Raw genomic sequence first — 122,438 nt, 5'->3', positions numbered from 1 at the left:
TATCTTGTTGGCATGGACGCTTTGGGCCGAGGGGTCTGATTCCGTGCTGTGCATCTCTATCACTCTGTGGCTGATCCAACATTCCTCGCGTCCATTTTCTTGTCCTTTCCCAATAACCCTCGATTCCCCGATTAATCAAGAATCTGTCTTATCCTGAAATATACACACAGGCTCTGCCCCCACAGCTCTCTGGGACAAGGAGTTCCAAAGACTCAAAACTCTGAGGGAAGATATCTCTTCCCATCTCAGTCTGAAATCAGAGCCCCTTTACTCTGAGACTGTGCCCTCTGGCCCACGACCCTCCCACGAGGGAGAAGCTCCCTACTCTCCTGTAAAAGATCCCACAGCCACTGTTTTACAGCAGAGTAGGGAGTATCTCACTCTTCTTCTGGTCTCAGTTTAATCACACACCTGATTACGTTGAGAAATTGCGATCACAAGCTGCGATCACATCACTGCTTGTGGGATCTTGTCGTGCACAATTTAGCTGCCGTATTTCCTGTATCACATCAGTGAATGCACTGGCCTGACTGCAAAACAGCTAGGGACATCCTCATGTTATAGAGTCATAGAGATGTACAGCATGGAAACAGACCCTTCGGCCCAACTCATCCATGCTGACCAGATATCCCACATTAACCTAGTCCCATTTCCCAGCACTTGGCCCATATCCCTCCAAACCCTTCCTATTCATATACCCATCCAAATGCCTCTTAAACGTTGTAATTGTACCAGCCTCCACCACTTCCTCTGGCAGCTCATTCCATACACGTACCACCCTCTGTGTGAAAAAGTTGCCTCTGAGGTCTCTTTTATATCTTTCCCCTCTCACCCTAAACCTATGCCCTCTAGTTCTGGACTCCCCGACCCCAGGGAAAAGACCTTGTCTATTTATCCTATCCATGCCCCTCATGATTTTATAAACCTCTATAAGGTCACCCCTCAGCCTCCAACGCTCCAGGGAAAACAGCCCCAGCCTGTTCAGCCTCTCCCTGTAGCTCAGATCCTCCAACCCTGGCAACATCCTTGTAAGTCCTTTCTGAACCCTTTCAAGTTTCACAACATCTTTCCGATAGGAAGGAGACCAGAATTGCACACAATATTCCAACAGTGGCCTAACCAATGTCCTGTACAGCCGCAACATGACCTCCCAACTCCTGTACTCAATACTCTGACCAATAAAGGAAAGCATACCAAACACCTTCACTATCCTATCTACCTGCGACTCCACTTTCAAGGAGCTATGAACCTGCACTCCAAGGTCTCTTTGTCAGCAACACTCCCTAGGACCTTACCATTAAGTGTATAAGTTCTGCCCAGATTTGCTTTCACAAAATGCAGCACCTCACATTTATCTGAATTAAACTCCATCTGCCACTTCTCAGCCCATTGGCCCATCTGGTCCAGATCCTGTTGTAATCTGAGGTAACCCTCTTCGCTGTCCACTACACCTCCAATTTTGGTGTCATCTGCAAACTTACTGATTGTACCTCTCATGCTCACATCCAAATCATTTATACAAATGAAGAAAAGTAAGGGTTAAAACATGTTGTGTATCTCAAGATGGAAGAGAAGTCTTTCTTTCCTTTAGCACTGTCTTTAGCACTCGGTGTGAATTGATTTTGTTTTGTTCTGGTTTCTTTTGGAGTCAAGTCATTGACCAATTTCCTCCAGCTCTGTTTCTCCAACGCGTGGATTGTGAGGTGTGACTGCCACCTGCTGGAAAGCTCTGTGTGCTTCGGGTGACACTGCAACTGTAGCTGATCCCCCAGCGTGACAACATGAAGCTGAGCTGCTTGGGATCAGAGCCTCTCCGTCCTCCTCCTGTTGTGACAAACCAACGTTAAAAAATGAAAATCCCTCTTCCCAAGTGGCTGCAGGCATGGCCCCTCACCACCAGGAGGCACTTGTGTTCCAGGGAGGGGTCACTCCCTGAGAGTCACCTGTCAAAGGGCTGAAGAAAATAGGAAGGTTTTGTAAAACGACGCCAGTCAGGAGCTGGAATATTGCAAACAACTCAGGAAAAATAGGGAAGGGAAGGGTCACTCAGCTGATCCCGGGGATACAGGGGTCTGCCTCACAAGGAGAGTTTGAGCACATTGAGCCTGGGGTTTAGAAGAATGAGAGACGACCTTATGGAAATGTGCAAGAATCTCAGGAGATATTCCCGGGATGTAGTCATCACTCACTTTCCTCAGTATTTATTACCCAGACGGCTGGGTAACTGGACAACTGGCCCAATGTGGCCAGTTTTCACAATTTAACCTAGTCCCATTTGCCTGAGTTTGATCCATATTCCTCCATACCTATCCCATCCATGTACCTGTCCAAATGTTTAGATAGAAGGAATCCCTACAGTGTGGAAACAGGCCCTTCAGCCCAACAAGTCCATACTGACTCTCCGAAGACTATCACACCCAGACCCATTCCCCTACATTCCCCCCTGACGAACGCACCTAATCTGCACATACCAGAACACTATGGGGCAGTTTAGCACGGCCAATCCACCCTGACCTGCACATCTTTGGACTGTGGGAGGAAACTGGAGCACCCGGAGGAAACCCACGCTGACACAGGGAGAATGCGCAAACTCCACACAGACAGCCACCCGAGACTGGAATTGAACCTGGATCAATGGCGCAGGGAGGCTGCAGCACTAACCACTGAGTCACCATGCTGACCTGTGATGAAACTGTACCAGCCTTTATCATTATCTCTGACAATCCATTCCAGACACTCAGCATCCTCTGTGTCCAAAATGTTGCCCCTATTGTATCTTGCCCCTCTCACCTCGAGTTTTAAGACTCCCCTACTCTGGGGAAAACCCCATTGCTGTGGGTCTGGAGTCACATGTAGGCCAGACCAGGTAAGGATGAAGGACATTAGTGACCCAGGTGAGATTTTCCCAAGAATCAACAATAGGTTCCTGGGCATCATTAGACTCTTACGTAAACTCGCAGAGATGGTGAAACTCTGTGGGAGATCTGAATCTGTTTTATGATGGTTTCAATTCTCCTCCCTCTAATCCCACCTCCTCCCCCATCCTGTGCCTTCATTCCAAGACATCCTGCATTTTCTAATACTCCCCCCACACCATTAACCCCCCTCCCACACCATTAACCCCCTCCCAAATCATTAACCCTCCCACACCATTAAACCCCCTCACCATTATCCCCCCCGACACCATTAACCCCCCCCACACCATTAACCCCCCTCCCACACCATTAACCCCCCCACACCATTAACCACCCTCCCACACCATTAACCCCCCCACACCATTAACCCCCCCACACCATTAACCCCCCTCCCACACCATTAACCCCCCCACACCATTAACCTCCCCCACCATTAATCTCCTCCCACACCATTAACCCCCCCCGACACCATTAACCCCCCCCACACCATTAACCCCCCTCCCACACCATTAACCCCCCCACACCATTAACCCCCCCCACCATTAATCCCCTCCCACACCATTAACCCCCCCCACACCATTAACCCCCCTCCCACACCATTAACCCCCCTCCCACACCATTAACCCCCGTCCCACACCATTAACCCCCCTCACCATTAACCCCCCCCACACCATTAACCCCCCCCACACCATTAACCTCCCCACACCATTAACCCCCCCACACCATTAACCCCCCCACACCATTACCCCCCTCCCACACCATTAACCTCCCTACACCATTAACCCCCCCACACCATTAACCCCCCACACCATTAACCCCCCCACACCATTAACCCCCCCACATCATTACCCCCCCTCCCACACCATTAACCCCCCCACACACCATTAACCCCCCTCCCACACCATTAACCTCATCAGAGCATTAACTCCCCCCACACCATTTACCCCCCTCCCACACCATTAACCCCCCTGCCACACCATTAACCTCCCTACACCATTAACCCCCCCACACCATTAAACCCCCCTCATCACACCATTAGCCCCCCTCCCCACACCATGAACCCTCCCCACACCATGAACCCTCCCCACACCATGAACCCTCCCCACACCATTAACCCTCTCCCACACCATTAAACCCCCCTCTCGCAGCATTAGCCCCCCTCCCCACATCATGAACCCCCCCTTCCCACACCATGAACCCCCCTCACACCATTAACACTCCCTACTTCCTTGCAGTCTGCATTTCCCCTCCCATACCCCCCCATTCTAGTATTGTCTCCCCGTGTTGTCTGTCATGTCCAATGCTCCCCCACCCCCTAACAGCCTGTCCCCACCTCTAGTCCCATGTCACCCCCACCCCCTCCCAATCCCTTGAGCTGGAGATAACTCTGTTGCTCTGCATTGACTCCCCCTCACCCTCCCTCTCCTGCCCAATGTAGCCAATCATTGCAGCGACACTCCAACCACCAACTAACACTGCTCTCCTCAGATACGGTTCGAACCAATAAACCTGCACACACTGGAATCCCAGGTAGGCAATCGGGAGGCTGGAAGAATACAACAAGCCAGGCGGCATCAGGAGGCGGAGACTGTAGACAAGTTCTGACAAAGGGTTATACACGAAACGTTGACTTCTCCATCTCCTGATGCTGATTGGCTTGCTGCGTACTTCCAGCCTCCTGCCTGTCTACCTTAGATATGGGGCTCAAAGCTGCTCACAATATTACGAATGTGGTCTGAATGCAGCCTGAGAGTTAAAAATCACACAAAACCTTGTTATAGACCAACAGGTTTATTTGGAAGCACTAACGTTCGGAGCACTGCGCCTTGATCAGGTGGTTGTGGAGTATAAGATCGTAAGGCACTGAACTAATAGCAAAAGCTCTCCGAAAGCTAGTGCTTCCAATTAAACCTGTTGGACTATAACCTGGTGTTGTGTGATTTTTAACTTTGTACAGCCCAGACCGACACCAGTATCTCCAAATCATTATACAGCCTCAGCAGTTCATCTCTGCTCTTGTACCTAGCCCTCTTGAAATGAATGCTAACGTTGCATTTTCCTTCCTAACTGCCAACTGAACCTGCGTATTAAACTTAAGAGAATCCCGAACTAGGACTCCCAAGTCCCTTGGTGCTTCAGATTTCCAAAACCTTTCCCTGTTGGGAAAACAGTCTACTTCTCTATTCTTCCTTCCAAGGTACATAAACTCACACTTTCTCACATAGTATTCCATCTGCAACATCTTTGCCCACTCTCTCAGCCAGTCCAAGTCCTCCTGCAGCCTCCCCACTCCCTGATCACCTACCTGTCCCTTCCCTGATCTTTGTGCCATTTGCAAACTGAGCAACAATGCACTCAGTTCCTTCACCCGGATTGTTCATGTATGGAGTAGGTTACACTGAGGTTGTCAGAGAGCACATGGACTCAAATATCTGCAAATCCTACTCGACACACACTCCGAATCCTTGCTCAACATTCCTGAGAAATATGTGAATATCCTCCTCGTTGTTTTCCTTCCAATGAGAGGTGGGTGTAGCTGGTGGTTAGGCTGCTCACCCCTAATTGCCCCTTCAGCTGAGCGGGCCTGCTCAGTTATTTCACAGTCAACCCCATCGCTGCGGGTCTGGAGTCACATGTGGGTCAGACCGGGTAAGGATGGCAGATTTCCCTCCCTAAAGGGCATCAGTGAACCAGATGGGTTTCTCCAGCAATCAACAATGGATTCATGGTCACTGTTACTGAGACTGCCTTTCAATTCCACATCAATTAGCCGTGTGTGTGTGTGTGTGTGTGTGTGTGGTGTGTGTGTGTGTGGGAGTTTGCGTGTGTCATGTGTGTGTGTGTGTGTGTGTCTGTGTATGTGTGTGTATCTGTGTGTGTGTGTCTGTATGTGTGTGTATATGTATGTGTTTGTGTCTGTGTGTGTGTGTCTGTATGTGTGTGTATATGTATGTGTTTGTGTCTGTGTGTGTGTGTCTGTGTATCTGTATGTGGGTGTGTCTGTGTGAGTCTGTTTGTCAGTGTTTGTGTGTGTGTGTGTTTATCTGTGACTGTACCTGTGTGTATGTGTGTGTGTCTATGTGTCTGTGTGTCATGTGTCGTGTGTGTGTGTCTGTGTGTGTATCTGTATGTATGTGTGTCTGTGTATCTGTATGTGTGTGTGTGTGTGTCTGTGTGAGTCTGTTTGTGAATGTTTGTGTGTGTGTGTCTATCTGTGATTGTACCTGTGTGTATGTATGTGTGTGTGTCTATGTGTCTGTGTGTCATGTGTCATGTGTGTGTGTCTGTGTGTGTCTGTATGTGTGTCTGTGTGTGTGCTTGTGTGTGTATCTGTATGTGTGTGTGGGTGTGTCCGTGTGAGTCTGTGAGTGTTTGTGTGTGTGTGTCTATCTGTGACTGTACCTGTGTGTATGTGTGTGTGTGTGTCTGTGTGTGTTTGTGTGTGTGAATGTGTATGTGCATGTGTGAGTCTGTGTGAGTGTGTATGTGTGAGTTTGTGTGAGTGAGTGAGTGTGTGTGTGTGTATGTGAGTAAGTCTGTGAGTGAGTGTGTGTGTGTCCACCTGTGACTGTGCCTGTGTGTGTATGTCTGTGTGTGTGTGAATGTCTGTGTGTGTGTGCATTTGTGTGTGTGAATGTGTGTGTGCATGTGTGAGTGTGTATGTGTGAGTGGGTGAGTGTGTGTGTGTGTGTATGTGAGTGAGTCTGTGAGTGAGTGTGTGTGTCTGTGAGTGAGAGTGTGTGTGTGTTTGTGTGTATGTGAGCGAGTCTGTGAGTGAGTGTGAGTGAGTGTGAGTGTGTGTGTGTGTATGTGAGTGAGTCTGTGAGTGAGTGTGTGTGAGTGAGTGTGAGTGTGTGTGTGTATGTGAGTGAGTCTGTGAGTGAATGTGTGTGTGTGAGTGAGAGTGTGTGTGTGTTTAAGTGTGTGTATGTGAGCGAGTCTGAGTGAGTGTGTGTGAGTGTGTGAGTGTGTGTGAGTGAGTGTGAGTGTGTGTGTGTGTATGTGAGTGAGTGTGTGTGTGTGAGTGAGTGTGTGTGTGAGTGAGTGTGTGTGTGTGAGTGAGTGTGAGTGTGTGTGTGTGTGAGTGTGTGTTTAAGTGTGTGTATGTGAGTGAGTCTGTGAGTGTGTGTGTGAGTGTGTGTGTGAGTGAGTGTGAATGTGTGTGTGAGTGAGTGTGTGTGTGTGAGTGAGTGTGAGTGAGTGTGTGTGTGTGTGAGTGTGTGTGTGTGTGTGAGAGTGTGTGTTTAAGTGTGTGTATGTGAGTGAGTCTGTGAGTGTGTGTGTGTGAGTGTGTGTGTGTGAGTGAGTGTGAGTGTGTGTGTGAGTGAGTGTGTGTGTGTGTGTGAGTGTGAGTGTGTGTGTGAGTGAGTGTGTGTGTGAGTGTGTGTGTGAGTGAGTGTGTGTGTGAGTGTGAGTGTGAGTGTGTGAGTGTGAGTGTGTGTTTAAGTGTGTGTATGTGAGTGAGTCTGTGAGTGTGTGTGTGAGTGAGTGTGAGTGTGTGTGTGAGTGAGTGTGTGTGTGTGTGAGTGAGTGTGAGTGAGTGTGAGTGTGTGTGTGTGTGAGAGTGTGTGTTTAAGTGTGTGTATGTGAGTGAGTCTGTGAGTGTGTGTGAGTGAGTGTGAGTGTGTGTGTGAGTGAGTGTGAGTGTGTGTGTGTGAGTGAGTGTGTGTGTGTGAGTGTGTGTGTGTGAGTGAGTGTGAGTGAGTGTGTGTGTGTGTGTGTGAGTGTGTGTGTGAGTGTGTGTGTGTGTGAGTGAGTGTGAGTGAGTGTGAGTGTGTGTGTGAGTGAGTGTGTGTGTGTGTGAGTGAGTGTGAGTGAGTGTGAGTGTGTGTGTGTGTGTGAGAGTGTGTGTTTAAGTGTGTGTATGTGAGTGAGTCTGTGAGTGTGTGTGAGTGAGTGTGAGTGTGTGTGTGAGTGAGTGTGAGTGTGTGTGTGTGAGTGTGAGTGTGTGTGTGAGTGAGTGTGAGTGTGTGTGTGTGAGTGAGTGTGAGTGTGTGTGTGTGTGTGAGTGTGTGTGTGAGTGTGTGTGTGTGTGAGTGAGTGTGAGTGAGTGTGAGTGTGTGTGAGTGAGTGTGTGTGTGAGTGTGAGTGTGTGTGAGTGTGTGTGAGTGAGTGTGAGTGACTGTGAGTGTGTGCGTGAGTGTGTGTTTGTCTCTGGGACAGAGCAGCGTGCTTTGAGCCTTGGTGTGGGGTCACTGAGTGTCCCTGGTCTCAGACAGACTGCAATAACCCAGAGAAAGGACAGGGACAGAGAGCAGCCCAGAGTGTGCTGGGATCTGGGACGAAGGGAGATCTCTCCAGCCCCTCGACAACAGGCCAGTCGTGATAGAGCGGTGAAGTTGTGAGCTGGAACACCTTACTCTGAATGGACCAGCCCTGACGCTGGTTAAAGCTCCTGGTGAATGGGCCACACATTGGGAGCCATGGGCAGCTGACAGACCTGGGACTTGCTGTTTCTTGGGAAAACAATGAATCCTTTGTCAGCACATCGGGTACTGAAAGGGAACCTTTGAAATCCTGAACAATTTTCTGTGCTCTCAGGCAGACGGTGAGAGGGAGCAGCCTGAACAGTTAACCAGGATTGGATTTCAGGCTGTTTTTATCCGGGACGGGGCGGGGAGGGGAGGGGAGGGGGGTGGAAGGAGTGGTATTTGGGACAAATGTTGTAAGGATTCCAGATGGGAGGGGGGTGCAGGGATGAATTTCAAAAAGGAAATATGATCTAAAAAGCTTCTGGCTTTTATCACTGGGTAACCAAAGACCAGCTCAGAGAGAGAGAGAGAGCAGATGCACAGAGTTCCAGTTACAGTGAGATGGTCTTAACCCTTAACAGTGACAGAGAGAGAGAAAGAGAGAGAGGGAGATCCTTTCAAACCCAAGTACAAATCCATTAGACACTTAAACTCCAGCCAAGCCAAGTCAAACCGTCACAGCACGGAATCACACCCTCATCCATGCTGACCAGATATCCTAAATTAATCTGGCCCACATCCCTCTAAACCCTTCCTATTCATATACCCATCCAGATGCTTATTAAATGCTGTAATTGTACCAGCCTCCAGCACAGGAGCCCCACAGTCAAAAAGTCAGGGTCCCAGATGTTTGGTTTGATAAAAGTCCCACTTTCTCAGAGAGAGAGAGAGAGGTGACTGGTGGAGGTTTAACCTGGGGGTCATCGTGCCTCGGGTGAGGGGAGAGGTTGGGAAGGAGAGTCCTTCAGGGTAAACTCAGCTGGTGATGGGATTCGAACCCACGCTGTTGGAGATGCTCCACATTGCAGACCAACCAACTGAGCGATTCAACTCCCAAAAGCCTCCTGGCCTCTGAGGCTGGGTGCCAGTGTGGTGTGGGTTAGAGGACCGTTATTCTGAACTTTTATTTCGGTGAAGCTGAACGTTGTAATTTCTCTATTTTTCTAAGATCTCATAACTGAAGAATCTGAGTATCTGGGTATGTTTGTACTGAGATGATGCAGTAAGTGGTGATGTGTAAACTTTTCACTGCACACATGAGTACATGTGACAATAAAGCTCACTCTAAATCAAAGTGTGGATTAATAATAAACATGGAATCACACAGGGAGGCCATTTAGCCCATCGTTCCTGACTGGTACAATCTCATTTTGCCCTGTCCCTCCCCTGCAGCTCTGACACTTGTTCATTCAAGTTTTCTTTACAAAATTCCGAGTAACTCCAACCACCCACCCACAGTGTGACCCAGAGCAGACCGACTCAGTGTGTACATAAAAACATCTCCTTCCTCACCGCCTCCCCACTCTGGTTCGGTCACACTTCGATCCACGTCCCTCTGGTCACTGACCCTCCTGCCACTCTCTGGACACTAGCCCCATCGGAATCCCTCTCAGTTTAAAACTCCTCCGTTAAATCTCCTTCTGAGTTTCTCAGCTCGAGGGAGAACCATCCTCGTTTCTCCAGTCTCTCCACGTTACTGAATAAACAACGGTTCAGCAAAAAGAGATTCAATGTCTTTACTTGCAGGAACTAATCGTACTGAACAACTAACCCACCCTGGGATGTACCTTGTGCAGAGACTGTGTGAGTGATCCCACTCACACCTACACCCTCAGTGTGACAGTCTCACTTTGCCCTCCCAGGGTTAACTCCCAGACAATGTGCTCAGTATTTGCCCCAGCTATGGTCATTGGAGAACAGGAACAGTCACTGCGTGATTGAGTTTTAATTTACCAGACTACCCATCAGCCATTTTAACCACCCCCGATGCTCAGTAGCAGCAGTGTTGACCATCTACAAGGTGCACTCAGAAATTCACCAAACATCCTCAGGCAGCACCTTCCAAACCCACGACCACTTCCATCTGGAAGGACAAGGGGCAGCAGATACATGGGAACACCACCCTCTGCAAGTTCCCCTCCACTCGCCATCCTGACTGGGAAATCTATCGGTGTTCCTTCCTGGGTCAGAATCCTGGAATTCCCTCCCTAAGGGCATTGTGGGTCAACCCACAGCACATGGACTGCAGCGGTTCAAGAAGGCAGCTCACCCCCACCTTCTCAAGGGGGGCAACTAGGGATGGGCAGTAAATGCTGAGCCCAGCCAGTGACCCCCACGTCCTGGGAACGAGCGAAGAGTGACTTGGAAACATAATTCCGAGGAGGACTGGAGATATTTTGGGAAAAGGAAGAACGGAAACGAGCTGGAGAGTGAGATTTAAACAGACACATCCAATTGAAAGACTACCTCAAATCTCAGCAGAACCCTGAGGCCATTCAGCCCCTCATGTCTAATTCAATGGAATAAGTTCATGACTGATTGGGTTTGTCCTCAACTCCACTTTCCTGGCTGCCTTGGGACCTGCAAACATCATGGATCCTCTGGGAGATGGAACTTCTTGCCCATTTAACACCCCCTTATCTTGACACTCTGCCCTTTGTTCTAGAATCCCCCTGCCCCCCCCTGGGATGGGGTGGGGTGGGATGAGGGGGGAATGTCGTCCCAGCATTTCCCCTGTCTTTGAGAATGTTATATTCCAATCAGACCCTCTCCCTTTCTTCAAGCCCCACGAGGACAGGCCCAAACCTGTTCTCATTGATGGGCTGATTGGCCTTCCTTTATCGATAAATTCTAGCTTCCAAAGCTGAGGCTGCCACAAACATGGTCATTGCTCTCCTTTTCATGTTTGCAGTGAACAATGTATATTAGCTGCAGTGCCTGATCTTCATCTCTCTCTCTCTCTCCGTCTCTGTCTCTCTCCCTCCAGTCTCCCTCTCTTTCCAGTCTCTCTCTCCGTAATCTCTCCACTGTCTCTCCAGTCTCTCTGTCTCGCTCCCCCCCGCCTCCCCCCCACCCCCCATGTGTCTCTCTCTGTGATGTACAACCTGATTGTAAGATGGGAATTAGATTGTGAGTGTGTGTGTGTGTGTGTTGGGGGAGTGTGTGTGTGTGCATTTGTGTGTATCTGTGTGTGTGTGCGCACGTATTTGCGTGTGCGTGTGTGTGTACGTGTGCACGTGCACGTTTGTGTGTGAGGTATCTGTGTGTGCGTGTGTGCACTCATGTTTGTGCGTGGGTATGATTGTGTGTGTGTGCGCGCACACATGTCTGTGTGTGTGTGTGCGCGCGCATGTCTGTGTGTGTGTGCGCATGTGTGTGTGTATGTATTCACGCATGCGCATGTCTGTGTGTGTGTCTGTGTGTGCATGTGTGTGTGTGTGGGTGTGCATGTCTGTGTGTGTGCGCACATGTCTGTATGTGTGTGTGTGTGGGTGTGCATGTCTGTGTGTGTGTATTCACACACGTGCATATCTGTGTGTGTGTGTGTGCGCACGCGCACATGTCTGTTTGTGTGTGGGGGGGATGGGTGCAGAGGAGGGGGGCAGCTCAGGATTCTGCTCCTTATTCCTGAGTCTCCCCACAGACCCAGGCACCTCACTGAAGGAAAGAATTCCCAACAATCCCTGTCACACCTTCATCATCGTAAACCCCTCGTATCTTCTCCACATCGGACTAAACAAGTTTAATTCCTTCAAACTTATCCTACATTTGAGGAAGGGTTGGTCCTAACTGCTCCAGTGTCGTGTGTAGGCCCAAGCTCCAGTTGCTATAGCGATGCCTTCCTAGTGAACTGGTTAATTGTCTTGTACAAAGGTAATTTCATCCGAATAACCCTAGAGTATTCTTTGGAAATTTGAGGAGGCTGTTTGCATTCTCTAACCTCAATGTGAAAGACCGTTGTAGCCGACCAGATACACCCCGATACCTCCAGGATATTAACCTGCCCTATTCATTCCGGAGCACTGGTGTAACAAGAACGTGCATTGATATGGCACCTTCAACAAAGTGAAGCACCCCACGGCCTCTCACCTCATGGCGCCTAATGAAATAAAATTGCAATTGAGTCACAGAGAGGGATATGAGGGGAAGCCGGACAAAGGGTTCATTCAGAGAGGTGGTCTTTTACCGAGGGCAGAGCGCGAGAGAGAGAGAGAGAGGGGGGGGACCTTGAGGGATGGGGTTGCAGAGTTCTGAGCACAGGGAGCTGACAGCAGGGCTGGCCAATGATCGAGCAACTCAAATTTGGGAGCTCAAGATGTCGGGAGCTCAAGTTGGTAGATGCAAAGGTCACAGGCGACACATAAATGTAAAGGTGATAGACTATACCTGAATATAAGAGGATGGATAATTACAAAGGTGATGGGTGATATATAAATGCAAAGACCACCGGTGATACAAGGTGCTGGGTGATAACTGAATGCAGGTTGTTGTTGAACCTGAGTCCAGCCTCCAGCCCTCAAGCTGTGGGGAACAGCAGCTTGTGCCCAGGCAGGTTCTGGCCTGAAGGATGAAGATCGAGTTTCTGTTGGTGATATCATCTCTCGCGGTGAATTATTGAGAGGAAGAGAGCGAGAGAGAGAGAGAGAAAAATACTTTATCCTCTGCCCCTCCCCGAGGGCTCCTTCAGAAAAGCAGCCAATCCGATGCAGTGAAGGCGTGATGTTGTAGTGGGACTCGGGGATCTTGAGGTCAGTGTCTCCTGTTTGCCAGCACTGGAGAGAGCTGTGCACTGCCAGCTATCCTCTTGCCCAGGAGCACAGATCAGAGCGAGGGAAGCAGGAGAGTGATTGGGGTGGGAGGGGTGCAGGGTAAAGGAGTTGCAGAGGGGACAGTGTTTGGGGAGGGACGGGGGGTGGTTGAGGAGGAGTGTAGGAAAGTCGGGGTGTAGGGGAGAGTTGGGGGAGCAGAATGAGGGAGGGAGGAGGAGAGTGAGGGAGGTGGTAGCAGAGTGAGGGAGGGGGAGAGTTGGGAAGGGGGAGAGTTGGGGAGAGTGAGAGTGAGGGAAGGGGAGAGTTGGGGAGGGGAGAGTGAGGGAGGGGGAGAGTTGGGGAGGGGAGAGTGAGGGAGGGGGAGAGTGAGGTGGGGGAGAGTAAGGGAGGGGAGAGTGAGGGAGGGGGAGAGTGAGGGAGGGGGAGAGTTGGGGAGGGGGAGAGTGAGAGGTGGAGAGTGAGGGAGGGTGTGAGTTGGGGAGGAGGAGAGTGAGGGAGGGGGAGAGGGAGAGGGGAGGGGAGTGAGGGAGGGGGAGGGTTGGGAAGGGGGAGAGTTGGGGAGAGTGAGAGTGGGGGAGGGGGAGAGTTGGGGAGGTGGGAGGGGAGTGAGGGAGGGGGAGGGTTGGGGAGGTGGGAGGGGAGTGAGGGAGGGGGAGAGTTGGGGAGATCTCTGTGCCCTGGGTCATGGCGACGCGGAGCACCCTAGGGTTCACTGAGGAGCAGGTTGTGTGTGTGTGTGAGGTGCTCCAACAGGGGGGCTGCATTGAGAGGCTGAGTCATTTCCTGTGGTCACTGCCCCCCACCTCTGGCCATCTCGAGCGGAATGAGAGTGTGCTCATCGCCAAGGCCATAGTGGCCTTCCATCAGGGGAACTACAGAGAGCTCTACCAGATCCTGGAGAGCTCCCAGTTCCCAGCACAGAGCCACATGAAACTGCAGCAACTCTGGCTCAGCGCACACTACAGTGAGGCCGAGAAACGGAGGGGCAGACCCCTGGGGGCTGTGGGCAAATACAGGGTCCGCAGGAAATTCCCCCTCCCCCGCACCATCTGGGACGGAGAAGAGACCAGCTACTGTTTCAAGGTGAGTTTCCCTGAGCTATGGGATCTTCCTGTGCAACTTTCTCTGTTTTTGTTGTTTCATTATGAAATGCTGCATTTTCATGGGGTGGGGGGGATTGGGGATAGAGGTGTGGGGGGATTGGGGGTAGAGGTGTGGGGGGATTGGGGATAGAGGTGTGGGGGAGATTGGGGGGTAAAGGGATGGTGGGGATAATGGGGTGGGGCTGGGATTAGGTGGTAATGGGGTGGGGGTTGATACACTGAGAATGCTGTAACCCCGTGAACTGACCACATTTTGGGGACACATTCCCCAATCCTCACCCCCCCCCCCCCCCCAGTCCCCAAATTTCCATCTGATTTGCACTTGGTGCAAAATCAGGATCTCGGGACCGGGAGAAACTCCAAAATGGGGAATTGCCCCCAACACCTCTCCCCCAAAACCAAACCCCCAAATACCACCCCTCCAACACCTCTCACCCAACAACACCCCCTCAACACCACCCCCACAACACCACCCCCCCAACAATACCACCATAACACCACCTCCCCAAATACCACCCCCAACACCACTCCCCCAACACCACCCCCCCAAACACCCCCCCAACACCACCCCAACACTCCCCAAACACCACCCCCCAAACCACCCCCCTCAACACCATCCCCCAAACAGCCCCCCAACACCCCCCAAAACCCCCCAACACTACTCCCCCCAATACCACCCTCCAACACCAACATCCCAACACCACCCCCCCAATACCATCCCCCCAACACCACTCCCCCAACACCACTCCCCCAACACCACCCCCCCAACACCACCCCCCAACACCACCCCCCAACACCACTCCCCCAACACCACCCCCCCAATACCATCCCCCCAACACCACTCCCCCAACACCACTCCCCCAACACCACCCCCCCAACACCACCCCCCAACACCACCCCCCAACACCACCCCCCAACACCACCCCCCCAACACCACCCCCCAACACCACCCCCCAACACCACTCCCCCAACACCACTCCCCCAACACCACTCCCACAACACCACTCCCCCAACACCACCCCCCCACACCACCCCCCAACACCACTCCCCCAACACCACTCCCCCAACACCACTCCCCCAACACCACCCCCCCAACACCACTCCCAACACCACCCCCCAACACCACCCCCCAACACCACTCCCCCAACACCACCCCCCAACACCACTCCCCCCAACACCACCCCCCAACACCACCCCCCCAACACCACCCCCCCAACACCACTCCCCCAACACCACCCCCCCAACACCACTCCCAACACCACTCCCCCAACACCACTCCCCCAATACCACTCCCCCAACACCACCCCCCCAACACCACTCCCCCAACACCACTCCCCCAACACCACCCCCCAACACCACTCCCCCAACACCACTCCCCCAACACCACTCCCCCAACACCACTCCCACAACACCACTCCCCCAACACCACCCCCCAACACCACCCCCCAACACCACTCCCCCAATACCACTCCCCCAACACCACCCCCCCAACACCACCCCCCCAACACCACCCCCCAACACCACTCCCAACACCACTCCCCCAACACCACTCCCCCAACACCACTCCCCCAATACCACTCCCCCAACACCACCCCCCCAACACCACTCCCCCAACACCACTCCCCCAACACCACCCCCCAACACCACTCCCCCAACACCACTCCCCCAACACCACTCCCCCAACACCACTCCCACAACACCACTCCCCCAACACCACCCCCCAACACCACCACCCCAACACCACCCCCCAACACCACCCCCCAACACCACTCCCCCAACACCACCCCCCCAACACCACCCCCCCAACACCACCCCCCCAACACCACCCCCCAACACCACTCCCCCAACACCACCCCCCCAACACCACTCCCACAACACCACCCCCCCAACACCACTCCCCCAACACCACCACCCCAACACCACCCCCCAACACCACCCCCCAACACCACTCCCCCAACACCACCCCCCCAACACCACCCCCCCAACACCACCCCCCCAACACCACCCCCCCAACACCACCCCCCAACACCACTCCCCCAACACCACCCCCCCAACACCACCCCCCAACACCACCCCCCCAACACCACCCCCCCAACACCACCCCCCCAACACCACCCCCCCAACACCACCCCCCAACACCACCCCCCCAACACCACCCCCCCAACACCACCCCCCCAACACCACCCCCCCAACACCACCCCCCCAACACCACCCCCCAACACCACTCCCCCAACACCACCCCCCAACACCACCCCCCCAACACCACCCCCCCAACACCACTCCCAACACCACCCCCCCAACACCACCCCCCCAACACCACCCCCCCAACACCACCCCCCCAACACCACCCCCCCAACACCACCCCCCCAACACCACCCCCCCAACACCACCCCCCAACACCACTCCCCCAACACCACCCCCCAACACCACCCCCCCAACACCACCCCCCCAACACCACTCCCCCAACACCACCCCCCCAACACCACCCCCCCAACACCACCCCCCCAACACCACCCCCCAACACCACTCCCCCAACACCACCCCCCCAACACCACTCCCACAACACCACCCCCCAACACCACTCCCCCAACACCACCCGCAACACTGCCTCCCCAACACTGCCTCCCCAACACTGCCTCCCCAACACCGCCCTCCAACACCGCCCCCCAACACCACCCCCCCAACACCACACGGTGGCTCAGTGGTTAGCACTGCTGCCTCACAGCGCCAGGGATCCGGGTTCAATTCCCGACTCAGGTGACTGACTGTGTGGAGTTTGCACGTTCTCCCCGTGTCTGCGTGGGTTTCCTCCGGGTGCTCCGGTTTCCTCCCACAGTCCAAAGATGTGCAGGCCAGGTGAATTGGCCATGGGAAATTGCCCGTAGTGTTAGGTTAGGGGTAGATGTAGGTGTAGGGGTATGGGTGGGTTGCACTTCGGCGGGTCGGTGTGGACTTGTTGGGCCGAAGGGCCTGTTTCCACACTGTAAGTAATCTAAACCGCCCCCAACACCACCCCACAAAACCACTGCCTCCCCAATACCATCCCCAAACACCACCACCCCCAACACCAACCCACAAGTACCACCGCTCCAACACCACTACCCCCCACCACCTCCCTAAATACCACTCCCCAACACCACCCTTCCAATACCACCCGCCAACACCACTCCCCCCAATACCACACCCAACTCCCCCTAACACCACTCCCCCCAACACCACCCCCCCAACATCACCCCCCAACACCACTCCCCCAATAACCCCCAACATCACCACCCCCCAACACCACTCACCCCAATACCACCCCCAACACCAAAATCCCAACACCACCCCCTAAATACCACTCCCAAAATACCTCTCCCACAACACCATCCCCCCAACACCACCACCTCCAACACCACTCCCCCCAACACCACTCCCCCCAACACCACCCCCCCAACATCACCCCCCAACACCACTCCCCCAATACCCCCCCAACATCACCCCCCAACACCACTACCCCCAACATCACCACCCCCCAACACCACTCCCCCCAATACCACCCCCAACACCAAAATCCCAACACCACCCCCTAAATACCACTCCCAAAATACCACTTCCCCAACACCTCTCCCACAACACCATCCCCCAACACCACCACAGAAATTGGGCAGATTCTGGTGGGAGGTTCAGCTCCTAGTGAGGGGTTAACCCCCAGAACACAAAGGGAGCTGTGACCTGGGAGGGGGTCAACCAAACTCAGACCTGCTACAGGGGGAGGGGGAGGGTCACTGTTTGGGGGCATTAGTGTTTGCTGATGGGGTTTGGGGGTTGGTTCCTGATTTTGGGAATTGTAGCCACAATTAACCAGGAGCTGAATCCCGCTTAAACCTGGAACATTATCCGAGGAGATTGTGGCATCTGCTGAATGTTAGTCTCGAGATCAAACCTCCATTTCCACTGCCGTTTCCTGACTTCGCTCTCCAACCTTCCTGTTCCCCCAGGAGAAATCCCGGGGTATTTTACGGGAATGGTACCTGCACAATCCGTACCCCTCCCCCCGGGACAAGAGGGAATTAGCCGGAGCCACTGGACTGACCGCGACCCAGGTCAGCAACTGGTTCAAGAACAGAAGGCAGAGGGACAGAGTGGCCGACTCCAAAGACAGGTAAATGCAGAGTGCGGAGGGAGGTGGGAGGTTGGGAACAGGAATGGCTGGGAACGATCTGGGGATTGGGGGGACCTGGAATAGGCGTGGTGGCAGCAGAAGGATTGGGTAGCACTAGGAACTATCTCAGTCTGCTTGACAATACATCACAGGACGTTAGTGAGAAACAGTAAAAGTGATACGGGTCTGATTGACATCACTCGTTGATGCTTTGATGAAGATTTTGAGTTAACAATTCTTTGTTCTTTGCCCTCAGGGGAAACGATGAGAACTCCAATCCCCTACGCAAACAGCCCCTCCCGGGAACCAAGCTCCTGCTCAGCAGCTCTGACTCCGAGGAATTCTCTCTTGGGCCTGAGACTCTGGGAGCTCTCCCCACTGGAGGCTTGCCCTTACACCCCATCGTCCCACCAGGCACCCCCCCAGACCTTCAGCACCCAGACCTGCTGCACCCCTCCTGCCTGATTGATGATCCCATCCTCAGACCTCTGACAGCCAGCCTGGTGGGTCTGGGGTCCTGAGTAATGGGGAATGATTCAGAGCCGGGTGTGGTTGGGTGATGGGGTGGGGGGGGGGGGGGGTAGAGTGGGATAGGATCCAAAAACTGGGAGTCAGGCATTCAGCACAAGAAACACCCAGTGAAGTCTCAGAATGCTAGCACTTCCTTGGTTTCATCCATTACAAAACAAACACATTGGCAGGAAATACGGGAACAAAGTGAGGTTAAACCTTGGAGAAAAACTACTGGAACGAGTTAGAGGTCTCTCTCGCTAAAGGGGAGGCGATGGTCTAGCGGTATTATCGCGGGACTGTTCATCCAGAGACCCGGATAATGCTCTGGGGACCCAGGTTCAAATCCTGCCCTGGCAGATGGTGGAATTTGAGCTCAATAACAATCTGGAATTGTGTCTAATCATGACCATGAATCCATTGTCAGAAAAACCCGTCTGGGTCACCGATGTCCTTTAGGGAGGGAAACTGCCATCCTTACCTGGTCTGGCCTACATGTGACTCCAGAACCGCAGCAATTTGGTCGACTCTTAACTGCCCTCTGGGTAATTCGGGATGGGGTAATAAATGCTGAGCCAACCAGTGATGCCCTCATCGCGTGAGTGAATAAAGAGGGTGAAGCCACACAATCAGTACTGACACGAGCTGGTGAAGGAACTCCACGACAATGAACATTCACAATAGTGCGGCTCAAGGTTGGATCTGGTACTGACCCTTCTCTCGATTCCTGCTGAGAATGTTGTGCAAGTTTCTAATACAAATGTATGTTTTCTAATAAAGTTACAGAAACAGTGAGGGAGTGGCCGAGTGTTTGACTAATGGGAAATGGGGCTGTGGGATGGTCAAGTGGGGAGGAGGGGACAATTTTGGAGTGGGGGGGGGGATTGGGGAGGTTGAAATTTGGAGGAAATTGGAGAAACAAAAGAGCATTTGGGGAAATATCATACACGTCAGATGGAAATTCAATATCCAACTCACTCTCAGAAATCTTTAATATCCTGCTCTCCCAGTTTCTCCCTGTAATCTTTAATATCCCGCTCTCCCAGTCACTCCCTGTAATCTTTAATATCCCGCTCTCCCAGTCACTCCCTGTAATCTTTAATATCCCGCTCTCCCAGTCACTCCCAGTAATCTTTAATATCCCGCTCTCCCACTCTCTCCCTGTAATCTTTAATATCCCGCTCTCCCAGTCACTCCCTGTAATCTTTAATATCCCGCTCTCCCAGTCACTCCCTGTAATCTTTAATATCCCGCTCTCCCACTCTCTCCCTGTAATCTTTAATATCCCGCTCTCCCAGTTTCTCCCTGTAATCTTTAATATCCCGCTCTCCCAGTCACTCCCAGTAAACATTCCTATCCTGCTCAGTCTAACCCCACTTTCTACATCAAACATTAGGTCCTTGCTGACAGTCCTGGGGGTGCTGAGGGGCTGCTGTATTGTTGGAGGTGTCACAGTCATAGCATCATCCAACACGGAAACAGACCCTTCAGTATAACCAGTCCACGCTGGACGTAATCCCAAATTAAACTCATCCCAGCTCCCTGCACTTGGCCCATATCCCTCCAACCAGATCCAGTTTCTCTTAAATATTGTAATTGTATCTGCATTCACCATTCCTCTGAAAGTTTATTTCACATATGACCTACCCTCATGTCCTTTTTAAATCTATCTGATTTCACCTTAAAAAGTGCCCCCTGGTCTTGAACTCCCCCACCCCGGGGAAAAGACCCTTGCCAATCACATTAACTGTGTCCCTTATGATTTATAAACCATTGTAACGTCACCCTTCAACCTCCTACGCTCCAGTGAAAAATAAAGTCCCACTCTTTCCAGTCTATGTATATATCTCAAGCCTTTCAATATCAGCAACATCCTGGTTAATCTCTCCTGAACCCTCTCCAGCTTCAGAATTTCCCTCCTGTAACAGGGTGACCAGAACTGGACACAATACTCTGTGTGAGGACTCACCAATGTCCTGTACAACCTCAACATAACATCCCTAAGTCCTAGTTGATTCTGAAATGAGATGTGAAGCTAAGATGCCAGTTGCCATCTGAACAGGAGCTAATCGATCGCTGGGTACTGGTTTGATTGGAGCAGGGAGCTCTCCCTCACTAAACATCAATGTTCTGTTCATTATCACCTTGCTGGTTATGGGGACTTGCTGTGTACGTTCCCAACATTACACCAGGGACTACATTTCATTGACTGCAAGGTTGTCTGGGAGCTGAGAGGTTGTGAATGAATGATGCAACAGGAATACAGCTTTGTACAATTCTACATTTTCAATATAATGCCCGTGGGTAATCAGAAGCTGCTGTGGTAGAGAGTCTGATTTGGGGAATTACAGTACATTCCCCAAGAGCAGCCTGGCAATCTGACACTGAGCTGACAGCGCTCCCTGCTGACTGGTTACAGCGGTCACCCTCTCAGTGTTGTTCCTCAGTGTCACTGGGATTACCTCCTCCTGCTAAAAAAAAATCCTGTTCAGCTGCTTCAATTGTCACCAGGTCAGTTTCAATCATCAGCCCTGACCCCTCACCCTGAAAAAACATCAGCTTCCTACATTCCTCTCCCTCCTTCCCCCCTCTCTCCATCTCCCTCTATCTCCCTGTCCCTTCATCCCCCCTCTCTCCCTCTCCCCCTCTCCCTCTCCCTCTCCCTCCATCCCCCTCCTCTGACATCCCTGCCCGTCCAAACCCTCTCCCTCCATCCCCTCGCTCTCCATTCCCCTCTCCCTCCATCCCCTCGCTCTCCAGTCCCCACTCCCTCCATCCCCTCACTCTCCATTCCCCTCCTCCTCCAGTCCCCACTCCCACCATCCCCCTCTCTCTCCATCCCCTCACTCTGCATTCCCCTCTCCCTCCAGTCTCCTCTCCCTCCAGTCCCCACTCCCACCATCCCCCTCTCCCTCCATCCTCTCACTCTCCATCCCCCTCTCCCTCCATCCCCTCACTCTCCATCCCAATGCACATTTGAGTTAAGTGCTCATCCTCCAATCAGGAACAGGATCTCTGGCTGATTTCCCCTATCTCTCTCTCTCTCTCTCTCTCTCTGTCACTCTCTCTCTCAGTCTCTCTCTCTCTCTCTCTCTCAGTCTCTCTCTCTCTCTCTCAGTCTCTCTCTCTCTGTCACTCTCTCTCTCTCACTCTCTCTCTCTGTCACTCTCTCTCTCTGTCTCTCTCTCTCTCTCTCTCTCAGTCTCTTTCTCTGTCACTCTCTCTGTCTCTCAAATCCAGGAATCACATCCCTACGGTTGGTTTTGACACAATTCAACTGCCGAGACTTGTTCACTTATAGAAGAAGCTAAAAAAAACTGATCATGTTTCACAGACACGGTCTGCAGTGTTTCTGACATTTTGACCTGGAATCTGTTAATGGAATGAGGGTTTACATTCCCAGCTCGCTAGACATTAATCCATGCAATGAATCCATAATGGTGATTACTTCAGAGAATTAATAACAGGAGGGTTTTGAAGATTAGTATGCTGCTGTGAGACAGATTTAATTAAGTGTTAAATATTCCTGAGCAAAATAGAGAGAGTTCAGGGAATTTCACATCCTCTCAGTTTCAGGACTCTGTCTCTCTTTGATCCAGGGGTCTAGCTACAACTATCCTGGCAAATTAAGTTGGACCAATCAGTGTGCCCTCTGGGTAAAAAGGGGGTACATTACAGACTGGAATCATATCGAGGGGTCCTTGGGTTATTTTGTGTAAAGAATAACAGATAATCAAGGAGGGAGTTACAGACTGGAATCTAATCGAGGGGCATGGGGCTGGTTTATATACAGAATAACAGATACCCCGGGAGGGAGTTACTGACTGGATTCTAATCGAGGGGTTCGGGGTGGTTTATATACAGAATAACAGATACCCTGGGAAGGAGTTACTGACTGGAATCTAATCGAGGGGTTCGGGGTGGTTTATATACAGAATAACAGATACCCTGGGAAGGAGTTACTGACTGGAATCTAATCGAAGGGTTCGAGGTGGTTTATATGCAGAATAACAGATACCCTAGGAGGGAGTTACTGACTGGAATCTAATCAGAGGGTTCGGGGTGGTTTATATACAGAATAACAGGTACCCCAAAAGGCGTTACAGATGGAATCTAATCAAGGCATTCAGGGTGGTTTATACACGGAATAAGATTCCCAGGAGTGAGGTACAGACTGGAAAATCTGATTGAGGGGTTTGGGATGGTTTTATATATAGAATAACAGATACCCAGGAGTGAGATACAGACTGGAATCTAATCAAGGGGGTTCAGGGTGGTTTTATATAAAGTTATGTGAAGTGGGAGGAGCATTAACTGGCACGAGCTGAATGCAGTTTGCTATATTTTGCAGAGAACCTTCTTAAAGTCAAAGTTCCTTTTTGACAAAACAGTTGGTCACGTGCTCCCGAATATCTCAGTATGAGTCTCAAAGTTTGTTTCCTAATCATTTCAGTGAGGGGCTGTGGGATTTTAAAAAGATTTATTAATGGGAGTTACAAAGTTAAAAATCACACAACACCAGGTTATAGTCCAACAGGTTTATTTGGAAGCACTAGCTTTCGGAGCACCGCTCCTTATTAATGGGATGTAGTTTCTCTGGCTGGATGCCATGGTGGGATTTGAACCCAGGCCCGCAGCCTATTGCTGAGGCCTCAGGATTAATAATTACAGACGCTGTGGGAATGCAGTTTGTTATTGTGAATTCTTCAACTTTCTGCAATGACCTTCCAACTTCACTCCAAGAGGTTTAAAAAGTGACCTCAATATATCAAGTCATTGAGTTGTACAGCACGGAAGCAGACCCTTCGGTCCAACTCATCCATGCCGACCAGATATCCCAACCCAATCTAGTCCCACCTGCCAGCACCCAGCCCATATCCCTCCAAACCCTTCCTATTCATATACCCATCCAGATGCCTTTTAAATGTTGTAATTGTACCAGCCTCCACCACATCCTCTGGCAGCTCATTCCATACACGTACCACCTTCTGTGTGAAAAAGTTGCCCTTTGGGTCTCTTTTGTATCTTTCCCCTCTCACCCTAAAACCTATGACCCCAGGGAAAAGACTTTGTCTATTTATCCTATCCATGCCCCTCATGATTTTGTAAACCTCTATATGGTCACCCCTCAGCCTCCGACGCTCCAGGGAAAACAGCCCTAGTCTATTTAACCTCTCCCTATAGCTCAAATCCTCCAACCCTGGCAACATCCTTGTAAATGGGGGTGGCACGATGGCTCAGTGGCTAGCACTGCTGCCTCACAGTTACAGGGACCCGAATGCGATTCCACCCTCGGGTGACTGTGTGGAGTTTGCACATTCTCCCTGTGTCTGTGTGGGTTTCCTCCCACAGTCCAAAGAGGTGCAGGTTAGGGTGGATCGCCCATGGAAAATTACCCATAGTGTTCAGGGATGTGTAGGTTAGGTGCGTTAGTCAGGGGTGAATGTAGAGTCTGGGTTACTCTTCGGTGTGGACCTGTTGGGCTGAACGCCCTGTTTCCACTCTATAGGGATTCTATTAAAAACAATCTTTTCTGAACCCTTTGAAGTTTCACAACACCCTTCCAATAGGAAGGAGGCCAGAATTGCCCGCAATGTTCCAAAAGTGGCCTAACCAATGTCCTGGGCAGAAGTGGGGAAGGCAGATGCTGGAGATTAGAGTCAAGATTAGTGTGGTGCTGGAAAAGTACAGCAGGTCAGGCAACATCAGAGAAACAGGAAAATTGACGCTTCGGGCAAAAGCCCTTCATCAGGAATCTATGCCCGAAAGGTTGATTTTCCTGCTCCTCGGATGCTGCCTGACCTTCTGAGCTTTTTCAGCGCCACTCTAATCTTGACTTTAATCCTTAACGCTCCAGTTTCTACCAACTCTGCACTGAAAATGACAAATACTGGAGAATACAAGGGGTCAGGCAGTATCTGTGGAGAGAGAGCAAGCTAACGTTCAGGGTCTTTATCAGAGCTGAAGTGAAGTGTGGAGGGGACAGTGTTTATGTTTATAGTGTGAGGGGGCAATGGGTGATGGAGAAGAGGGTGTTGATAGTTCAGATGAAGTGATGGAATGCAAGAATGGCAGAACAATGGTGTGTCTAACTGTCAGACTGGAAAGGACAGTAACTGGGCTGGGAGAGGGGAGGACATGGTAACAAGCTAAAGGAAAGGGAAAAGATTGTTCACAATTTGAAGGTCTTGAACTTGACATTGAGTCAAGAAGGCTGTAAAATGCCGAGTCTGAAAATGAGACACTGTTCCTCCATTTACCCTGTGATTCACTGGAACACTGCAGTGTGCGGAAGACAGAGGTGGAGAGTTTTTTAAAGAATCCTACAGTGTGGAAAGGGGCCGTTAGGCCCAACAGATCCACACTGACCCATTCCCCTACTGGGGGGGGGGGTGGGCAAGGAGGTTGTTAATGGGACTAGGTGTCCTGGAGGGAACAATCCCTGTGAAATGCAGACGGGGGGGGGGAAGTGAGGGGAAGATGTTTTTGATGGTGGTGTTCTGCTGGAGTTGTGTGAAATGGTGGAGAATAATCCTTTGAACATGGAGGCTGGTGGGGTGAAAAATGAGACCTGGTCCCACTGTTGTGAGTGATGGGAAGGGGTAAGGGTGGAAGCATGGATGAGAGGCCAGATTAGATTCGATTCCCTACAGTGCCGAAGCAGGCCCTTCGGCCCAACAAGTCCACACCAACCCCCCAAAGAGTAACCCACCCAGACCCATTTCCCTCTGACTAATGCACCTAAACACTATGGACAATTTAGCATGGCCAATCCACCCTGACCTGCACATCTTTGTGACTGTTGGAGGAAACCCACGCAGACATGGGGAGAACATGCAAACTCCACACAGACAGTTGCCCGAGGCTGGAATTGAACCTGGGACTCTGGTGCTATGAGGCAGCAATGCTAACCACTGGGCCACCGTTCCTAAGGGCCTGAACAACCACAAAGGGCTGGAAACCTGGGTTATGGAAGCAGAGAGTCACGTCAGCAGTGCTGTTTTGGAAGGTAGCATCATCCAAACAGATGCGATGTAGGTGAAGGAATGGGAGAATGGGATGGAGACATTGCAGGATGTGAGGGTGTGACAAGCTGTAGTGAAGGGAGCTCCGGGAGTCAGTGGCTGTGTCGTGGATGGCAGCAGACAATTTATTTCCCAAAATGGAGACAGAGGGGTCAAGGAAAGAAAGGGAAGGGTCAGAAATGGACATTGTGAAAGTCATAGAGGGGGGGAAACTGGAAGCAAAATGAATAGGTTTTTCAAGGTCCAGACAGAAACATGAAGCAGATTGAACAGTCGTTGGTGTACTGAAACAAAGAGATTGTGGGAGGGGGAGGGGGGGCAGTGTTGGACTGGAACAAGGATTATTCCACATACTCCATGAAGAGGCACAGCATAGCTGTGACCCACGTGGGTACCCACAGCCACTCCTTTGACTTGGCAGAAGTGAGATGAATTAAAGGAGAAATTGTTCGGTGAGAGAACAGGTTCAGCCAGGCGGAGGTGAACGGGGGGCGGGGGGGGGAATGGGAATTGTTCAGGCGTCGCTGATCAAGGTAGACGTGAGCGCTATCAGACTGTCCAGGTGGGTAATGAAGGTACAGAGGGATTGGACATCCATGGGGAACAGGAGGCAGTGCTGATGAAGGGCTTTTGCCCGAAACGTCGATTCTCCTGCTCCTCGGATGCTGCCTGACCTGCTGTGCTTTTCCAGCATCACTCTAATCTAGACTTTGATCTCCAGCATCTGCAGGCCTCACTTTCACCAAGAGGCAGTTAGGGCCGGGGAACTGAAACTGTCAGGATGGTGGAGGGCAGCAGAGGTATCGTGGATGTAGGTGGGCAGGGTCTGCACAAGTGGAGAGAGGATGGAGTCAAGGTTGGAGGAACTGAGCTCAGTGTGGGGCAGGGGCAGGCTGATATGATGACCCTACTGGGGCAGTTGGAAAGGATTTCGATGCGAGCTGTCCAGGTTTGGGAGACTAAGGCTGGATGATGTGGAGGTGCCGGTGTTGGATTGGGGTGGGAAAAGTCAAATATCACACGACGCTGGGTTATAGTCCAACAGGTTTCCCATAAACCGGTGTCACGTGATTTTTAATGGTAAGGTTGGAAGCAGTGGGAGGAAGATCTCCAGAGGTAATGCAGTCAGTGACAGTCCTAACAAACAGCCAGCAGATGGTGTGAGCGAGCTGCTCTCAATGCCATAAGAAACATTTGGAGTTAAAAATCACAAAACACCAGGTTATAGCCCAACAGGTTTAACTGAAAGCACACTAGCTTTCGGAGTGTCGCTCCATCATCAGGTAGTTGTAAAGGAGTGGTATTGTGTGATTTTTTAACTTTGTACAGTTTGTTTTGGTTTGGAGATGCCAGTGTTGGATTGGGGTGTACAAAGTTAAAAACAACCACCTGATGAAGGAGCAGCGCTCCGAAAGCTAGTGCTTCCAATTAAACCTGTTCGACTATAACCCGGTGTTGTGTGATTTTTAACTTTGTACAGTTGGTTTTGGTTTATTGTTGTCACATGTACCTGAGTACAGTGAAACATTTTGTTTTGTGAGCAGTGCAGGCAAACAAGGGCGTACAGATCACAGGGAGCTGAGACAGAGGGAGGAATACAGGGTTACAGCTACACCGCAAGATCAACATTATCTGAAGTTAGTGAGGTCCATCCATCAGTCTGACAACGGTGGGGAAGATGCTGTTCCTGAACCTGTCAGTTCATGTGTCCAAGCTTCTGTATCTCCTGCTTGGTGGAAGAGAGCATTACCGGGATGGGAGGGTCTTTGATGATGCTGGCTGCCTTCCTGAGGCAGTGCAAGGTGTAAATGGGGTCCATTTACAGGAAAGCCTGAAGTTACAGAGTTTCCTGAAATGCTACAGAAGCCCTTGAACTAAATCAGGAATAAGAGCAGAAAGTGCTGGAGAAACTCAGCAGGTTTGAGGAGAAGGAAGGAGGGTTAACCTTTTGAATCTGAAATGGCTTCAGTTCAAGTGTGGTCATGGTAAGGGATTAAATCTGGTTCTGAACAGGGTGTCAGAGGGAGTGAGAGAGAGAATGACTGGAGGCAAGGTACACAGGAAATGGTCAGACTGACAGAGAGGGAATCACACATGAACATGATTATTATAGGCTAAGAAAGACTGGAAAAGAGAGAGAGGGATGGGGAACAGAGAGAACACAGTCTGGGAAACGTGTTGAGATGGATTCATTCCTAATTGTTATGTCTTTGGAGAAGTGGGTTGTGGAGTCAATGAGTAACATCCTCCCGCAGCCTCTGGAAATAGAACGTGTCGTCAGTTTTCACTGAGGAAAGCAGAACAATTGTTGAAGTTTTGGTTTAATGGACGTAGAGGGAAGGAGTCAATAAAATGCTCAGCAAATGCACGTACCACAGGCAAGCCAAGGTAGCAAAACCCTACAGATAAATGCATCAAACGCTCAAGGAGACTTGACCAAAATGACAAGACATTACCCCATAGAGACATAGAAAAACAGGAGCACAGAGTTGGCCCTTCAGCCCTTCGAGCTTGCTCCATCACTCAGTTTGACCGTAGTCAGAAGTCACACGACACTAGGGTTACAGTCCACCAGGTTAATTTGAAACCACAAGCTTTCGGAGCACTGCTCCTTCATCAGGTCTATAACCTGGTGACTTCTGACCTTGTCCACCCCAGTCCAACACCAGCACTTCACCATCAATATGATCCCGGCTGATTATCTAACTCAGCAGCCCATTGCAGCTTCCCTCCCCAATATCCTTCCATCCCTTTCATCCTAAGAATTATATCCAAAATCTCGAAAACATTCAATGTTTTCACCTCAACTACTTTCTGAGGCAGTTAATTCCATTAACTCACCACCCTCTGGATGAAAGCGGTTTTCAGATCCCATTTCCTGAGACCGTGACTCCCCAGTCATCAGGACCATCCTTTCTGCATTGACTCTGTCGACTCCCGTTAGAATTTTGTCGTTTTCTAAAAGATCTCCCACCTTCATTCGTCAAAGCTTCAGCGAATATAATTTTCACAAATCCACTCTCTCCTCATATATCAGACCTACCATCCCAGGGATCAGTCTGGGAAACCATCACTGCAGACACTCCCTTCATCACTCCCTCCAACCTTCCACTGCCGCACTCCCTCCATCGCCGCACTCCCTCTATCGCCGCACTCCCTCCATCGCCGCACTCCCTCCATCGCCGCACTCCCTCCATCCCTCCATCGCCGCACTCCCTCTATCGCCGCACTCCCTCCAACCTTCCACTGCCACACTCCCTCCATCGCTGCACTCCCTCCATCCCTCCATCCCCACACTCCCTTCATCACTCCCACCAACCTTCCACTGCCACACTCCCTCCATCCCCACACTCCCTCCATCGCCGCACTCCCTCTATCGCCACACTCCCTCTATCGCCACACTCCCTCCATCCCCACACTCCCTCCATCGCCGCACTCCCTCCATCGCCACACTCCCTCCATCACCGCACTCCCTCCATCGCCACACTCCCTCCATCGCCGCACTCCCTCCATCGCCGCACTCCCTCCATCACCGCACTCCCTCCATCGCCACACTCCCTCCATCCACACACTCCCTCTATCGCCGCACTCCCTCCATCGCCGCACTCCCTCCATCGCCACACTCCCTCCATCACTGCACTCCCTCCATCACCGCACTCCCTCCATCGCTGCACTCCCTCCATCCCCACAATCCCTCCATCGCCGCACTCCCTCTATCGCCGCACTCCCTCCATCCCTCCATCGCCACACTCCCTCTATCGCCGCACTCCCTCCATCGCTGCACTCCCTCTATCGCCGCACTCCCTCTATCGCTGCACTCCCTCCATCCCCACAATCCCTCCATCTCTCTATCGCCACACTCCCTCCATCGCCACACTCCCTCCATCGCCGCACTCCCTCCATCGCCGCACTCCCTCCATCCCTCCATCGCCACACTCCCTCCATCACTGCACTCCCTCTATCGCCACACTCCCTCCATCCCTCCATCGCCACATTCCCTCTATCGCTGCACTCCCTCTATCGCCGCACTCCCTCTATCGCCGCACTCCCTCCATCGCCGCACTCCCTCCATCGCCGCACTCCCTCCATCTCTCTATCCCCACACTCCCTCCATCGCCACACTCCCTCTATCGCTGCACTCCCTCCATCGCCACACTCCCTCCATCCCCACACTCCCTCCATCGCCGCACTCCCTCCATCGCCACACTCCCTCCATCCCCACACTCCCTCCATCCCTCCATCGCTGCACTCCCTCTATCGCCACATTCCCTCTATCGCCGCACTCCCTCCATCGCCGCACTCCCTCCATCGCCACACTCCCTCTATCGCCGCACTCCCTCCATCGCTGCACTCCCTCTATCGCCGCACTCCCTCTATCGCTGCACTCCCTCCATCCCCACAATCCCTCCATCTCTCTATCGCCACACTCCCTCCATCGCCGCACTCCCTCCATCCCTCCATCGCCACACTCCCTCCATCACTGCACTCCCTCTATCGCCACACTCCCTCCATCCCTCCATCGCCACATTCCCTCTATCGCTGCACTCCCTCTATCGCCGCACTCCCTCTATCGCCGCACTCCCTCCATCGCCACACTCCCTCTATCGCCGCACTCCCTCCATCGCCACACTCCCTCCATCCCCACACTCCCTCCATCGCCGCACTCCCTCCATCGCCACACTCCCTCCATCCCCACACTCCCTCCATCTCTCTATCCCCACACTCCCTCTATTGCCGCACTCCCTCCATCGCCGCACTCCCTCCATCGCCACATTCCCTCTATCGCCGCACTCCCTCCATCGCCGCACTCCCTCCATCGCCGCACTCCCTCCATCCCCACACTCCCTCCATCCCTCCATCGCTGCACTCCCTCTATCGCCGCACTCCCTCCATCGCCACACTCCCTCCATCCCTCCATCGCTGCACTCCCTCTATCGCCGCACTCCCTCCATCGCTGCACTCCCTCCATCGCCACATTCCCTCCATCCCCACACTCCCTCCATCGCCGCACTCCCTCCATCGCCGCACTCCCTCCATCCCTCCATCGCTGCACTCCCTCTATCGTCGCACTCCCTCCATCGCCGCACTCCCTCTATCGCCGCACTCCCTCCATCGCCGCACTCCCTCCATCCCCACACTCCCTCCATTGCCGCACTCCCTCCATCGCCGCACTCCCTCCATCCCCACACTCCCTCCATTGCCACACTCCCTCTATCGCCACACTCCCTCCATCCCCACACTCCCTCCATCGCCGCACTCCCTCCATCGCCGCACTCCCTCCATCCCTCCATCGCCGCACTCCCTCCATCGCCACACTCCCTCCATCGCCACACTCCCTCCATCGCCGCACTCCCTCTATCGCCGCACTCCCTCCATCCCCGCACTCCCTCCATCGCCACACTCCCTCCATCGTCGCACTCCCTCCATCACCGCACTCCCTCCATCGCCGCACTCCCTCCATCGCCGCACTCCCTCTATCGCCGCACTCCCTCCATCGCCGCACTCCCTCCATCGCCGCACTCCCTCCATCGCCGCACTCCCTCTATCGCCGCACTCCCTCCATCACCGCACTCCCTCCATCGCCGCACTCCCTCCATCGCCGCACTCCCTCCATCCCCACACTCCCTCTATCGCCGCACTCCCTCTATCGCCGCACTCCCTCCATCACTGCACTCCCTTCATCCCCACACTCCCTCCATCACCACACTCCCTCCATCACACCACTATTTTAAAGAATAATTGATGCAGTAATTATTACTAATGAACTGTTCCAATACAGTAACACCCTATAACCATCTCCTTCACAAAAGGCAAATTATCTCAAAACACCTCCTATAGCAGGAAGAGCCCTCCCAGCTTTTGGCTGGATTCGGGAGAGGGCAAAAATCGCTTCCATTTCTTCAAGACTCCAACAGCCACTGCTACTGAAAACTAAAACTAACAATCCTGGCTCTGTGGGAGCTTGACCACACCCATTCAGGCTGCTTCTATTGTTCCAGCTTTTAAAAAAAAACCCAAGGCCTGACAAGCGACAAATGTGAGGTCATTCACTTTGGAAGCAAAAATGAGAAGGCAGATTCCTACCTGAATGGGTATAAATTGGGAGAGGGGAGTGTGTAGTGGGAGCTGAGTGCCCTTGTGCACCAGTCACTGAAGGTGAAGTATGCAGGTGGAGCAGGCAGTAAAGAAGGCAAATGGGATGTTGGCCTTCATTGTGAGAGATTTTGAGTATAGGCTCAGGGATGTGTTGCTGCAGTTAAACAGGGCCTTGGTGAGGCCACACCTAGAATATTGTGTGTGGTTCTGGTCTCCTTTATGAGGAAGGATACCCTTGCTCCCGAGGGAGCGCAGTGAGGGTTTCCCAGGCTAATTCCGGGGAGGTAGGACTGAAGGATGAGGAGAGACTGACGGGGTTAGGATTGTTTTCACTGAAGTTTGGATGAGTGAGGGGGGATCTCACCGAGACATATAAAATTCTAACAGGACTAGACAGGGTAGATGCAGGGAGGATGTTCCTGATGGTGGGTGCTGGTGTGGGAACTGAGTCTGTACTCTCGGTGTTACTCTGCATCGGAGAGCAGCCATCCAGACAACTGAACTAACCCAAAATATCACACACTGCAAACGTTTTGGACAACGAGAGTCAGGTATCATATGGGAACGTTTAACATTCTGCAGAGTGAAGCAGTTTGGATACAACCGAAGATGTAAATCAGTTCCAAATGGTCGCAATATTTTTATTGTTTCTTCAGAGATCATACAATCCCTTGTTTTATTCTCATTTCAGATTCTGTGAAATCAGAATTCGGAAAACCTTTACACAAAGCCATAACCATCCTTGAAGGGTGTTGCCAGGGTTGGAGGGTTTGAGCTGTAGGGAGAGGCTGAACAGGCTGGGGCTGTTTTCTCTGGAGCGTCAGAGGCTGAGGGGTGACCTTATAGAGGTTTATAAAATTATGAGGAACATGGATGGGATAAATAGACAAAGTCTTTTCCCTGGGATCAGGGAGTCTAGAACTAGAGGGCATTGGTTTAGGGTGAGAGGAGAAAGATATAAGAGACCTAAGGGACAACTTTTTCACTCAGAGGGTGGTGCGTGTGTGGAATGAGCTGCCAGAGGATGTGGTGGAGGCTGGTACAATTACAGCATTTAAAAGGCATTGGATTGGTATATGAATAGGAAGGGTTTGGAGGGATATGGGCCGGGTGCTGGCAGGTGGGACTAGATTGGGTTGGGATATCTGGTTGGCATGGACGGGTTGGACCGAAGGGTCTGTTTCCGAGCTGTACATCTCTATGACTCTATGACTGAGTCTCCTGTGGCCACAAACCAGGAACACCCGTCTCTGTTGGAGCCAATAAATTATTACCAGGGAGACATTGACATTGATGATTGAGTGATTGTGCTAAATTGTCCGAGACAGTAATGGATCGTACGAGGTCAAGGAGAATATCCCAGGAGGTTTCTGGGTAATTTTACTGAAATTGGTTTCATTTGTTTCAAACACAGGGAACTGGAAATCTGCTGAAGGCCCCAAAGCTGAGTGGGGGATAATCAAACGAAGTAGGTAGCCACCCACCTTCAGATGTATGTCTCTCTCTCCTCAGTAGCTGTCTGACCTGCTGAGTCTTTCCAGAACATTCTGTCTTTATTCCTGAGATGACTCACATGATTCCAATCTGGGGTGGGGTGGGGGAGGGGGGTGGCTTGCTTCTTCACTCCCCAGGCTGGGGCATTTGCAAAGAAAGAAATGCATTTATATAGCACCTTTCACTACCTCAATCCCAAAGTGCTTCACAGGTCACTGACGTGGCAGTGCCAGTGTTGGACTGGGATGGACAAAGTCAGAAGTCACATGACACCAGGTTATAGTCCAACAGGTTTATTTAAAATCACCAGCTTTCAGAGCGCTGCCCCTTCATCAGATGGAGTGACTTGACCCCATGAAGGGGCAGCGGTCTGAAAGCTGGTGATTTTAAATAGACCTGGTACTGGGTCACTGAAGACTATGGAAGCATAGGTAGGTTAGGGTGGATTAGCCGTGCTAAATTACCCATAAAGTTTGGGGATGGGTAGGTTAGGTGCCTGAGAGAGGGATAAATGTTGAGTAATAGGGTGGGGAATGGGTCTGGGTGGGTTACTCTTCAGAGGGTCAGTGTGGACTTGTTGGGCTGAAGGGCCTGTTTCCACACTGTAGGGATTCTATGAGTAACCACACCCTTGGATGCTTTTTATTCTCCACCTGAGATGACAGGAAGGATGTCGGTTTAATATCTGAATCCTGAGGGAGTGCCTCTGACAGTGCAGCACCTCCCTTGGTAGTGAATTCGAGTGTTGGCCTGGGTTACCGCTGATATAGGTCTGGAAATTGTAACCGTCTCGCTCAGGGGAAGCGAGAGTGAGCCACCCACTGGGCAATGCAGATGATCTTTACTTTTACTCCAGACTTGGGTTTCATCTGGCAAGGCCAGTATTTGGTGCCCATTCCTAATTGCCCTCTGAGTGGGTCACTCTACCTTTCAGGGGGCAGTTAAGAGTCAACCACGTTGCGGTGGGTCTGGGGTTACACGTAGGACAGACTAAGGACGGCAGATTTCCTTTCCTAAAGGGATTTTACTGACCCTTTTACAAGATGCACTGCAGAAACTCACCAAAGATCCTCAGACAGCACCTTCCAAACTCACGACCACTTCCATCTAGAAGGACAAGGGGCAGTAGATACATGGGAACACCATCCCCCTGCAATCTCCCCTCCACTCCCCATCCTGACTTGGAAATATATCGCCGTTCCTTCAGTGTCGCTGGATTAGAATTCTGGAATTCCCTCCCTAAGGGCACACTCTCCACCCAACCACCCACCACGATCTCCCTCCATCCCCTCACCGCGATCTCTCTCCCTCCATCCCCTCACCGCGACCTCTCTCCCTCTATCCCCTCACCATCTCCCTCCATCCCCTCACCGCGACCTCTCTCCCTCCATCCCCTCACCGCGACCCCTCTCCCTCTATCCCCTCACCGCGACCTCTCTCCCTCCATCCCCTCACCGCGATCTCTCTCCCTCCATCCCCTCACCGCGATCTCTCTCCCTCCATCCCCTCACCGCGATCTCTCTCCCTCCATCCCCTCACCGCGATCTCTCTCCCTCTATCCCTTCACCATCTCCCTCCATCCCCTCACCGCGATCTCTCTCCCTCTATCCCCTCACCGCGACCTCTCTCCCTCCATCCCCTCACCGCGACCTCTCTCCCTCCATCCCCTCACCATCTCCCTCCATCCCCTCACCGCGATCTCTCTCCCTCCATCCCCTCACCGCGATCTCTCTCCCTCTATCCCCTCACCGCGATCTCTCTCCCTCTATCCCCTCACCGCGATCTCTCTCCCTCCATCCCCTCACCGCGATCTCTCTCCCTCCATCCCCTCACCGCGACCTCTCTCCCTCCATCCCCTCACCGCGATCTCTCTCCCTCTATCCCCTCACCACGATCTCTCTCCCTCCATCCCCTCACCGCGATCTCTCTCCCTCCATCCCCTCACCGCGATCTCTCTCCCTCCATCCCCTCACCGCGATCTCTCTCCCTCCATCCCCTCACCGCGACCTCTCTCCCTCCATCCCCTCACCGCGATCTCTCTCCCTCTATCCCCTCACCACGATCTCTCTCCCTCCATCCCCTCACCGCGATCTCTCTCCCTCCATCCCCTCACCGCGACCTCTCTCCCTCCATCCCCTCACCGCGATCTCTCTCCCTCTATCCCCTCACCGCGACCTCTCTCCCTCCATCCCCTCACCGCGATCTCTCTCCCTCTATCCCCTCACCACGATCTCTCTCCCTCCATCCCCTCACCGCGATCTCTCTCCCTCCATCCCCTCACCGCGACCTCTCTCCCTCCATCCCCTCACCGCGATCTCTCTCCCTCCATCCCCTCACCGCGACCTCTCTCCCTCCATCCCCTCACCGCGATCTCTCTCCCTCTATCCCCTCACCGCGACCTCTCTCCCTCCATCCCCTCACCGCGACCTCTCTCCCTCCATCCCCTCACCGCGATCTCTCTCCCTCCATCCCCTCACCGTGATCTCTCTCCCTCCATCCCCTCACCGCGATCTCTCTCCCTCTATCCCTTCACCATCTCCCTCCATCCCCTCACCGCGATCTCTCTCCCTCTATTCCCTCACCACGATCTCTCTCCCTCCATCCCCTCACCGCGATCTCTCTCCCTCCATCCCCTCACCGCGATCTCTCTCCCTCCATCCCCTCACCGCGATCTCTCTCCCTCCATCCCCTCACCGCGACCTCTCTCCCTCTATCCCCTCACCATCTCCCTCCATCCCCTCACCTGGACTGCACATGGACTGTACATGCACAAGCTCACCCCCACCTTCTCAAGGGACAACTAGGGACGGGTAATAAATGCTGGGCCCAGCCAGTGACACCCAAACCCCCCAAGTGAATAACATTGGGTCCCACATCTTCAGAGAGCGCCCTCTCTACCTTACATCTCCCACCCTCTCCTTGTCATGATTGACTGCCTTGGCTCTCAGGAGAGTATGTCCATTTTCTCCTTCTCACAGCCAACATTAACACCTATTTTACATTTCAATCGCTCCTTTACCCCTATTCTCAGGAGCTTTTGAGCGCTCTGGGTCTATACTCAATGGAATTGAGAAGGATGAGGGGGGGATGTAACTGAAACATACAGAATACTGAATGGCCTGGACAGAGTGGATGTTGGGAAGATGTTTCCATTGGTAGGAGAGACTGGGACCCGAGGGCACAGCCTTAGAGTAAAGGGAAGACCCTTTAGAACAGAGATAAGGAGAAACGTCTTCAGCCAGAGAGAGGGGAATCTCTGGAATTCATTGCCACTGAAGGATGTGGAGGCCAGGTCACTGAGTATATTTAAGACGGAGATAGATCGGTTCTTGAGTATCAAAGGGATCAAGGATTACGAGAGAAAGCGGGAGAGTGGAATTGAGGAACTTGTCAGCCATGATTGAATGGCAGAGCAGACTCGATGGGCTGAATGGCCTCATTTCTGCTCCTATGTCTGATGGTCTTCCTATCACTGCCTTTTGTTGTGGGTACCTCACCATCGATTCCAGTCACCCCTCCTTTCCCTCTGTCTCCAGACGGCAACAGAGTCGGCCTCCTCAGTCAGGACTCATCGGCTCCCACTGCTTCTCCTTCATTTCCTTTTCTATTTACTTACCCCATTGTCCTGACCTCTGATGGCATCGGCGGCCCTGAGGAACCCTGGTGCTGACTCGAGTGAGCGCCACACAGAGCCCAATGTGCCCAGCGCAGACCCCACGGTGACACTGCTTATTTTTCTGGGCGAACACGGGAACCTGGCATCAGAATTGGCGGCTGCTACATCGCAGAGGTGACGGTGGATCGGTCCCGCGGCAAGAGATGGTGCCGGCACATTAGCAACTTCGACATTGGCTGGAGGGAGGGATGGTGAGGGGATGGTGGTGATGGTGTTGACGGGATGGATGGAGATGGTGAGGGGAGGGAGGGAGAGAGATCGCGGTGAGGGGATAGAGGGAGATGGCAGTGGGCGGTTGGGTGGAGGTGGTGGTGATGGTTGGTGATGTTTGTGTGGAGAGCGTGGTGAGGAGTTGGGTGGAGAGCGTGGTGAGGAGTTGGGTGGAGGTGTTGGTGATGGTTGAATGGAGGTGGTGGTGATGGTTGAGTGGAGGTGGTGGTGATGGTTGGGTGGAGGTGTTGGTGATGGTTGGGTGGAGGTGGTGGTGATGGTTGGGTGGAGGTGGTGGTGATGGTTGGGTGGAGGTGTTGGTGATGGTTGGGTGGAGGTGGTGGTGATGGTTGGGTGGAGGTGTTGGTGATGGTTGGGTGGAGGTGGTGGTGATGGTTGGGTGGAGGTGGTGGTGATGGTTGGGTGGAGGTGGTGGTGATGGTTGGGTGGAGGTGGTGGTGATGGTTGGGTGGAGGTGGTGGTGATGGTTGGGTGGAGGTGTTGGTGATGGTTGGGTGGAGGTGGTGGTGATGGTTGGGTGGAGGTGGTGGTGATGGTTGGGTGGAGGTGTTGGTGATGGTTGGGTGGAGGTGGTGGTGATGGTTGGGTGGAGGTGGTGGTGATGGTTGGGTGGAGGTGTTGGTGATGGTTGGGTGGAGGTGGTGGTGATGGTTGGGTGGAGGTGGTGGTGATGGTTGGGTGGAGGTGTTGGTGATGGTTGGGTGGAGGTGGTGGTGATGGTTGGGTGGAGGTGGTGGTGATGGTTGGGTGGAGGTGTTGGTGATGGTTGGGTGGAGGTGTTGGTGATGGTTGGGTGGAGGTGGTGGTGATGGTTGGGTGGAGGTGGTGGTGATGGTTGGGTGGAGGTGGTGGTGATGGTTGGTGATGGCGGTGAGGAGTTGAATGGAGACCATGGTGCTGGCCATTTTGGCCATAAGCCGGCTCACGACTGAGGGACTCTGTTTAAGCTCCGTCTTTCGATCTTTTTCCTCGTATTCAAAAGAGCGTCAGTGGAAAAGCTCTTCGCTGTCCAGTTGGTTCTGGCCTAACACGATAATTCTTGTGCAATCTTATGTTATAAGGAAATTGAGCAATAGGAGTAACATTTAAACCATTGGGTGTGGAATCGTGTTACAGTCAGGAAAGTTCTACAAATAACGGTCTAAATTCTTCAATCACATTACAGCCAACCTGCAGTGAAGAAACTTGTGTTATAGCAGGACTGAATGTATTTTAACGTTTTTCTCACTAAGATACACATGACAAAAAAACCATTTGTTTATTCATTCACAGCATTTTCCACCTCCATTCAATTCTGATGAAGAGCTACTGGACTCAAATTGTTAACTCTGTCCCTCTCTCCCAGGATGCTGCCAGGCTCCAGCATTCCCTGTTTGTATTTCCGGATTACTATTCTAGTGACATTACCACTGTGTTATTACATGACAAAATGTAACAGCTCTGGGATTTTGATTTTATATATTCAACTCTGGGTCGTGGGCGTCACTGGCTGGCATTTATTTCCTGTCCCTAGTTGCCCCTTGAGAAGGTGGGGGTGAACTGCCTTCCTGATCCGTTGCAGTCCATGTGCTGTGGGTTGACCCACAATGCCCCTAGGGAGGGAATTCCAGGATTTTAATTCCTAACCAATCCAGATTTTACTGAATCTGTAATCTGGTCATGGAATGTCTAGGGTGCTCTGAACACAGTTTGAGTTTTGCAATGTGAATAATGTGTATAAAATCTTCAAATAAATCTCAAGGACTTGAAAGAAAATCAGAGAAATTAATAGGAACTATGGTTGAGGGCAGATGAAAGACATCAAATTAAATGTTTCGTGTGCAGAATAAATACACAACAGGAAAAATACTAGCAGCTAATGAGAGGTCCCATGATACAGGCAACAACAATTATACTGAGAAACAGATTATACAAAGATGTCAGTGAACAAGAACGCCAAGGATTTTTGGGAACAGGAATTTCCTGACTCCAATTCAAAAGGGACATTCAAACTGTATAATGTATAAACAAGATGGGATAACAATGCTGTGTACAAATTATTCTGAAATTCAAAGGCTGCGTTTATCGGTTAGTTGTTTACACCAGAGCGCAGGTGGAATTAGAGTCAGAGAGATGTACAGTGTGGAAACAGACCCTTCAGTCCATCTCACCACGCTGACTATATATCTGCCCCATTTGCCAGCACTTGGCCCATATCCCTCCAAACCCTTCCTATTCATGTACCCATCCTTTTAAATGCTTTGTACCAGCCTCCACCACTTCCTCTGGCAGCTCATTCCATACACGAACCACTCTCTGTGTGAAAAGTTTGCCCCTTAGCTCTTTTTTAACACCGGGAGTACAACACAGATAAAAGCCCTTTGGCCCATCAAGTCTGGGGTGCCACAATGGCTCAGTGGTTAGGACTGCTGCCTCACAGAGACATTACCACAAGAGCCACACTTCCACTGTGAATCATTTCAGAATGTGTCAATGAATTAATTAACTACAATATCCCACATTTCACCAATGATCAGACTGTATATTAGACTGGGATGGCATGGAGGCTCACTGGAAGGTGCAGTCTGCCGGCAACAGCCAATAGCAAATGGACACTGACCAACATCCCTTTATCCAAACAATTGACCATTCCTGGAATTCTGCTTTGAAAATCCTTTTCCCTTATGACCAGCCCGTGGTTGTGAGCAACAGTTTGTGTTGAGGGTAATCTTCCCGAGAGACAGGAAAAGGACAGAGAGTTTGATCAGCTGATTGTGACAACCATAACATCAAATCTCAAAGATTCACATCTTGGTCAATGATCCCACGAGGAGGGATGGAGGTCTGACCCACGGTCTATCCCATTAAACACGCACTTCACCGCAGGAGTTTTTAAAATGGCTTGCATTTTCATAGCGCCTTTTACAGCTTTGGGCTAGGGTTTTAAGGCAAATGAAATGTTTCTGTCTGGGCCAGTCACTTCTGAACGGAAGTTGCACGGCAGCTGACTCGTGCACAGCAAGATCCCACCCAATAGTAATAAGCAGCCAACTGGTTTTCTTTTTAATTGTTAAATACAGAAATTGCCGGAGAAACTCAGTAGATCTGGCAGCATCTGCTGATGCTTGTCTTCAAGCTTCTGTATGATGGAAGAGGCTGGAAGAGAGGGGGGCAGTAGCTTCATGCAAATATAATCCAGATCTCCCACTCCTGCTCACCCTTCCCAGCGTCATCCTCCACGAATCGCAATTGATCGAATGTTGTGTTTCTCGCTGACTGGCTCCAGTCCAGCTCAATTCTCACCCTTGTTGTGTAATCCCTTCATGGTCACAGCCTCTCCCTTCCTCGGAATCCTCCAGGCCACACTGTTATCTGTGGATAGCTCACTTGTCACTGACTCATAAACATTGAGAGTTCAGGCCCTATTTATAGAGTCCCCAGAGTGTGGAAGCAGGTCATTCGGCCCATCAAATCCACACTGACACTCTGAAGAGTATCCCACCCAGACCCACCTGTAATGGGACTAGACCAGACCTACCTGTAATGGACTAGACCAGACCACTCAAAATATTCTGAAGCAGGCTGCCCTAGACCATAACTTTGCAAATTGTTTCAGTAAGTGTACAGTGAAAATTACCCAGATTAAGATAGCGAGGTTGACTACTAGATTTTAAAACAGACAAAAATTCATTCACAAAATTACACAATGAAAATAAAGAACAGAATGACAAACCCCTACAGAACTCAGTCTAACCAAACTAGACTTCATTATGCTGTTCCGAATATACACAACAGTCCCAATAAGCAAACTCCCTTTAAAATCCAGTATTAATGGAACACATGGTTACAGGGTGAAGTTGAAGGGTAGAAAAGAGAGAGAGTTTCCACACAGCTCCCTGTTGAACTTCCAACCAGTTCAAGACTGTAGTAAAACTGCTCAGCTCAGCTCAGTGAGAGAGCTGACCACTCCCCTTTCATTATACAGGTCACTTCTAAAACATGACCACCTTGACCTGAAGTCTCATCGTTTACATGGAAACAAAAGGCCTCTCAAAATCCTTTCCATCTCTGTACCAAACCAGTCTGATCGGAGCCCGGCCTGGTTTATTACCCCTCTGAAGAAAAATCAAGGACAGAGTCTCCTTGAGCCAAGGAGCCTTTTAGTTAAAAATAGGACTTGATTTGTGACACCTCCCCCCTTAAAACAAAAATGAATCATCAATACCAAAAGATAGCTTCATTTTTAACCCTTGAAACCCTGGTTAGTAGTCTAAACACACATATACACTCTACTAACCATAAACATGCAAACATGCACAACTCCATGCAAATTCACACCGCGGTACACCCACCATTGAATGCCTCTGTATCTCATTCAAGTCTCGATAACGCATCGACAATCACATTTTCACGACCTACCACCTGCAGAATTGTCAAATGGAATGGCTGTAACAATAAGCTCCATCTAAATAAGGTGGCATTTTTGTCCTTAAATTTTACCATAAATGTCAATGGGTTGTGCTCAGTGTATATGATTGTCTCAGACACATTGCTAGTAACATTAACACTGAAATGTTGTAATGCCAACACCAAGCTTAAAGTCTCTTTCTCCACCGTTGAATATTTCTGTTGGTGAATGTTTAACTTCCTGGAACAATACTCGTTGGGTCTTTCTATCCCCTCGGTCATCCTCCTGCAGGAATACCACACCAATACCCACATCACTGGCATCGATAGGCATCTTGAAAGGCTTTGTGTAATCCGGTGTGGCGAGGACTGGGGCAGTGGTTAACACCGTGTTTAGGCTGTCACATGCCTTTTGACAGTCCGCTGTACAGTGAAACGTCTTGCCCTTTTTTAACAATTCGGTGAGTGGAGCAGCCACACTGTTAAAGTTCGGCACAAACTTTCGATAAAATCCATTCAACCCCAGGAACCGTAGCACTGCTTTTATTGTCGACAGTGTGGGAAATTCCCCAATTACTTTTGTTTTCACATCCTGTGGGGCCCTTTGTCTGTGTCCAATATCATGGCCCAGGAAGGTGACTTGGGCTTTGGCAAATTCACTTTTAGCTGGGTTTCCCACCAAGCCTGCCTTCCGAAATCAATCTAACAAGAGCGATCAATACTCTAAATGTTCCTTCCATGAGGGACTAAAAATCACCAGGTCATCAATATACAACATGCAGTTGGGTAATCCCGCAATGACCTTATTAGTCAGTCTCTGAAATGTGGCTGGAGTGTTTTTCATACCAAATGGCATGACTTTGAACTGACATAGTCCATTTGGTGTTACGAAAGCCGAAATTGCCTTTGCTCTCTCTGACAGAGGTACTTGCCTGTAGCTTCTGAGCAAGTCCAACTTAGAAATGTAAGTTGCTTGCCCTACATTTTTGACACAGTCCTCCAACTGTGGAATTGGACATGCATCAGTCTTTGTAACGGCATTGACTTTGCGATAATCTACACATAACCATTGGGTACCATCTGGCTTTGGCACCATGACTATGGGTGAGCTCCAGTCACTGTAACTCACTTTGATTATGCCATCTTGGAGCATGTGCTCCATCTCCTTCTGAACCTGTGCCAATTTTAGAGGATTATGTCTATAAGGATGTTGCTTAATTGGAACAGCATCTCCTATATCTACATCATGCACAATTAGGTTAGTAATTCCCAGTTTAATTCTGCATATCTCCCCATGTAATAGTAATAATCTTTTAGGTCATTTCAATTACCTTGTGCAAGGCAACTCAATAATGTATCCCAATTTTTGACAACTTCCTCATTGTCCAACTTGTTTTGATGAAAGTCCAATTCAGAATCCTCTGAACGTGGTTGTTCCTTCTGGGCTGTAATCATTAACACCTTCTCCTCTTGCTTTCCTTCCCGATCAAAATACTTTTTGAGCATATTCACATGACCCACTCTGAGATTTCTTCCTGTCTGGAATCCTTATCAAGTCATTCACCTCACTCAATTTCCTCTTAATTTGATTCGGTCCACTAAACCTTGCTTTTAAAGGCTCCTCTGTTACTGGAAGTATCCAATACCATTTCCCCAATTACAAATTTGTGATGTCTTAAATGCTTCCTGTTTGATTGTATGCCTGTGATATTTTTAAATGCTGTCCAGCCAACTCTCCAGCTCTATTTAATCGCTCTCTAAAATTTGACACATAGTCCAAATGGGTGGTCTCTGAATTCTGACTTATTAATGTCTCCTTCATCAATTTTAACGGTCCTCTTACTTCATGCCCAAAAATTAATTCAAATGGATGGAATTTGGTCGATTCATTCAGTGCATCTCTGATTACAAAAAGTATAAACGAAACTCCCTTATCCCAATCGTCTGGATAATCCTGACCATAAGCCCTCAACATGGTCTTCAGTGTTTGATGCCATCTCTCTAGTGCTCCCGGTGATTCCAGATGGTATGCATGAATTGCTTTAGTCCCAAGTTATCCATAATCTCCTTGAATAGTTTGGATGTGAAGTTTGATCCTTAATCTGACTGGATCTCTATTGGTAATCTGTATCTAATAAAAAATTTAAGTAATTCTTCTACAACCCTTTTGGCTGTGATGTCGCGTAATGGGATTGCCTCTGGAAATCTAGTTGACACATCCATTATTGTTAATAAATCCTTATTCCCACTTTTTGTTTGAAGTAGGGGACTTACACAATCAATCAAGATTCTTGTGAGAGGTTCCTCAAATGCTGGAAGAGGTATTATAGGTGCAGGTTTTATCACTGCCTGTGGTTTTCCGATTAGCTGACACGTATGACGTGTCCGGCAAAATTCAACTACATCCTTGTGTAGTCCAGGCCAGTAACATTGTCTTTGTATTTTAGTCTGTGTTTTCCTCACCCCTAAATGACCTCCAAGTGGTAGCTCATGCGCCACTCACAGCACCTCCTTTCTATACCCTACTGGCAAAACAATTTGATGAATCTCTGCCCATTTCTCATCTGCTTGAATGTGTGATGGTCTCCATTTCCTCATTAAGACATCATTTGTTAAGTAATAACACACAGGAATGCATTCACTTTCCTTCTCTGTTAATGTCTTTTGATATAACTGTTTTAACTCCTCATTTTCCTGGTGTAATTCAATCAGCTTAGCAGAGCTAAAGATACTGGCATGTTTACCTATTTCCTCCTTCTCTGTTCCACTTGTCTGATCGAGAAAAGTCTCAGATAACGCTATGTCAGCTTCCTTATCTGTGCCTTTTGATCTCTCCTGCTTCAGCTTGTGCCTCTGTGATGTTGTGATCACACAATCAGGGAAAATTCTGGATAAATATTCTTCAGTTTCCTGCATTTCCAATGGCTTTTCAACGAGAGTAGGCAGCACACCTACTGGTAAATCAGATAAATCATTTGCAATGACAAACTGTATTCCTAGAGTTGAGAGTTTGTCCAATACTCCCACCACAGATTCTTCACTCTTCTCTGGACTCTCTAGCCTCACGTTACATAACTGAGCACTTTTTGTCTCACTATGAATTCCTGTTACCGGTACCTTTTTGGCAATAGTCCCTCAGGAGTACTTATCTCCTCATCCTTCAGCATTACAGACTGAGAAGATCCTGTGTCTCTTAATATTGTAACCTCCTTGCCTACTGCTCCTGGCTTCTGTGAATAAACTTTACCCATGCATGTGTATTTTTTAAGCAGATCTGGCACTTCCTCCTTAACCAACCTCTGATCATCTTTTACACTCTGAGGCAGTTGACTAACTTCCCTTGTGCTTTTTGTAACTAGTCCAACAAATCTCCCAGCCTTTCTGGTTTTCCGACATCTGCCTTTCTCCTAGCTCACCAACACTATGATTTTGTGTGGCCCACTTTATTACAATGAAAACACTGGAGCTTTTTAACTTCTTTGTCCCCCTCAGGGGTTTCTTTTTTACCCTGTGGGAAGTTATCCTTATGATCTTTACTGAGCTCTACCTTTCCCTTTCCCACATGAGGATTTCTCTTTGCCCCAGTTTCTATCCCTCAGGGACTGAAATTGATTCTGGAAGCCAAATCGAGTTTTATGGCCCAGCTCATAACCACCAGCCCCTTCAGCTGCTAACCTCGCTGTTTTAACACTCTGCTCTTCCACGTGAGTTTGCATTACTTCAGGCGGTGAATTCTTGAATTCTTCCAAAATAATCACGGCCCTCAGGGCATCATAGATTTGCTAAATTTTTAAAGCACTTATCCATCTATCGAAATTACTCTGTTTGATCCTTTCAAACTCAATATAGGTTTGATCAGGGTCCCTCCTTAGATTCCTGAAACATTGTCAATAGGCTTCTGGATTAAGCTCATATGCATTTAAAATGGCTTTTTCACTTCCTCATACTCCCCAGATACCTCCTCTGATAGGGATGTGAATACCCGATGAGCCCTACCTACAAGTTTAGTTTGGATCAACAAAACCCACATTACCATTGGCCACTACATTTGTTTAGCCCCCTTTTAAAACGAGATAAAAAAGGCTTCCACATCCTTCTCGTCAACTCTAGGTAATGTTTGAAAGTATTTCAACAGTTTTGCACTAGGTTCTGATGACCAGGGACTTGCTCACCCTCCTCTCTTCCTCACTAAGCCTACCCTCAAGCCTTTATCTCGAACCTTTTCAGCTGACTTTCCTTTTTAAGTGTCAGTTTTTAAAGTTCAAAAGCTCTCTCTTTTGTCTCTGTTCTGCTGCTCTCTCTTTTTCTCTTCTGCTTTTAATCGTAACTCAAACTGTTCCATTCCTGCTGCCCTTTCCTTATCTCTCGCCTCTAAACTCAAGCTGCTTTATTTGCAATTGAATCCTTGCCATCTCTACAGATTCGGATGGTTTCTCCAGCGAGTTTAAATGCTGAGCTGCTGCTGTAATTATCTCTCCTTTCCTCACAGTAGCAGGCAGTTCCAATTACAGCTTCTCTGCTAATTCTTCCAGCTTGGCATCATTCACCTTTTGCAAAACTTCCAAAGTCACCACATCCACATCCAGAAAAGGTTTAGCGACGGAAAGGGCCATTCTTATCCCAAACTTTGTCTACCCAACCAAACCAACACCCGAAATAAAGACACTAACACCTACCACTCGCTGTTTGAAATCCCACAAGGAGTCTCCAACCTGTTATGGACTAGGCCAGACCACTCAAAATGTTCTTAAGCAGGCAGCCCCAGACCATAACTTTGCAATTTGCTTTGGGAAGCGTACAGTGAGAATTACCTGGAGTAAGTTAGTGAGGTTGACTACCAGGTTTAAAACAGACAAAAAATGTATTCACAAAATTACACAATGAAACACAAAGAACCCCTACAGAACTCAGTCTATCCAAACTAGACTTCATTATGCTGTTGCGAATATACACAACAGTCCCAATAAGCAAACTCCCTTTAAAAACCAGTATAAATGGAACACACACTTATAGGTTGAAGTTGAAGGGTAGAAAGAGAGAGAGAGAGAGAGAGAGAGAGAGTTTCCTCCCTGTTGAACTCCTCACCGGTTCAAGACTATAGTAAAACTGCTCAGCCCAGCTCAGTGAGAGAGCTGACCACTCCCCTTTCATTATACAGGTCACTTCTAAAGCATGACCACTTTGGCCTGAAGTCTCATCCATTTACATATAAACAAAAGGCCTATCAAAATTCTTTGTCATCTCTGTACCAAACCAGACTGATTGGAGCCCGGCCTGGTTTACTGTCCCTCTGAAACAAATCAAGGACAGAGTCTCCTTGAGCCAAGAAAAAAGGAACTTGTTTTGTGACAGACCCTATCCCTGTAACCCTGCATTTCCCATGGCTAACCCACCCTAACCTGCACATGGAGCCATAGAGTCAAAGAGCTGTACAGCACAGAAACAGACCCTTCGGTCCAACTCGTCTATGCTGACCAGATATCCTAACCTAACCTCATCCCATTGCCAGCACTTGGCCCATATCCCTCTAAACCTTCCTATTCATATACCCATCCAGATGCCTTTTAAATGTTGTAATTGACCAGCCTCCACCTCTTCCTCTGGCAGCTCATTCCATACACGTACCACCCTCTGGGAGAAAACGTTGCCTCTGAGGTCCCTTTTCAATGTTTCCCCTCTCACCCTAAACCTATCCGCTCTAGTTCTGGACTCCCCCCACCTCTGGGAAAAAAACCCTCATCTTTTAACTCTCTCCCTCTTTGGACTGTGGGAGGAAACCTACACAGACACGGGGAGAACATGCAAATTCCACCCCAACAGTCCCCAAGGGTGGGATCGAACCCAGGACCCTGGCACTGTGAGGCAGCAGTGCTAACCACTGAGCCGCCCATTCCAGAGCCTTGAACAGACACTATGGTGGAGGTGATGGCCTAGTGGCATTATTCAGGGACTATTAATTCAGAGACCCCCATGTGATGTTGTGGGGAACTGGGTTCAAATCCTACCATAGTAGATGAACTCAATAAAAAAACCCTGGAATTAAGGGCCTAATAAAGGCCTGAAATCCGTTGCTGAGTTGTTTGGGGAGGGGGAGGTGCGGTGGGGAGTCTGGTTCACTGACGTCTGTTAGGAAAGGAATCCTTACCTGGTCTGGCCTACACATGACTCCAGACCCACAGCAATGGGGTTGACTCTTAACCACCCTCTGTGCAGTTAGGGATGGACAATAAATTCTGGCCCAGCCAGTGACATCCTCATCCTGTGAATAATTAAAGATCCCACAGCAATGAGGGAGTGCCACCCTGTCAAAGGAGTTGAGTCTTTAAATGTGATGTTTAAACTAAGGCTCCTTCAGTGGACAGAAGGACCGCCCTAGACATCGTTTTGACGAGCTGGAAAGTCCTACCTGGCCAATAGTTTTCCCTCAGTCACCATCATTAAACCAGAGGATTCACGCGGTGTCCACCAACACCCTGGAATTGTGACTGGCCACTCGGGTGTTTTCCCCCCTTCTGAAAAAAAAAGAAAAAAAAAGAAAAACAGGAGATTTAAACACTACCGCAGTTAGGCAGTAGTGTGGGGGTTAAGGAAAAGAAAAGAAAGAAAAAAAAATAAACAGCAATGTTAAGGGCACAGCTTGTCACTGCCCACTGGGGTGTTTTCCCTTTTGAGAAGAAAAATTAAACCAGAGGATTCCAACTCTATTTTGATTAAGTCCCTACCCTCCCCTTCACTGTTTTGATCACACAGCATTGCCCTTTGATGTGAAGGGCAGTGCTTGTCACTGGCCACGCTGGTGTTTCTTATCTTCCTGGTGGTGCCAATCGAATAAAGATACGTGCACTTTGTGTCTTTCACTGTGTCTCACACCTACACACACACACCATGGGTGCTGGGGAAAGAATAAGCACTACCGCACTTAGGCGGTAGTGTGGGGGTTAATAAAATAAATAAGTCAGAGGGTCACACAGCATTAAAAAAAAATTTCAACCAGAGGATCTAGTCATTACTGCCATCTTGTCAGTGGGAACTTGTGTAGAAACGGAGTGGTTCCTGAGTTCGCAATAACCTTACAGAGTACCGCATCATCCGAATGTGCTCAGGTCCATTGGACCAATCATGCACAAAGTCCTCAAACTCTTTGGGATCCCGATAATCATGAAAGCTACTGGGTTAAATTACAGAATAGATGGCAGACTCCGTGGAAAACCTACAACTTCAAAATAAAATCAGAGAACCCAAAGGAGGAAACAGTGGTTTGAGTGAGGTCTGAACACCTTCGCTCACACTGCAGCAGATACATTGAAGTTGGGGGCTGCTTAAAACTGGATGCTGGTTCAAAACCCACAAAAACATCAAATCCTGCAAATCTCTGCGTTGGCACTGCGACAGAGGGAGATCTCAAAGAAGTTTCCAGAATTGAGTGAATCTGGATAGAGTAGATAGGGAGGCGTCCTTGCCCAACAAAAGCAACAAGAATAGGAAGGGTATAGATTTAAAGTGATCTGCAAGAGAAGTGAGGGTGGAGAAACATTTTCACTCTGAGTAGTTAGGGTGTAGAGTGCACTGTCTTAAAATATGGTGGAGGCAGGTTCAGTTGAGTCATTCAAAAGGGGCATCAGCAGGTTACTTGGAGTAAAACAGAAAGATATGGGGGAGATACAGGAGATTGGCACAAGTGCATATAGCATGCCAGCGCAGACAAGATGGGCCGAATGGGCTCCTCCTGTGCTGTAACAATTCTGAGTTGCTGTTTGGACCCAGCAGAGAAGGCCGTGAGCTGCACTCCTGTTTCAATGGGCAGTTGGACTCTCCTGAGTGAGCTGCAATCTGCCCAGCTGCAGCAAGGGGTCAGTCTTCTTAACCTCCAGTCCTTGTGTTGGGAAGTTCCACACTCAGGAATTTTCTCAGGATGTGAGCCGAGGGCTCCGCAGGGAGATTACACGTGACGAGGTGAGATTACAGGTGAGATGAGGGTTGGCCATTCTGTGGAATTTAGGCTAAGGAATGATTTATTTGGGAAGTTATTAAGATATCAGCCACTTGGGGAGATTGGGAGGACTGACTGGGTGGTTTGGGAATGAGTAGGTACAGATCTTTGATAAGTGAAATTAGGGAATATTTCCATATACAGACTCTGGAAAACTCTTCCAAAAACAGCCATTGATTACAGATCAGTTCTGAATTTGCACCGCAACCACACCAGCTATGTCCTTATGGAACAGCAGAGTACGCTCGACGGGCCAAATGGCCAGGGTCTCCTTTGCCTGAGTCCTTTGACCCCAGCTCTCTTTCTGCTCTCTGTCCCTCGAAAATTATGCAGTGTTCAGCAACACATCTCAGGTACAGCAGGAGATCAGAAACATTCCCTGACCTTGTGTATTGAGTGTCTCCAAAGAGCAGCAATGTGTGGGCTGGCTGGTCTAGAGGAAAGGCCTTTCCTTCTGAACTGCAGTGAACTGGTGCACATGCTGGAAATCCACAATGAAGGTAGAAAGTGCCGGAAACTGCCAAAAGAAATGGCAGAGAGAGAGAAAGAAACTTATGTTCCTCTACGCTTGGGTTGTCTGTGTCTGTCTCTGTCTGTCTGTCTGTGTGTGTGCGTGTGCGTGTCTGTGTGCCTTCATTAACTAATCCATTGGAAAGCTGCTGAAAGTAACACAAGCAGAGGGATTGTGTATTCAAACCAGAGAAACCCAGAGCCTGTGTCAATCTCTTTAATTGCATTAACAAAAAAAACAACCAAAAACAAAACATTTTATATATCCGGCAAAATAATTGCCTTTGAAAGCTTATTCTGCATTAGCAAGAGGCAAGCAAAATACATGCCATTTAGTTTCTATAACAGTGCCAAAAGAATTCTTTAAAAGAAATTCCCCTTCACAGCCCAGTAATGTCTATCAACAGCCTCTTAGTGTTGTTGGGGGGACTCCAGTCCAACCTTCTGCACCTCCACTTTATGAAGTCCCTGTAACTTCCTTAATAGCTCCGTGATGAATTCCTAAAGACAAAGGAACATAAAGAACATTAGTTTTGACCTCAGTTTTGGAACATGTGTACGATTCTAGGTGGCTGACATAATGTTGAGGGCTGAAAGGATGTTCCCCCTCATGGGAGGGTCTCGGGCCAGAGGGTACAGTCTCAGAGTAAAAGGGCACCAACTGAAGACCAAGATTGAAGAGGAATTTCTTCTGTGGGGGTCAAGAGTCTTTGGAACTCCTTGCCCCAGAGAGCTTTGGGGATAGAGTCCGTGCGTATATTTAAGGCTGAGATCGAGAGAATCTTGATCAGTCGGGGAATTGAGGGTTACAGGGAAAGTGGACGTGAGGAGTGTGGGAGCAGGGCAGTAGGCACTGCGGGGTGGCCGGTGGGGCTGAGGTCGATCTCACAGTGGGGTGGGGAAGGTCGAGTCTTTGTGAGCTCAGCATGACCAGACGCTTACGGATTGAGGGGTCGAACCGTTAACGTTCCCACCAGTGAGGAGGAGGGACTGTAATGTTTCACTTTCTAAACGTTTTCTTCCTGGTATTCCTGCTTTATGCATAAAGGACCCTACCCTGAGATGGAGCTAAAATGGCACTGTATGTGGCAACTGGCAAATCTTTCACTGCACTCTTGAGATTACGTGCGACAGTAAAGCTAATTCCATTCAATTAATTCTAATCAGTCATGATCCTATTGAAAGGCACAGCAGGCTTGAGGGGCTGAATGGCCTATTCCTGTTCATTTCCTTATGGTAATATCCAATGCTGCTATTTCTGTGCTGCCTCACCCTGACAGGAAAACAACTCACAGTCAATGGGCGTGGGCTCTTGTGGTACAGTGGTAATGTTCCTACCTCTGGAATAGGGGGTCCAAGTCCCACCTGTTCCAGAGGGTGGACTGTACCATCTCTGAAGAGGTTGGTTAAAAGTGTCCACACGGCGAGATTGAAAACAGTGGTGTCTTAAACCCTCATCCATAACAAGGTCAGTGTTTATTACCCATCCCCAATTACCCCTTGAGGGTCTCACTTGGCTATTTCAGGGGGCAGTTAAGAGTCACCCACATCGCTGCAGTCACATGTAGGTCAGACTGGGTAAGGAGGGAAGATTTCCCTCCCTCAAGGTCAGGACATTAGTGACCCAGATGGGTATTTCCCACCATCACTGACAATTTCTCACTCACCGTCACAGAGATGGACTTTCGGTTCCTGATCGATTCAAATGAATTTAATTTCCACCAGTGGAACCCTACTCTGATCTGCTCAGCATTAAATCTGAGCCTCTGTTCTACTTTCCCCCCCCCCCCCCCCGGGACATTATCACCATGCCACTGCATTTACGTAGCACCTCAGGACATTCCAGAATGCCAATGAAACACTCATGGTGCCCCCGAAGGAAGTGTAAAGGAGAACCTGTGGCGCAGTAACCTCCCACTAACAGCGATGCGACAACACCCCCCCCCTCCTTATTTTGAGATGTCGGGGTGAGAAATCAGTATGGGGGGGGGTGGGGATGAAGCCTTGATTCTCTCCATTGAAATAGCGCCATGAGATTTTTTGGATCTACCCACCTCCCGGCCCATCTGCACCGAAGGGGGCTTTGATTAATGTCACATCAGAAAGATTCAGTCTGATTCAGTCAGGACTTAAATGGGAATGTTAGCTTTTATCATGGCCTCAAACCTCGGAGGTTCAAGCTCATTATGAGAGGCATGGAGAGGGTAAATAGACGAGGTCTTTTCCCTGGGGTCGGGGAGTCTAGAACTAGAGGGGCATAGGTTTAGGGTGAGAGGAGAAAGATATAAAAGAGACCTAAGGGGCAATGTTTTCACACAGAGGGTGGTACGTGTGTGGAATGAGCTGTCAGAGGACGTGGTGGAGGCTGGTACAATTGCAACATTTAAGAGGCGTTTGGATGGGTATATGAATAGGAAGGGTTTGGAGGGATATGGGCCGGGCGCTGGCAAATGGGATTAGATTGGGTTAGGATATCTAGTCAGCATGGACAAGATGGACCGAAGGACGAGATTAGGTTGGGATATCTGGTCGGCATGGATGAGTTGGTCTGTTTCCATGCTGAAGAACTCTATGACTCTAATTAGCACCAACATCCTGCTTTTAGTGGTTTAGTAAGCTCCTCCCCTCCCCCTTGTGCTATGTTTAGAGTCAATGATGGGAGGCTGGAAGAGCAGAGCAGCTCAGACAGCATCCGAGGAGCAGGAAAGTTAACGGTTCAGGCTGGCCTCGCTTCTGTTGACCCTGACCTCCAGCATCTGCAGTCCACACGGTCTCCCATACTTCGCCTGCTGTCTTGTACTTTTGGTTGGAACTGCACAGGCAGGAAGTTCATTGCAACACATTCACCTCCCAATAAATCAGGAATAAACGGACCAAAGCACACGTACCTCAATACAACGTTGTTGGTCAACATGTCTGACCCTCACAACAAGGACAGGAACCACTCCAGGAGATAACAGCCCACCCTGAACAAAACTTTCTTGGCGCAGTCTTAGGTTCTTTTCCAAAGCTGCGTTTAGACATAAAGCCTGGCAGAGGTTGGCACCAACACCACGTCCTCCGCTTGCGTATCCCCTGGCCTGTTCATTACCCAGATTTTTAAACAAAAACAATGCAAGTGGTTGACTAACATTTTGGTTTTCCCTTGGTATGTCTTCACCATTCACATCTCTCCCGATGCTGTAGCTTCCAGACCCATCCCAGGAGCCAGAGCGATCCCGGGTGCAGTGCAGAGGGAGTGCTGCACTCCCCGGGAATCTATCCCTCAATTTGGACGTTCAGCTAACGCAGAGGGGTGCTGGCAGGTGGCACTGGCAGGTGGCACTAGATTGGGTTGGGATAACTGGTCGGCATGGACGATTGGACTGAAAGGTCTGTATCCGTGCTGTCCTCTTCTGGTCAACATCTGGACTCAGCCAACACCGGATTGTCTCGGTTTTTAAAAAATAAATTTGCTGTCTGGGGGAGCTTGCTGTGCACAAACTGGCTGTTTCCTGTGGCGACGGCATTCCGAAAAGTAACCCTTGGGTGTCAGGAGCTCTGGGATGTTTTTAACATTGTGGGTCAAACCAGAGCTCTCCAGGAGAATAATGAAGATTCTTTGATCATTTCCCTTCCTCCTGTAACGTCCACTGAATGAAGAGGAGAAGGCTACTCAGCCCATCCATCGTGATCGCAGCCTCAACTCCACATTCCTGCCTAGCTCCCACCACCCTGATATACTCTTTATACAACCCCTACAGCGCAGAAGGAGGCCATTCGGCCCATCGATTCCGCACCAACCCTCCGAGAAGCATCCCACCCAGATCCACACTACCCTGCAACCCGACATTCCCGATGGCTAACCCACCTAGTCTGCACATCCCTGGGCACTACGGGTGATTTTCCAATCCACCCTAAGCTGCACATCTTTGGACTGTGGGAGGAAACCGGAGCACCCAGAGGAAACCCACGCAGACACGGGGAGAACGTGCAAACTCCATACGCACAGTCGCCTGAGGCTGGAATTGAACCTGGGTCCCTAGAGCTGGGAGGCAGCAGTGCTAACCACTGAGCCACTGTGCTGTGTCAGTTAAGAGTCAGGACACAAAACCTATCTCAGCTTTAAAAATATTCAGAATGAGACTCATCTCCCTGGAGTAGAGAAGAATGAGGTGACCTCATTAAAACATCTTGGATTCTGTAAGGGGCTGGACAGGGTCAATACTGAGAGGGTGGCCCCCCCCCTTACGGGAGGGTCTAGGACCAGAGGACACAGTCTCAGAATAAAGGGGCTCCAATTTCAGACTGAGATGGGGAGGAAATTCTCCTTGCTGAGGGTTGAGTGTCTTTGGAACTCCTTGTCCCAGAGAGCTGTGGGGCAGAGCCCGTGTGTATATTTAAGGCGGAGATCGAGAGATCCTTGATCAGTCGGGGAATCGAGGGTTACAGGGAAATACAGGAAAGTGGACTTGGGGAATCTCGGATCAGCCGGGACCCTACTGAATGGTGCAGCAGGCTCGAGGGACTGAATGGCCTCTTCCTGTTCCTATGGTCGTTGTTCACCGACCCAGCCTGTGAACAGAGTTTCCACAGACCCATGGCCCTAAGGAAAAATATTCCTACTCGACTCCACCTTTAGTGGGAGAGCCTTTAATTTTAGGCTGGGCCTCCTCATTCTAGACCCGCCCACAAAATGATTTCCCATCAGGAAAGAAATGAGTTAATAGCTGTAGGACCCCTGGCTGGTCACACTAGGCCAGGGGGTCCCTGCACTAAGCCAGGAGGGAAGTTAACACCCAACATTTACAGACAGTACACCACGTTGTGTGGAGTGACGCTGTTTTGATCTCATGATGGTGAAACCATCAGGACTAAAAGCTGAGAAGTCTATTCTTATTCAAAATCCGCAGGAAAGACTCCAAGTTTTTTTTATTCACTTATGGGATGTGGGTGTCACTGGCTGGGCCCAGGATTTATTACCCGTCCCTAGTTGCCCCCCGTGAGAAGGTGGGGTTGAGCTGACTTCTTGAACCGTGTGCTGTGGGTTGGCCCACAATGCCCTTAGGGAGGGAATTCCGGAATTCTGACCTAGTGACACTGAAGGAACAGTGATATATTTCCAAGTCAGGATGGGGAGTGGCTCAGAGGGGAACTTGCAGGGGGTGGTGTTCCCATGTATCTGCTGCCCTTGTCCTAATAAGGCAATATCCCTCCAATTCTGGCCTCCTGAACATTTCCGGATTTCCATTACTCTTCCTCTGCTGGCCAGACCCTTAGCTCTGGAATCCTCTCCTGGATTTGGAGAGTGAGCGTGGATAACATCCTTCTGTACCGGAGCAATTTTGTCAACAACTGACTCCGATCAATTTCAGGGAACTTAGTGTCAACTAACTTCAAGAAAAGAGATATCTTTTGAGACCAGGAGACAGCGGAATTGTTTACCGGTATCATGACCCGTGGGAAGGATAATAACCGCTGTCCTCCCTTAATCCAATCCCAGCAACTCTCACACGTCGTTTAGAGTCAGAGAGATGTACAACATGGAAACACACCCTTCGGTCCACGCCAACCAGATATCCCAACCCAATCTACTCCCATTTGCCAGCACTTGGCCCATATCCCTCCAAACCCTTCCTATTCATATACCCATCCAGATGCCTTTAAATGTTGCAATTGTACCAGCCTCCACCACTTCCTCTGGCAGCTCATTCCACACACGTACCACCCTCTGAGTGAAAACGTTGCCCCTCAGATCCCTTTTCAATCTTTCCCCTCTCACTGTAAACCCTCTAGTTCTGGACTTCCCCCACCCCAAGGAAAAGACTTTGTCTATTTATCCTAGCCATGCCCCTCATAATTTCATAAACCTCTATAAGGTCACCCCTCAGCCTCCGACGCTCCAGGGAATACAGCCCCAGGATGTTCAGTCTCTCCCTGTAACTCAAATCCTCCAACCCTGGCAACATCCTTGTAAATCTTTTCTGAACCCTTTCAAGTTTCACAACATCTTTCCGATAGGAAGGAGGCCAGAATTGCACGCAATATTCCAACAGTGGCCTAACCAATGTCCTGTACAGCCGCAACATGACCTCCCAACTCCTGTACTCAATATTCTGACCAATAAAGGAAAGCATACCAAACGCCTTCTTCACTATCCTATCTACCTGCGACTCCACTTTCAAGGAGCTATGAACCTGCACTCCAAGGTCTCTTTGTTCAGCAACATTCCCCAGGACCTTCCCATTAAGTGTATAAGTCCTGCCCTAATTGGCCTTCTTTAGCATTGTGTGTCACAATCACAACCAGCTTCTAATTTTAACATGATAATCCCTTTTAAGCACATATATATTTTTTAAATTCATGGGAAACCAGCTGAATATTTTGAGTAAATCATAAACTGAGTGATTGCCATGTGCTGTTCTGATCTTGTTTTACTGTCACCAGCAAGTGAATGCTGTTTTTTCTCTCTTTTCCTTTAACAAACTCGCGAAAGCATTTTGACCAAGACTTCTTTGTGACCTGTTTGGAGCCTCCTTATGTGGCTGAGTGCCAGCCCGTGTCAGTGCAGCTTGTCATTATGTTCTTCATGAGTCAGTTACACAGTCTCTCAGTACATTCACTCTGGGAGCAGTTAAACCGAGATAAGAACATAGGAACCAGGAGCTGTCTGGCCCCTCCATCCTGCTCCCCCCATTCAATAAAATCATGGCTGATCTTTATCATGGACCCAGCTCCACTTACCAACCCCCTCACCATAACCCTTCATTCCTTTACTGTTCAAAAATCTCTCTTGGCCTTAAAAACATTCAGTGAGGAAACCTCAGCTGTTTCCCTGGGCGGGGAATTCCACACATTCACAACCCTCTGGGTGAGGACATTCCTCCCCAGCTCAGTCTGAAACCCGCTCCCCCTTATTTTGAGGCTATGCCCCCTGGTTCTAGTTTCACCTCCCGGTGGAAACAACCTCCCTGGTGCGATTTTATCTATGCCCTTCCTCATTTTGTATGTATCTATAAAACCTGGTTTCCTCCCACAATCCAAAGATGTGCAGGTTAGGGTGATTTGGCCTTGGGAAATTGTCCCACAGTGCCCAGGGATGTGTCGGCTAGGTGGATTGGCCATGGGAAATGCAGGGTGATAGGGATAGAGTGGGTCTGGCCAGGATGGTCTTTCGAGAGTCGATCAGACTTGATGGGCTGAATGTCGTCTATCTGCACTTTAGGCATTCTGATACTGGCTTTGACCCATACCCTTTAACACCATGGTTTAACAAAAATATTTCACTATCCCACTTACAATCCCACATAAACCCCAGCCCCTGCCAGAGAGTGATGTTTCCACTCTGCTATTTAATTTGTGATCTTCGATTTGAAAAGAGGGACAGGAAACTCTCTGGCTTTGCTCAATCAATTTGAATCGAGACATTTCTAGGGAAATGCTTCCCGCTGGGGTCACTGAAATTTCACTCCGATAAGATCGAGCCATCGTCAAGCGCAATTATTCACCAGACTTCAGATGAAGGTCTCATCAACAAGGGAGGTCAAGTGGGAAACCATTTCACAGGGACATTCCCAAACATCAATCCCAGGGCAACACTTCAAAGCTAACTGTACCCTTCACTTGGCAAGGAACCAGCTCTGAGCTGAGGATTGTTACTAGCTCATTCCCTTTCCCTTACTTAATCATCACTGCCTGAATATGCTTTGGTGCAAATTTACTTATTAAAAAGATTTACAAACTAAGAGGCCATTTGGCCCCTCGAGCCAGCTCTGTTATAGAGATGTACAGCACGGAAACAGACCCATCGGTCCAATCCGTCCATGCCGACCAGATATCCCAACCCAATCTAGTCCCGCCTGCCAGCACCCAGCCCATATCCCTCCAAACCCTTCCTATTTATATACCCATCCAAATGTCTTTTAAATTGTACCATCCTCCACCACGTCCTCTGGCAGCTCATTCCATACACGTACCACCCTCTGCGTGAAAAAGTTGCCCCTTAGGTCTCTTTTATAGCATTCCCCTCTCACACAAAACCTATGCCCTCTAGTTCTGGACTCCCCCATCCCAGGGAAAAGACTTTGTCTATTTATCCTATCCATGCCCCTCAATTTTGTAAACCTCTATAAGGTCACCCCTCAGCCTCCGACGCTCCAGGGAAAACAGCCCCAGCCTGTTCAGCCTCTCCCTGTAGCTCAGATCCTCCAACCCTGGCAACATCCTTGTAAATCTTTTCTGAACCCTTTCAAGTTTCACAACATCTTTCCGATAGGAAGGAGACCAGAATTGCACACAATATTCCAACAGTGGCCTAACCAACGTCTTGTACAGCCGCAACATGACCTCCCAACTCCTGTACTCCGTACTCTGACCAATAAAGGAAAGCATACCAAATGCCTTCTTCACTATCCTATCTACCTGCGGACTCCACTTTCAAGGAGCTATGAACCTGGACTGTCTCTTTGTTCAGCAACACTCCCTCGGACCTTACCATTAAGTGTATAAGTCCTGCTAAGAGTTGCTTTCCCAAATTGCAGCACCTAACATTTATCTGAATTAAACTCCATCTGCCACTTCTCAGCCCATTGGCCCATCTGGTCCAGATCCTGTTGTAATCTGAGGTAACCCTCTTCGCTGTCCACTACACCTCCAATTTTGGTGTCATCTGCAAACTTACTAACTGTACCTCTTATGCTCACAACCAAATCATTTATGTAAATGACAAAAAGTAGAGGACTCAGCACCAATCCTTGTGGCACTCCACTGGTCACAGGCCTCCAGTCTGAAAAGCAACCCTCCACCACTACCCTCTGTCCTCTGTCTTGGAGCCAGTTGTATCCAAATGGCTAGTTCTCCCTGTATTCCGTGAGATCTAACCTTGCTAATCAGTCTCCCATGGGGAACCTTGTTGAACGCCTTACTGAAGTCCATATAGATCACGTCTACCACTCTCCTCTCAGTAATCTTCTTTGCTTCTTCTTCAAAAAACTCAATCAAGTTTGAGAGACATTATTTCCCATGCACAAAGCCATGTTGACTATCCCTAATCAGTCCTTGCCTTTCCAAATACATGTACATCCTGTCCCTCAGGATTCCCTCCAACAACTTGCCCACCACCGAGGTCAGGCTCACCGGTCTATAGTTCCCTGACTTGTCCTTACCACCCTTCTTAAACAGTGGCACCACATTTTCCAACCTCCAGTCTTCCAGCACCTCACCTGTGACTATCGATGATACAAATATCTCAGCAAGAGGCCCAGCAATTACTTCTCTAGCTTCCCACAGAGTTCTCGGGTACACCTGATCAGGTCCTGAGGATTTATCCACCTTTAACCGTTTCAAGGCATCCAGCACTTCCTCCTCTGTAATATGGACAATTTTCAAGATGTCACCATCTATTTCCCTACAGTCTATATCTTCCATATCCTTTTCCACAGTAAATACTGATGCAAAATACTCATTTAGTATCTCCTGTAGCTCCACACAAAGGCCACCTTACTTGATCTTTGAGGGGCCCTATTCTCTCCCTAGTTACCCTTTTGTCCTTAATGTAATTGTAAAAACCCTTTGGATTCTCCCTAACCCTATTTGCCAAAGCTATCTCATGTCCCCGTTTTGCCCTCCTGATTTCCCTCTTAAGTATACTCCTACTTCCTTTATACTCTAAGGATTCACTCAATCTATCCTGTCTATACATGACATATGCTTCCTTCTTTTTCTTAACCAAATCCTCAATTTCTTTAGTCACCAGAATTCGTTATACCTACCAGCCTTCCCTTTCACCCTGACAGGAATACACTTTCTCTGGATTCTTGTTATCTCATTTCTGAAGGCTTCCCATTTTCCAGCCGTCCCTTTACCTGTGAACATCTGCCCCCAATCAGCTTTCGAAAGTTCTTGCCTAATACCGTCAAAATTGGCCTTTCTCCAATTTAGAACTTCAACTTTTAGATCTGGTCTATCCTTTTCCATCACTATTTTAAAACGAATAGAATTATGGTCGCTGGCCCCAAAGTGCTCCCCCACTGACACCTCAGTCACCTGCTCTGCCTTATTTCCCAAGGGTAGGTCAGGTTTTGCACCTTCTCTAGTAGGTACATCTACATACTGAATCAGAAAATTTTCTTGTACGTGCTTAGTAAACTCCTCTCCATCTAAACCTTTAACACTATGGCAGTCCCAGTCTATATTTGGAAAGTTAAAGTCCCCGACCATAACCACCCTATTATTCTTACAGATAACGGAGATCTCCTTAAAAATGTTTATCAATTTCCCTCTGACTATTGGAGAGTCTTAAAGTACAATTCCAATAAGGTGATCATCCCTTTCTTATTTCTCAGTTCCACTGAAATAACTTCCCTGGATGTATTTCCAGGAATATCCTCCCTCAGCACAGCTGTAATGCTATCCCTTATCAAAGACACCACTCCCCCTCCTCTCTTGCCTCCCTTTCTATGCTTCCTGTAGCATTTGTATCCTGGAACATTAAGCTGCCAGTCCTGCCCATCCCTGAGCCATGTTTCTGTAATTGCTATGATATCCCAGTCCCATGTTCCTAACCATGCCCTGAGTTCATCTGCCTTCCCTGTTAGGCCCCTTGCATTGAAATAAATGCACTTTAATTTATTAGTCTTACCTTGTCCCTGCCTGCCCTGACTGTTTGACTCACTTCTGTTCTCAGCTGCACCCGTCTCAGATCGATCTCTTTCCTCACTATCTCCCTGGGTCCCACCCCCCACCCCCCACCCCACCCCCCACCTTACTAGTTTTAATCCTCCTGAGCAGCTCGAGCAAATCTCCCTGCCAGTATATTAGTCCCCTTCCAATTTATTTGCAATCCATCCTTCTTGTACAGGTCACTTCTACTCCAGAAGAGATTCCAATGATCCAAAAATGTGAATCCTTCTCCCATACACCAACTCCTCAGCCATGCATTCATCTGCTCTATCCTCCTATTCCTGCCCTCACTAGCTCGTAGCACTGGGAGTAATCCAGATATTACTACTCTCGAGGACCTCCTTTTTAAATTCCTGCATAACTCTCTATATTCACCTTTCAGAATCTCAACCTTTTCTCTTGCTATGTCATTGGGGTAAACCCGCTTTGCCAGCTGTATGTTCACACAACAGCAAGAGCCCTGGGGCATAACCCTCAGTCCCCAGCCTGTTCAGCCTCTCCCTATAGCTCAAACCCTCCAACCCTGGCAACGGCCTTGTAAATCTTTTCTGAACCCTTTCAAGTTTCACAACATCTTTCCGATAGGAAGGAGACCAGAATTGCTTGCAATATTCCAACAGTGGCCTAACCAATGTCATGTACAGCTGCAACATGACCTCCCAACTCCTGTACTGAATACTCTGCCCAAATAGGTGTGGAGGCTAGATCAATGATAGTCTTTAAAGGAGAGGTGGATTGTCAAAATATTGAATGTTCTGATGAGTTGATGCAGACCAGCCATGACTAACAGCACTGACTTGAAAGGGTGAATGGCCTACTCCTGTTTCTTATAACCAATACTCTCTTGTGATTGAGGACTGGGAAGATGAAATAACTTAAGAAAAGATATTTTAAAATAAGACTTACATCTGTATTTTTCCCGCACATTCTAAGCATTATCTGGAAGACAAAAACAGTGCCATGTTTTAGAGGCTCATTGAATGTCCATCCAGACCCCTCACCCCCAGGTCCTGAGAGAGTGTCAGATCAACAGACCAGACCTGTAATTGGCTCCTCCGTTCTCCGTCAGTCTGAAGTTCCAGTAATTCATCTATATTCACCTCTTCAGGCATCTGCCCTTCCTGTACAAGGTAGAGGGAGAGATTAGGACCAGCCGTCACCAACCCATTCTATTCCACACAAACTTCTTGTACCAACACACCCTCACCGCGCTGCTCCCTCAGATGTTCCTGCCTCACAGTCCCGGGACGACGTCAGGAAAGGTCTGCAACTTAGCCTTGGGTTTATGGGAGGGGGTTAGCTCAGTTGGGTGGACAGCTGCTTTGCGATGCAGCGCGAGTTCAATTCCTGGCTGGACTGAGGTTACCACCTTCTCATTGTCTCCCCCTTGTGGTGACCCTGAAGCGGTCTCTCACCACATCCCCACAGATGGCTGTACACCAGTCCCTGTACATTCTCTCCCTGTCCCTCTTAATCTTCCTTATCTCCTTGAAGAAACAGTATATCGCCTTTAAATCTCTCTCAATTTCTCTTTCTTGAGCTCAATGTCAATGACTTATCTGATTACACTCCTGGGGAATTTTTCTAATTCACTTGTGGGATGTGGGTGTCACTGGCAGGGCCCAGGATTTATTGCCCGTCCCTAGTTGCCCCCCTTGAGAAGGTGGGGGTGAGCTGCCTTCTTGACCCGCTGCAGTCCGTGTGCTGTGGGTTGACCCACAATGCCCTTAGGGAGGGAATTCCAGGATTCTGACCCAGCCACACTGAAGGAAGGGTGATATATATCCAAGTTGGGATGGTGAGGGGCTTGGAGGGGAACTTGCAGAGGGTGGTGTTCCCATGTATCTGCTGCCCCTTGTCCTTCTAGATGGAAGTGGTCGTGGGTTTGGAAGGTGCTGTCTGAGGATCTTTGGTGAGTTGCTGCAGTGCATCATGTAGATGGTACACACTGCAGCTACTGAGCGTCGGTGGGGGAGGGAGTGGGTGTTTGTGGATGTGGGGCCAATCGAGCGGGGGCTGCTTTGTCCTGGATGGTGTTGAGCTTCTTGAGTGTTGTTGGAGCTGCCCCCCCATCCAGGGCAAGTGGGGAGTATTCCCTCACCCTCCTGACTTGTGTCTTGGAGATGGTGAACAGGCTTTGGGGAGTTACTCGCTGCAGGATTCCCAGTCTCTAGGGGCCATTATGTTTATTTATATGACTGCATATGCAAATGCAATTAAATAGGCTATGACTATTATGTTATGTTACTAATTCCCAATCCTGCTCTTTGCCAACATTAGAATGTAGTGAGTACATTAATGTTAAGTTCTTCCCAAGGAACACAATGTTGTGGAAATAACTGAGATAAATTAGGAACAGATGGGAGAATTGGCTTTACGATCAGTAAAAAATTTAGTTTAATCTTGAACATTTCCAGATATTCCCAAATAAACACAACATGAGGAAACAAACAGATGAAAAGCAGCAGTGGAAATGACTTCTCGTTGAACATAAAGAGAACAACAACGTAGAGACGAACAGCATGGACACAGACCCTTCAGTCCATCTTGTCCGTGCTAACCAGATATCCTAACCCAATCTAATCCCATTTGCCAGCATTTGGTCCATATCCCTCCAACCCTTCCTATTCATATACCCATCCAGATGCCTTTTAAATGCTGTAACTGTCCCAGCCTCCACCACTTCCTCTGGCAGCTCATTCCATACACTTACCATCCTCTGAGTGAAAGAATTGTCCCTCAGGTCCCTTTTAAGTCTTTTCCCCTCTCACCCGAAACATATGCCCTCTAGTTCTGAACTCCCCCAACCCAGGGAAAAGTCAAGCTTAGAGTAGTCAGGCAGCCTCCGAGGAGCAGGAAAATCGATGTTTCGGGCAAAAGCCCTTCATTAGGAATGAGGGCTCCTATCCACACCCCTCATGATTTTATAAACAAAGCTCACCCCTTCAGCCTCCGACGCTCCAGGGAAAACAGCCCCAGCCTATCGAGTCTCTCCTTGTACTTCAAACCCTCCAAACCTGGTAACATCCATGTAAATGTTCTCTGGACCCTTTCAAATGGCATTTATATAGCACCTAGAATGTAGTAAACCCCACTAGGAGCTATTAAAACTAACGTTGACAATGAGCTACGTAAGGCACATGATCAGGAGTTTGGTGGAAGAGATGGATTTGAGGGAGCATTTTCAAGGAGATGGCAAGATGGAAAGATTTAGGACAGGAATCCCAGAGCTAGGGACCCCAGAAGCTGAAGACAGACCTGATGCAGAATCCTCCATGGCTGTTATTAACCTTCCGAACGGACCTCTCAAATTTCCAAACATTGATCTCACTTTCTGCGTACTCTCTCTGCAGCACCGACATTGTATTCCTTGCCTGGTTAAATCACCCTGTGATATTTGCACAGCATGATCGGACCAAACTACATGCAAAACAAAACGTTTCACTGTACCGAGGTACATGTGACAACAAAACCAACTCGAAGATGACTAATGCTAACTTAGCAGCTCACTCACTCACTCATGCAGAAATCTGGAGAATTGTGACCCTGAGGTTAAAAGGTCAAAACTGAATCATGGGACACCAGTTAGGAAGACAAGACACTTGGTGAGAATCCCAGCAGCTTGGTTGCTGACCTCAGGATGACTTCACTAAAACGCAGCCGGGACATCCCTCAGCATGTCCATTAGGATCTCGAACCAAGAGATTCCAAGATCCCTTTCTGAATTGGTCAATACTAGCCAGAGTGACAGTCAGGGAACGTACATGGGGATATACAGCATTGAAACCTGCCATTCGGCCCAAACAGTCCATACTGGTGCCCCAACCTTCTCCCATTCCATTGCATCTCAACCCTATCACAATATCTTTCTGGTATTCAAGGTTTACCCAAGATCCTCAAGCAGCACCTTCCAAACCCACGACCACTTCCATCTAGAAGGACAAGGGCAGCAGATACATGGGAACACCACCCCCTGCAAATTCCCCTCCAAGCCCCGCACCATCCCGACTTGGAAATATATCACCGTTCCTTCAGTGTCGCTGGGTCAGAATCCTGGAATTCCCTCTCTCAGGGCATTGTGGGTCAACCCACAGCACATGCGCTTCAAGAAGGCAGCTCACCCCCACCTTCTCCAGGGGCAACTAAGGACGGGTAATAAATGCTGGGCCCAGCCAGTGATGACCACATGCTACAAAAGTTATTTGCCTCCTATCGGAAAGATGTTGTGAAACTTGAAACAGTTCAGAAAAGATTTACAAGGATGTTGTCAGGGTTGGAGGATTTGATCTATAGGGGGAGGCTGAACAGGCTGGGGCTGTTTTCCCTGGAGCGTCGGAGGCTGAGGTAAATCTTATAGAGGTTTCTAAAAACATGAGGGGCATGGATAGGGTAGGTAGACAAAGTCTTTTCCCTGGGGTGGGGGAGTCCAGAACTAGAGGGCATAGGTTTAGAGTGAGAGGGGAAAGATATAAAAGGGACCTAAGGAGCAACTTTTTTCCACACAGAGGGTGGTATGTGTATGGAATGAGCTGCCAGAGGAAGTGGTGGAGGCTGGTACAATTACAGCATTTAAAAGACATCTGGATGGGTATATGAATAGGAAGGGTTTGGAGGGATATGGGCTAAGTGCTGGCAATTGGGACTAGATTGGTTTGGGATATCTGGTTGGCATTGATGAGTTGGACCGAAGGGTGTGTTTCTGCGTTTTACATCCCTCTTGTGTATATCCAGCTTCTCCTTAAACTAATCACCTCGAGCTCTCCCAGTGGGAATGAGCCCTACAGCCTCTTCAATTCCCCACTGGATTCATTGATAATTGCTTTTTATTGGTGGCTCCTTTAGACCCACCCATTTCTGCTGAACTGACTTTGGGAAACTTCAATCAGCCACTTTGTCGGAAAAGGTTAAAAGATTCTCTTGTTATTTCACTTGCTCCCACTGGTTGGGTGTGGGGATGTGGGCAGGAGGGATATTCAAGCTGAGAGAGACCTATCCCAAGGCAAATACCTCAGCGATGGCCAAGGTATCCTCTGTTTCTGGACTCACGATGGGACTAAAATTACCAACACAAAAAACGTCACTTGAGTTTTTCACATCCTGTCACGTTTGAGGGTGAGCATAACTGACATTTAAACAGTTGGGAATTTATTTGGCAGAAAGGGAGATCAGAACAGCGGAAGCAATGAGTTTGAATCATCTCAGAATAACTTCAACCTCAGTGTTCCCAGAATATCTTATCTTAAAAACAGTTGGCCCATGAAAAGCTGGTAGGTTTGTAAATGAAGGCAGTTTGGTTTATGAGGTAAGAATGCAGACAGAGAAAGTAAAGAAATGCTATTGGGCAAGACAGAGTTGGATCTATTCAGTCCATCGAGCATGCTACTCCAGAGGATTGTAGTTCATTTATGATCCTGTCTGTCCCTTTCCTTGATGTCCCCACATCTTTCATTGGCCAAAGAAAGCCATTTACGACAGCTGTGAGTGTTTCAACAACTGACCATGTGCTGGAGCACAGTGTTCCTAAGGCACACAACACTCCAACTTCAAGATGGCACCTCTAGCAGTGTGGCACTCCCTCAGCACTGACCCTCCGACAGTGCGGCACTCCCTCAGCACTGACCCTCCGACAGTGCGGCGCTCCCTCAGCACTGACCCTCAGACAGTGCGGCGCTCCCTCAGTACTGACCCTCCGACAGTGCGGCGCTCCCTCAGTACTAGCTGTCCGACTCAGAGCCCACACAAACACACATTGAAATAGCATTTGGAATTTGAATAGATGTAGTGTGCACCTTCAAAATTCCTGAACTGAGGAGTGGGCAGAAGAGTTGGCCGGTCTGTCAGATGGAGCCAACAATTGAATCTATTGTAGCTTCAGTGTTTGGCAGGGGATGTGTCAGAGTTAACAAGGGTACAATGAAACTGTCGTCACAAACAGTTGAGCTCAGTGATGGATCGTGCAAATCTCCTGCTGTTTCGAGCCGGACAGAGATTGTTTACCAGCAGCTAAAGGAAATGTTTATTTTGAAAGACACAGAGTTGGCAACTTCACCGTAGCCATCTCTCAAACCCCTTCGACAATGTAGCACTGGTTTCTGTCAATGCAGTCTTCCCTACCCCCGTGAATCATACACACACCCATAAGAGGAATCATCCAAGTCTCCCGTGACATTCCTCTTTATGGATTGTGTGACAATTACAGGGGAGCTTAACCAGAGGAGACAGAACAGTGTAAACCGTAAAGTAACTATGGGGAGATTAATGGCTGGTTTCACAAGCCCTGTGATTACAGAGAACAATGACAGCCCTCACTCCACCCTCTCTGTGACAAACATTAGGTCGGCGCGATGGCTCAGTGGTTAGCACTGCTGCCTCTCAGTGCTAGGGACGTGGGTTCAACTCCCCCCTCGGTCAACTCCAATGTGTGGAGTTTGCACATTCTCCCCACGTCTGTGTGGGTTTCCTTCGGTTTCCTCCCACAGTCCAAAGATGGAAAGATGTTGTGAAACTTGAAAGGGTTCAGAAAAGATTTACAAGGATATTGCCAGGGTTGGAGGGTTTGAGCTACAGGGAGAGGCTGAACAGGCTGGGGCTGTTTTCCCTGGAATGTCAGAGGCTGAGGGGTGACCTTATAGAGGTTTATAAAATTATGAGGGACATGGATAGAGTAAATAGACAAAGTCTTTTCCCTGGGGTTGGGGTGTCCAGAACTAGAGGGCATAGGTTTTGGGTGAGAGGGGAAAGATATGAGAGAGACCTAAGGGGCAACTTTTTCACACAGAGGGTGGTACGTGTATGGAATGAGCTGCCAGAGGAAGTGATGGAGGCTAGTACAATTGCAACGTATAGATTAGATTACTTACAGTGTGGAAACAGGCCCTTCAGCCCAACAAGTCCATACTGACCCTCCGAAGAGCAACCCACCCAGACACATTCCCCTACATTTACCTTCGCCTGACACTATGGACAATTTAGCATGGCCAATTCACCTAACCTGGACATCTTTGGACTATGGGAGGAAACCAGAGTACTCAGAGGAAACCCACGCAGACACAGGGAGAATGTGCAAACTCCACACAGACAGTTGCCTGAGGCTGGGATTGAACCCATGTCTCTGGCGCTGTGAGGCAGCAGTGCTATCCACTGTGCCACCGTGCCACCCATGAGGGCGTTTGGATGGGTATATGAATAGGAAGGGTTTGGAGGGATATGGGCCGGGTGCTGGCAGGTGGGACTAGATTGGGTTTGGGTATCTGGTCAGCATGGACGGGTTGGACCGAAGGGTCTGTTTCCGAGCTGTATATCTCTATGACTCTGTGCAGGTTAGGGTGGATTGGCCATGGAAAATGCAGGGTTACAGGGAGGTGTGGGTCTGGGAGGGATGCTCTTCTCTGGGGGTAGGGGTGAGGTAGGTGTGGACTCGATGGCCTGTGTCCAACTGTGGGGATGATATGATTCGGTTCCTTGCGCCTATCCACAATTCAATGAGACCATGCCTCAACTGTGCTTTAACTCCAATATTATGCCTTGGTTCAACCTCCCTAAACCCCCTCAAACAACAGCTTGCAATCATCTCATTCTCTGAAGTTTTCTCTCAGTCCTGCCCAATCCCGAAGGCTCTTTCTTGGGAGAGCCAGAGGGGAGGGGGAGTTTTGGAGATCACCACGCGCCAGTGCGCCAAGAAACTGTTTTCTGACTCCCCCCTAACCAGCCTGCATCAAATTACCAATTTGGTTTCTTTGTTCCAGATTGCCCTGCCCCCACAGAAAGTAATGATTTCTCTATTTGCCAATGTTTCATCAAATCCTTTAATTGTCTCAAACATTTCCATTAGATCACCTTTTAATCATCTCCACACGAGTGTACAAGCCTCATTTGCGCAAACTGTCCTCAGAATTTAACACTTTCAGTCCCAGGCTGATCAAATCCAGCAACCCACAATACAGAGACCATCATCACTCTCCGACAGTGCCCACTCCCTCAGCACTGACCCTCCGACAGTGCGGCACTCCCTCAGCACTGACCCTCCGACAGTGCGGCACTCCCTCAGCACTGACCCTCCGACAGTGCGGCACTCCCTCAGCACTGACCCTCCGACAGTGCGGCACTCCCTCAGCACTGACCCTCCGACAGTGCGGCACTCCCTCAGCACTGACCCTCCGACAGTGCGGCACTCCCTCAGCACTGACCCTCCGACAGTGCGGCACTCCCTCAGCACTGACCCTCCGACAGTGCGGCACTCCCTCAGCACTGACCCTCCGACAGTGCGGCACTCCCTCAGCACTGACCCTCCGACAGTGCGGCACTCCCTCAGCACTGACCCTCCGACAGTGCGGCACTCCCTCAGCACTGACCCTCCGACAGTGCGGCACTCCCTCAGCACTGACCCTCCGACAGTGCGGCACTCCCTCAGCACTGACCCTCCGACAGTGCGGCATTCCCTCAGCACTGACCCTCCAATAGTGCAGCAATCCCTTAGCACTGACCCTCCAATAGTGCAGCACTCCCTCAGCACTGACCCTCCAATAGTGCAGCACTCCCTCAGCACTGACCCTCCAATAGTGCAGCACTCCCTCAGCACTGACCCTCCAATAGTGCAGCACTCCCTCAGCACTGACCCTCCAATAGTGCAGCACTCCCTCAGCACTGACCCTCCGACAGCGCCCGCTCCCTCAGCACTGACCCTCCGACAGCGCCCGCTCCCTCAGCACTGACCCTCCGACAGCGCCCGCTCCCTCAGCACTGACCCTCCGACAGCGCCCGCTCCCTCAGCACTGACCCTCCGACAGCGCCCGCTCCCTCAGCACTGACCCTCCGACAGCGCCCGCTCCCTCAGCACTGACCCTCCGACAGTGCGGCACTCCCTCAGCACTGACCCTCCGACAGTGCGGCACTCCCTCAGCACTGACCCTCCGACAGTGCGGCACTCCCTCAGCACTGACCCTCCGACAGTGCGGCACTCCCTCAGCACTGACCCTCCGATACTGCGGCATTCCCTCAGCACTGACCCTCCGACAGTGCCCACTCCCTCAGCAGTACTAAAATAATCAATCTTTCCTGTTGCTGGGTTGCACCTTGATGTGAATTGGCCAAAGGACAGGAGTGAAGCTGAGAGTTGTTTCTGATGTGATCTAGAACTGAAAAGGCAATGGGAGCAGACGCAACAGTAACTTTTAAAAGGGAATTTCCAAAATATTTGAAACAGAACGATTTCCCGGGATTAGGGGAATGAGATTGTGTTGGTCACAAAGGTGTCCTTTTATGGATATTTGACTCTGTCAAAAATCCCGGAATGTGAGCCATCGGTAAGTGAGGCACCGGATTTGTCAGTGGAGCCTGGAGGCTAAACAAAGTCAGGATCTGTCAGAGTGGACAAACTGTGTGCGCGCGCGTGCACGCGCAGGCGTGCGTGGGTGTGGGCGTGAGTGTGAGAACAGGTCACAATTGTTTCCAATAAACATTACTGACTCGGAGGAAGGAAATGAATGTCTGCGGGGAATTTTGCAGACAACACAAAAATAAATGGAAAGGCAGGTTGTGAGGGGGATCCAAACCGTTTACTGAGAGATTCTGCTGGGTTCAGTAAATGAGTAAATGGAGTATAATGTTTGAGAAGGTGAAGCTGTTTGTTTTGAGATGAAGAACAAAAGATCAGATTATCATTCAAATGGAGAAAGACTGCAGAAAGTCGCAGCACAAAGGGTCTCGGGAGTGGGGGGATGGGGACTTGTGCACGACACACAGAAAGCAAGGACAGTAGGTGATCAGGAAGGGCCTTATTTCAAGAGGGTTGGAGTATGAGAGTAGAGAAATCTTACTGCAACTGTACAAGGGGCTGGGGAGACCACACTGGGATGGAGGGATTGTCTCATGAGCAAAGGTTAAACAGGTTGGGGGCTCTACTCCCTGGAGTAGAGAAGAATGAGAGGTGATCCCATGGAAACATCTCGGATTCTGTAAGGGGCTTGACAGGGTCAATGCTGAGAGGATGGCCCCCCTCACGGGAGGGTCTAGGGCCAGAGGGCACAGCCTCAGGATAAAGGGGCTCCAACTGAAGGCTGAGATGGGGAGGGATCTCTTCCCTCAGAGAGCTGAGAGTCTTTGGAACTCCTTGTCCCAGAGAGCTGTGGGGGCAGAGCCCATGTGTATATTTACGGCCGTGATGGAGAGATCCTTGAAGAGTTGTGGACTCAAGGGAAAAGGGCAGGAGGGCGGACACGAGGAATGTCACATCAACCGTGACCTAACTGAATGGTCAAACAGCAATGAGGGGCTGAATAGCCTATTCCTGTTCTTATTTTGTTTTAAAAGGTGCACCTTGGGTTCTGTCGAGGTTGGGAGAACTCGGCTTTTGATGCATCCAGTTGGGAAGAGGGACGGAGAGGTTTGCGCTGGGAGCCTGGAGTCATACTCAAGCACTTGATAATTTATTGGTGTTTACTGGCTAATGGACGTGTGCCCGAACTGGGAGAGACAGTAGCAAGTAAAGTGATGACAAAGACTCAGAAGCTTTTAAAAATCCAATCACTGTTGCCCTCATGAATTATTTGCACGAACCAGAATTAGGCTTCATGTAATATTAACACCAACTCTCTATTGGTGAATTCCACTCGGTCAACTCTGCTACAGGCAAAAAGGTATTACTATCGGGAAAGGAAAGATAAAACCGCCATAGTCCGACCAGAACGTGGGGCTGCCATCCTGTTAGAGAGGAGGCCAGCGGGAGTTTAACCTGGGGGTCACTGTGCCTCAGACCAGGGGGAAAGAGGTTGGGAAGCAAAGTCCCTCAGCCGGTGATGGGAATCAAACCCACCCTGTCAATATCTGTCTGCATCACAAACCAGCCATCCAGCCAACTGAGCTAACAGACCCCCACTGGGAAGGTAACAGAGTGGGGCAGTAGTTACAGCAATAGGGTCCCTGCACTAACCTGTGCTGACCTCTGGCCCCTCCAGCCTGACCTCTGGCCCCTCCAGCCTGACCTCCGGCCCCTCCAGCCTGCTCTAAAGAGGAACCTGCTCAGGTTCAAACAGAGAACAAAACAACACAAGGGTTCCTCATCTGGAGGCACCAATTTGGAGTAAAATATGAGACACATTTTTCTCAATCTAATGAAAAGGGAGATGACTGGAAAGTCCCATAGTGGACGGGTTCCAGAGGAAGGTCGGCTTTACTTTATGTTGACACAACTTGCTCTGTCCCACTCCTTACACCAAAACATTTCTGTTTATTCACCCTCTTTGGGGAAACGTGTTTCCAACTAAAACCACTCTGTGTTCAGCTTCCCTTCCTAAAGAACAACAAGGTCATGGATAAATCCAAAAAAACAGAGAGAGAATGAGGGTGGTACAGGGCCAAGACACAGAGAGGTGGTGAGAAGAGAGGGGGGGGGGAAGAGAGAGAGAGAGAGAGCGTGACAGAGAGAGAGAGAGAGAGAGAGTGTGTGTGACGGGGGGTGGGGGAGAAAGAGGGAGAGAGACAGGCAGAGAGAGAGTGCGTGATAGAGAGCGCGCGTGACAGAGAGGGGGGAAAAGAGGGAGAGAGACAGGCAGAGAGAGAGAGAGAGAGAGAGAATGACAGAGAGAGAGAGAGAGAGAGAGCGCGAGAGAGAGTGTGACAGAGAGGGGGGGAGAAAGAGGGAGAGAAACAGGCACAGAGAGAGAGGGAGAGAGAGCGCACAACAGAGGGGGGGGAGGAGAAAGAGGCAGAGAGACAGGCAGAGAGAGAGAGAGAGAGAGAGAAATGATACACTGATGGGGGATAGAAGAGAAAAAAAGACAGACACAGAGGTGGGGGGGGAACACAAATAATAAAGAGGGATAGAGAGATAAGGGGACAGAGAGAGAGAGGAGAGAGAAAAAGGCACAGAGAGAGGGAACAGAGAGAGCAAGACAGGGAGAGATAGAGAGGAATAGGGGGAGAAAGAGGAGTGATAGGGAGAGAGAGGAGGACAGAGAGAAAGACAGAAGTGCAGAGAGAGTAGGACAGACAGAGAGAGAGAAAGAGAGAGAGAGACAGGGGATAGGGGGAGATAGAGAGAGCAGGGCACAGAGAGGGGGCAGATAGAAATAGGAGGACAGAGATGGGGAGCAAGGGACAGAGAGGGTTAGAGAGAGAGACAAAGAGAGGGATAGAGAGAGGGGAAGAGAGAGAGAGGACACAGAAAGAGGAAGGGAGAGAGAGGAAACAATGTAAGAGCTAAGAACTCAGGATGGGATTGATGAAGTGATGCGAGCGTAGAACCCCGTGGTGGACAGGGGGAGAGAGACACAGAATCCAGTGACGGGACACCAACTGCAAAGAGACGTTATTCAATGGATACACCAGCATGTGGAAACAAAACCACATCAAAGCAGCAAGTGATGGATTCCAATGTTCTGGAGAAATCAGAGGGGAATTTCTGCTGAACATCTGCTCCTTTGGAAGATGTTTGGGAGAGAACTTTAAACATTGTCTAATGTGGAACGAGAAAAGTGGTTTGAACCGAGCTCTCTGTCTCTGTCTCCGAAACGTGAGACTAAGAGAGACCGGGATGCAGTGAGTTTACAGTGGAACACAGACAGCTCCCTGTGTGTCAAACCCAGACTCCTCGAGCATTTATTAACAATGTGGGTCTGTGGGTAACACCCTCACCCACACACTCCAGCAGTTTCACAGAAAATACAAATGAGTAAGCCATCTTATCTGATTGCCCATTCACATCTGATCCGTTATCTCAATGCCTTATCACTAATTTATCCCCATACCTCTAGATGCCACCAATATTTAAACTACTTATTGATTTCTTTCTTATATATATATTCATGGATCACAGATTCCCCACAGTGATATTATCCCCACAGCTTCCACAAAGTCAAACCTCACGACAGCATCTTGAGTTCTCAATCCAAGATGATATTCCCACTGAAAAACTGAGGGAGTGCCGCGCTGTCGGAGGGTCAGTGACGAGGGAGTGCCGCGCTGTCGGAGGGTCAGTGCCGAGGGAGTGCCGCGCTGTCGGAGGATCAGTGCCGAGGGAGTGCCGCGCTGTCGGAGGGTCAGGGCTGAGGGAGTGGGCACTGTCGGAGGGTCAGTGCCGAGGGAGTGCCGCACTGTCGGAGGGTCAGTGCTGAGGGAGTGGGCACTGTCGGAGGGTCAGTGCCGAGGGAGTGCCGCACTGTCGGAGGGTCAGGGCTGAGGGAGTGCCGCACTGTCGGAGGGTCAGGGCTGAGGGAGTGCCGCACTGTCGGAGGGTCAGGGCTGAGGGAGGGCCACACTGTCGTGAATGCTAACGTGCAGGTGAGTGATGAGGTAGAGTTCCCCTCCATGTACAGAAGAAATAGTGGGATGGGTGGAGGAAGGGGTAGGGTTATTCCCAGGAGGTGCAGCAGCTGCTGGACCAGGGGTTTGTAAAAATGTAAATGGTCAGTTTGAATTTCAAATCAGAAGGTGTTAACCCCTTGTGCACAATGTGTTGAAAGTGGGCGATTGAGCCGAGAAGTGATTGGGTCGTTCAGTAATCTCCCAATGTCTTATGTATCTCCTGTCTGAGAGACCATCAGCAACAAGAAGGATCAGGGATAAAGAGAGAGTCCTCCTGCTGAGATTAGGGACTGGGTTTATCACAGGCTGCTGTTACTGTGTGTGTGTCCGTGTGTGAGTGTGTGTGTGTGCATGCGAGTGTGTCTGTGCCTGTGTGTTTGTGTGTTGGGGAGAATGTCAGGGGGAGGGGCACAGTGGGTGGTGGGTTTGTGGGGAGGGGTAGTGGAGGCGGTGAACAGCTGGTACTCAGTGGTGGTTCCTTTGGTGAGACACATCCCTGAGTCTCTGTACATTATTCATGATCGATACACATCATCAATAACCACAGCCTGGCATTAACACTGACACACGGTACTCTCACAATCAATACAGAGCCATTCAAATCGCATCCTCAGCAACATGAACAATGTTACCCCCCGACCCTGTGCCTATCTCTGTAACCCCCTCCAGCCCCTACACCCCCTCCCTATCTCTGTAAACCCCTCCAGCCCCTACACCCCCTCCCTATCTCTGTAACCCCCTCCAGCCCCTACACCCCCTCCCTATCTCTGTAAACCCCTCCAGCCCCTACACCCCTCCCTATCTCTGTCACCTCTTCCTGCCCCTACACCCCCCTCCCTATCTCTGTAAACCCCTCCAGCCCCTACACCCCCTCCCTATCTCTATAACACCCTCCTGCCCCTACACCCCCTCCCTATTTCTGTAATCCCCTCCAGCCCATACACTCCCTCCCTATCTCTGTAACACCCTCCAGCCCCTACACCCCCTCCCTATCTCTATAACACCCTCCAGCCCCTCCCTATCTCTGTAACACCCTCCAGCCCCTACACCCCTTCCCTATCTCTATAACACCCTCCAGCCCCTACACCCCCTCCCTATCTCTGTAAACCCCTCCAGCCCCTACACCCCCTCCCTATCTCTGTAACCCCCTCCAGTCCCTACACCCCCTCCCTATCTCTGTAAACCCCTCCAGCCCATATACCCCCTTCCTATCTCTGTAACCCCCTCCAGTCCCTACACCCCCTCCCTATCTCTGTAACACCCTCCAGCCCCTACACCCCCTCCCTATCTCCGTGAACCCCTCCAGCCCCTACACCCCCTCCCTATCTCTGTAACCCCCTCCAGCCCCTACACCCCCTCCCTATCTCTGTCCCCTCCCCGAATTCTGGGTTCCTCTGGGTCTGATTCCCATCGCCCCTGTAGTGGCGGCTGTGCCTTCAGCTGCCTGGGCCCCATGATCTGGAACACACACTCTCCCTAAACCCCTCCGTCTCTGTCTTCATAAATGACATTACAAATCCCTCAACACCAGGTTATAGCCCAACAGGTTTATTTGGAAGCACTAGCTTTCGGAGCGACGCTCCTTCATCAGGTGGTTGTGGAGCAGGAGCATAGGACGCAGAATTTATAGCAAAAGTTTATAGTGTGATATAAATGAAATGATATATTGAAAAAGACCTGGATTGTTGGTTAAGACTCTCATCTTTTAGAATGACCATGTTGGTTTCTGTGGCTTCTAAAAGATGAGTCTTAACCAACAATCCAGGTCTTTTTCAATATATCATTTCAGTTACATCACACTGTAAACTTTTGCTATAAATTCTGTGTCTTTTGCTCCTGCTCCACAACCACCTGATGAAGGAGCAGAGCTCCGAAAGCTAGTGCTTCCAAATAAACCTGTCCGACTATAACCTGGTGTTGTGAGAGTTTTAACTTTGTCCACCCCAGTCCGACACCTGCTCCTCCAAGTCATTCTTAAATGACACCCTCAAAACCTTTGAAGATTTGACCAGTTGCCCCAAAAGGTGGGGGGGAGGAGGGGGGGGAGCTCAGTGTAAAAGCCAACACTCCTGTGGAGTACACTGGGAGATTTCACGAAGTCGCTGTTTAAATGCAAGTTGTTATTGTTGTATTGGGAGTCAGGACTGACTGACAGCAAGAGAGTCCTGCTCAGTAACATCACTGCAGCCTCAAACAGTTCACTTTCACATGATTAACACCACCACAGAAACAACAGAACTCCCAGTGAGAACATTAAATCTTCCAGAGTTAAATTAGTGTGAAATGTTTACAGAGAGTTGTTCAGAGGTAAACTTTGCCAGATATAGAGCTGGGGGAAGTGTTAGTTTTACAAAGGCAAAGTCAAATATCACACAACACCAGGTCACTGTCCAATAGGGTTAATTGAGATAACTCGTTACCTGAAGGGGCAGCGCTCTGAAAGCTTGTGGTTTCAAATAAAGGTGTTGGACTGTAACCTGGTGTCATATGACTTTCTGACCTTGCCCAGCCCAGTCCCACACCCGGGACCTCCACATCACATTCACAGAGAGAGGAAGTGAGGACTGCAGGTGCTGGAGAGTCAGAGTCCGGGGAAGCAGGGATTCCTGGTGAAGGGTTTATGCCCGAAACGTCGACTCTCCTGCTCCTCGGATGCTGCCTGACCCGCTGTACCTTTCCAGCAACACATTCTTGACTCTGATCATCTTTAAGACAGATGTCAGAGGCGGGTTCTTTACACAGAGAGTGGTAAGGGCATGGAATGCCCTGCCTGCTAATGTAGTCAACTCAGCCACATTAGGGAGATTTAAACAATCCTTGGATAAGCACATGGATCATGATGGGGTAGTGTAGGAGGACGAGCTGAGAATAGTTCACAGGTCAGTGCAACATCGAGGGCTGAAGGGCCTGTTCTGTGCTGTATTGTTCTATGATCACAAAGGCAAGCAAGGAAACAGCTGAAGAAAATGTTTAAAGAGAAATGGGGAAACAGGGGCTTGAACAGCTAGGAACACAGGAATAGGGAAGAGGCCATTCTGCCCCCTGCAGTCTGTTGACCCATTTGAAATCACCTTCCCTAACGCTATTTTCCGGTGCTCTCCTGTAGCCTTGATCCCTTGAATATCTAGAAATCCACAGGTCTCGGTCTTGAACAAACTCAATAAGGACCCGTGTTACCTCATAGGAAAGTCACAAGGGCCCTGCTGCACTCCCTCACATTTCCTTCCTCAGTTTCAAGAGTTTTTCACACACTGTCCCACGTGGGGTCCTACGTTACCAATGTCAGCCATCTTCACTTCAGGAGGGTAAAGGCCATCACACTATTCAAGTTGGGCTGAACTAAAGATAGGGCCCAGGGAGTGTTGTCAAACAAAGAGACCTTAGAATGCAGGTCAAAACTGGAGTCAGAAGTGGGTAGGGTAATAAAGGCGGCATTTACTAGGTACATGCGACAACAATAAATCAAACCAAAACTCTCCAGCTGTTCTTTATGTCCTGGATTTGTTCATGGGATGGACACTGTTGGGAGGACATTTGAAACCCATTTCAGGGGACACTGAAGAGTCAACTACCTTGGCTATAGGTCTGAAGTCACATGTAGGCCAGACCAGATGAGGAATGGCAGATTTCCATCCCTGAAGGATGAGAGTGAACTGACTTTACAATGGCTGATAGTTTTCCCCAATCACTGACACCCGTTTTTAATTCCAGATATGTTCACAATATTGAAACTGTGCCAGCCGCTGTGCTGCAGATTTCAACGCCTCTCCCTTTGAGCCTCCCTTGGATTGTGTGTCTAGTGATCTCTCCAAGCAGCCTCAGTACATGGCCTTCGAGACCAAAACCTTCTGCCAGAATAAACTGTACAAACACCGACATTTTAGTATGGCACACAGCACAATCTGTGATGGTCACCAGGTTCCTACATCCTAGCTCGTTCCCCCAGGGGGTGTGTGCGGGCGTGCTTGCACATGTGTGTGTGCATGTGTGCGTGCATGTGTCTCTGTGCACATATCTTTGTGTGCATGCCTGTGTGTCTGTGCGTGTGCCTGTGTGCGCGTATCTGTGTGCATGTGTGTGTTTGTTAGTTAAATAGCAGATGGTTTCTCTGGCTGGATTTTGTAAAGAGCTCTATGGCTCTGATGTACAAACAGACCAAGAGCCAAGACAACAGTTTACAGAACATTCCAAACATTTCCACCCTGGTAAGTGAGCCACCAGGCTCTTAAAGGGCTGGACACTTCTCACAGTTTATTACCCCCTCCACCAACAGCCAATCAGTGGGGTTTTTGTTCTTGTTAAGATGTCGGTGTCATTGATCTAGACTAGCAACTCTCCATCCCTAACTACTCCTCGAACTGAGCAGCTGGCTCATCCATCTCAGAGAGTAAAAGGTCATTAGTCCCAGAGGGTCACAGCAGCTGGTACCTCACTAGAGAGAGAGAGAGAGAGAGAGAGAGAGAGAGAATGTGAGAGAGAGAGAGAGAGAGAGAGAATGTGAGAGAGAGAGAGAGAGAGAATGTGTGAGAGAGAGAGAGAGAATGTGAGAGAGAGAGAGAAGGTGAGAGAGAGAGAGAAGGTGAGAGAGAGAGAGAAGGTGAGAGAGAGAGAAGTGTGAGAGAAAGAGGTGTGTGAGAGAAAGAGGTGAGAGAGAGAGAGAAGGCGAGAGAGAGAGAAGGCGAGAGAGAGAGAAGGTGAGAGAGAGAACATATGAGCGAGAGAGAATAAGAGCAAGAGACAGAGAGGGTGGGGGAGCGACAGAGAGGGTGGGGGAGCGACAGAGAGGGTGGGGGGAGCGAGAGTGGGTGGGGGGAGCGAGAGTGGGTGGGGGGAGCGAGAGTGGGTGGGGGGAGCGAGAGTGGGTGGGGGGAGCGAGAGTGGGTGGGGGGAGCGAGAGTGGGTGGGGGGAGCGAGAGTGGGTGGGGGGAGCGAGAGTGGGTGGGGGGAGCGAGAGTGGGTGGGGGGAGCGAGAGTGGGTGGGGGGAGCGAGAGTGGGTGGGGGGAGCGAGAGTGGGTGGGGGGAGCGAGAGTGGGTGGGGGGAGCGAGAGTGGGTGGGGGGAGCGAGAGTGGGTGGGGGGAGCGAGAGTGGGTGGGGGGAGCGAGAGTGGGTGGGGGGAGCGAGAGTGGGTGGGGGGAGCGAGAGTGGGTGGGGGGAGCGAGAGTGGGTGGGGGGAGCGAGAGTGGGTGGGGGGAGCGAGAGTGGGTGGGGGGAGCGAGAGTGGGTGGGGGAGCGAGAGTGTGAGGGGGAGCGAGAGTGTGAGAGGGAGGACGTGTGAGAGGGAGGACGTGTGAGAGGGAGGACGTGTGAGAGGGAGGACGTGTGAGAGGGAGGACGTGTGAGAGGGAGGACGTGTGAGAGGGAGGACGTGTGAGAGGGAGGACGTGTGAGAGGGAGGACGTGTGAGAGGGAGGACGTGTGAGAGGGAGGACGTGTGAGAGGGAGGACGTGTGAGAGGGAGGACGTGTGAGAGGGAGGACGTGTGAGAGGGAGGACGTGTGAGAGGGAGGACGTGTGAGAGGGAGGACGTGTGAGAGGGAGGACGTGTGAGAGGGAGGACGTGTGAGAGGGAGGACGTGTGAGAGGGAGGACGTGTGAGAGGGAGGACGTGTGAGAGGGAGGACGTGTGAGAGGGAGGACGTGTGAGAGGGAGGACGTGTGAGAGGGAGGACGTGTGAGAGGGAGGACGTGTGAGAGGGAGGACGTGTGAGAGGGAGGACGTGTGAGAGGGAGGACGTGTGAGAGGGAGGACGTGTGAGAGGGAGGACGTGTGAGAGGGAGGACGTGTGAGAGGGAGGACGTGTGAGAGGGAGGACGTGTGAGAGGGAGGACGTGTGAGAGGGAGGACGTGTGAGAGGGAGGACGTGTGAGAGGGAGGACGTGTGAGAGGGAGGACGTGTGAGAGGGAGGACGTGTGAGAGGGAGGACGTGTGAGAGGGAGGACGTGTGAGAGGGAGGACGTGTGAGAGGGAGGGGGTGTGAGAGGGAGGGGGTGTGAGAGGGAGGGGGTGTGAGAGGGAGGGGGTGTGTGAGGGAGGGGGTGTGTGAGGGAGGGGGTGTGTGAGGGAGGGGGTGTGTGAGGGAGGGGGTGTGTGAGGGAGGGGGTGTGTGAGGGAGGGGGTGTGTGAGGGAGGGGGTGTGTGAGGGAGGGGGTGTGTGAGGGAGGGGGTGTGTGAGGGAGGGGGTGTGTGAGGGAGGGGGTGTGTGAGGGAGGGGGTGTGTGAGGGAGGGGGTGTGTGAGGGAGGACGTGTGTGAGGGAGGACGTGTGTGAGGGAGGACGTGTGTGAGGGAGGACGTGTGTGAGGGAGGACGTGTGTGAGGGAGGACGTGTGTGAGGGAGGACGTGTGTGAGGGAGGACGTGTGTGAGGGAGGACGTGTGTGAGGGAGGACGTGTGTGAGGGAGGACGTGTGTGAGGGAGGACGTGTGTGAGGGAGGACGTGTGTGAGGGAGGACGTGTGTGAGGGAGGACGTGTGTGAGGGAGGACGTGTGTGAGGGAGGACGTGTGTGAGGGAGGACGTGTGTGAGGGAGGACGTGTGTGAGGGAGGACGTGTGTGAGGGAGGACGTGTGTGAGGGAGGACGTGTGTGAGGGAGGACGTGTGTGAGGGAGGACGTGTGTGAGGGAGGACGTGTGTGAGGGAGGACGTGTGTGAGGGAGGACGTGTGTGAGGGAGGACGTGTGTGAGGGAGGACGTGTGTGAGGGAGGACGTGTGTGAGGGAGGACGTGTGTGAGGGAGGACGTGTGTGAGGGAGGACGTGTGTGAGGGAGGACGTGTGTGAGGGAGGACGTGTGTGAGGGAGGACGTGTGTGAGGGAGGACGTGTGTGAGGGAGGACGTGTGTGAGGGAGGACGTGTGTGAGGGAGGGAGTGTGTGAGGGAGGGAGTGTGTGAGGGAGGGAGTGTGTGAGGGAGGGAGTGTGTGAGGGAGGGAGTGTGTGAGGGAGGGAGTGTGTGAGGGAGGGAGTGTGAGAGAGAGAGAATGTGAGAAAGAGAGAGAGAATGTGAGAATGTGTGTGGGAGAGAATGTGAGAAAGAGGGAGTGTGAGGGAGAGAGATTGAGAGAGATAGAGAGAATGTGACAGAGAGAGAAGAAGATTGAGAGAATGTGAGAGAATAAAAGCGAGAGAAGCTGTGAGCGAATGACAGAGAGAAAAAGCCACAGTGATGGCGAATGAGAGAGTGCGAGAACGAGTGAGAGAGAATGAGAGCAAGAGAGAAAATGAGGGTGAGTGAGATAGAGAATGACAGCGAGGGAGCGAGAGAGAGAGAGAGAGAGAGTGGAAGTGAGAAAGGGGTTGGGTGGTGGGTTCACCTGAGGGTCACTGTGCCTCAGGCAAGGGGAGAGATTGGGAAGGAGAGTCCTTCAGAGTAACCTCAGATGGTGATGAGAGTTGAACCCACGCTGTTGGCATCAGAAGCCAGCTGCCCAGCCAACTGAACTAACACCCCAACCCCCATTTTTCAGGGGTTAGTTACGAGGCCGCCACGTTGCTGTGGGTCTGGAGTCACATGTAGACCAGGCCCGGTCAGGACAGTGAATTTCCTTCCCTGAAGGATGTTGGCGAATCAGAATGGTTTGCAAACACAGCCACTGTCTGTTAGAATCTATACACAGAGAGAGAAAGCACAGGGATGTTTCAGGCCCACACATCAGAACAGTACTGATAAGAAGATCCATCAATCTGAAACATTAACTTGGTCTTCCCCAGGTCCTGGCAGACTGACTGCGTTTTCAGCACTTATTGTCTCAGTATCTATTGTGAAACAAGCCAACTCCAAATGAACTCTCACACATAATGGGAGAGATAATGTCTGTTGTTCTCTGTTATTGTAAAGCAAAATCTTTTCATCTCTCTATCTGAGGATAGAAGCCTTGTACAAACAGTTTATCTCTAACCTTTATCAGGGAGGTAAGCCAGTCATTCACAAGATCCTGTTACTGTTGGTGGGTGTGCGCTCGGTGGAAATTGCCTTGCCTCTTTTCCCACATTGGAAACACAACCGCACCTCAAAATTGCCCAGGCGCTCTGGAAATGCAGGTCTCACCTTGTTGCAAACCATCCCTTTCCTCTGTACTTTCCCCCGGAATATGATACAGGGGGAAACAAAACAAATGCTGGAGATCACAGCGGGTCAGACAGCATCCGTGGAGAGATGGTGTAGAGGAGCCGGTGTTGGACTGGGGTGGACAAAGTGAAACAATCACCAGGTTAGAGTCCAACAGGTTTAGTTGGAAGCGCTAGCTTTCGGAGCGCTGCTCCTTCATCAGGTAACTAGGAGCAACGCTCTGAAAGCTAGTGCTTCCAAATAAACCCGTTGGACTCTAACCTGGTGTTGTGTGGTTGTTTTAACTTTGTCCATGGAGAGAGAGCAAGCTAACATTTTGAGTTGAGATGACTCTTTATCAGAGCTGCCGTGAAGTGCAGAGGGGACAGTGTTTCTGCAGTAGAGGGGGCTGGCTGGAGTGTTGGGGGAAGAGGTGGGGTTGAGAGTGTGGATTAAGCGATCGGAACATGAGAATGGCGGAACAACGATGTGTCTAAGAGCTTTTGGTTTTCAGCGCAGCATCTGCACTCAGTTGCTCCTACACAGGGGCTGCAGCTGGATTTCTAACCCGCGCTCCTGTAGCATTTCGCCCGGCCAGACTGCAAGACAAGACCCGAAACCTGGTGTAACACTCTCTTTTGCTGCCTGTCAGTTCCTCAAAATCTCCTAAAAATCCACTCGCTGTCATTTCTAACAGCTCATGTGGCTCTGTGGACAGGCAGAGGATGTAGAAATCAATATGACAAATAATTCAGAGTCTGGCAGGCTCCCTGCCGGAGGGAACATTCCAATCAATTGGTGATATTCCTCAGGGAAGTCTCTATTTCGGAACAGGGACTGCAGTTCCTTACTGTAAAGCTGTACAAGTCTCCACTGCAGACAGCAGTGGGTGTTGTGTTGTGAGGTAGGTTTGACAATGATAGATTTTTGGGTCGCAAGGGATTGCTGAGGGAGTCAGGTGGTCAGTTCTGATCGTGTTGAATGGTGGAGCAGCCTCATGTGACCAGCTCCAGCTCAAATTTCCAAAGTGCTCACATTGAATCCGAGACCCCGGCAGTGGGGAAGTAAAATCCAATGCCACAAACCTACCGGTGACACCAAGAAACAAATTGAAGTTATTTCAGGATTATCGATCGCACGATCAATAATTCTGAATCCTCCACTACCCGGGCAGTGCCAGGGAGACCTTGATGAGTTCCAGTCAGTTGACAGGCGATGGTATTATCACTGGACAGACCTAGCGAATGTTCTGGGGACCCGAGTTCACCACGGCAGATTAAATTAGATTCCCTACAGTTTGGAAACAGGCCCACACTGACCATCCGAAGAGTAACCAACCCAGGCCCAATTCCCTCTGACAAATGCACCTAACACTACAGGCAATTTAGCAAGGCCTTAAACCTGCACATCTTTGGATTGTGGGAGGAAACCCACGGTGACACAGGGAGAATGTGCAAACTCCACACAGACAGTCACCCAAGACTGGAATCGAACCTGGGACCCTGGTACTCTGAGGCAGCAGTGCTAACCACTGAGCCACCATGTCGCCCCCATAGTGAATCTGCATTCAACAAAGATCTGGAATTAAGAATTTAGTGATGCCCATGAATTCATTGCCAATTGTTGGGAAAAACCCATCTGGGTCACTAACATCCTTGAGGGAAGGAAACTGCCATCCTTGCCTGGTCTGGCCTACACGTGACTCCAGACCCACAGCCATGGGGTTGACTCTGGGCAATTAGGGATGGGGCAATAAGTGCTAGGCCTAGCCAGTGAAACCCCCATCCCGTGAACAAATGGAAAAAACATACACAGGATAGAATGGAGTAACCAAACTCAGGCCTGGCCTGTCCTATCGAGTGGGTGCACAGTCATTACCTGTATTCCCTACCACTCAGCCAATGCTTGAACATTGAAAGACAATATAAATCCACCTGAACCACCCATGATCAATAAGAGCCAACAACCCTCTTCTCCCTCAGGAGGCACTTTACCAACTTTTACAGATGTACCCGATCCAGATGCACCATGGCCTGGTACAGCAGCTGCTCTGCCCAGGACAGTAAGAAATGACAGAGAGCTGTGAACACAGCCCAGTCCATCGCACAAACCAACCTCCCATCCACTGGCTCCGTCTACACTGCCCACTGTCTCGGGAAAGGAACCAACATCATCAAAGACCCCTCCCACCCCGGTTATAATCTCTCCCACCCTCTTCCATCGGGCAGAGGATACAAAAACCCAAACACACGGGCCGACAGGTTCAAGAACAGCCCCTTCTCTGCTGTTGTTAGGCTGCTGGATGGAGCTCTCACATTTCAAATCTAATGTTGATCTCGCTCTCTGTGTGTCTTTCTACAGTCGTAACGTTGTATTCCTCACTCTGTTCAATCGCCTGTTGATTGTTGTACAGTCTAATCTGACTGCACTGCACACAAAACAAAACTTGCCACTGTACCTTGGTACATGACGACAATAAATCAAGTCCAGAGAGGCTGAACAGGCTGGGGCTGTTTCCCTGCAAGTGTCGGAGGCTGAGGGGTGACCTTATAAAAGATAATAAAATCATGAGGGGCATGGATAGGGTAAATAGACAAGTTCTTTTCCCTGGGGTGGGGGAGTCGAGAAGTAAAGGGCATAGGTTTAGGGTGAGAGGGGAAAGATTTATGATACCTAAGGGGCAACTTTTACATGCAGAGTCACAAAGATGTACAGCACAGAAACAGACCATTCTGTCCAACTCACCCATGCCAACCAGATATCCTAAATTAATCTAATCCTATTTGCCAACACTTGGTCCATGCCCCTCTGACCCCTTCCTATTCATATACCCATCCAGATGCCTTTTAAATGCTGTAATTGTACCAGCCTCCACCCTCTGGCAGTTCATTCCACACATGTAGCACCCTCTGTGTAAAAAAGTTGTTATACTCAATACGCTGACCAATAAAGGAAAGCATACCAAACGCCTTCTTCACTATCCTATCTACTTGCAACTCTACTTTCAAGGAGCTATGAACCTGCACTCCAAGGTCTTTTTGTCCAACAACACACCCCAGGACGTTACCAATAAGTGTATAAGTCCTGCTAAGATTTGCTTTCCCAAAATGCAGTACCTCACATTTATTTAAATTAAACTCCATCTGCCATTCCTCAGCCCATTGGCCCATCTGGTCCAGATCCTGTTGTAATCTGAGGTAACCCTCTTTGCTGTCCACGACACCTCCAATTTTGGTGTCATCTGCAAACTTACTAACTGTAACTCTTATGCTCACATCCAAATCATTTATGTTAATGACAAAATGTAGAGGGCCCAGCACCGATCCTTGGGGCACTCCACTGGTCACAGGCCTCCAGTTTGAAAAACAACCCTCCACCACCACCCTCTGTCTTCTACCTTTGAGCCAGTTCTGTATCGAAATGGCTAGTTCTCCCTGTAGATGGTGCACATATGGAATGAGCTGCCAGAGGAAGTGGTGGAGGCTGGTACAATTATAACATTTAAAAGGCATCTGGATGGGTATCTGAATAGGAAGGGTTTGGAGGGATATGGGCCAAGTGCTGGCAGGTGGGACTAGATTAATTTAGGACATCTGGTCAGCACGGACAAATTGGAACCAGGGGTCTGTTTCTGTGCTGTACAACTCTATGACTCTAAATCAAATCAGGGGTATAATTCTAAAGTCCAGGAATGAAGGGAGTTGGGAGCATTGGTGCACAGATCATTGAAGGTGGCAGATGGATGATGGAGCGAGCGGTGAATAAAGCACTCAGTGTCACCGGTTTTATTAATCAGGGCAGATGAGCAAGGACGCGATGTTGAAACAAAGACAGACATTATTGGGGGAAGTCAGCAGGTCTGGCAGCATCCGTGGAGAGAGAAAGCAGAGTTAGTATTTCAGGCCCAGTGACCCTTCCTCAGAACGGATTGCAGGAAGGAGATGTGCGACCTCAGCTGGAGAATTCGTACAGCTGCGGACTCTACACTTTTGGAAAAGTGTGAGGAAGTACAGAGGCGATTTACAACAATGGCGCCCGGGATGAGAAACGGAGCGATAACGGGAGATTGAAGAATTTGAGACTGAGAAAGCGGCAGAGAGGAGATCTGACAGGTTTTCAAGATCAGGTTGGACTGAGGGGAGAGAGAGAGAGAGAAAGAGAGAGAGAGAGAGAGGAGTGTTCCTGCCCGTAAAAGGATAAAGACCAAGAGGGCTGTTGATTTAAAGTGATGTGCAAAGCAGGATGACATGAGAAAAAACCTTTTCACCCCGCAAGCGCATGGCCTGGAAACATGATGGGGGCAGGGACAATTGAGGCATTCAAGAGGGGTATATTGGGAAAAGGAAGGAGATTGGCTTTAGGGGATACAACCATAGGGTGTGATGGGCTGAATGGCCTCCTTTTGCACTGTAACAATTCTGTGATATCTATCCTTAACTGCGTACACATTTGGTTCCAGTCTCCACAGATTTGGATTGAGATGAAGAGTCGTTATTTTCTAAGACATGGGCAGACCAGGGTGAAACCTTAAACCCAAGCTTGGCTTTTCCAATATGTCGGACCTCCTTCAGAGTTTATTTATTCTGTCATGGGGTATGGACTTTGTTGCCCGTCCCTAACTGCCTTTAAACCCAGTGGCTTCCTCGATCAATACAAAGGGCAGTTCAGAGTCAACCCCATTGCTGTGGGTCTGGAGTCACATGGAGACCAGACCAGGTAAGGATAGCAGTTTACTTCCCGAAAGGCACCCAGATGGGATCTTTACAACCAGCAATGATACTCTCATGCTCACTGGCAAAGACTTTCAACTCAGAGCAATCCTACAGTGTGGGAGCAGGCCTATCGGCCCATCAAGTCCACACTGACCTTCCTAAAAACATTCCACCCAGGCCCACTCCTGTAATCCTGCATTCCACATGGCTAATCCCCCGAACCCACACATCCCTGAACACTACGGGTAATTTCCCATGGCCAATCCACCCTAACCTGCACATCTTTGGACTGTGGGAGGAAACTGGAGCACCCAGAGGAAACCCACGCAGACACTGGGAGAACATGCAAACTCCACACAGAGTGTCGCCCGAGGGGGGAATCGAACCCAGGTCCCAGGTGCTGTGAGGCAGCAGTGCTAACCACTGAGCCACCGTGCCATCCTTTCAATTTTTGTGGATTTTAATTTTAACTTCAGCAGCTGCGATGATGGGATTTGAACGCAGAGTCTTTGACTGGGTCTCGACATTATAGGTCAATCACTTTGGGATAAATCACGTGGGCCAAAGGAATGTCGCTCTTGAACATCCATGGACCATGCCCAAACACACCAACCTAGGGGGTATCACGTCATCCATTCATTTGCAAGCAATGTCCCTGAACTTGCTGAACAAGTTCTGTGGGTCACAAAACAGGAATTAAATATCACCGATGCTGGAGATTCAAGATTAAAATACTCCTCTGGTCAGGCAGCTTCTGTGGAGAGGGACTGAGTGGGTGGAAGTCTGTCTCAGGAAGAAAACTGCTATGGGACAGCCGGAGATCTCACACAGAGTCCTAAATCAACAGTCTCTCAGTGAGAGATCTCACAGCGGGGAGCCACAAGAGCTCACAAATTGGCCAGTTAAGAAACATTCCCCCTGGAGCGGACGGTGGCTCAGTGCTTAGAACTGCTGCCTCAGCACCAGGGACGCGGGTTCGATTCCCCCCCTCGGGTGACTGTCTGTGTGGAGTTTGCACGTTCTCCCCGTGTCTGCGTGGGTTTCCTCCGGGTGCTCCGATTTCCTCCCACAGTCCAAAGACGTGCAGGTTAGGGTGGATTGACCATGGGAAATTGCCCGTAGTGTTCAGGGGTATGTAGGTTAGGCGCATTAGTCAGGGGTAAATGTCGAGTAATAGGGTAAGGGAATGGGTCTGGGTGGGATACTCTTTGGAGGGTCGGTGTGGACTTGTTGGGCCGAAGGGCCTGTTTCCACACTGTAGGGATTCCATTCTATTCTTAAAATCTCCCTGTGCGCACACACACACACACACCCCCTACAACGATGGAGCTAAACATTCAGGCAGTACAATCAATGCTAGATTCCACAGACAACTTCCCCCCCCCCAAAACAGCAGCGAAACCGCCAATCAAACGCCTCACCTTCAAAGAAATTATAAAACATACTCTATCAAAGGTACCTTTTCCTGTAAAACACATGCATGGCCAAAAGGAAGACTACCCAGGGAGATCAGCAGATAGACGATTGAAGACAACGGAGAAGACATACACTGTGTGGTCTTGAGATTACATTTGTATAATGTTTAATAAGTGTGTTATTGGAGCAGCAAGTTAATAGGATTGTGGCCCGTTAGGGGGAAAGAGTGTTCTGTTTATTAATAGTTTTGCTGAGTGTTCTGTTCGGGAAATAAATTGATATTTTTCTTTAAATAGTGGAAGAGTTCTCTGTCAGATTGAGAGGAGAGGCGCGTTTCTCTGGGAGTTTGGTTTGAACTAACAGAGGGGTGTGACCTCAGCGTCCCACCTACCACTGACAGACCCGGATTGGGTGGGCTGGGATTGAAGGCATCTGTTCTTGACCCTGCCCCCACACCACCCCCCCAACCCCACCCCACCCCCCCCCCCCAGGACAAGACAGAGGAGGATGAGAAACCACAGATGTATTAGATCAATGCACAGCCCAGCTCAATTGTGAAGCCTTCCACAGTCACATAGCCTTGATCCCTAAACACTGCCCCAATACACACACACGCAAGAGTTAGTCAGGCAAAGATCAGCCAACCACATCCAGCCAAGAGTCCCAGAGCAAAAGCAGCAACGCCAAAAATTAACAAACTCGCGAGTTCACAGTTCGATCCAATGTACAGGCTCCAGTCTGGGTTTCAGGTTTAGGGGACTATTGCCCCATCAGTGCCAGCCCCAAAGTGAGAGGCTCTCAGCAGTTTCCCTGCGCTCTGCAGCTGCCCCCTCGCTCCTCCCTGACACTGACCCTAAAGGTTACCCTTCCATTGAGAGCCACTGCATCAAACTCACTGTAACATCCCCTCCCACACCCCAATCTGACCGCATTAAAATCAAACATTCCTACTCACCAAATCGCTGTTAACCCCTCCAGTTTCCCTACAACCCCTCCCTATCTCTGTAACCCCCTCCAGCCCCTCCCTATCTCTGTAACCCCCTCCAGCCCCTCCCTATCTCACATACACAACCCTGAAAGGTTGCAATCTGCAAGAGTTGGAGGGAAACAGAGGGGGAGGGGGAGGGGAAGGGGATGGCGAGGGGGAGGGGGTGGCGAGGGGGAGGGGGAAGGAGGGAGAAGAGTGGGGGAGGGGGAGAGTGGGGGGGGAGAAGGGGGTGGGGAAGAGTGGGGGGGGGGGAAGAGTGGGGTAGGGGGGAGGGAGGGGGGAGGGGGGAGAGGGGAGAGGGGAGAGGGAGACTGAGAGACTGAGAGACAGACAGACCGAGAGGGAGAGAGAGTGTGTGTGTTTGTATTCTGGTTAAATTTGTTTCCTGCAGGTTGTTTTTTTAAAAACTGAAAGGGTGGGGAATTCTGCTATCCATCTTTTCCATCTGTGGGAATAGGGTAACGACTTTGTTGGAAAGCCTGGGCGACTAGAATCACACTCTCGCCAAATGTGGAGATGCAGTGCCCAGTAACGTATTTATTGCATGTACTGGCAAAGGGTTGTGTTGACATCATCAGACCTCGGGCTGAGTGACCTGTCTCTGACTGCCACCGATAAAACTCAGCAACAACATTCACAGGAACAAAAAATGACCTTATTTGACAAACCAAGTTCGCAACTCATCATCTTCCAGAGACGAGGGAGAAAGGCTGCTTCCTGATCCCGGTGAAAGGGAACATTCGTTTCCTCTTCAACTGAACCCTGTCCACTGAAAGCCACTGAACCCCTAGAGTGCAAACTGGCCATTCAGCCCATCAAGTCCACACCGACCCTCCCAAGAGCATTCCATCCAATCCATCCTATCCCTGTAATCCCATATTTCCATGACTAACCCACCTAGCTGCACATCCATAGGACAGGAGCTGATATTAGGCCATTGAGTCTGCTCTGCCATTCAATCATGGCTTATACTTCTCCTCAACCCCACTCTCCTGCTTTCTCCCAGTAACCCTTGATCCCCTTCATACTCAAGAACTTATCTATCTCTGTCTTAAATATACTCAGTGACCCAGCTTCCACAGCCTTCTGTGGTAATGAATTCCATAGATTCCCCACTCTCTGGCTGAAGAACTTTCTCCTCATTTCTGTTCTAAATAGTCATCCCTGGACACTATGGGGCAATTTCCCATGGTCAGTCCACCCTAACCCGCATGTCTCTGGAGTGTGGGAGGAAACCGGAGCACCCGGAGGAAACCCACACAGACACAGGGAGAACGTGCAAACTCTACACAGACAGTCGCCAGAGGCTAGAATCGAACCCAGGGCCCCTGGCGCTGTGAGGCAGCAGTGCTAACCACTGAGCCACCGTGCTGCCCCATATATGGTATTAAAGCTGCTGCTAAAAAGCTGCTGCGGAAAATTACTCAGGCAGCATTCAATCTTCTGGCCCTGGCACAGACTATTCAACCTATTAATTTCATATGGTCTCCTTCTTCGATCTAATTTATTCATCCAGCTGCTCTCTTCTCATTTATTCCACTCTCAATTCATCCCTTCCTGCTCATTCTCAATATCCAGGCCTTTCTGCAACACCTCCCCTGGTGGATATTTGAGATAGATTCTTGATCAAGGGTTACAGGGAAAGGGCAGGGTGTCAGGAATGTTGGATCAACCATGATCCTACCGAATGATGGAACAGGGGTTTGGAAGGGGCTGAATGTCCTCCTCCTGTCCCTATTTCTGATGGCCTTAGACACTCCTATTTTAGTCACTCCAGGAATTACCTCCTTCTGAAACTGAGGAAGTCACTCTATCTTGTCCCCCTGATGTACCTATGTAAGGTATAGCACACAAAACAACACTTGTTACTGTATCACAGTATTAGATTAGATTACTTAGATTCCCTACAGTGTGGAAACAGGCCCTTTGGCCCAACAAGTCCACACCGACCCTCCGAAAAGCAACCCACCCAGACCCAATCCCCTACATTTACCCCTTCACCTAACTCTACGGCCAATTTAGCATGGCCAATCCGCCCTGACCTGTACATCTTTGGACTATGGAAGGAAACCAGAGCACCCAGAGGAAACCCACACAGACACGGGGAGAATGTGCAAACTCCACACAGACAGTTGCCTGAGGCGGGAATTGAACCCGGGTCCCTAGTGCTGTGAGGCAGCAGTGCTAACCACTGAGCCACCGTGCCGCACAACAGTAAATCAATCAAACTCAGATTACGTGGTCCTGGATTAGACTACACCTGTTGTAAATCACTCTTGGAGTTACTTTTTTTTCACTCATCACATAGGTGTCACTGGCCGTGCCATTGGCATTTATTGCCCATCCCTAGTTGCCTCTTGAGAAGGTGGGGGTGAGCTGCCTTCTTGAACCCGCTGCAGTCCGTGTGCTGTGGGTTGATGCACAATGCCCTTAGGGAGGGAATTCCAGGATTCTGACCCAGTGACACTAAAGGAACAGCGATATATTTCCAAGTCGGGATGGTGAGGGGCTTGGAGGGGAACTTGCAGGGGGATGGTGTTCCCATGTATCTGCTGCCCCTTGTCCTTCTAGATGGGAGTGCTTGTGAGTTTGGAAGGAGCTAACTCGGGATCTTTGGTGAGTTTCTGCAGTGCATCTTGTCGATGGTCCACACTGCTGCTACTGAGCGTCAGTGGGGGAGGGAGGGGGTGTTTGTGGGTGTGGGGCCAATCAAGTGGGGGCTGCTTTGTCCTGGATGGTGTTGAGCTTTTTGAGTGTTGTTGGAGCTGCCCCCATCCAGGGCAAGTGGGGAGTATTCCCTCACACTCCTGACTTGTGCCTTGGAGATGGTGGACAGGCTTTGGGGGAGTCAGGAGGGGAGTTACTCGCTGCAGGATTCCCAGCCTCTGACCTGCTCTTGGAGCCACTGTGTTTATGTGGTGAGTCCAGTTGAGTTTCTGGTCAATGATAACCCCCAGGATGTTGGTGGTGGGGGATTCAGTGATGGTAACACCATTGAATGTCAAGGGGTGGTGGTTAGAGTGTCTCTTATTGGTGATGGTCATTGTCTGGCATTTGTGTGGCCTGAATGTTACTTGCCACTTGTCAGCCCAAGCCTGGATATTGTCCAGATCTTGCTGCATTTGAACACGGACTGTTTCAGTATCTGAGGGGTCGCGAATGGTGCTGAACACTGTCCAATCATCAGCAAATATCCCCATTTCTGACCTTCTGATGGAGGGAAGCAGCTGAAGGTGGTTGGGCCGAGGACACTCCCCCGAGGGACTCCTGCAGAGATCTCCAGGAGCTGAGGAGAAAGTGAGGACAGCAGATGCTGGAGAGTCAGAGTTGAAGAGTGTGGTGCTGGAAAAGCACAGCAGGTCGGGCAGCATCCGAGAAGCAGGAGAGTCGACGTTTCAGGCATAAGCCCTTCAGCATTGCTGACCTGATGCTGCCTGACCAGCTGTGCTTTTCCAGCACCACAATTTTGGACCCACTAATTCCAGTTTTGCCGGGGCTCCTTGATGCCACACCCAGTCGAATGCAGCCTTGATGTCACGGGCTGTCCCTCTCCCCTCCCTCTGGAATTCAGCTCTTTTATCAATGTCTGACCCAAGGCTGGAATGAGGTCAGGAGCTGAGTGACCCTGGGGGATCCCAAACTGGGTGTCACCGAGCAGGTGCTGCTTGATAGCTCTGTTACTGACACTGTCCATCACCTTACTGATGACGGAGATGGGGCGGTAATTGGTCAGGTTGGATTTGTCCTGCTTTTTATGTACAGGACATACCTGGGCAACGTTCCACAATATCGGGTAGATGCCGATGTTGTAACTGTACTGGAACAGCTTGGCTCGGGGAGCAGCAAGTTCTGGAGCACAAGTCTTCTGTACTATTACAGGAATGTTGTCAGGACCCAAGCTTTTGCAATATCCGGTGTCTCCAAACACTTGCTCCTGACAGTGAGACACTCCTGATGTAAATCACTCCTGGAGTTACCTGCTCCTGATAGATACCCTCTCAGAAGGTAGTGAGTCGGTGGAATTCTTTACTGCACTGGGCTGCTGAGGCTGGATCACTAAATATATTCAAGTCAAGAAAGACATTCCCAATCAGGAAGGGGATTAGGGGAAAAAGGCTGGAAAATGGAGTTGAGAATAATCAGATTAACCATGATCTCATTGAAAGGGGTAGCAGAATCAATGAGTTGAATGGCCTGCTCTGCTCTGACGTGTAAAAGGAGTTACCTGCTCCTGACATTAGAGTCATAGGGATGTACAGCATGGAAATAGACCCTTTGGCCCAACCTGTCCATGCCGACCAGATATCCCAACTCCATCTAGTCCCACCTGCCAGCACCCAGCCCATATCCCTCCAAACCCTTCCTATTCATATACCCATCCAAATGTCTCTTAAATGTTGTAATTGTACCCACCTCCACCACTTCCTCTGGCAGCTCATTCCATACACGTACCACCATCTGTGTGAAAGCATTGCCCCTTAGGTCTGTTTTATATCTTTCCCCTCTCACTCAAAACCTATGCCCTCTAGGTCTGGACTCGCATACCCCAGAGAACAGACTTTGTCTATTTACCCTATCCATGTCCCTCATGATTTTATAAACCTCTATAAGGTCACCCCTCAGCCTCTAACGCTCCAGGGAAAACAGCTCCAGCCTGTTCAGCCTCTCCCTATAGCTCAAATCCTCCAACCCTGGCAACATCCTTGTAAATCTTTTCTGAACCCTTTCAAGTTTCACAACATCCTTCGAGACCAGAATTGCACACAATATTCCAACAGTGGCCTAACCAATGTCCTGTACAGCTGCAACATGACCTCCCAACTCCTGTACTCAATACTCTGACCAATAAAGGAAAGCATACCAAATGCCTTCTTCACTATCCTATCTACCTGCAACTCCACTTTCAAGGAGCTATGAACCTGCACTCCAAGGTCTCTTTGTTCAGCAACGCTTCCTAGGACCTTACCATTAAGTGTATAAGCCCTGCTAAGTTTTGCTTTCCCAAAATGCAGCACCTCATATTTATCTGAATTAAACTCCATCTGCCACTCTCAGCCCATTGGCCCATCTGGTCAAGATCCAATTGTAATCTGAGGTAACCTTCTTCGCTGTCCACTACACCTCCAATTTTGGTGTCATCTGCAAACTTACTAACTGTACCTCTTATGCTCACGTCCAAATCATTTATGTAAATGACAAAAAAGTAGAGGACCCAGCACCGATTCTTGTGGCACTCCACTGGTCACAGGCCTCCAGTCTGAAAAACAACCCTCCACCACCACCCTCTGTCTTCTACCTTTGAGCCAGTTCTGTATCCAAATGGCTAGTTCTCCTTGTATTCCATGAGATCTAACCTTGCTAACCAATCTCCCATGGGGAACCTTGTTGAACACCTTACTGAAGTCCATGTAGATCACGTCTACTACTCTGCCCTCATCAATCCTTTTTGTTACTTCTTCAAAAAAGCTCAATCAAGTTTGTGAGACATGATTTCCCACGCACAAAGCAATGTTGACTATCCCAAATCAGTCCTTGCCTTTCCAAATACATGTACATCCTGTCCCTCAAGATTTCCTCCTTCAACTTGCCCACCACCGAGGTCAGACTCACCGGTCTATAGTTCCCTGACTTGTCTTTACCGCCCTTCTTAAACAGTGGCTCCACGTTAGCCAACCTCCAGTCTTCCGGCACCTCACCTGTGACTATCGATGATACAAGTATCTCAGCAAGAGACCCAGCAATTACTTCTCTAGCTTCCCACAGAGTTCTCAGGTACACCTGATCAGATCCTGGGGATTTATCTACCTTCATGTGTTTTAAGACATCCAGCACTTCCTCCTCTGTAATAGAGACACTTTTCAAGATATCACTATTTACTCCCCAAGCTTTTGATCTTAGAGTAGGATAAAAGGTCGGCATAACGACGAGGGCCGAAGGGCCTGTACTGTTCCACATTATCTAACTCCCATGTCCTTTCCCCACAGTAAACACTGCCTTCTCTGCTCGCTTTGAGCAGAATCTCAGCAGAGGGTAACACCTATTCCGACTAGTCCTGACGAACCTTTCCCAACAGTCACTGCCTCAGAGGTCAGATTAGTTTTCCTTTGTGTGAATCCAAGGAAAGCAATGGGACCAGACGGTGTACCAGTCCGTGCACTCAGAGCATGCACAGATCAACTGGGAGAGGTCTTCTCAGATATCTTTAACCTCTCCCTGCCTGTGTCAAGGGGTCATCATCATCCCTGTGCCAAAGAAGGCTCATGCAGCAGGTCTCAATGTCTACCGCCCAGTGGCCCTAACTTCAGTGGCCAAGAGGTGCTTTGAAAGGCTGGTCATGGCATTAATCAACTCCAGCCTCCCCACTACTCTTGACCCACTCCAATTTGCTGATCAGACCAACGGATCCACATCAGATACCATATCACTTGCCCTTCACTCCTCCTTAGAACACCTTGACACCAAATGCAAAACTTGCGCCCACATCTCCTCCCTTACTTCCCTCCAAGGCCCCAAGGGATACTTCCATATCCACCACAAATTCACCTGCACCCACACACACATCATTTATTGCATCCGCTGCACCCGATGTGGCCTCCCCTATATTAGGGAGACAGGCCTCCTACTTGCGGAAAGTTTCAGAGAACACCTCTGGGACACCCAGACCAACCAACCCAACCACCCTGTGGCTCAACACTTCAACTCCCCCTCCCACTCCACCAAGGACATGCAGATCCTTGGACTCCTCCATTGCCAGACCATAGCAACACGACGCCTGGAGGAAGAGCGCCTCATCTTCCACCTAGGAACCCTCCAACCACAAGGGATGATTGCAGATTTCTCCAGCTTCATTTCCCGTCTCCCCCCCCCCCCACCTTGTCTCAGTCCCAACCCTCTGACTCAGCACCACCTGCAATCTTCTTCCTGACCTCTCCGCCCCAACCCCCTCTCCGGCCTATCACCCTCACCTTAACCTCCTTCCACCTATCGCATTCCCAACGCCTTACCCCCGTGTCCCTCCTCCCTACCTTTTTTCTTAGCCTGCTTGGCACACCCTCCTCATTCCTGAAGAAGGGCTTATGCCCGAAACGTCGATTCTCCTGCTCCTTGGATGCTGCCTGACCTGCTGCACTTTTCCAGCAACACATTTTTCAGCTCTGATCTCCAGCATCTGCAGTCCTCACTTTCTCCCTCCTCGACACCAAGAACAACTACGTAAGAATCCTACACATTGACTACAATTCAACCTTCCACACTATTATCCACTTGAGACTGGTAACTAAACTTAGTGATCTCGGACTAAGTTCCATTCTCTGCAACAGGATCCTCAGTTTCCTGACCCACAGCCACAATCAGTGAAGACTGGGGACAATATTTCATCCTCACTAACACTCAACACTGAAGCCCCCCAGGGGTGTGTACTCAGCCCCCTACTGTACTCACTGTATACCCATGACTGCGTCACTAAATACCAGACTAATGCTGATGACATCATCACAGTCGGTCGAATCCTATTTAGTGACCAAACAGCCTACAGGCGGGAGGTGAAAGACCTGGAAAAATGGTGCACTGAGAACAACCTAGCTCTCAATGCCGGCAAAACCAAGGAACTCATTATTGACGTTCGGAGGGATGTTACTCATGCCCCCCCTACACATTAACAGCACTGGGGTGGAACGAGTGGAGAGTGTCAAGCTCCTGGGAGTGGTCACCCACAACAAGCTTTCTTGGACTCCTCATGTGGACGCACTGGTTACAAAGGCCCAACAATGTCTCTTCTTCCTCAGGCAGCTGAGGAAATTTGCCTTGACGGTGAAAACCCTTGCCAACTTTTATAGGTGTGCCATCGAGAGCATTCTGTCTGGATGTATCACTACCTGGTATGGCAACTGTACCATTCAAGATCGGAGAGGGTTACAGAGAGTGGTGAAGTTGGCCCGGACAGTCACAAAGGCCAACCTCCCATCTATAGAATCCATCTACCAGGCCCGCTGTCAAGGAAAGGCCGCTAACATTCTCAAAGATCCATCCCACCCTGGCAATGTTTTTCTACAACCTCTACCATCGGGGAGAAGGTACAGAAGCCTGAACACACACACCAACTGGTTTCGAAACAGTTTCTACCCTATTGTTGTTAGAATACTGTATGGACTCACAAACTCTTTACATTCACCTGTATCTGTGCTTTTGTTTTTGCTGCTGTTTACCTATTATTTACTTATCTAGGCTACTTAACGCTGTGATCTGCCGGTATTGTTCACAAGACAAAGCTTTTCACTGTGTCTCGGTACACGTGATAATAAATTCAATTCAATTCAATTCAACACTGATGCAAAATACTCATTTAGTATCTCCCCCTTCTTCTGTGGCTCCACACAAAGGCCGCCTTGCTGATCTTTGAGGGGCCCTATTCTCTCCCGAGTTACCCTTTTATCCTTAATGTATTTGTAAAAACTCTTCAGATTCTCCTTCACCCTAGTTGCCAAAGCTATCTCATGTCTCCTGTTTTCCCCTCCTGATTTCCCTCTTAAATATACTCCTACTGCCTTTATACTCTTCTAAGGATTCACTCAATCTATCCTGTCAATACCTGACATATGCTTCCTTCTTTTTCTTAGCCAAACCGTCAATTTCTTTAGTCATCCAGCATTCCCTGTACCTACCAGCCTTCCCTTTCACCCTGACAGGAATATACTTTTGCTGGACTCCTGTTATCTCATTCCTGAAGGCTTCCCATTTTCCAGCCGTCCCTTTACCTGCGAACATCTGACCCAATCAGCTTTTGAAAGTTCTTGCCTAATGCCAAATTGGCCTTTCTCCAGTCCTATGTTTTTCCACCACTATTTTAAAGGTAATACAATTATCATCGGTGCTCTCCCACTGACATGACAGTCACCTGTCCTGCCTTATGTCCCAAGAGTAGATCACGTTTTGCACCTTCTCGAGTGGGTACATGCACATACTGCCTCAGAAACTTTGCTAGCAAACACAAACTTCTCTCCACTCAGACCCTTAACACTATGGCAGTCCCAGTCTGTGCGGAAAGCTGAAATCCCCGACCGTTTACGACCCTATTACTCTTACAGATATCGGAGATCTCCATACAAATCTGCTTCTCAATTTCCTGCTGGCTGCTGAGGGCTCTATAGTATTCTTGGTCTCAGTGACTCTGTGAATTACCTGCTCCTGATATTCCTGGTCCCAGTGACTCCGGGATTACCTGCTCCTGATATTCCTGGTCCCAGTGACTCCGGTATTACCTGCTCCTGATATTCCGGGTCTCAGTTACCTGCTCCTGATATTCCTGGTCTCAGTGACTCCGGGATTACCTGCTCCTGATATTCCTGGTCTCAGTGACTCCGGGAGTTACCTGCTCCTGATATTCCTGGTCCCAGTGACTCCGGGATTACCTGCTCCTGATATTCCGGGTCTCAGTTACCTGCTCCTGATAATCCTGGTCTCAGTGACTCCGGGATTACCTGCTCCTGATATTCCTGGTCCCAGTGACTCCGGGATTACCTGCTCCTGGTAAAGTTGTTGTAATTTCCCCTCGATCCACTGCTCCACATCCAGCCGGTTCTGTAACTCCTTACGGTCATATCTGACGGTGACCCGGGCTTGCCTGCGCTGGATGCCGGCTCCAGGCTCCCGGGGACAGTCCGGGGAGCGGCTGTGTGTCCTCCTGCCCAGCCGGTTCGCTGCCATCTCCGACAGAACTGCGCCGGGACTCTCCGCGATCCGCCAGCGCTGCGCCGAACCCAGGCAGCAGCCTCGCTCCGCATGGTCCTAGCGCTCACGCTCTGGGATTGTCCCACCCAGAGACACGGCTCCGCCCCCCCACTGAGAGCGTCCGACAGTGCGGCACTCCCTCAGCACTGACCCTCCGACAGTGCGGCACTCCCTCAGCACCGACCCTCCGACAGTGCGGCACTCCCTCAGCACCGACCCTCCGACAGTGCGGCACTCCCTCAGCACTGATCCTCCGACAGTGTGACACTCCCTCAGCACTGACCCTCCGACAGTGTGACACTCCCTCAGCACTGTCCCTCTGACAGTGCGGCACTCCCTCAGCACCGACCCTCCGACAGTGCCCACTCCCTCAGCACCGACCCTCCGACAGTGTGGCACTCCCTCAGCACTGACCCTCTGACAGTGCGGCCCTCCCTCAGCACCAACCCTCCGACAGTGCCCACTCCCTCAGCACTGACCCTCCGACAGTGCAGCACTCCCTCAGCACTGACCCTCCGACAATGCGGCACTCCCTCACCAAGGCTGTCTATAGGTATGTCAGGAATAAAAGGATGACTAGGGTAGGTATCGGTCCAGTCAAGGATAGTAGTGGGAAGTTGTGTGTGGAGGCGGAGGAGATTGGTGAGACACTAAATCAATACTTTTCGTCAGTATTCACTCAGGAACAGGACACTGTTGCTGATGTGAATATTGAGTCACAAGTGATTAGAATGGATGGCCTTGAGGGACGTAGGGAAGAGGTCTGGGGAATACTGGAAAGGATGAAAATAGATAAGTCCCCTGGGCCTGATGGCATTTATCCTAGGATCCTCTGGGAAGATAGGGAGGAGATAGCGGAGCCATTGGCCTTGATTTTTATGTCGTCGTTGTCTACGGGAATAGTGCCAGAAGACTGGAGGATAGCGAATGTGGTTCCCTGGCTCAAGAAGGGGAGCAGGGATAACCCTAGTAACTATAGGCCAGTGAGTCTCACTTCTGTTGTGGGCAAAGTCTTAGAGAGAATTGTAAGGGATAGGATTTATGAACATCTGGATAGGAATAATGTGATCAAGGATAGTCAGCATGGTTTTGTGAAGGGCAGGTCGTGCCTCACAAACCTTATTGAATTCTTTGAGAAGGTGACTAAGGAAGTGGACGAGGGTAAAGCAGTAGATGTGGTGTATATGGATTTTAGCAAGGCGTTCGATAAGGTACCCCATGGCAGGCTAATCCAAAAACTAAGGAGGTATAGCATTGAGGGTGCATTAGGGGTTTGGATTAGGAATTGGCTGGCTGGAAGGAGACAGAGGGTAGTAGTTGATGGTATAGGTTCATCTTGGAGTGCAGTTACTAGCGGTGTTCCGCAAGGATCTGTTTTGGGACCATTGCTGTTTGTCATTTTTATAAATGACCTGGAGGAGGGGCTTGAAGGCTGGGTGAGCAAGTTTGCAGATGACAGGAAAGTCGGTGGAGTTGTTGACAGTGAGGAAGGATGTGGCAGGTTACAGCGGGATATAGATAAGCTGCAGAGCTGGGCAGAAAGGTGGCAAATGGAATTCAATGCAGCTAAGTGTGAAGTCATTCACTTTGGTAGGAGTAACAAGAAGATGGGGTACTGGGCTAATGGTAGACTACTTGGTAGTGTGGATGAGCAGAGGGATCTTGGTGTCCATGTACACAGATCTTTGAAAGTTGCCACCCAGGTAAATAGTGCTGTGAAGAAGGCATATGGTGTACTGGGCTTTATTGGTAGAGGAATTGAGTTCCGGAGTCCTGAGGTCATGTTGCAGTTGTATAAGACTCTGGTGCGGCCGGATCTGGAGTATTGTGTGCAGTTTTGGTCGCCATACTATAGGAAGGATGTGGAGGCACTGGAACGGGTGCAGAGGAGGTTTACCAGGATGTTGCCTGGTATGGTAGGAAGATCGTATGAGGAAAGGCTGAGGCACTTGGGACTTTTCTCATTGGAGAAAAGAAGGTTTAGGGGTGACTTGATAGAGGTGTACAAGATGATTAGGGGGTGAGATAGGGTTGACAGTGAGAACCTTTTTCCACGTATGGAGTCAGCTATTACAAGGGGGCATAGCTTTAAATTAAGGGGGGGTAGTTATAGGACTGATGTTAGGGGTAGATTCTTTACTCAGCGAGTCGTAAGTTCATGGAATGCCCTGCCAGTAGCAGTGGTGGACTCTCCCTCTTTATGGGCATTTAAACGGGCATTGGACAAGCATATGGAGGATAGTGGGTTAGTGTAGGTTAGGTAGGCTTCGGTCGGCGCAACATCGAGGGCCGAAGGGCCTGTACTGCGCTGTATTTTTCTATGTTCTATGTTCTATGACCCTCCGACAGTGCGGCACTCCCTCAGCACTGACCCTCTGACAGTGCCCACTCCCCCAGCACTGACCCTCTGACAGTGCAGCACTCCCTCAGCATTGACCCACCGACAGTGCGGTGCTCCCTCAGCACTGACCCTCCGACAGTGCCCACTCCCCCAGCACTGACCCTCCAACAGTGTGAGGCTCCCTTAGTACTGACCCTCCGACAATGCGGGGCTCCCTCAGCACTGATCCGCCGACAGTGCGGGCTCCCTCAGCACTGACCCTCCGACAGTGCGGGGCTCCCTCAGTACTGACCCTCCGACAGTGCGGGGCTCCCTCAGCACTGACCCTCCAACAGTGCCTACTCCCTCAGCACTGACCCGCCGACAGTGCGGCACTCCCTCAGTACTGACCCTCCAACAGTGCGGCGCTCCCTCAGCACTGACCCTCCGACAGTGTCCACTCCCTCAGCACTGACCCTCCGACAGTGCGGCACTCCCTCAGTACTGACCCTCCGACAGTGCGGGGCTCCCTCAGTACTGACCCTTCGACAGTGCGGCATTCCCTCAGCACTGACCCTCCGACAGTGCGGCACTCCCTCCGTACTGACCCTCCGACAGTGCGGCGCTCCCTCAGCACTGACCCTCCGACAGTGTGGCACTCCCTCAATACTGACCCTCCGACAGTGCGGGGCTCCCTCAGCACTGACCCTCCAACAGTGCGGGGCTCCCTCAGCACTGACCCTCCAACAGTGCCTACTCCCTCAGCACTGACACGCCGACAGTGCGGGATCCCTCAGCACTGACCCTCCAACAGTGCGGCGCTCCCACAGCACTGACCCTCCGATAGTGCGGGGCTCCCTCAGTACTGACGCTTCGACAGTGCGGCACACCCTCAGCACTGACCCTCCAATAGTGCAGCACTCCCTCAGTACTGACCCTCCGACAGTGTGGCACTCCTTCAGTACTGACCCTCCGACAGTGCGGGGCTCCCTCAGCACTGACCCTCCAACAGTGCCTACTCCCTCAGCACTGACCGTCCGACAGTGCGGCACTCCCTTAGTACTGTCCCTCCGACAGTGCGGGGCTCCCTCAGCACTGACCCTCCAACAGTGCCTACTCCCTCAGCACTGACCCGCCGACAGTGCGGGCTCCCTCAGCACTGACCCTCCGACAGTGCGGCGCTCCCTCAGTACTGACCCTCTGACAGTGCGGCGCTCCCTCAGTACTGACCCTCCAACAGTTTATCACTCCCTCAGCACTGACCGTCCGACAGTGCGGCACTCCCTCAGTACTGACCCTCTGACAGTGCGGGGCTCCCTCAGTCCTGATCCTCCGACAGTGCGGCACTCCCTCAGTACTGACCCGCCGACAGTGCGGGCTCCCTCAGCACTGACCCTCCGACAGTGCGGCACTCCCTCAGTACTGACCCTCCGACAGTGCGGCACTCCCTCAGTACTGACCCGCCGACAGTGCGGGCTCCCTCAGCACTGACCCTCCGACAGTGCGGCACTCCCTCAGTACTGACCCTCCGACAGTGCGGGGCTCCCTCAGTACTGACCCTTCGACAGTGCGGCACTCCCTCAGTACTGACCCTCCGACAGTGCGGGCTCCCTCAGCACTGACCCTCCGACAGTGCGGCGCTCCCTCAGTACTGACCCTCCAACAGTTTATCACTCCCTCAGCACTGACCGTCCGACAGTGCGGCACTCCCTCAGTACTGACCCTCTGACAGTGCGGGGCTCCCTCAGTCCTGACCCTCCGACAGTGCGGCGCTCCCTCAGCACTGATCCTCCGACAGTGCGGGGCTCCCTCAGCACTGACCCTCCGACAGTGTCCACTCCCTCAGCACTGACCCTACGACAGTGCGGCACTCCCTCAGCACTGACCCTCCGACAGTGCGGCACTCCCTCAGTACTGACCCGCCGACAGTGCGGGCTCCCTCAGCACTGACCCTCCGACAGTGCAGCACTCCCTCAGTACTGACCCTCCGACAGTGCGGGGCTCCCTCAGTACTGACCCTTCGACAGTGCGGCACTCCCTCAGCACTGACCCTCCGACAGTGCGGTACTCCCTCAGTACTGACCCTCCGACAGTGCGGCGCTCCCTCAGCACTGACCCTCCGACAGTGTGGCACTCCCTCAGTACTGACCTTCCGACAGTGCGGGGCTCCCTCAGCACTGACCCTCCAACAGTGCCTACTCCCTCAGCACTGACCGTCCGACAGTGCGGCACTCCCTCAGTACTGACCTTCCGACAGTGCGGGGCTCCCTCAGCACTGACCCTCCAACAGTGCCTACTCCCTCAGCACTGACACGCCGACAGTGCGGGCTCCCTCAGCACTGACCCTCCGACAGTGTGTCACTCCCTCAGCACTGACCCTCCAACTGTGCGGCACTCCCTCAGCACTGACCCTCCAACAGTGTGTCACTCCCTCAGCACTGACCCTCCAAACTGTGGCCCTCCCTTATTCTTGAATTGGGAATGTCACTTTGAGAGCTAGAGATTGTGGACTGTGAAAAACTCTCACGCAGAGGTTGTGGAGTCAAGTGACTGAATACGTACCATGGTTCAGCGGTTAGCACTGCTGCCTCCCAGCGCCAGGGACCCAGGTTCAATTCCAGCCTTGGGCGACTGTCTGTGTGGAGTTTGCACATTCTCCCATGTCTGCGGGGGTTTCCTCCGGGTGCTCCGATTTCCTCCACCTTTCCAAAAAAATGTGCAGGTTAGGGTGGACTGGCCGTGGAAAATTGCCCCCTCATGACCAGGGTCGTGTCGGCTGGGGGGGCTCGCTATGGGTCTGCATGGAATCCTCCCGGGAGGCTCAGTGTGTACCTGATGGGCCGAATGGCCTAATCCCACACTGTCTGGATTGTGTTAAATATTTCAATGTGAACATAACAACTTGGTGGAGGCCATTCAGCCCCTCCAACCTGCTCTGCCATTGTAGCACAGCTGATCTAATCCCAGCCTCACTTGCACATTCCCATCTGTGCTCCTTAACCCTTCAGCGCATTGCGGATTAAAAAGCTCTGTAACTCCTCTTTAAATCTGCCCCGGATCCTGCACACTGAGGGAATGAATTCCATAGAGTCATGTCTCATTAAGAGAAATCATTGCTCCTCATCACTGTTTTAAATCTGGGGACTCAGTGATGGTGTTGCCATTGAATGTCAAGGGCAAGATGGATGGATTCTCTCTTACTGGTGATGGTCATAGCCTGGCATTTGTGTGGCACGAACGTTACTTGCCCCTTGTCAGCCCAAGCCTGGATATTGTCCAGATCTTGTCACATTTGAACATGAACTGCCTCAGTGTCTGAGGAGCTCGCAAATGGTGCTCAACGTTGTGCAATCACAGAATCTCTCCAGTGTCGAAGCAGGCCATTCAGCCCATCAAGTCCACACCGACCTTCCAGAGGGCATCCCACCCAGACCCACACTCCTACCTTATCCATGTAACCCTGCCTTTCCCATGGCTAACCCACTTAGCCTGCACACCACCGGCCATTTTTAAGCATGGCCAATCCACCCTAACCTGCACATCCCTGGGCACTATGGGACAATTTCCCATGGCCAATCCACTCTAACCTGTACATCCCTGAACACTATGGGGAAATTTCCCACGGCTAACCCACCCTAACCTGTACATCCCTGAACACTATGGGGAAATTTCCCACGGCTAACCCACCCTAACCTGTACATCCCTGAACACTATGGGGCAATTTCCCACGGCTAACCCACCCTAACCTGTACATCCCTGAACACTATGGGGCAATTTCCCACGGCTAACCCACCCTAACCTGTACATCCCTGAACACTATGGGGAAATTTCCCACGGCTAACCCACCCTAACCTGTACATCCCTGAACACTATGGGGCAATTTCCCATGGCCAATCCACCCTAACCTGTACATCCCTGAACACTATGGGACAATTTCCCATGGCCAATCCACTCTAACCTGTACATCCCTGAACACTATGGGACAATTTCCCATGGCCAATCCACTCTAACCTGTACATCCCTGAACACTATGGGCAATTTCCCATGACCAATCCACCCTAACCTGCACGTCTTTGGACTGTGGGAGGAAACCCATGCAGACAGTCACCCGAGGCAGGAATCGAACCTGGGTCCCTGGTGCCGGGAGGCAGCAGTACAAAACACTGAGCCCCTATCATTGATGTCTATTATCAGATTAGCACTGCTGCCTCACAGCGCCAGGGACCCGGGTTCAATTCTAGCCTCGGGCAACTCTGTGTGGAGTTTGTACATTCTCCCCGTGTCTGTGTGGGTTTCCTCTGGGTGCTCCGGTTTCCTCCCACAGTCGAAGGATGTGCAGGTCAGGGTGGGTTAGCCGTGGGAAATTGCCCCATAGTGTTCAGGGGTGTACAGGTTAGGGTGGGTTAGCCGTGGGAAATTGCCCCATAGTGTTCAGGGGTGTACAGGTTAGGGTGGGTTAGCCGTGGGAAATTGCCCCATAGTGTTCAGGGGTGTACAGGTTAGGGTGGGTTAGCCGTGGGATATGCAGGGTGTTAGGTTCGGGGAGTGGATCTAGGTGGGATGCTCTTCAGAGGATCAGTATGGACTCAATGGGCCGAAAGCTGTTTGCTGGTACAGAATGTGACTCATCAACGCTGTCCTCCGATAGCAGTCAGGGATAAGGGTGGAGGAGAACTGTGGGAATGAGGGCCTGGGAAGGTGAGGGTCTGGGAAGGTGAGGGTCTGGGAAGGTGAGGGCCTGGGAAGGTGAGGGTCTGGGAAGGTGAGGATCTGGGAAGGTGAGGGCCTGGGAAGGTGAGGGTTTGGGAAGGTGAGGGTTTGGGAAGGTGAGGGTCTGGGAAGGTGAGGGTCTGGGAAGGTGAGGGCCTGGGAAGGTGAGGGTCTGGGAAGGTGAGGGCCTGTCTGTTTGAGTAACTGTGTGAATTCACTCATGTATGCAGGGCAGCTTCAGAGCTCATGACCAACAGTTTCAAAGATGAGGGTCCCAGCCAGCAAATCTCCCCCACCCCCCCAACTCCCAACACACACAGCTTCGGAAGCCTTACTGGAACAGGAGAAAGACAGTGACGTTACCATCACACCTTGTCTTAAGCGGGTATTCCTTCTGAGTGAAATCCCACAGAAATAAGGAGGGTTACAAGATCTTCCTGGAACATTGTCCCTCCCATAGCTCCTCATGCTGAATGCTGACAGTTGGATCTTTAACTCAAGGGAGCTCTCTGCTGCTCAGTTAGTGTTTTACACTAATGGAATTTCTCTGTCTCTCTCTCTCTCTCTCTATCTCTGTCTCTGCACCTCTGTCTCTCTTTGTTTCTGTCTCATTCTCTCTGTCTCTCTCTCTCTCTCTGTGTCTCTGTCAGTCTGCCAGTCTCTGTCTTTCTCTGTCTCTGTCTCTATCTCTCTCTGTGTCTCTGTCTCTCTCTCCCCCCCCTGTCTCTCTCTCTCTTTCCCTCTGTCTCTCTCTCTGTCTCTCTCTCTCTCTTTGTCTTTCTGTTTGTCTCTCTCCCTCTGTCTCTCTCTCTTTGTATTTCTGTCTGTCTGTCTGTCTCTCTCTCTGTTTCTCTCCCCCTTCTCTGTTACTGTCAGTCTCAGTCTCTCTCTGTCTCTCTCTGTCTCTCTCTCTCTGTCTGTCTCTGTCTTTCTCTCTCTCTTTGTCAGTTATAACACACGTTAAAACTCAGTCTTCTCACACTCACACACACATACACATATACACACAGTCACACACAGACACAGTGTCTCTCTCACACATACACGCACACACACTCACACTCACACACAGTCTCACTCACACAGATACACAGACACACACTCTCACACACACATACACACAGTCACACACACTTACACACACACACACTCACATACATACACACACAGTCTCACTCACACAGATACACAGGCACACACTCTCTCACATACACACAGTCTCACTCACACACAGACACACACACAGATACACTTACACACTCTCTCACACACACATATACACACACACTCTCACACATACACACAGTCTCACTCACACACAGACACACACACAGATACACTTACACACTCTCTCACACACACACTTACACACACTCACACATACACATACACAGTCTCACTCACACACAGACACACACAGATACACAGACACACACTCTCACACACACATACACATATACACACAGTCACACGCAGACAGTGTCTCACTTACACACACACAGAGTCACACACATACACACACAGTCTCACTCACAGATACACAGACACACACTCACACACACATACACACAGTCTCACTCACATACAGACACACACATACGCATATGCACAAACACAGTCACACACACATACAGTCTCTCACATACACACACTTACACAAACTCTCTCACACACACACTCACTCATACACACTCAGACAGACATACTCACACACACACACATACAAACACATGCACGCAGACACACTCACACACAAACACACACACAGACATACTTACCCACTTTCACACACTCAGACACATACTCTCACACACACACAGAAACATTGTCACACACACACTCACACTCAGACAGACATATTCACACAAAGACACACACACACAGCCACACATACACACACAGACAGAAGCACGTGCGAACAGAGGTGGTAAAAAAAAAGGATGGGTGTTATGGACAGAGGGAAAGCTGGGAGAGCAGTTCAGTGGGTCCTGTTCACCAAGTTTGCTGAGATCATTCTTGTCCTGACCACATGTTCTCCCTCTTCCTTCTCTAGATGTGGTCCCTGGTTTGCTGTAGGTGCAGGGTGTCTGGTTCACAGTTAGAGAGGTCTCTGACTCATTAATGAAAGGTTACAGCTCGCAGGAACTGCTGACAGAAAGATAAACTGATTCTCTCTGATTTAAAGTGGCTTTTACTGCAGAGAACAGACAGCGACTGAGCTGGTGGAGGTCTGAATACTTCTCACTATCTTGTTCACAGCTGCTTGGGGTTTAACTACCCGAGAGCCAGTCACATTATTGTTGACGGACATAAGACCTTTGTGATTGGTAACTGGTCACTCATCCTCAAACCAATCCAGTTCTTGCTGCCATTTGTAGGTAACCCTTTAGCATCTGTAGCTCCTGTGGTAATCACAGCTGTACAAGCACTGCTCACAATGAGGGTCCAGTTGCTTGCTTTCACACTATGCAGCAACCCTCGCAATGGTTTTCTCATGTCACTCTACAAATAAAAATACACAAAACTCAAAAGGAAACCATACACTCTGCATTGCCAATGGAAAGGTTAATATGGTGACCAGAGCTGTGCTGGACAAGTGCACAGACAGTGGAGGTAAAACTCGTGACAGTACAGAGACAGACCTAAGGGTTCAGGTACATAATTCTTCAAAATTTTCAGCACAGCTAGACACGATGGTTAAAGAGGCGTTTAGCACACTTGTCTTTATTGCTTAGTCCTTTGAGTACAGGAGTTGAGGTTGTACAGGACATTGGTGAGGCCTCTTCTGGAATACTGTGTCTGGTTCCGGTCGCTGTTATAGGAAGGAGATTATTAAACTGGAGAGGGTTTGGAAAAGATTTACCAGGATGTTGCCAGGTATGGAAGGTTTGAGTCTTAAAGATATGCTGGATAGGCTGGGGCTTTTTTTCACTGGAGGGTCAGAGGTTGAGAGGTGACCTTATCGAAGTTTATAAAATAACAGGGGGTATAGATAGAGTTAATGCTAGGTGTCTTTTCCCTATGATGGGGGATTTCAGGACTAGGGGGTACATTTTTAAGGTGAGAGGAAATAGGTTTATAAAAGACATTGTGACAAATTTATTTACAAAGAGGCTGGTTCACGTGTGGAATGAACTTCCTGAGAAAATGGTGGATTTTAGTACAATTACAATGTTTAAAAGACATTTGGATAAGGACATGAACAGAAAAGGTTTGGAGGGATATGGGCCAGGAGCAGGCAGCTGGGACTAGGTTAGTTTGGGGTTATGGTCAGCATGGACTGGTTGGACCGACGGGTATTTCCGTGCTGTGTGACTCCATGCAAGATATTGGAAGTTTCATCATGTTGACTTTGTAAAGGAATTCCCCATCTTTGTAACTCCAGTCGAATTGAATCAGTGACAAGTTATACCATTTCAGAGTTCACAAATGCCTAGTGTTATGGACCAGCCCAGACCAGACCAGACCTTGCTCAAAACATGCCAAGAAAATAGCCTGGACCCTAACTTTGCTCGCTGTTTTAAGCAGGTGTGCAGTGGATATTCCAGGAGGGATGTAGCTGGCCCAACCACTCACTTTTAAACAAAACAGGATTTATTTACAAGATTACTGAATGAAACACAAACAAAAGAGAACAGATGACTGAATAACTTATTGAGTTCTTTGAGGATGTTACGAGACACATTGATGAGGGTCGAGCGGTGGATGTGGTGTAGATGGACTTCAGCAAGGCATTTGATAAGGTTCCCCATGGTAGGCTCATTCAGAAGGTCAGGAGGAATGGGATACAGGGAAAGTTAGCTATCTGGATACAGAATTGGCTGGTTGACAGAAGACAGCAAGTGGTAGTAGAAGGAAAGTATCCTGCCTGGAAGTCAGTGGTGAGTGGTGTTCCACAGGGCTCTGTTCTTGGGCCTCTACTCTTTGTAATTTTTATTAATGACTTGGATAAGGGGATTGAAGGATGAGTTACCAAGTTTGCAGATGACACAAAGGTTGGAGGTGTCGTTGACAGTATAGAGGGCTGTTGTAGGTGCAGTGGGACATTGACAGGATGCAGAGATGGGCTGAGAGGTGGCAGATGGAGTTCAACCTGGATAAATGCGAAGTGATGCATTTTGGAAGGTCGAACTTGAAAGTTGAGTACAGGATTAAAGAGAGGATTCTTGGCAGTGTGGAGGAACAGAGGGATCTTGGTGTGCAGGTATATAGATCCCATAAAATTGCCACCCAAGTGGACAGGATTGTTAAGAAAGCATATGGTGTTTTGGCTTTCATTAACGGGGATTGAGTTTAAAAGCCGTGAGATCTCATTGCAGCTATATAAAACTTTGGTTAGACCGCACTTGGAATACTGTGTCCAGTTCTGGTCGCCCTATTATAGGAAAGATATGGATGCTTTGGAGAGGGTTCAGAGGAGGTTTACCAGGATGCTGCCTGGACTGGAGGGCTTATCTTATGAAGAGAGGTTGACTGAGCTCGGACTTTTGTCATTGTAAAAAAGAAGGAAGAGAGGGGACCTAGTTGAGGTGTACACGATAATGAGAGGCATAGATAGAGTTGATAGCCAGAGACTTTCCCCCAGGGCAGAAATTGTTAACACGAGGGGTCATAGTTTTAAGTTGGTTGGTGGAAAGTATAGAGGGGATGTCAGAGGTGGATTCTTTACACAGAGAGTTGTGAGAGCATGGAATGTGTTGCCAGCAGCAGTTGTGGAAGCGAGGTCATTGGGGATATTTAAGAGACTGCTGAACATGCATATGGTCACAGACATTTGAGGGTTCGTACATTAGGTTTACCTCACATGAGGATCAATGGTCGGCACAACATCGTGGGCTGAAGGGCCTGTTCTGTGCTGTACTGTTCTATGTTCTATGTTAACCTATCAGAAAACCCAACAGGTTGTCCCAAATTCCTGCAACAATCCCCATAAACACCCCTTGGCAAATAGGGTAAAATGAAACACAGGGTCTGACAGGAGAGAGAGAGAGATGGCAGAGTGATTCAGCGTGGAACACCTTTCTCCATGGAGCTGTTTCTTGGAGCAGCAGCCTCAAGACTGGCTGATCATCTGCTTTTAGTGAACAGCCCACCTGCTAAACTCCAAGCCAAGTCAAACCAGAGAGAAGCTCAGCTGGGAGAACTGGCCACTCCCCTTTCATGGTACCAGCGTTTTTACTAAAACTTAAATGCTCTTTGAAGTCGATCGACCCCGGACGTTTTGGAACCTGTGCCTTTACGACCCCCTGAAAAAAAAAACCAAGGGATACACAATCTCCTTGAAGGAGCAGCTCCACCACAGTAGTCACATCTCAAAAGCTGATGAAGGAGATAACCGCAGTCTGGTGCAATTATAGTATCCCAACAGCCTTCAATATGCAGTGACACCTGGGAAAGACACTCAAAGCAACTGGAAAACCCTCTATCAGACATCACAATCCTTGGCTTAATGCTGGGAATGTCACAAAAGTGAAACAGACACAGATAGTGCTAGAGGAACTCTGGCAGCATCATCGGAGAGAGAAACACGGTTAACATCTTGGATGTGGTGTGACTTCTTACACAAGTGAGTTTGTTAAGGTCCATGTGACCTATCAAATACAGGTCAAGGGTCAAGGACGAGTAGAGCTCAAGGCTGTAAAGATACAAGCAGCAATGATTTCCGCATTCCCAATAACCCCAACGGGAATCGCAAGAGAAATACCTCTGAGAGAATGAAGGCTATTTCGTTAAACAAGTCATTGCTGACAGCTCAATGTGGGCAGTGTTGTTGAACAAATAGACCTTGGAGTGCAGCTTCATAGCTCCTTGAAAGTAGAGTCACAGGTAGATAGGATAGTGAAGAAGGTGTTTGGTATGCTTTCCTTTATTGGTCAGAGTATTGAGTACAGGAATTGGGAGGTCATGTTGTGGCTGTACAGGACATTGGTTAGGACACTGTTGGAATATTGCGTGCAATTCTGGTCTCCTTCCTATCAGAAAGATGTTGTGAAACTTGAAAGGGTCCAGGGTTGGAGGATTTGAGCTACAGGGAGAGGTTAAATAGACTAGGGCTGTTTTCCCTGGAGCGTCGGAGGCTGAGGGGTGACCTTATAGAGGTTTATAAAATCATAGGGGCATGGATAGGGTAAATAGACAAGGTCTTTTTCCCTGGGGTGGGGGAGTCCAGAACTAGAACACATAGGTTTAGGGTGAGGGGGGAAAGATATAAAAGAGACCTAAGGGGCAACTGTTTCACACAGAGGGTGGTACGTGTATGGAATGAGCTGCCAGAGGAAGTGGTGGAGGCTGGTACAGTTGCAACATTTAAGAGGCATTTGGATGGGTATATGAATAGGAAGGGTTTGGAGGGACATGGGCCGGGTGCTGTTGGGTGGGACTAGATTGGGTTGGGATATCTGGTCAGCATGGATGGGTTGGACCGAAGGGTCTGTTTCTGTGCTGTACAGCTCTGTGACTCTATGTACCGTGTCCCACTCTGAGGTGTCTCAGTCCAACTTGAACATTCTTTACGTCCTTTCTGGAGCTGAGCCAGTCACAATCCCCTGGTCGGGGTGAAAGGGCCCATTCCTAAAGCTGGCCTCTGGTTCCTCCTGCTGGCAGCAATTGCTCACAACAGGTGGCTGCTATTCGACTGGAGTCTGAGAGGACCAAGGAGACAGAGTCCTGCTGCACTCTCCCCACAACCTGACACTTTCTCACCTCCTGCTTTGCTTTTTTATCCAATTCCCTTCTGAAAGATTCCCTTTAATCTGCTTCTTCAGGCAGAGCATTCCCAATCAATGGAACTCACAGCGAGAGAACAATCCTCTCTATCTTGATTGACAATCTTACTCCCGGAAGAAAACTTTAGTCATTTGTTTTTCACCAAACTATCTAATAAAAGACGACAGGTGGCATTATTCCTGCTCCACATTCAGTGTGTTTTTCAGTCTGTAACTCTGCAATGCTATAGCTGTCCCAGTCACGCTCCCAAACCTGATTGGCTCACTCATTTCAATTCAATATCTTACAACATCCACACACACACACACACACACACACACCCACACACACAGACACACATATGCGCACACACGCACAGATACACCCACACGGATAGACACAGACACACACAGACACACCCACACACAGATACACCCATACACGGACACACACACACACAGACACACCCCCCACACACAGACACAACCACACACACACATACGCGCACACACAGACACACGCACCCCACACACACAGACACAACCACACACAGACACACATACACGCACACATGCGTACGCACACACACACGTACACACACAGACACACACACCCCACACACACACACAGACACACACACAGACACGCACACACATACATGCACACACACATAGACACACATACATACAAACACACAGATACACACATACCCGCGCACACACACATCCCACACACACACATACACGCACACACACAGACACACATACATACAAACACGTAGATGCACACACACAGATACACATCCACACACACACACACCCCACACACAGACACACACACACATACGCGCACACACAGACACAACTGAGTTCTGAGAAAGGGTCACTCCATCCGAAACGTTAACTCTGATTTCTCTCTACAATTGCTGCCAGACCTGTTGAGATTTTCCAATGCTTTCTGTTTTTGTCTCTGATTTACAGTATCTGAAGTTCTTTTGGATTTTAATTTATTTCAATACTTTCTGAAAAGCAGCAGTGTCCAAAACCAGGGGGCATAGGTTTAGGGTGAGAGGGGCGAGAGTTAAAAGGGACCTAAGGAGTAACTTTTTCACACAGAGGGTGGTACGTGTGTGGAATGAGCTGCCAGAGGAAGTGGTGGAGGCTGGTACAATTACAGCATTTAAAAGGCATCTGGATGGGGACAAGAATAGGAAGGGTTTAAAAGGATTTGGGTCAAATGCTGGCAAATGGGACTAGATTAATTTCGGATATCTGGTCAGCATTGATGAGTTGGACTAAAAGGTCTGTTTCAGTGCTGTACATCTCTATAACTTTATAACTTTATAACATGAGAAAACAATATGTTTTATATTATGGAGAGTTGAATTTCTGTCTCTTTCCTTCAGTAATATTAATGTATTCTGGGAAAAAATTGCACTCGAGATTGGCAAATTTGAAATATTAATAGTGGGCCAAGCGATTAATATTTGCGATTCTGAGCATCTTTCGTGCTGGTTTGACTGGTCCAGATCAGTCACACTCCGGGATCTGCTGATTGAACAGGATTGGGAAGGTTTTCCAGATTGGAAACAGTTTCCGAGGTATGTGGTGACAGTTTAGCTTTCAACGAAAAATTATTTCGTATAATTTTTTTTTAAATTCGCAAAGAAACCCTGGCTAGCCCGTGCACGGATGTGGAAGTGATGGTGCAGTTATATCTCACTGGGAGCCTACTCTGAGCACCACACTCACAGAAGGATATACTGCCCTTGGACTGAGTTCACCGATACCTGGATTTCAGGATTTATATTATGTGGGGAGATGAGATAAATGAGGTCTGTTTCTCTAGAGTTTAGAAGGCTAAAGGGTGAATTCATTGAAGTTTTCAAGACATTAGCAGGAACACACAGGGTTGATAAAGACAAACTATTTCCACTGGTTGGCGATCCTAGCGCCAGGGGCATAGTCTGAGAATGACCGTTCAGGAGGGATGTTAGGGAACTCTTGGACACACAAGGGGTGGGAGACGCTTGGACCCGCTTTCACAAACTGCAGTTGATGCTGAATCAGTTGTTAATTTTAAATCTGAGATTTCCATTCGGCAAAGGTGTGAACAGATATAGCCCAAAGGCAGGATGGAAAGCAGCAAACACTGAGGTCACAGTGGGTCAGACATCATCCACACAGAGAGAACAAGCTAATGTTTCATGTTGAGATGACTCTCTATCAGAGCTGAAGTGACGTGTGGAGAGGACAGCATTTGTGTGATATTTGGGGGGGGTGGAGGTGTGGGGGTAGTGGCTGCAGGGAGCTGGTGGCGAAAAGATGTTGGAAGTTCAGATGAAGTGATTGGAATGTGAGGTTGGCAGAATAATGGCGCGTCTAACTGTCAGACTGGGAAGGACGGTAACTGGGATGTGGGGGAGGGAGGACATGATAACAAGCTAAAAGGAAGGGAAGAAATTCTTCATAATTTGAAGGTGTTGAACTCGATATTGGGTTGAGAAGCCTGTGAAGTGCCTGGTCTGAAGGTGAGGTGGTGTCCCTCGAGTTTGCCCTGGGATTCACTGGAACACTGCAGCATGCCGAGGACAGACATGTGGGCATGGGAGCAGGACACTGTGTTAAAATGACCAGCCACAGAGAGGTCGGGATCACAGTGTTGGCAGTCAGTCCATGTGACATTTTATATATTCCCACTTTGGATATGGAACCTGTCTGACTCAAGTTTGGGATACAGACAGACTCTAACCTTGCACCTTGAATGCATTGTCTGAGCTGAGATGGCACCTTTTTTTAATAAAGCCTTAAGTTATCTCAAGAATGTGAGTTGAAAGGAGTTCTGGGATTTACATATTAAATCGAAACCCACAGCCCATTTTATGTGATTAAAGATTTAACAGCAATCCAAGTTTGTTCAATATATCACATTAGTGCATGACATTTTGATCTTTTGCTATAAATTCTATATCCTTTGATCCTGTCCCACTAGCCCCCTGACTAAAGAACAGCGCTCCAAAAGCTAGTGCTTCCAAATAAACCTGTTGGAATATAACCTGGTGTCATGTGAGTTTTAACTTTATTGAGATTTCACTGAGTTAACTACTGAGGGATTAGAGGGGAACACACAGATCTCCAATTAACTTCACCCCCCACCCGCCCCTGCCAATACCCCTTGCTTCACATTGCACTGGGTAACAATCTCAAAACCCAGTGACCCACAGTGAAGCAGGTTACACTCGACCTGCACCTTTTGCGTGTCAGAATGTTTCCGAACATCGCTCCTGAACAGTCTGGCCCGAACTCTCAGACACTGGAATAAAGAACTGAAACAAACATGCTGGTTTGTGTTGTTGAACAAAGAGACCTTGGAGTGCAGGTTCATAGCTCCTTGAAAGTGGAGTCGCAGGTAGATAGGATAGTGAAGAAGGAATTTGGTATGCTTTCCTTTATTGGTCAGAGTATTGAGTACAGGAGTTGGGAGGTCATGTTGCTGCTGTACAGGATATTGGTTGGAATATTGCATGTAATTCTGGTCTCCTTCCTATCAGAAGGATGTTGTGAAACTTGAAAGGGTTGAGAAAAGATTTACAAGGATGTTGTCAGGGTTGGAGGATTTGAGCTATAGGGAGAGGCTGAACAGGCTGGAGCTGTTTTCCCTGGAGCGTCGGAGGCTGAGGGGTGACCTTATAGAGGTTTATAAAATTATGAGGGGCATGGATAGGATAAATAGGCAAAGTCTTTTCCCTGGGGTTGGGGAGTCCAGAACCAGAGGGCATAGGTTTAGGGTGAGAGGGGAAAGACATAAAAGAGACCTAAGGGGCAACTTTTTCACACAGAGGGTGGTGTGTGTATGGAATGAGCTGCCAAAGGAAGTGGTGGAGGCTGGTACAATTACAACATTTAAAAGGCATTTGGATGCGTATATGAATAGGAAGGGTTTGGAGGGATATGGGCCAAATGCTGGCAAATGGGAGTAGATTAATTTGGGATATCTGGTCAGCATGGATGAGTTGGGCTGAAGGGTCTGTTTCCATGCTGTACAGCGCTGTGACTCTATGACTATCTGTGACTCCACTTTCAAGGAGCTATGACCTTACTGTTAAGTGTATAAGTCCTACACTGATTTGCCTTTTCAAAATACAGCAGCTCATATTTCAAAAAAACTCACTTTTATAAATAATATATGTGATTAGCACTACTGCCTCCCAGCACCAGGGACCCAGGTTCGATTCCAGCCTCGGGTAACTGTCTGTGTGGAGTTTGCACATTCTCCCCGTGTCTGCGTGAGTTTCCTCCGGGTGCTCCGATTTCCTCCCACAGTCCAAAGATGTGCAGGTTAGGGTGGATTGACCATGGGAAATTATCCCAGAGTGTCCAGGGATGTGCAGGCTAGGAGATGTGTTAGCTGTGTGGGATGTAGGTTTTTGGGATAAAGCGGGGTTGTTGTATCTGAGTGGGATTCTGTTTGGAGAGTCGGAGTGGACTGGATGGGTAAATGACCTGCTTCCAAATTGTAACGATTCTATGATTGTCTGAAGTCTTGTTTCTAATTTAGCTAACGATAGCATCAGCATGACCTAGAGAAGCTGTAAAATACAGATATGAAGAGACTTGTACAGGACCATCATGTTCTAATGTAATAGAGTCATGGAGATGTACAACACAGAAACAGACCCTTCGGTTTAACCCGTCCATGCTGACCAGATATCCCAACCCAATCTACTCCCATTTGCCAGCACTTGGCCCATATCCCTCCAAACCCTTCCTATTCATATACCCATCCAAATGCCTTTTAAATGTTGTAATTGTACCAGCCTCCACCACATCCTCTGGCAGCTCATTCCATACAAGCACCACCCTCTGTGTGAAATAGTTGCCCCTTAGGTCCGTTTTAAATTTTTCTCCTCGCACTCTAAACCTATGCCCTCTATTTTTGGACTCCCCTACCCCAGGGAAAATACTTTGTCTATTTACCCTCCCCATGCCCCTCATAATTTTATAATTGTCTATAAGGTCACCCCTCAGCCTCTTGCGGCTGTACAGGACATTGGTTAGGCCACTATTGGAATATTGTGTGCAATTCTGGTCTCCTTCCTATCGGAAAGATGTTGTGAACCTTGAAAGGGTTCAGAAAGGATTTACAAGGATGTTGTCAGGGTTGGAGGATTTGAGCTCCAGGGAGAGGCTGAACAGGCTGGGGCTGTTTTCCCTGGAGCATCGGAGGCTGAGGGGTTTATAAAATCATGAGGGGCATCGACAATATCTTTTCCCCAGGAGGAGGGAATCCAAAACTAGAGGGCATAGGTTTAGGGTGAGAGGGGAAAGATATAAAAGAGACCTAAGGGGCAACGTTTTCACACAGAGGGTGGTACATGTATGGAATGAGCTGCCAGAGGAAGTGGTGGAGGCTGGTACAATTACAGTATCTGGATGGGTATATGAATAGGAAGGGATTAGAGGGATATGGGCCAAGTGCTGGGAAATGGGATTAGATTAAGTTAGGATTTGGAAGAGTTGGTGTTGGACTGGGGTGTACAAAGTTAAAAATCACACAACACCAGATTATAGTCCAACAGGTTTAATTGGAAGCACTAGCTTTCATAGCACTGCTCCTTCATCAGGTGGTTGTGGAGTATGCAATTTCCAGAATTACTCCACAACCACCTGATGAAGGAGCAGCGCTCTGAAAGCTAGTGCTTCCAAATAAACCTGTTGGACTATAACCTGGTGTTGTGTGATTCCTAGATTAATTTAAGATATCTGGTCGGCCTGGGCGATTTGGACCAAAGGGTCTGTTTCTGTGCTATGCCCCCTGTGCGTTTGAAGGAAATATATTTGTGGAATGCATTCATTCATTCATAATTAATGGCCGCTGTGCTGTCTAATCCGTTTCTATTTACAAGTCTCACACAGCCAAGGATGGTCTGATCAGTACGTGGTGTGGACAGGTGTCAGGTGTCTTTTCTGTCGCTGTATTGTGCCTGTGTTCTATGCAATGTTTCTGATTTGATTGCACTGTCCTGCCTGTGTTTGTTACTGTTATCTTTGTGACAAATGGAAGTGGGACTTCAGGTTTGTCCTCATTTCCCTGAAAACTGGTTGAACGGTGTGATTTGGGGTTGGGCTTGCTGCCTTTCCCCTGAACAAAGTTAAAAATCACACAACACCAGGCTATAGTCTGTCAGGTTTATTTGGAAGCACTGGCTTTCAGAGCACTGCTCCTTCATCAGGATATTCCACAATCACCTGATGAAGGAGCAGCGCTCCGAAAGCTAGTGCTTCCAAATAAACCTGACAGACTATAGCCTGGTGTTGTGTGATTTTTAACTTCAGGATTAGTGTGGTGCTGGAAAAGCACAGCAGGTCAGGCAGCATCCGAGGAACGCATTCCTGATGAAGGGCTTCTAGAGTCATAGAGTCATAGAGATGTAAACACGGAAACAGACCCTTTGGTCCAACTTGTCCATGCTGACCAGATATCCCAACCCAATCTAGTCCCACCTGCCAGCACCCGGCCCATATCCCTCCAAACTCTTCCTATTTATATATCCATCCAAATGCCTCTTAAATATTGCAATTGTATCAGCCTCCACCACTTCCTCTGGCAGCTCATTCCATACACGTACCACCCTCTGCTTGAAAACGTTGCCCCTAAGGTCTCTTTTATATCTTTCCCCTCTCACCCTAAACCTATGCCCTCTAGTTCTGGACTCCCCCACCCCAGGGAAAAGACTTTGTCTATTTATCCTATTCATACCCCTCATGATTTTGTAAACCTCTATAAGGTCACCCCTCAGCCTCCGACGCTCCAGGGAAAACACCCCCAGCCTCTCCCTATAGCTCATATCCTCCAACCCTGGCAACATCCTTGTAAATCTTTTCTCAACCCTTTCAAGTTTCACAACATCTTTCCAATAGGAAGGAGACCAGAATTGCACACAATATTCCAACAGTGGCCTAACCAATGTTCTGTACAGCCGCAACATGACCTCCCAACTCCTGTACTCAATACTCTGACCAATAAAGGAAAGCATACCAAACACCTTCTTCACTATCCTATCTACCTGTGACTCCACTTTCAAGGAGCTATGAACCTGCACTGTCTCTTTGTTCAGCAACACTCCCTCGGACCTTACCATTAAGTATATAAGTCCTGCTAAGATTTGCTTTCCCAAAATGCAGCACCTAACATTTATCTGAATTAAACTCCATCTGCCACTTCTCAGCCCATTGGCCCATCTGGTCCAGATCCTGTTGTAATCTGAGGTAACCCTCTTTGCTGTCCACTACACCTCCAATTTTGGTGTCATCTGCAAACTTACTAACTGTACCTCTTATGCTCACATCCAAATCATTTATGTAAATGATAAAAAGTAGAGGACCCAGCACCGATCCTTGTGGCACTCCACTGGTCACAGGCCTCCAGTCTGAAAAACAACCCTCCACCACCACCCTCTGTCTTCTACCTTTGAGCCAGTTCTGTATCCAAATGGCTAGTTCTCCCTGTATTCCGTGAGATCTAACCTTGCTAATCAGTCTCCCATGGGGAACCTTGTCAAACACCTTACTGAAGTCCATATAGATCACATCTACTGCTCTGCCCTCATCAATCCTTAAAAACTCAATCAAGTTTGTGAGACATGATTTCCCACTCACAAAGCCATGTTGACTATCCATAATCAGTCCTTGCCTTTCCAAATAAATGAATATCCTGTCCCTCAGGATTCCCTCCAACAACTTGCCCACCACCGAGGTCAGGCTCACCGGTCTATAGTTCCCTGACTTGTCTTTACCGCCCTTCTTAAACAGTGGCACCACATTTGCCAACCTCTAGTCCTCCGGCAACTCACCTGTGACTATATCAATGATGCAAATATCTCAGCAAGAGGCTCAGCAATCACTTCTCTAGCTTCCCACAGAGTTCTCGGGTACACCTGATCAGGTCCTGGGGATTTATCCACTTTTAACCGTTTCAAGACATCCAGCACTTCCTCCTCTGTAATATGGACATTTTTCTAGATGTCACCATCTATTTCCCTACAGTCTATATCTTCCATATCCTTTTCCACAGTAAATACTGATGCAAAATACTCATTTAGTATCTCCCCCATTTTCTGCGGCTCCACACAAAGGCCGCCTTGCTGATCTTTGAGGGGCCCTATTCTCTCCCTAGTTACCTTTTGTCCTTAATGTATTTGTAAAAACCCTTTGGATTCTCCTTAATTCTATTTGCCAAAGCTATCTCATGTCCCCGTTTTGCCCTCCTGATTTCCCTCTTAAATATACTCCCACTGCCTTTATATTCTTCTAAGGATTCACTCAATCTATCCTGTCTATACCTGACATATGCTTCCTTCTTTTTCTTAACCGAACCCTCAATTTCTTTAGTCATCCAGCATTCCCTATACCTCCCAGCGTTCCCTTTCACCCTGACAGGAATATACTTTCTCTGGATTCTTGTTATGTCATTTCTGAAGGCTTCCCATTTTCCAGCCGTCCCTTTACCTGCGAACATCTGCCCCCAATCAGCTTTCGAAAGTTCTTGCCTGATAACGTCAAAATTGGCCTTTCTCCAATTTAGAACTTCAACTTTTAGATCTGGTCTATCCTTTTCCACCACTATTTTAAATCTAACAGGATTATGGTCGCTGGCCCCAAAGTGCTCCCCCACTGACACCTCAGTCACCTGCCCTGCCTTTGTCCAGAATGTTGACCCTCTTGCATCCTCGGATGCTGCCTGACCTGCTGTGCTTTTCCAGCACCACTCTAATCTTGACTCTAATCTGCAGCATCTGCCTTACCTACTTCTGCCTGGTTGATTTTTAACTTTGTCCACCCTCCCACTCCAACACTGGCTCCTCCAAACCTGACTTTCCCCTGAGTACAGTGTTTTGTTTTTTGTGAACTGCTGCTTTGTACGTTTGTTGTTAACTATCTTATGTACTGTTTAACAAAATAAAAGGAAAACACACACACACACACACAAAAAGTCCCTTTTGCAAAGATTGTATGACTGTTTTAGACTAAGGGAGAACTCACAATGTTTGCTGTTTCTGAAATCAGGGAGTTACGTTTGCACTTTAATTGTGATGTCAGTGGGAAAAAAAACATCGTTCAAATATCACAAAATATTTTAAAGCCAGAAATATAGTCTTCCCTGTCCATCTCCAATCCGGATGGTCCAGTGCAGGAGGGTTGGTGAAAAGGGGACAACCAGGTGAAAAGCTCTGAAGCCAATGAGAGTTGGAATGGGATGCACATCATGTTGCTGACGTAGTTACAGGGAAGTGAAATAATTTTTAGAGAAAAGTTTTCTTACTGTTGGAAGTTGGAGCAGGGTTTGGGAAACAGTTTGAAGTTTATTGGGGGTTTTTTTTTTCTGCCTTCTCTCCCGGATTGATTGGGGTTTGTGGCGAGAGGTTTGAGAGTCAGTTTCAGGATCAGTTTCAGGAGCAAGGTGTTTGCTGGAGAAATGGCGCAGTTGTGGGGTGGTTGCTGCGTGTTCTTTGTGCTCCTTCACGCAGTCAGCACCGGCTCTAAGCAGAGCAGCTGCCTCCGCTCCTTCTACACTAGCAGCGGACTGTCCTTACTCAGTCAGAGCTTCGAGGATGGAGCTGAGCTACTGGACAGCAGCTTGGTGCAGAATTCCCAGGAATGTCTCACACAGTGCTGCAGGATCCCGCAGTGTCAGCTCGCCCTCTGGATGCAGGTTCCAGACCAGGGGAGATACGCCTGCTTACTGTCAACTGC

The 122,438-nt window shown here is 49.7% G+C and overlaps 3 protein-coding genes across 3 annotated transcripts in view; 1 reads left to right on the top strand and 2 right to left on the bottom strand.

The window, feature by feature from the left end:
- The window catches only part of LOC140454689 (hypoxia-inducible factor 1-alpha-like), a 27,126-nt gene extending 21,830 nt beyond the window's left edge, over nucleotides 1–5,296 (bottom strand). Inside the window, exon 1 of the mRNA XM_072549616.1 lies at nucleotides 5,221–5,296. Within this exon, the coding sequence (XP_072405717.1) occupies nucleotides 5,221–5,296 (76 nt within the window). The remainder of the gene's footprint in view (nucleotides 1–5,220) is intronic.
- Nucleotides 5,297–13,598: 8,302 nt separating this feature from the next.
- On the top strand, nucleotides 13,599–18,740 carry LOC140454374 (homeobox protein SIX2-like). Its single transcript, XM_072549087.1, has 3 exons — nucleotides 13,599–14,019; nucleotides 18,020–18,183; nucleotides 18,440–18,740. The coding sequence occupies exons 1-3, from the start codon at nucleotides 13,621–13,623 to the stop codon at nucleotides 18,702–18,704; spliced, it is 828 nt and encodes a 275-aa protein (XP_072405188.1). The 5' UTR covers nucleotides 13,599–13,620; the 3' UTR covers nucleotides 18,705–18,740.
- A 31,564-nt stretch (nucleotides 18,741–50,304) lies between these two features.
- ppp1r14ab (protein phosphatase 1, regulatory (inhibitor) subunit 14Ab) lies at nucleotides 50,305–98,978 on the bottom strand. Its single transcript, XM_072549543.1, has 4 exons — nucleotides 98,742–98,978; nucleotides 61,801–61,881; nucleotides 61,667–61,699; nucleotides 50,305–50,602 (listed from the first exon to the last, which is right to left on the bottom strand). The coding sequence occupies exons 1-4, from the start codon at nucleotides 98,925–98,927 to the stop codon at nucleotides 50,513–50,515; spliced, it is 390 nt and encodes a 129-aa protein (XP_072405644.1). The 5' UTR covers nucleotides 98,928–98,978; the 3' UTR covers nucleotides 50,305–50,512.
- Nucleotides 98,979–122,438: the final 23,460 nt, after the last annotated feature.

This window comes from Chiloscyllium punctatum, chromosome 29, assembly GCF_047496795.1.
Source record: "Chiloscyllium punctatum isolate Juve2018m chromosome 29, sChiPun1.3, whole genome shotgun sequence".
NCBI classification, from domain to species: Eukaryota; Metazoa; Chordata; class Chondrichthyes; order Orectolobiformes; family Hemiscylliidae; genus Chiloscyllium; species Chiloscyllium punctatum.
Note: the sequence above shows the minus strand (reverse complement) of the source record. Positions and strands in the feature narration are given on the sequence as shown.

Coding starts and splice junctions, on each gene's coding strand:
- LOC140454374 (XM_072549087.1), top strand. CDS start 13,621: ATGGCGACGCGGAGCACCCTAGGGTTCACTGAGGAGCAGGTTGTGTGT. Junction 14,020..18,019: donor AGACCAGCTACTGTTTCAAG/GTGAGTTTCCCT, acceptor CTGTTCCCCCAG/GAGAAATCCCGGGGTATTTT. Junction 18,184..18,439: donor GTGGCCGACTCCAAAGACAG/GTAAATGCAGAG, acceptor CTTTGCCCTCAG/GGGAAACGATGAGAACTCCA.
- ppp1r14ab (XM_072549543.1), bottom strand. CDS start 98,927: ATGGCAGCGAACCGGCTGGGCAGGAGGACACACAGCCGCTCCCCGGAC. Junction 61,700..61,800: donor AACGGAGGAGCCAATTACAG/GTCTGGTCTGTT, acceptor TTTGTCTTCCAG/ATAATGCTTAGAATGTGCGG. Junction 50,603..61,666: donor TGTGCGGGAAAAATACAGAT/GTAAGTCTTATT, acceptor CTTTGTCTTTAG/GAATTCATCACGGAGCTATT.